This window comes from Phalacrocorax carbo, chromosome 15 (genome assembly GCF_963921805.1).
Source record: "Phalacrocorax carbo chromosome 15, bPhaCar2.1, whole genome shotgun sequence".
In the NCBI taxonomy this organism is placed as follows: Eukaryota; Metazoa; Chordata; class Aves; order Suliformes; family Phalacrocoracidae; genus Phalacrocorax; species Phalacrocorax carbo.
Window position 1 is genome coordinate 4,420,094 of NC_087527.1, and position 142,061 is coordinate 4,562,154.

Genomic DNA, 142,061 nt, shown 5'->3' on the forward strand with positions numbered 1-142,061 from the left:
AGCAGGGCTCCGGAGATGGCCGGGCTCTGGCAATGGCCGAGCTGTGCCGGCCGGGGCTCTGGTGGGGCCCCAGGGATAGCCGGGCTGTGGCAACGGCTGTGGCTCTGCGGACGGCCGGGTTCCGGCGACGGCCGGGGCTGTGCCGGCCGCCCCTGATCGCCCGGGCAGCCCTGAGGCGGTGGGCGCCGCCCGCCATGGCTTCCCCCAACCCCGGGGCGGGGCGTGGCGGGGCCGGAGAGGGCGGGAAGGGCACGCGCCCGGCCCCGCCCCTTGGGGGAGGGAGGGAGGGAGGGGAGAGGCGGTGGCGGGAGCGCGCCTGGCCCCGTCGTGCCCGCGTCCTGTGCGGCCGCCATGTTGTTGTGGCCGTGAGAGGTGGCGGAGGCAGCCCGGATCCCGGCGACCACGGCCCAGGCAGGCGGCCGCGCCCCGGGAAGGGGTGTGGGGGCTCCGCGCCATGCCCTGCCCCGCGGTAAGGAGCCGGCGGGGGGCGTAAGGGATGTCTGGCGGGGGAGACCGGTCGGCCTGCCGGGCCGGGGCCTGGAGGAGGGCGGCCGGGCTGTCAGCTGCGGGGCCGCGGCCCGGCACGCCCCCTCGGCCCGCGGGGCGAGGGGCAGCGCCGGGCACCGGCTCGCTCCGCTTCGTTTGGCCGGGGCCGCCGCGGCAGGAGGAGGAGGCGGAGGCGGTGGCAGGCTGGGGCGCTCGCCCGACTTGGCGGCTCGGGGTGGTGGCGGCCTTCCCCCGGGCGGGATGCCGTCCCGGGCGCGGAGCGTCCGCCGCGGCGCCTGGGCTGCCGGGTGGCGCGGAGGGTGGGCTCCCCGCCTGGCCGCTGCTGGTGCCCGTGGCCTGCGGGCCCGACCTGGCGCCAGCTGCCCGCCCGGCGGGGTGGCCGCCTCCCCGCTGCCCCTGCAGCCCCGCCGAGGGGTCGCCTCACGGCGTACTCGGCTTCTCCTCCTGCTCCGGCCGCGGTTCCAGTCGCGTTCAGCTGTCCTTGTGCTGGGGGCAAAACTCCCTTTCCCTTTAGAAGCGGGACTTGTTAAGGCTTTTCATATACCTAGTTTGGGGGCTTTAATTGTGCCTTTTTCCCGCGTTCCTCTTCACAGTCCTGTTCTTCTGACGGCATCTGAGCAGATGTTGCCCTTCTCTGGTGAGTAGTGCTTCGCCCCCCCCAACATTGAGTTTAAGTTCTTGCATTGCAGTTGTCCCCTCTTCTGTTTGTTCTTTTAGGGAATGATGTTTAATCAACAGATGAGACCTCGGGTTCCTTTGCATCTCATTGTACAGGAAACTGATTTCTTTCCTTTTCACACACACTTCCCTCACAGCGGGGAAGGAAGGAAGGTTGGGTATGAGCTTGTAACTCTTGCAGACTTGAAGTCTGACAGGTGCTCTTCTCCTGTCTGCTTCACCTGCTTGTTTTCTTGTGTGATGAGCCCATGTAACCATGTGCTATAGGGCTCTCTTTCAGAAGAGAAGAGCTTGTCTAGTGAATCATGTCAGGTAGTGCTGAGCGTAGTGGTACAGCTTGGCTTTATGGTGAATACAAAGGCATATTTAAATGGCTAGGTGAGCCTGTTGGGAAGGGATGGGAGTGTGGCTGACGGAACTATGGCATGTTTCTTGTAGTACCTGTCGTGGCCTAAGCTTTAGATAAAGAGCTGAGGTGCTTGTCATCTGTTATTAAGGCATATATTGTAGTATTTGAAAACTAACTTTTTTTGGTGGAGGTGAAGGAGTTTTTACGAAGGAGTTCTTGTAGGTGACTTGAGGGAAGGAGGCTGACATCTGATATCTGCATTGCTTCAGCTGCTACTGATCACAGTGGTTTTGGAAGATAGAAAAAGTGCTTTCTTTCATAGCACAGGAAATACTATGAACTCTAAGTGTCGAAACTCCGCAGATAAGCAAAAGCGGGGCATGGGATTCTAAAATGGTTCAGTGACAAGTGTGCCTGCTTTGGAGTTTCGGGAGGCCCAAATGTGCAGAAAGAATAATGTTGAGCAGTGGGGGTTTTTTGAGTGGCTGCACTAAAAGGTGCTCTAGTCCTGCTTCAAATTATAGGAGTGATAAGTTCAGAATCAAGCTAGTTCATTTGCTGCCAGTGTTACAGGTGCCTATCTAGGGTACTGTTAATATCCATTACAATAACTGTGCTAGAAATTATTGAAATATCAATGTTAGTCTGCTTAAGGAATATGCTACGCAGCCCACAAATGATACCAAGTAGGTGGAATAGGTCAGCTTGATAAGGTCTTTTTTGTTTGTTTGTTTGGTTTTTTTTTTTGTTTGGTTTTTTTTGTGAAAATGGCCATCCACCACTGGAGGAGGTGGAAACAGAGCATGCCCAAGCTTCTGAAGACAGAGGATGCAATATTTTATCTCAGATCTCATTCCACCTACATGCAACCCAGGAGAGAAGTATATTGTCAGCCTTTCGAGAGTAGGAGGAATGTGGCTATGCCGTGCTTTGCTGGCAATTAACCCATAAAAAAGGAGTAACTTAAGGAGAAGGATATTGTTAGGCTGCTGGATTAACAGGGAGAAGCCTGACAAATCTGCTGTAGCAAGGAGGAAGGAATTGTCTCCATAGAGTGAGCTGGAGGAGCTGGGTTAGCATCCAGCACAAAGTTTGAGATCTTTTCACCTGCAGAGGTCAAAGGGATATGGTGGCCGTTCCTGCTCTGGTAGCTTCCTACTGGCATGTGTAACTGGATATAACGAGATAGTGCTCTTCTTGATATTGTCAGTGTCTTCCAGAGCGTGTGACTCCCAATAGTGCATTAGTCTCATCAGCTATTGTAAACCAGAATGAAAAGTCCAGAAGATACTTAAGTATGCACTTGTTTCGTGGTTGCTTTCATTGGCTGAATCAAACGAATAGAAGTTATGTTTCTTACAAAATAAGCTTCTGAGTACTACATTGTCTAAGCCATAATGTGCAACTGTTCTGCATTTGTTTCTAGCTTGAGTAGCTGGTGGTGTAAAGATCTGCTTCATAGGTCCCATATGGGTTTTAACTCTCTGAGAAACGAACATCATGATTTTTAATTTCACCCCTCTTCTAGATATTGGTGTCATAACTTCCCAGTGCTGTCAGGAAGACTTCAGGAACATGCCTAGTGCTAAGTTCATGCTGTAATTCTTGTGGATTAACTGGATCATTAAAATATAACTATATTTTTGTGGAGCTTCAGAGTTTTAGGGTGATGAAGTGGCTTGCATGAAGAACCTAAAAGTGAAGTTAGTGCTAATTCAGGAATTAAAAATACTGGCTTTTTACTGACGCTTACTATGCCCAGTGAAGAGCTGGAGACCAACTCCCAATGCATTACAACTTTTACCTTGTATGCTTTAATCCTGAATGGTGCAGGATTGCTCTATCCAGGCTGGTGTATCGACTTGCACCCATGTCAGCTTCTTGCGTCTGCTGCTTGTGGGATGGGCGAAGGTCGCAAACTACAGCAGTGTTTGGTGTCAACTGCCCTCATTTGGAATGTACTTGGTAATAGAAAGAGCCAAGACTTTGTCCCCTTGCTTTGAGGTGAACAGAAGGACTGACAGAATGTGCTCAATATCACAGAAATCTAATCGTAAGCTAGAGCATGAGTAGCCCAGACCTGTTCTTCCCCTCACCTGTTTGATAGTTTCTGGTAGTGGTGTAAAGGAGGTGAATGCTGGCTGGCTGTAGTGACTCTTGGAGGTAATGTTTTATCCCACAAGGAAAGCCTCAAGTCAGTCTTTGCTGATCAGAACTAGAGGGAGGAGCAGCCTGTAGTAGCAGGGAAGAACTGTGGCATTGTTTTGTTGAAACCAGTGGTATCTCTCACCTTTAGTCTGCTAGGAAGTGTCTGGATTGTGTTGCTGTATGAGGTAAAGGTGGTCTGCTCACCTTCAGTAAGTAGCAATATGCACATAGAAATGTGTTGGAACTGCAGCTCCACGCCATGCCAAGTGAACTAGGGAAGAAGAGCAGAGCAGAAGGCTTTCCAGAAAGTTAATTGAAATCGATAAGCTATTTCTGGAGTCACTGATGTCTATCAAAAAGTACTGTTTTTAAAGGCTTAACTTAAAATACAGTTGCTGATACCTAGACTTGGTTCATCTCCTGAAACAGCTCTGACTGAAAATCTAAAGTTTAGAAAGCAGCAGTTGATTTGATGTGTGAATGTAACTGAAAGTTATGATGCTATCTGGAAGGATGCTCTGTAGGTCTTACTGGGGGGCAGCCGAATACTTCTGAGGCATTGTCCTTCCCCGTGGGTGTTAATGCTGAAAATAGTTGCAACAGAGGAAGCTTAGTATGATGCAGCTTTTCTGAAGTTTGCGTGTGTATGTATATACGCATGAGTGAAGCAACTAATGACATGTAATACCTATGATGTAGCTGATGGAACCTTTCTAAACTCTGATAGGAAGAAAAAAACCAAAACCTTGAACACAACTGCCGAAATAGGTGGTTCTTGCCCTTCCTTGGGAGAGTTGGATTTCAGAAGACTTGAAGCTGGATGGCCTTTTAAGTGATACTGCAACTAAGCTCGTATGAGCTGCTGTATTGAAGTATTACCACTTCTGGAAAAGTTAATACTTTGAACAAGATTCTAGTGGAACTTAATTTTAGAGAAATAAGTCTGTTACTTTTCCTCTTGACCAGGAACGAAGTGAAAAGCTGTAAAGCAGCACTGGGGAGATGGCTCGGGGGCAGGCTGTTGTGCTAGCTACTAGTCATGCCAGCAATGGAATGATAGCTTAAATAGTGTCCTCGTATCATATGTTGCTAGATCTTAAATGGTGTTAAAACCCTTTTTTAGATAAATGGAATGAAAAATATTGACTTGCAAATACTTTAAAGTATGCCTTTGCAGCTCAGTGTTAGTTGAAAGTGGACAGAACATGAAAGAAACAAACCCTTCGAGAAAGCACAGCAAGTTGTCTTTTGCCTTGCTCAGCACATCTCGCTGTCATTTTCAGTGTTCGTTTTGATGGACTGATTAACTACTGTGAAAATGAAGTTGGCCATGCTGTTACGGCTTCCATTGGAGATGGTGATCTAGCTGATGCTTTTGCTGACTTTTGTGGCATCAGTTCTTCATTGAATTATTCTCCAGTGTACAAATAGCATGGTGGTGGTCAACTTCAGGATTTTCAGCTATTATGTATCTTGTGAAGCATTAGAACTAGTACTAGCTGTGAAGCCTGAGCTTAGCATGGAACATTATCTTGTCACCTATGGAATTAGGTTGAAGCTAGAATGAAATCAGAAACTTGGTGTTAGTCCGTGGGTCCTCAGGAAGAGCTGGGTGCTGGGAAGGACAGTCAGAACAGATCACCACCCTGCCTGGGGTGTGCCCTTTATAGTAAGGGCTGTAACAGGGAACATTCAAATGTTTGAACTTCTAAGACTGGAAGGCAAGGCAGGCTGCTGTGGGCCTCTGAACTTCCAGAACATGGCCTAGAAAGCAGCGAATCTCTGTTTAGAAAAGACTGTTCTGGTAATTGAACTTTGACATTTTTTAACTCTGTCTTCTTCCTTCCTGTTGAGTATATTGATCTCAGGCTGTATGTTCTGTGCTCCCCTCCACTTGATTTCAGTCCAATTGCTCCTGCATTTTCTGCAGAGTGATAGTTTCTGTAGGGTTCTTCCTGGTCTTCTCCCAAGAGTCTCCTCTAGGTTGGTGGCTGGTGTGTCCTTCTGGGGAGAGTCAAGCCTCCAGTGTGAGGGGAACTAGAAAGCTCTTCTGCTTCATGGGCAAGCACATGAATGATCAAGCTCTGTTATAGTACTGTCTGTTTTTTAATCTTCTGGCAGAGTTTTAAAATAAGAAGCTGTGACTGCATTTTAACTTGGTTACAGAAAGAATCAATTTAAATGTGCTTTTCTGCCTGCTGTCCTGGAGAAGGCTTGGGCTGATGAGCATGCCTCTTGGGTCCTGAAAGGGAGAAACAGGGTTTCAGACCTTGGTTTCTTGAGCTGGGGTGGTTCTGCAAACACAGTGAGTTTACTACTCACTGCTGAATGTACTCAGGGAGCGCTGGATATCTTGACCTGGGTTTTTTGTATTGGTTTAATTTCAGAACGAGAATTATTCTTTAGTGGTGCTATCTCTTAACAGATGTGCAGGATCTACCCTCTCACGTCCTCCTTTGTTTGGCCCTTACTGGGAAAAAGAATTGGAAAATACTTTTTGCTTTAATTTTAGCTTCCTACTTTTCAAGGAAACAGCATTGTCAAAGTAACTTATTACCTGTATGTGCTTCTCTCATGCTGTGAGTACAGTACGCCCATGGGTAAGGTTTCTACTAAACACTCTCTTGTTTGTGGTCTTTCTTACCCTATTTTAAGAGCATGGAAAAGTTTTCATTAGGGAAAATGAGTGAAAAGCTATGCATCATGCTTTAACTGAGACTCCTGAAAACAAAATAGCTTGAAATAGAGATCTCTGGCTACAGTGCCTGTCTGTTTGATGAGGTCTCTTGTGCACCTGAGTCTAACAATATCTTTAAGTATTTTTGATTGTTTGGTATTCTACAAGGTTTAGTTCCTAGAATATATAGTCAGTATGGGGGAAGTAATGCAATTCAAGTTGAATTTGTGGAGGAAGACTGCTGCATTGCCGTAATTAAGTCTTTGTAGTTTTTCATTCTAATACCAGAGATTTACACTACGCACAGGTATAGACATTATTTATAGAAACACTGTTAGAACAGTTTTGTGTTGCCCTTTTGTGGGCCTCATTTGCTTCTCCAGCTTTGGGACTAGAAACCAAGGCTATAATCAAAGCATTAATTCTGTAGTGTTACCTGAAAGGGCAGAGCTTCAGGAAGAAACAAAAATAGCTTCTCTTTTTCTTTGCCTTTAAAAGAAGGTTTTGGCTCCTGTATCAACTAGGAAAAGGAAGGCTCTTGACAGAATGAGACTGTTTTCGCTGGTGTTGCTTTCTCTTGGTTGCCTTTCTGACTACCCTTGGAGAGATGAGTGAATGCAGGGCTTGCCCACAGGGCACGTTGTGTTTGCTGTCTCCCCAGCTTGACCCTGGGAGGGTGATGTCGATCACAAGCCTTCCAAGTCCTGTGGGTATGACTCCTCAGTTACTCTGTGGTTTGACTGTTCTGTGCAAGTAGGATTCTTTTTTTTTTTTTGGGGGGTGGTGTTTCTGTACAGCTGGTGGCTGGACTTTGGAAAATAGATGGAAAATTGGAGCTTTCCTCAAGTCTTTCTGTCAGGTAGAGCTTAGCACCTCATAGGTTAAGGGTAGACTACTAGAATTTTGATTTCACTTATTTAGTTGCTAGAAATTGTAGTTGAAAGCATTGAAGAGATGAGTGAAACTGAGGGGTGAATTAAAGAAATAGTAACAAAAAACGTGAGCACCCAGAGAGATTGCCAACAACTTATTTGCATCTTCTGTGACACTGGAACTGCTTATGACTGTGGAGTTTTAATACCTTTAACATCTTACAGTAGATCTTGTATGGGTAAGGTAACTTTCAGTACTTGAAGTGAAGCCTCAATTTTGTTGTACAGAAGATGGTAGAATGATCCAGTCTGCTCGTTGATCTAGTATTAAGCTCTGCCATATCACTCTTACACTACCACTACATGCTTTCAAAATGAGTTTAAGTCCTAAGCTGCTCATGAAAGTGATTACAGCTAGGTTTGGAGTTTGTGGAAGGCGTTCCCCTGGAATCTCCTATGTGGTAGTTAGAAGGGGACCTGCCACCTGACTCCCCTTGTTTTCTCTGCAAGTAGATCAGGAGAGGGAGTAAGCTAGTTGCTGTGGTTGTCCGATTTCATCTCTCGTAGCCGTAATTGACCTAAATGTGTACCCGTGGAAGCTTTACTTACTGCAATGCTTTTTGTAAGCCTGTAATTGCTATCATTGAAACTTAACCCTGAGATAAAATGAGATGCTGTAAAGTTCTGCTGTTTGTAATTATACTGTTTGTTGCATCCTTGATAGGGTGTTTGCTTTGAGACCTTTTCAGACCTAGTTTTGGATTTGCTGCAGCTGAGAATCACCCTCAGTTTTGCGTACCTCTAGCCTTCAGTGTCTTCTCTAACTTTCCAAACTACTGTTATCAAAGCTGACTTTTACTGTTCTGTGGGTTTGCTGTAAGTTCAGGCTTTTTAAAATACTTGTCTGTCTCCTGAGAAAGAAGAGATGATCCAAAATGAGAAGCTATGAGAAGAAAGCTCACCTGCCATATTGCAGAGCAACTTTGCTTTAAAAGTAATATGAGGACATTGCTCTATCCATTCTGCAGTCAAGAAAGCTTACTATGGTCTGACTAGAGTAGAAACACCTTTTCTAAGTATTGTGAGCTGGTAGCTTTGCTTTTATTGTTCTATCTGAGTTTTCCATATTTCCTTTTTTCACTTCTGAGAACAAATATGTTAGTGTAATGTAGGCATTGTTGAACTTTTGATCCAAGAAACCTGACTAAAATGTCTAAGCAGATTGCATTTCTAGGTTATTTTGATTACTTTCCTTTAATAAATGGAAGCTGAAAACAAGTGAAGTGTACTTAATGTAAACTTGCAGGTTTATTGCATCTGCCTGCAGACCTTTTACTTCTTTCCGTCTAAGCATTGTGCATGTTTTCTTAAGAGTGGGTAAGCTTTTCATCAAATGAATGACTAATCCTTATCAAACAAGTGCTCATCTTTACAATTAAACATTCCTGTTCTTTAATTGTATGCTGATTGGTGGACATACTAGTCGTGAGTCATGAGTACATTTGAGAATTCAGATTCTTAATTTCCTCTCACTGCTGGTAGCAGGAATTTGCTGTGAACAGGGCATTATATTCTGGTTGGATACCCATTATAATTAAATTATCATCTTTGTCTATGTTCAGTGAACCTTTCTTTGAGTAACTTCCAAAAGAATGCACCTTTTTGCACTTTGGGAAAATCCAAACTCTCTGAGGAAGAAGGAGGAAGATGGAGCAAGGTAAATACTTTGAGGTCTGCTAGGCTTTCCTTCTAGATTTGGCTAATGTATTATGGTCAAGGCATAGTTGTTTTCTAATGCGGAATACAATAGCTTGCTTGTTTTCTTTTACTTTGGACTGGAATCTCGTAATCCCTTCAGACTCAAGCATGAGTATCACATGATTTGGAGGTGTTTGGTTAGTGTACTTCATTGCTGCAGAGCATCCCTGTACATAACAGATGAGTAAATTGGGACTGCAGAAGGAAGCCACATGGAAGCTTTCAGTTTTGGAGGTCCATGTCTAAGCATTTAATATTTTGTTGCTGGGTCATGTTCTGGCAAAACCAAGGGGAAGCATTTGGTCGCTTAGACTTCTAAGGAAGGAGATTGGATTTCTGCTCTAAAACTGCTAGTTCATGATGAAGAGGACTACCGCTTCAATATACCGATAGCATACCTATATGTTCAGTATACCTACAAATGCTCAAACCATGTATTAGGGTATTTGTATGGAAACTTCCGTGCAGGAAAACTGTGGTGGTACAGCTAATCATAGGTCCTTGTTTCAGAATCTGTGACCATAGGGGATATCAGTGGATATATAGCTGTGTGCATAATACTCATAAATCCTTGTTAAAGAATAATAACTATTCATTAACAGATCATTTCAGAAAATAGTAATGTCTTGTATAGCTGCATAGTGGTACCAACATGCCTGGTGACTGCCAGGTTGCTTTTCCCCGTGCAGTTCTGCAGGCTTTAGTAGCTGGAACCAAAATGCCTTGCACATGTTGAACTGGAATTTTAGCTTTTAAATGGCAACATGAATGCTGATACTTGATGAGAGTGACAGCTAAACACTGAACAAGTGAGAGGACTATGATTCTATGACTAGACAAGATGAGTATGTTGTTGGGGTTTTCTAAAATAGAATGGGGTTCCCTAAAATGCTGAAATATGGTAATGAACTAGGATGGTAATTTAGACGATGCTGGTCTTGACTCTTGGTGCTGCTTTTGCGGAATTTGGTATGTTAAGCACGAGACCACTGTTGCTTTGCTTAGAGTAGCTTCAGTAACCGATTCTACCAGCAGCCGAAGCCTGCTCCTTCCCAAGCTGTTTCACTTGCATCAAAATAAATGCAAAAAATAATTAGGGAGCTCTAGTCCTGGTGGCTCTATACTTAGCTCATTACTCCAGGCAAATTATCTTTCGCTTCTCAAGTGTTGACTGGTAGGCTGGTTTAAGAGCTGTCTAGCTTTCAATTGCTAGGTCACTCTTAACTCCTCTGCAATATTTTTATCACATAGGCACTTCTTCCCATGAACTCTTGGAAGGCTGGCGATAACCTAACAGTGGAAGGGTCTAAGGATGGGAATTCTTTAGTAATTCACTGAGAGTAAAAAAACCAATACCGAACCTGCTGTTGTAATCAACTTGGAGTAGGAAGCAATTCTGAAACCTGTTTGATATGATGCTTACCTGCAGAGGGTGGTTGGGTTCATTACTGTCACTGCCCTGGCTGATGCCTGAACTGGGTGGGTACGGTGTTCATGAGGAGGAATCAGCCTGGGGAGCTGTGGTCGAAGGATGAAAGGATTTTGCTTGATTTGACAAGTGTAAGATTGGTGTAAGAAGGACCATAAGAGCTATTTCTTGTTTTCATTTTTTAATACAGGTTCTTTTTTAATAAGCTGTTTGTATAAGGTACAAGTTTAGGTGCTCCCATCCTTTGAGGGTCACACCCAGGGAGCAGTCCTATTAATTTTAATAGTGCTATTGCATCATTCCTTTGACCGCCATGTTCTTATTCAGCACCAAGGTATGAAGACTTTTCCTCTTGCATAAGACAATTTGTTCTGGTTGGGGAGGAAACAGTTTTGGCAGCTCACTAAAGAGTAAGTTGTGTGCTGCTGTGCCCTGTAGCTTATTTTTCTAAATGTTACTATTTCAAGTTATTGTCCAGCTTTCTAAACTGTCGTAGCAGTATGGGCAGCTGTCTGAGACTAGACCACTACTCACACAGAGGTAGTGATTATCTGGCCAGCCCTTGCTGAGTGCAGTTCCTTTGCTTCTAGCATACTTCTTACTCCTAGACCTGAATTGTTTGGCATTCACATTAGAGGTAGGGCTAAGCCTCATGTGCTTGAACATGTTTCAAGGGCCCCAAAATTGCAATATGACTTAATCTAACACTTCCCCTTTCAGTTTTTAAGTATTTATAACAACTGTTATTGGTTTTTCTGTTTCCTCCAACAAAATTCAGCTTTAGCCTCATCATAACACTTGCTACCATGTGTCAATCCTATCAGACCAAGCAATGTACTGGTTAAGAAATAATTTTTCTGAAAATACACTGCAGATACCCAGTAACATTTATTATTGAGCTAAACTGACTACGCTTACCAAAGGTAAGGAGTGCTAAGTTAAAACATGCCGTGTCAAAAGAAGTTGATCTTAAGTGACTTGTATCATGAAAAGGGGAAGAAGGGGTTTAAGTTTTTTGTGCAAGAATTACTGTATTGGAAGTAAGCAGGTAGGCTGGGGAGAATCTAGTTAAGCTTATAGTTAAAGAAAGGCCTAATGCCAAAAAATCCCTCCAAAAACTTACGTGTTTAAACTCCACAGTTTTTGAACTGACTCTTGCCAAGACAATTAAAGAATTCCTAGAGCTAGTTTGAGTTTTCAGACTGGGTTTGGAGTGTGGTAGCTGCTTCTGCAGGTGCAGAGAATACTCAAGTCTGTTCAGGTAGGTTGGTGAGTCTGGGTGGTTTTATTGCTGGATTTTTAGGAGCCTGAAGATGTTGAAGCACATTCATAGTGCAGTTGTAGAGGTAGCCAGCTGGGGTTTTTTTTACTGCTTGTAAAAGGTCAGCTTTTGAACTCTCATGAATTAATGAACAGTAAACATCAAACTGGTGGTGTAGCACCTGTTTGGTAGAAGTTCAAGCTTCCCGTTTGACTCTGGAAAACTTAGGAGGAAGAGTAGGGTCCCCATGTGGGATTGGTGTTCTTAAGATCTGCTTAACTGGTTGTAGCTAACTAAAATGCAAAAGGTGAAGGAATACCCTACGGCCAGTTCGGAGAAGGCTTGTTCAGCTGAATGAAGATCAGTAGTGGTAAAACAACTTGGTGCATCCATCATGTTTGCAGAAGAAAAAAAAAACAAGTTTCAATAGCAATTAGTCAGGTTTTGCCATTGTATTCTCCCCTGGGTGACTTTATGCTAAATATTGTTGAAAGACTTGACTTAGCAGAGTTTGTACATGTTGGAACAAATATGATGGCTTGAAACTTGTCTAAAGAATCTGCTGCTTATTAGCTGACTTCTGAAGAGCTGCTTTACCTGTAACCACTCAAAAATCATGCTGATGACTTGGTTACTTTTTTTTTAATGAAACTTTAACCAGAACTCATAGTTTAAACAAGATACTGATAACGTATGCATATAAGAACATGGAAGAGAAAGTTGTGAATCTTCCTGCAAAGCTGGGAATTCATAGATGGTGCTGTGTGAGTGACAGCTCAGCCTCTACATGGAATTTGGAGCATATTTGCCATGTTATAAAAATCTTGTTGCCTGGTGCTGATCTGTTCCTCCAACATAGAGCTTTTTGTAACCTTTAACCTCTGTGAGTATAGAATAGGAATTTATCCTGTTAAAACCTGCATTTGTTGAAGGAGCTAGCTCCTACTTACTCACCTATGTCCTACATCTCTAGATCTCAGTTATTTAAATACCAAGGTGTGTGTCACTCTAAACTTACTGGGTAGGTAGGTTTTTTCTTTTAGAGAAAGAAGTAAATGACCTGTAGCAGACAGACAGCTGTGCCTATCTTCTTACACCTTTTTCCTTCTTTGGTTTTATTTACGTACAGTGTTGTACTTCTAAGTTAGGTTTTAGAAGTTGGTCTGCTGGTGAGTTTTTGCCTGTGAAATACTGGAGATCTGTCCAAATACTGCTGAGATGAAGAGTGTCTAACTTCAGCTTTATCTTGGCAGTGATGTATTTTACATCTGATGTCAATTTTACAGGCTTCCTTTTTGGGGAGGAATGGGTGAATACTATAACATACTGGGTATATGGAATATCTTAAAAATGAAGTGCTTGATGATGAAGTAGGTTGAATGGAGAAGCCTGAAGGCTTCAATTCAGAAGTAAGGAATAAGTCTTCTAATTTGTCCAGTTAGGTTTGCCCTTCTTTCAGGCCTCACTGAATTTTCAAATGGAGGAGTAGCAGATTTTTTTTTGTGTAAAACCATAGGCTCGAATTATATCCTCTCAGTATTTTGAGGTAGCTTGGCGTAAAGTTTTCACAGATACATTGCTGATACTGAGCTGGTGGGATGGGAGTTATGTTCATAACTCAAATGTGGTTCTTCCTCTTCCTTCCAGTATTTTGACTCATCATCAAAAGCGACACAGCCTTCCTTGCAGCAGATTTGAGGTAGAAATCTGCAACTTAACCTTTGTTTCAGTGTTGCTTCAGTCTGTTGCATCTTCTGAGTTTAACTTGCAGTCTTAGTGCCATGTTCAGCATGACTAGACCGATGGACTCTGAAGAGGGATTTTCTAATACACTGCTTCTAGACCAAGAGTGCCGCAAGTGAAGCATTTAACCAGTGCTTCTGCAGTGCTTATCTTGCTTCCCTAGGTAAAACGGCCCCTGCCTTAAAGTTAAGTTGCTGGCTTACGACAGCCTTCAGCAGGTAGAGTGCTGCTAGGGTGCTGTAGTCTAGGCTAGGTGCAGAGTAATAGGGCTGCTTTGCGGATCATGCGACTGGAGCTAAGAATACTGGCTGCCTCATGGCACAGGGCTAACTGGTACAGGAAGGTCTAAATGCTGAAAGGGTAGCAATGACTACAGATTTCAAATTAAACCTCAAAAATACAGAATAGTTTCAGGAGTTGCATCTTGGTCAAACTGAATTTGTCACCTGCAGAACATGCAGCTCTCCTAGGGTTTGCCTCTACTGCTCTCTGGCACGGGGCTGTGTACCTGTGGCGCTGCTTGAGTTGTACTCGAGATTTATGCAGGAAGTGGAAGCAGATGCATTCCTTTTTCTTAGAACTATTTTATTAATTGTTAACTGAAACAGTTGAATTGCTGTTTTGTTTAGTATTTGTGGTAAGATTTGATATGCTACTTGATAAATGCTCATGTGTTTTCCACAGATAAAATGTGCGTAGTCATGGGTTATGGAGTACTGCATTATTGGATTTGTGGATGTTAAGATGGCTGTGTATTTAATTCCGTGGTGAAAACTAGTGCCCTGAAACTTCATACTGGAAAGTTATTCAGTAACTCTGCTTTTGTCACTGAGCTGCAAAAAAGAATGCTGGTGAACTTAGCAAGGTTAAATGAAAAATGTACAAACCACAAAAGTCTCTATTTCGGGGCCTGTTCCTGGAGGCAATAAATAAAGCCTTCATTGGTAACTGTGCTCAAGCAAATATTCCTCCTGGCTCTAAGACGACTAAAAATTTTGCTATTCGTGTTAAGACCTATACAGTTAGGACTTCTAGCTCTTACTTCTGAGGCTTTATTTTATCTTGACTGTAAGCAAAATGATTACCTGTCAGCTTACTGTAATGCTGAAGAGGCATGATTTGCTTCAAACTTCTTAGAAGGAAAATAGAACATACGCATTGCTGTGCTTGCTCTGGTGTAAGTTACGTGAGTATTGGCAGATCTTTTCTGTGAGATCATGTATCAGTCTGCAAGGCAGAAGCTAGTCTGCTAGCACATTTAATCTATTTTTGATTTGTCAAGATCTCAAAGGTAGAAACAAAAAGTACTTTGTCCTAGCTAGTCTCATGAAGACTGACACTTGAATAGCTCTTTCTAGTTGTCTATTTGCTTATTTTTGTAACATGCTGTTATTGCTGAGTGGAGCTCATTGTTTCGCAGAAGCCACTTCTACTAAGTTCAAAGGCTTTCATCTATAGGCTGAACATCTCATACTAGCAATTTCACATGAGGTACTTGTTTGAACATTTCCAAGTTCAACCTCATCCAGATAAGTCAGTGAAACTTCTCTGGCAACAGGTAGCCCTTCTGTAAAATGAGGCTGTGCCAGGGCTGACTCTTACTGCTGCCTTCCACCAGATCCTTGATGTTGTACCTCCTTTCCCTCAGTTGGATGGGAGGAGTGTGACTGAACGTGCTTTCTGACGGGTACAGAAGAAGCTCTAGAGAACCAGTATCTCTGGGGTTTTGGTGGGCTCTCCAGAGAATAATTTCTGCTTATTTATGCTTTATTGCTGAGAGAATCAGTCTGACAGAATATCCTGGAAATATTGCATCCATGTCCTAGTTCTTTTTTTAGATATTTTAAGTCTGTCTTCATTGCTAATCCCAAGTGTCTAGATAGAGTAGAAAGTCTGAGTCTTCACCTTGCTGTGTATTTCTCATGTGGCCATTTTCTGAAAGTCTAATCATCAGGGCTTTAAATTTGTCATGCATATTAGAGCTGTGTGGGAATTTACTGACACTTGCAGGTGATCATGAAGTATTCAGTTTATCTTTAGTTGAGCTTGGTTTCCTACTGCTTATTTCATGGTTTTCAGGTTTCTGTTGGCATTTACCTTCGTTAAGCAATAATTAACTCAAAGCATTGAACTGATTGAGTTATCATATTGGGAGAACGAACCAATAACTATAATGCAATAAGTGTTATTGCAACTTCCTGGTCATGAAAATTCCATTACTGGAATACTTGATTTAGTTTTTAAGCTTTGGAAAGTGGTGGCGATAGAACAACTTCATAACTGATTCTCACTTTGGCAGCTACTTAATGCTAGCAAAAAGCTTGTGGTGTGTAGGAAGAATTGTAGTGGCTTTGCAGCTATTTTTTATGTTAATATAGGAAATGTCTTGTGAGCTGCTTGTTCTTTCCATTTGAACAGCAAAGAATGTGGTGTGCGCGTATGTTTTTTAATTACTGATGCTTCCACAGAGAGTCTGGATGACATTGTTTACTTCCTTGTAGTGATTCTGTCCAGATGTATTTAAGCTGGAAACTGCAGAGTTAAGGACACTTGGATATTGCTGTCCTGTCCTCTCACCAAACCACACAGTTGAATCAAGCATGTGTCTGTCTCCTGAAGTGGGTGTCCAAAAATCAGTAAGAACTGTGCAATAAAGTGACAGAATGTGGGCCTTTTCAAAAAGAGACAAGGTCAGACACAGTCTGGCTTTAGATGAGAAGAATCATACTGAAGGGTAGGTTTTTTTACAGCTGCTGTGGACATGGTGCTAACGATGCTTCCAGTAAAGGTTGATCTCCTCTGGCTGCAGGCAGCTTAGCCAGTTTTCTTGGCATGAAATCTTGGTTAACTAGCACTGCCATAGAAATAGTATGGGTACAGCCTGTTAAGGCCCCACTGAAAAGCTCTGAAGAACTTGTGTCTTGTGCAAGGACAGCTTTGACTCTGTGGGGAATGTAAGCCCTTGATTAAACTTAAAGCAGTATCACTGTACAAGTCAGAATTGTTAAAGCTTCCAGCCTCACAAGTGAGGGCACCAGTTCTATCCCATTACCCTCTTCAGTTGCATACCATCTCAAAAACTTCTTACCTTGCTCTATTACTGTCCTTACCCTTAGGCAGTGATTTCCAGTGCTGCAGGCTGAGGCCTTGCTGCTCTGCTGACAGGTGAGTGGGCACTAACTGCTGGGGAAGCACCTCAGACATCGTGCTGGGCAGTAAGTGCCTGTGTGGAGATGACGACTCAAGGGCTTAGGCAGTGCCTGTGCACAAATGCTCTTCACATGCAGGGGGATGCTGTTCACTGGCAGAGCTGTGTGGTGATGCTGTTCCACACCAGTTCAGAAGCTTCTAGTATAATAGAAACTTGCCCCAGAGCCAACTTTTGATAGTGTATCCTACTGAATTTTCTATCAGTTTTACGGAATCTGCCATGGGATTAGTATTGGATCTTAAATACTTGTACCCAGAGCAATTATTGAAGAATAGGGTAAATGCTTATAGAACAATAGTGGGTTTAGAGTCCAGGATACCTTAATGGCATTATGGAAGCTACCTATCATATTAACAGACCCATTCCAAATATACTTCAGTGTTGCATTCTTGACAGAGTAATTGTGATGCCAGGACTTGAAGATGAACACATCTTACATGTGTGCACTCAAGCGAGAATGTCAAACAGCATGTGCTAGGCTTGGAGATAGTGTTTCTTTCAGTATGATTTGGAATGTGGTACAATTATCCTTCGCTTTTGAAGCGTTATGCAAACTCAGCAATGCGTGGCTCTTCAGAAGTGACTACAAACTGCAGGTTGTGGGAAAACCTGACTCTTTCAAAAGAGAATGTGTCTCAGTTTCTGCAGTCCATGCAGAGAAAACTGCTTGCAAAGCTTGCGCCAGGCCCTTTTCATTGGGTATGACATGTCAGGAAGATGGACTTCTCATGCGGACAGAAAAACAGAACCATCTTCTAGCTTTAGTCTCCCAGACTTTCTGGTTTTTCCTCTCACTTAGGTTTTCCGCAGCTTGCTTGTGTACTAGTTCGTTCATCATTGGTCAAGTTGTTAGAGGGGAATACCTGGTAAGTAATACTTACAAGTGTCTGTAATGGGTTGGTATGAACTATTGAAATGTCTGCTGCTTTCTGTCTCTGAGCTTGCTCTTGGCTGCTTAATTTAAAGAAAATATAGGGGTGTTCTGGACAGGAAGGAACAAGAGTCACACTGTCTGAAGGGCACTGCCTAGCACAGCTGTCCTGATAGGAATGAGGGTGGACTTCCATGGTTATAGAATCAATAAAGTATCATCCCTCTAAATATGGTCTTAAACTGCCTGGTTTCCTTGGCAGACCTAGACATTCTTTTAAACATACAAACTCTTCAGGCAGTCTAAAGCTGTGGTTTTTATTGCAGGCAAATGTCTTGGTGACCTGAAGGAGGACTTTAGTAGGCTGAGGAAGTCTTTCTTGCAGTTGTCCTCCTTGCTGCCCATACTAGCAAGAGATGGGTGTGTTTTTCACAGACGGGTGAATGTCTACTTGGAGTCATAAGGCATCAGGTTCTATAGTGAAAAGCATTAGTTTAACTAAAAGTGGAAGTGAGGTAGCCTTGAGGGCCAGAAGCTGGGATTGCCCATGACTGGTGAAGGATCTATACCTTGCTTCAGATGTCCCTTTAAGTGTCTTGGGTTTCTGATGGTGTCCAAGAGGCAGGTTGACTTGGGTATTGCCAGTGACAGGTGGTAACTTGGAGTGGGACTAAGACTCTGTAAAGGCAGAGGTAAAGCAAGAGGAAAATGTGAAGAGCTGACATGCTATTACTGCATTGATTTCCATACGTATACAAGGCCTATATATTAAATGTATGCTGCTAAAAACCTCCCCCTCCTGTCCATCCTCCCTTTGGTGGAGGTAAAATGACAGGCTTCAGTTCCTCACTCTTGCTGCTTTAATTCTTCCCAAGGCTGCTGTCAGAGCTTTGCTTCACCCTCTGGCAGCCTTGCTTGAGCTGCCAGCGCAGTCTGCGGGCCTTTCACTGTGAACACCACTGGTGTAGCAGTTGATTGAGCAGTGGAAACCTGCGTAAGTATCACTGGCCGGTTCTCAAGTCTGACATCATATCCAAGAATTAGATGGCTCTCTTCCACCATGGGGATAATGATATAATTCCTACTGTGTTATTCATTAACTCGCATTTCATTCAGTGGCTCCTAAGAGGATAACGACTATGTTAGAGGTGAACTTGCATAAGACTTCTGACATCCTTTTGATAAGATAAGAGTTAAAGCTATGTCAGACAAAGTTTAAGCACAGCAGTGATGCCTCACTGAGGCAGGTGGCATGTGGTGCATTATATGTACTGCCCTTAAAACTGATTTAATGCCTTTTCTTTAATGGTTTAAAGAAAAGAGCCAGCTTCTAAAGTTGTTGGAGAAAGATCTAGTGCCCAAAGCCAGATGAAGGTCTTCCTTCATGTGGAGACTGCGTTTGCCTGATTGCATGGCTGTATAGAAAGGTGGTGTTCAGCCCAGCACTGCAGTGCTTCAGGGCAGGTGTGGCAGCCCAACAAGTGAGGTGGGGGACCTGCCACAATGAAAGCACATGGAGGGAAAAGCATTTTGGTGAAGGACAGCTGCTCCTGATTTGTATAAAAATTTTGGTACAAGAGGCTGTTGAACCTTGTTGGGTTTCTAGTTTTAGCATTAAAGTAGCTTGAGCACTTGTAGAATTGGAATATCCCTTACATGTTAGTGTCGTGTGCTCTTCCCTCTCACGTACGTGCTTTTGTAAGGTTAAACTGCTATATGCTCCTCTGCAAGAGAACTTCAAAGGGGAAAAGGATTACCTAATTTGCTAAGCGATTTTTGCTAACATTATGTTCAAATAATAAAAGTGGACAACTCTACCGCTAGCTTTAGGGCTGACTGTTTTAAAGGAGGCTATGGGAATTAGGTATATGGACTCATTTTGGCTCTGCTGCGAGTCCTTGACGACCTGGGTTTCCTGATAAATATGACTGTGGCTGTTGATCAAGCTACCATACCAAATGTCAGTACTCTTCTATTCTGAGGGCTTGCTGGGCATTCATCTCCCTCCAGAAGAGGTTTATCTGTGCTGTGCAATTGAGCCAATAAACTAATATAATCAGATTAAGCTTTCTGTGGGAGGAATGGTGGTTAGATATTCCAATGCCTAATGCACTGTCTGATAACTTTTGCCTGTTGCTGTGAGTGCAGTGACATCAGTAGTTCATCCCCACAGGTAATAACAGATCATTTTAAGGAGGGGCTGTAGTAGCCTTGGACATCTGAAGAAATCCAGAACTTCCAGGTGGCCCAATAAGATCTTAAATTACCTGATATTTGGAGAACCACTGGGTGAGGAAATAGTGACTTTATCTGGGAAGAAGGTGTTGTAGGTGGTGGTCTGGTGACTCAGGTGGCTGCCATCCTGGAGAACGAGATATGTCACTGCCCGGTTGTGGTGCTGCCTGGCAAGTTACTGGAAGCTTTTACAAGTGTGCATAGTTATGGTTTTGGTGTTACATACACAACTCCAGGTGGGAGTGCTCATGTCTGCAGCTCAGACCCCCAGCTAGTGGAGTTGTATTGCCCAAATACAGAGCAGAGTGCTATAAAAATTGGGAGTATTTGAAGAACTAGACTTTAGATATCTGTTCTGGGTACCAAAACTAGAAGATCCTTCTGATGCCTTGAACTCTTCCTATACTTAGTTTTTCAGTCTTTTAAAAGAATACATTACTACCGCTTAACTGTGTGGAACAGTGAAAACTGTGGTAAACGCTGTGGATTTTTAGGAGAAGAGGTGCTATAAAATGAGCAGTGTAGAAAAGGTGGACTTGTAGTCAGTGTAGAGTTCTGAATCAAGGTTTAATAAAAATGAATATAATGAAGAGTTCTGGATTCAGGGAGTACTGTCCACCTAGTTCACTGAGTGAGGATGGGCATTTATGGGAAGGAAAGAATGGAGAAGGGAATTAGGGATCATGCATATTCCAACAGAAGCTGAACTAAAGCTTCACAAGTGATCATAGTGCCTACATTTCCTAATGTGTAATTGTTCACTCCATGCTTTTTGTATATAGACACTTTAAGATGCAATTACAGATTGATTTCCACAGCATGCATGAGTAGTGACAATATCTACTGTCATTAATACATGGGTTTCAGGCTGTCAGCTTTGCTTCCTGTGTTTACTTTATTGTGCGACTGCCTGTAACAACCGTAACTTCTAGTCCAAAAATCCATCACCAAAGCATGCCTGCCCCGTCGAGGATCTCTTCCCTTACAGCAGCTTTTATGCACCAGTGCTCTGACTTCTTGAATTATTGCATGTAAAGTAGTAAAATACCAAAACAGGCTGTGTTTCTTACCTGTTCTTGGAAGGTCTGTTTTTCGCCACCCACAGTAATGGTAACTGTGAAAAAGAACATCTTCAGTTTATGTCAAGCTTTAAGTTGTTCAGATGGAGAATACAGAAGTTCGGCTGTAGGTGGTACTTCATGGATTTCACTGGTTATTCTGGAAGCCTCTACTGTTGGGGAAGACTTTGAAAACAGTTCTGTCAGCTGGACCTGAAACTGATGCAGAGTTATATATTTCCAAGCTAATGACACAGATGTGGTCCTTGTAAATGTACATACCTTGGATCCTTGTACTTGGTTGACAGATTAATTTAAGCTTGCCAAGTAAGCTTTCCTACATAAAGATGTAATCTCATCCAGGAAAGGCGTTTGGCCAGTGTTTGGCATTTGAATCTAGAGGGACAGAACTGTATGCAAGCTCTTTCAGAAATACAAGGTCTGAATACTGAGGTTGTTCCTACAGCAAGCTGTTATTTACCTGAATTGCAAATGCTTTTTAACCTCAGCTCTGAGCATTTGCTTCTAGATTTGTCTTCACGTGTAGATGCGTTACAGCAACTGCATACCCTCTTGAAATAAAGGCTTACAATGGAAGTTGACTTAAGTATTCTGAACATCTTATCCTTGTTTTCCCTGTTTTTGTTCAGTGCAAAGGCTTTATTTGCCTCAGAGTATTTTTCTGAACTTAGTTTAAGATTTCAACCTTAGTTTTGGAACAGGTTGTCTAGAAAGAATATGCTTGGAGCTATTCAAACCTTGGCTGGACAAGTTTGAGCAACTTGATCTAAGCGGATCTAAGTCACATAGGGGCTTGGATGGACTGATGTTCAGTTGTCCCATTCATCCCAAATTCTGAATATTTTTTTTGCATGTGTATCTATCCTGGTTCTTTATACTTTCCTGTTTAGACTTAAAGGGGCAGAAGTAACTTCTTTGTAATTGGATATTGAATCTTGTTCCTGTGGCTGTTCACAATACAGGAATCTCTGGAGTTGAATTGGAGTTCCTTCCAGAAGGGACTGCAAAGTTTGGTGGTCCTGGGCCTGATGGCAAGCTTTACTGCAGGCAGCTTGTATTTTTATAGTTATGGGAAGGAAAGAAATTCCTGCCCTTTTTAGTTTGAACTTTGACCAAGGTTGACATCTCATAAGATCTTTAAGGAGATCCTTGAGTACCTGAGGAAATGGCGTTTCTCAGTATTGTGTTCATACGTCGTCAGCAGCTTCATCCTGCTTATGCATCATGAAACAAGATGATGTCAGTTGAGGTCAGGGGGTTTTGCCATTTAATTTCATCATGAGTAAAGCTGTAAATTAGGACCCAAAACTCAACTACTAAACCTCTTATTGCTCCTTTTTTATGTTGTACCTACTTTTTTTTGCCAAAACTTTCCTGATTTACTTTTTGTATCTAAGCAAATGCAGCCTGGGTATTGTACCCTGATGGGTTTGAGAGAGACATCTGAGTTCATGTTCAGTAAATACAGACTTGCTTTTGCTACTAAGTCAGTTAATAGAGGGTACTTCAAATTGAAGGGTAGAGAATAAAAATAGACTAATTGATCTTACTTATTTTTTACTGTGAAATGCCACTTCTGTGCATTTAATTGAAGCTTGACGGCTGCAAGTCACAGGTAAGAATTAGTGTTACAAATGCGTAACTTGCACTATTTTCATATCTTTAAGCAAGCTCATGGCCCAGTATGTACATGTTCTTGCATGTCTTTATAAAATAAACTCGAAGGGGACATGCTAAATTTACTGAAAGGATGGTTGTAAATCTTTTTCATATTTCTTTAAAGGAAGGTTAAGTCTTGCTGGCTGATAAAAATTCAAATGCAAAACAAAAAGTGGATAACTGAAGTTTCTTGCATACTGATGTACATCTTTTTTAAAATGTGGGATTAAACTATATTGCATATGAAAATTACCTTATCTGGTGCATCAATAGAAGAATAAGCTGTTGAACTGCACTCACTTCTACAATTCTGGTGGGGAGCTGTGGGTGCGTTGTGTTTCGGTAAATTGCTGAAGAGCCCAAACTTCTTGTTTATTTAAATTAATGTTTTATCTCTTTTCTAGTAAAGACCTGGCTGTAATTAAATTAGGTTTGTTTTGAGTCACACAGGGAAAGAGTGAATGTTCGCTAAAGGATAAAACACTTAAATGACTTCACACCTCTTAGTTCTTTGTACTATTAGTGTTTTTCCTCTCAGGGTTTGCTATATCAACCAATGTGAAGGAACTTCTCTAGGAAAACAAGTGAGAGAGGGTTTAAGTCAGGGTTTGCCTGACGGGAATGAATCCACACTAAACCAGATGGTTCTGGATAGTCCCATTAGAGTTCACCAGGACGTAAGGGTCTGAATATACAGGTGAGTGCATTCCTACCACAATTCAACACTAGAAACAAAGGTTGCTGTAGGTCAGTGCTTCTAGTGTTGAATTGTTGCAGGAGTGCATTTGCCTGTACGTGCAGACGCTTGTTACAGTCTTGCATTATTAATTTGTCATGCTTTTGTTTAAAGGGCATTTAGTATAAAATGTTACTGGAGTAACACCTCTTTTTGGTAAGTACTAATCAACTATACAGAACTTGGTGTGGGTTGATCTAAGTGAGCAGGTAGGAAATCCAGACTTAAATCTTCATGTTCCCTAGGGAAACTCATTCTGTTTGGTTGATCTAGGCATTGAAACAGTGATTTCAAAGGGATATAGTTACCATATAGGATTGATTCCTTTTTCCAAATAAGGCAAATTTCTGCTGGTACCTTCCTAAGGAATCTTGAACACTTAGGTCAATGGATTTTTAACTATTGAACTAAATATAGGAGTGGGAAGGGGAGAGACTGTGGCTAGTAAATATTAACTGGGGATATTTCAAACCTTATTTCACTAGCAGAGTTGCAATCTATTGCAGAACTTAATTTTAATTCTAACTGAAGCTCTGTGTTGATATACATATGTGCTTTGAAAACAACCACAAAACCTTCTTTGGTGCCTCTCAGAAATGCCTTAATATGTTTAACTTTGGCTTCATGCTGTTTTAGATCTTTTAAAATAAGCATGTACTTTTAATCCAACTAAATCCTTTCCTGGTGCTGAATGTCTGTGCAACTTTGGTGTAAATTGACAGGCTCGTGGACTTCCAGCATTATGGATGTTGTTATAGATTTGTTATACAAATAGAGAAAAGATTTGAAGGAGTTGTCATGACAGACCCCATCCTCCTTTGCTAGTCTGTAAGCAGGACTTTAGAAATTGTAATTGTTCTTGCCTTTGACATGTTCAAGATTTAAACAAGGTGGTTCCAGAGTATACTGTAGTGGTTTAGTAGCTGGAAGGCTACTGGATGTGAAAATAAATAAGCTTTAAAACATTTACATAATAAAGCCACTGGCTCTAACACACCACTGTTGTGCCTTTAGAGGAATCAATTTTGCAGTTTGACAAAATTACTTAGTCTATTTGAAGACCTCTGTAGTTAATACTAGATACTCACAATGTATGTCATTGATCTTCAAAACTAGTTACCAAAATTGAAACATATTAAGACTAGGTTCAGATTTCTTCAGGCGATCTTAAGAGATGCAAGGCTACTTATTGTGCCTCATGGTGCCCCTGTCAAAGGACGTGTACAGATGCTGTTGAGAGCCCCATCAAATACCGGGGATCTAAAGTCTTGGCTATTCAGAGCTCCTCACATAGTTCGATATGCACGTGGCTCAGTGTTCTTTTCCTACATGTTTGTGGGACCCTTTTTAAGGCTATCTTTCTTTGCTTGCCTTTTATTTTGGTTGTGGAGTCCCATCTCCAGGTCTTACTTAAGTGCAGCTTGCAAATGGAAAGTAGCATTTTGCCAGGTATTTTTCTGCTTCTGAAAGTAACTGACTTTCCATGAATGGAAAAAAGATGGGAATATACAAGTCAATATTTGGAAGATACTGAAGAGATTTAACTGTAGGAGAAAAGGTATTTGCTCTTCTGCTTTTTCTCCTAGTTTTAGTGAATTGAATCAGCTGACCAAAGAAAGGACATCAAGTAGCAGGTTTCTGGAGGCAGCATGCTGGTTGATTTAGCACACTGTTTGTCCCTTGTGATCTAAATGTGGGAAGCCTCCTTAACTGGGGAAGGTATCTGAGTTCTGGGTACATCTTAACACATGTAGGGAGCCAAAGCACTTTACTGCTGTGCCTAGTGGAAAGGTGATGCTAGGGTGAGTCTTCTCTCCTGCTGTAGAAAACTTGCCCGGTTACAGGGCATACTATTGAAAGTTTGGAGGAATTGAAGGTGGAAACAGATTAATGTGATGACCTGTTTTGTTCTAGTCTGCTCAGATGTAAGGAAGGCAGCAACCTATTCTGCTAAATCACGTGTCTGGCTTTAAACTGGAAGTTGCTGCCTCAGTAGGAGCTGGCATAAAATTCCTTATGCTCACTTAAGCTGCTAGCATTTCCTTACCCAGCTCTTGCTGGTCTCCTTATCACGCGCAAGCAGACATGGTTTTTTCTTCATTATTTTGACTACCGTATTTACATGTATTAAGTGGCTGGTTGAATAGTGAGTTCTGTTGATACCGTGGCAGTCTTGTGGATCATGCCCAAACAAGTAGTTGGACTGCTGTCTGGAAAACAGCTGTTTATGATCCTAGAAAAACTAGCCTAATTCTTTATGAACTCTTGAAATGTGAAATTTAGGTGGCCAGTTCATAGAAAGGGGCCTCTTGAGACTAAATAAAGCTAGCTGTCTACCTGGGTCAGCTCTTTGAATATGATTAATCAGTTCAGTTGTGTTATCAGGATTGTTTTGCATGTACCAATAAAGAAATACTTGACCTCAGTGCTTCTCTCGTATTGAATTAAGTTACTGGTTTATACTGTAAGTAAACAGTAGCTACTAAGGCTGTGATCAAATGTACTTATCCCCTGCCATGGTTGGTTGGAAGAGATGAGCTCTTCATCCCTGAGTTCACGGATGCTGGCCCCAATATCTTTTCTGTGTGTTATACCCAGGGACAACTTCAGTTCCTGTTGGTACAGGATACAGTTGTATGCTTAATAGCTCTAATGCAGATCGGGGCTTTTTGAGGGTAATTGCTATTTGAACTGTAAACTCTGCCATTTAAACTTGGTCTACTTAATGCTTTGAGAAGTAAATATGTAAGTAGTTTGAGATGAGCAAGCTAATTGACTAGTTCTGTAAAGGAAATGTCACTTCTGCAGGTGCTGAAGCGATTCTTAAGCAACCTTAAATTCTGTGAAAACTAAATGTTGTGCAGTTGCTTTCAGGCTTTTCTTTTTATCAGCGTCTGGTCTGGAAACACTCATATACAGCCTTGAGGAGTAGTGGTGCTATAACCTGACTTCTTCGTGGATTAGTTTTGTCTTACATCTAGGAATTATGTCACAAGGGGTCTGAAACGTCAGAGTTGGTGTAAGATAAGGAAGGGAGAGCATTTTGTTGGGGGGAGTGTGGGAGCAGTACCTTTTCTGATGGCTCACCATGTTTGAGGGAATGTGAATGTAGTCTATTTTAAAAGTAAAACCACTTTAAGTGTCACATTAAAAAAAGGAATTTTTGGAGTATGCCACAATTTTACCAAGTGCTAGAGTTAGGCCATTTGAAATGACTAACTTTGACAGTTGTATACGGTAGTCCTGTGTGAGTCACTGAACACTGAGCCCCTCAGGTGCCTTCTAGTCCTAGGCAGAGACAGTCAAGGTGTATATGCATCTTACCCAAAGGGCCTCCTTGACAGAACAGGTTTTTTCAATGCAACTTAAGAACTAGTCCAGTTAGAAGTTGTCTTATGACAAAAGCACTGAGTGGTATTTTGTTAAAGAGGTTTTAAAAGCTTTGTGCCAGACAAAGTATGGTAACAATAATGAGGTCAATTTACACACTTAGGAGCTAATAGCTGTAACTGTGTGTAAGTTGTCCTAAAGCAATTCAATGGGGGAAAAAATCTCATGGGATTGTCATCTGAAACTCCAGAGGAGTCTTAAAATCAAATTTGCTTCTTGGCTCCTCCTATTTTCAAAACTTTCTTTTTTAATTACTTGTAGATCTCTCTAGTGTTGCATTGATGATCAATGAACTATATGTATGGAACCTGTTTTATGGGTATTGCGTAGTGCTGCTCTCCTAGGACAGCAGCTGCCTCTGTTCCAGTGCTCTTCCAGTTAAGAGTGGACTCAGTTAAAGGAAAATGTTACTGGAGGAGGGAAGGGGGCTGAACAGGAGTTTTGGGAGGATGAGTAAAACTGTTGAGACTTTGATTAACACCTCTTGTCCCTATTTGTTTATTACTTTTCTTCTAGGAAGGAAGAAATAAGTGAGGGAGTGCTGACTCACGGCAGATGGGCTGTGAGGACCTTAGTGGAAAGACGGGAAGTATGTGAGGCAAAGTATTCCCTTCCTACTTAGCTCTGTCATTTCAAATGGAAACTTCTGCTGCCTGGTCTCAGTCTTGCTCACTTGCTTTTTCTGTCTCATAACATCAGTCTAATATTGCCCTACCTTTCATGGCTTTTTGGTTACCTTTTGATGTAATTTTCCCTCCCCAACACACTTGCTCACCTTTCTCGCTTAGAACCTCCACAGATCTACTCAGCTCCCACCAGACTGGGCCCTGGTCAGCATTCTGTGTCCTCTCAGCTTTCAGATATGACTTCTAGATTCAGGTCCTTGCAGATCTCTCCACAGTTCAGACCGATCTGTGTAGCTCGTTGGTCCTTCTTGGTAGGTGTTACTTGTCTGTCATGCACATAAAATGGAGGAATACAGAGTAATTGAAGTAAAAGGACAATGATAGAATGGGTTATTAGTTTGAACTTTAAACTTCCAGTGGTTCATCAGAATTTCTCTGATGGGTAAATTGTATCCTGGCTTATGTATGAATAATTGCAGTGTTTTGATCTCAGGGTTTTATCCAAATTGAAAAGGAATTCAAAGAAAAGACCTGAAATCTTATAAGAAAAAGTATAATTTTCTTCAGATTTTTGGTTTTAAGCTCTCTGCAGTGTTTTGGCCAGGGTGGTTTTTAGATCAGTGAAGGAGAATATAATACATAATCTTTTATTTAGAAACACTCTTTCCTAAAAAAAAAAAACCCCTCTTATTTATTGGAATAATTAGTACTCTAATCCCTCCTAAAGTTCCAATTATTTTTATTCTTTACATCAGTTAAGGAGAAATGGACCTTACCTAATGTAAGATCAAATTTCTCTTTACTACCATTAGCTATTAAATATCTGCAGCCTCAGCAGTGCTTTTCCTGCCCTTCCTACCACATTCTTCCATCATTTCAGTCTTTGCTTGCTGTTCAAGATGGTTTTCATTTTAACTTTAAACAGTTGACTCTGCATTTAATTTTTGAAGAGTATAAGGGTTCTTTTTTAACTAGTATGCAAAGATAATCAGCTAAATCAAACTGCTTTAAAAACAGATTGACGCCTGTTCTGAGTGGGAAGATGAAGGAAGCTAATATGCCTACCTATGAAGGGTTGTGCAGGAAACTAAATTACTTACCATTAATGTATGAGTAAGTGCAGTGACAGATGTTGACAAAACTTTGATGCTTTGGACTAATAATTGCTTTTAATCTTCACTCACAGAAGTATAAGTAGAATGGAACATGGAATAAGACAGTTTAAAAATGCTCTTACGTAGGACACTTTCCATATGTGTTAAAGGGTCAGACAGACATCTGGTACAGCAGCTGATCTCCGCTTATTCTATCGTGTGTCTGAGCATCTATGTCTGTGCTTCATATTCAACTGCTCTCCAAGCTGGAAATTATGTAACTTAATTTGGGGCAGTGTACGATAGAGGAGATGCTGCATGGCAGTATAAACAAGAAAATACCTCCTTGAATATCAACATTCCTTCTTCTCTGTGTACGTGTTTTAAAACTCTCTATAAACTTATAACCTTGCACGGTCTGGCCTCAGGAGCAGCTGTATGCAGGGTAGCAGTCCCACTGCTTGCATCCCAGCTGTGGTTTTTAGCTCAGCCCCAAGCTAACCACATCATCCCAAGCAGTAGGTAGCTGATAGTAGTACTTTGTTCCTATTCCTTAGCCCACTAAGAATAAGGTTAAAATAGTTTTAGGGGAAAGCAAGCTAAAATCCCCCAGGAAGGACATAAAGAGCACAAGAGAAATCTATAGCCAATATGCGAGCTAAAGCTGAGCAGAAAGAGGCCAGACTAAGAAGTGACGAAATGGTAAGTGTGTGATAACGTGGTGCAAGAGGAGGTTCGGTCACTTCAGTGTTGGGTTATATGGGAGCAGTAATATTGCGAAGTTAGAAATGTAAACAGAAATAGGGAACTTCTAATCAGAAGCTGCACTTGTGTAATACTGAGATTGTGACATGGTGTGGCATAACCAATGCAAAAATGCCGTATTTCAGCAAAGGGAGGAAAAAAAAATACACCTTCAAAATAGTCAGTTACCAGAAGAAGGTTTGGTTTGGTTTTCCTTGTCTGTCTGTTTATAAGGATAGTTTTGTCTGTGGCTAGAGAAAACTTGGATTTGTTTTTTTCCAAAGCCGCTATTCTCTTGTGTTATTTCACTTTATGCTTATCAAAGCATACCTCTTCAGTTCTTGCTAGATACAGCCTTTCAGCTAAGAAACTGATGTGAGAACTTTCCAGTCTTCTGATTAAACAAATGTGTTTATTCCAACTTCTGAAGAGAGTTTTTCCTAACTAGTTGCCAATGTTTTATTTAAATAAATGTCAAGAAAAACCTTGTCACAGGCTCATGGTACAATCTGGGTTGGAGGTTGCGTAGTCCAATACCCTACTCAGAGTAGGGCCAACTTTGATGTTGGATCAGGTTGCTCAAGGGCTGGTCGGTTTTGGAATATTTCCAGAGATGGAGGTTCTACAACTTAGAAACCTGTTGCAGTGCTCAGCCATTACTCTACATTTCCCCCTACAAGTACATTATTACTTGGGTTTCACAGTTACAGTATGATTGATATACATTCCACTATGCTACTTCTCCATAGCATCTTCCAAGAAAAAAACAGTGGAGACAAGGTCTGTGTGCTATTTAAAGTGTTCCCCTAATGCCTGAGTTCCCAAAATAGTCAACAGAGAAGGAGCCTAAGAAGGTGGTTCAAAGCAAAAGCTTAGTTTAAGTGTTCTTGTTCGCATTACCTTAAGTACTGGAGCCCTGTGACAGAATGAATTCTTACATGTTTAAAACTGTGTGATGTTAACATGTCCTTCCACACCTGTGCTTAAAAAAAAAAAAATCCAAACCAGGTATGAGAATGTGAGGGCGCTAAGCCCATTCCTGTACTAGACACGTTTGACTTTGTAGGATTTACTGAAATGGTCCTGTTCCCCTTTCCATCTTCTGCCCTCTGCTCTCCTAATGGTGCTGAAGCGGTTCTTTGTGGCTCAAACAGAAGAGCTAATGCAAAGGAAATGGTGGGAGCGTGTGGGGGGAGGCTGCGTCACCCTCCTTGGGGGCAGCAAACTTTGACGTGCTTAGCTGTATTAATTAAAAAGTTAGGCGCTAGTACTTGGGATTGCACCTTAAGTAATTAGTGTTTTTGAGGTGGTAGTAGAATTCATAGCAATGTTTCTTCTTACAGTCAGCTTTTTTTTTATTTTGGCACAAGTTGTTGACTTAGGAAGTGATAACATTTGAGGTGCTTATCTGCGACTAGCAGCCTTGGAAGAGGAATGCTGATGAGCGTGTCGTGAAGTGTTTTCTGAATACTGGCAGGAATAAAGAGGAATTATTAACGTTTATATTGGAACATTTTTCTCCTGTTTTTAAACTTCTCTACAAAACTCTTGAGATTCAGTGGCTTCTTCCAAACCTCATTAAATTCAATAAAAAGCTTGTTGGAGATTTTGTGAAGGTTTTTTCTTGAGGCTAAACCACACAAAGTAAGTCTACCTCCTGCTACCTTAAATATGTATTTTGCCCTTTTAAAAGCAGAGACACAGACGTGGCCAGAAAACTCTCTGAAGAGTCATTCTAGGGTTGCGTACTCTGCCTTCATAGCCTTTTTTTGTTTAGTGAGCTTGCGAAGTATTCCTGTCAAAGGTGACTTTGTACAACCAAGCAGCTCTAAAGTTGAACTTGTTGCGTGATCAAGCTGGTACCTCAAAGAGAGGTATGTGTCGTATTTATCAACCCATACAGCTATTTGCATTGGCATTTGGCCTCTTGGTGAAGAGATGAGAGACGTTTTAAAATTTTAAAAAAAGTTGATCTCTGTTGCAGGTAACCAAATGTCGTGTTCAGAAACTATTTTATAAAATTGTAATTCATGATTAGCAGTGGTTTTTAACAACCGGGGCCATTCATATAGGGTGTTTGCTGTTAAAGCAGAGCATCCTCCCATCACAGTTTTTTTAAAGAATAGCTGAATATAGAGAGGCATGAGATTCCCCTGAAGTGTGTCCACTCTGTGAAAAGTTAGGATTTCTTTTGCTAGATGTGCCTAAGGCTGTACTACTTAAAATATCTCTTTAGGACTGATGAAGTAGAAAATTATATATCCTTTTTTGTGTGTGCTGAAAGTATTTTTTATTTTTTCCTGTTACAAGCCATAACCTAAAGGACATAATAAACGCAAAATAAAGACCTTTTTTATAATGGGTCAGAACGTGAAAATTGCCACTAGTTGTGGCACATCAGAGCACAAGCAAACTATTTCTAGCAGCAGGACTGTATGTTCCTATAAGTTAAACTTTGCAGGCACATACACAGGCAGTACACTAATGGGGTAGTTTCCAAGTTACAGTGAAGAGCAAATCCTCTGGTACACTGGACACAAGGGAGGGTATTCCACCAGTTTGGCTGCTGGCATGCTGTAGGAATGGTTGGTTTTAGCCTGGAACTTTAATTTTAGGTTTTAGGTATTTTAGTATAGAACTTGGTCTCTCATGTGACTCAAGCTGTTGGAGCAGTTGTGCTGTAGGAGCTGGCTGTGAATATCTGCTGAAGTCACTGCCTGAGAATGAGGCAAATCAGATCTTTTATCCATGTAATTTATTTTTGACAAATATATATTTGTGACAAAATACTTGATTTTTTTTAAGGAAATAATTGTACAGCACTTAGTCAAAAAGATAGGCCTTGGGAGGAATGTTATATCAGGACTGTTCACCTTGGCTGTTTTGCAGCTTTGCCCAAAAGTATTTAGGCAATAACCAGTATTTAGGTGTGTTCATCTGTTTTATGGGGGGTAAAGTGATTTTTAGCATAAAATTAAAACAGGCTTTTGAAGATCAGTACAAAACCAGTTGGATATTCTGTGAAAGAGCTCTGGTAGCTTGTATTGCTAAGTAATATTTTTTCACTTCTGTGTACCAAGGAAGCTTTAAACATTTTTTTAATTGCTTTGTGGCCACGATTTCTGAGCTATTCCTTACCAGAAAAGAGGCCTTAACTAGTGGACGTGTACCTGTCAGAAGCCAATCGTCAAATTCTATCTTTGGACATATTAAGATCTCAGTAGTTACAACTTACATAGTACTCTTTCCTTTCCCTCTTTAATTAAGACAAACTAACATAGCAGTTGAGTTTCTTGAACAAGTTGCTAGCTATTTAAGAATCGGGTTTTTTCAATTGAATCAAAGTGTAGGTTTTTTTTTAATTGAAGGTTCATGTTTTAAAGTACTGTCTCTTTATTTGCAGTTGCCGATGTGAAGTATCGGAAGAGTATTATTCGAAACTTTCTGGGGCAAAGAGAACTGTTTTATTATCTCTCATTCTTTGGTAAGCTAATTGTATTATTTTGGTAAGAGTAGCCACCTGTTGAAGGTGGATTCTATGGTTATCATTGATTACTCTGTTAAAGATGTTAGACAAAATTAATATTTTACTGAGTTGGAATTTGCAACCTTTAATTATGAAAAAAAAAACACCAAAAACCTTCTGATTCTTAGTTGTATGCAGTCTTCAAACATGATTCTTTGTCTGTCCTGCTCCTATTCCTAAGTGATGTGTAAATGTCTGTATTAGTGACTTCCCCAGTAAACACCTGTGAAAGCTATTCAGTTACTTCTCCAGGTAGTGCCACGAAAGGGGAAACCTTGCTGTCAAGGGATGGAAATGTGGGAAATGAAGTGTTTATCCTATCTCAGGATAATTTCCTTCCACCTGTGAAAGGCGGAAGTAGTGTTTTTTCACTTTGTAAGAGAAGTGTCATCTGCTAAAGCCAGATCATTCTCGAATATTTCATGCTCAAATTTTCCAGTGCTTCATTGTCAAAACCTTTGGTTTCCCATCTGAAACTTCTACAGGGCAACTGTGACACAGAATGTAAATAGCTATGGTTTGAGACTGAGGGTCCACTCCGTTTATTTTAGTATCAAAATCAAATGGAATTTAGGATCTGGACAGGGAAGGCAGGGGAAGAAAGTGAAACACTTAGTACTTCCTTCTTCCTTTTTTCCCCTTTAGTTTTTCTTTTTCCTTGCTGTAAGTCCAACTACATTTAAATATATGTGAATTTAAATGATCCTCTATATAATCTTTTTTGTTTAGAATCACTGGAAAACAGATGGTTATTGCTAGTCTTAATTATGTACATAATTTAGACCAGAAGGCACATCTGAAACAAAAGGTAATTAAGATGTTCCCGTAGTGGCTGAACAGAGCCTGAGGTTACAACCTTTACTAATCATTTATCCTTTCATGCAGAACATAAGGATGGAGAATAAACAAGACTAACCTCTTTTTAGTGTAATTTAATATATGTGAAACTACAGTTGAAAGGGGGCAGTATGGTAAACTGATAACCCTTTTTTTTTGTCAGGACTGTGGCCAGAAAAAGTTATTTTTAACAATAAAACAAAGTTTTACTACACTATTTATAAGCTATCTCTATTCATTACACTATTTATATGTGATCCTATTTGTAAGTGGGAGCCTGAATTTGAGGGTGCTGTTTATGAAGGTGTTTTCTTGGTGAGTTATTATCTAAGCTGTATTTGAACATCTCCATTTCATTTCTGGGAAATGGTTTTCACTGTCATGGAAGAGCTGTTTATTTGCCAGCTGCAGTTAAATACAACGAGAATTCTTATTCCATTCTACTGGTAGTCAAAGGTGATGGTATAGGTCAACTTGAGAACAGATTTATTCAGCCAGTCTCACTTTATGTCAAGATGTCCTTCCAAGTGGCACAGCGTGTTAATGACCATGGGTAGAATTCCATGCAGTGGTTCCTTGGGGTTCCCAATATGAAGAACGTCCTCAGTCACCCCGCTAAGGCAGGGCTCGTAAAGTGAGGGTCACAAATCCCTGTGCTGGGCGTCACACAGGCACTGTGATCCTTTTTCTATTCACATGACTAACCTGGGAGGGTTTGCTAAATGGATGGATGGAAATGAATTAGAAAGTTTTGGTACAGAAAGAAACTGAGATTGAAAGTGTGGTTTCAGCAGCAGCCCGTGCTGAGAATGAGTGAATTAACTCTGAGAAGAGCGTGTGGTCCCCAGCCCTCATCCCAGGGGTGTATTTCCTTCCCCTTGTGCTTGATCCAGTGACTGTGAGATGATAAAGGGAATGGGATCAGCTTGTTGACCTGATGGGAAATGAATTATTTCTTTTGGTATATTCACTGTCCATCAGGTCAGTGAACTTCATTCTAACAATTCAATGTTTCTTCCTGCTTTTGCCAGCAATCTTTAGAAGTACTTTTGTGTTGTGGCAATTAAGTTGATGGCGTGTTGCACTGATACCTGGAAGCAGTGTGAGTGTGCAAACTGTTTTAGAATGAGTCTCATATGTTCTTTTACCATTTAACTTGGCAACATCACCGTTTATATCTGATAATCCTGATTAAAACTGAAAACGCCATATTTTTTTTCACACAGCTTTTCCAAAATTCACCTTAAAAAGGAGGATTCCCACATTCATGTAAAAATCCACGGTATTATAACAGAAGCTGTTTTGCAGCTGAACGCAGCAGTTAAAATAAACTTGTTCTGCAGTAATTTGGATAGTCTCTGATGGTTTATGCTGGGTTTTAGGAGTACAGCTGTAAGAATTTTACAAGACCTAATTTTTTGAGATAATACTGCTTTTATTAATATGTAGATGCTTATATAGTAAATTTTTAAATAAATATATCTAATAGATCTGAAGTATAAAAGAACAATTTTGTTACGGCACAGTGCCTAATATAGTAAAACTTTTTGTCAGTGGTACTAAGCATGTTTTAGATTTGTAGTAAGGTTCATCTTTTTTATTAGGTCGGTGTTTCTTTGGTAGTTGTACCTGAAGTTGAAAGAATTTTCTGAAATAGCAAGGTATTTTACCATTAATGTTTAAAGCTTTGTTCCAGTTGTACGTAAACTGTCCAGATAAATCAATCTGGAAATCTTTGGTCTTAATGACTTTAACAGGGGTTGCTATTCTGGAAGAGCAGAATTGGTGCTTGGTTGCAGAGGGCAGTTGTGCGAACAGCCTGCCTCCAGCAGCCTGCAGAAACGCTAACTGAGGTGTCCTCCTTGGAAGCATTCACGCAGATCTGCCCTAACTCCTCATCGCTCTTCTGGCTGGACGTAGACCTGATAGCTGAATGCGTAAACTTATTGTTTCAAGGATGGAGAAGGAGATTTGTGTAAACCTTAGAGTTTTTAAACCCATCTTCTCTTGAATCATTAGTCTTCATTATATGAGGATATACCGCAAAGTTAATTCAGTCTGTGCTTTTCTTGACAGATGAGCTGTAAGATAGAGGTTGACTAGACAAATAAGCCTGTTGCTTAGTCAGCCATCTTTTAAATTTGATTGAGTAGGAGGCTCATTTTTTTAAATCTCATAGATCAAGGAGAATGGTGCATCACATTCTGAAAAACGTACTGTGAGCACCAAAGGTTAGAACCTGAAACCAGATGTGTTTGAGAGAACTGCTGAACCCCTCCTTTCTTGGTATCTTCAAGTCAAGAGTAGACATGGTTTTGGAAGATAAGATAACCACAACATACATAAAATACCAAGTCATGCTGGAATCAAGCAGAAGCTCTTGTTTTGAATACAGAGGCTGGAATTTTATGGCCTCTGATATATTAAAAATCAGACCTGATGAATTTATGGCCTTTTTAGCTTTAATCACTGTGATTCTTTGAATATATTCAGTTACAGCATGGGTTATATATGAACCATCTTTCCTCTGCTGCTTCTTTTGGAAAAAAAAATTAAATAATGCTGCCTTTTTAAAACCAATATTAACAATAATATTATCTTCATCTTGGTGTTTTGGTAGATAGCATTTCTAGATTTCCTTTGTTTCTGATAACTTAAAAGAATGTTCCTACTCTCCATTGTTCTTGCAGGTGTGAAAATTTCTGTGCTTTTTTTTATTTTTCCTTATCAGTTTCCGTAGTTGATAGTCAGACTTCTGTCAAGTCTTCTAGCTCATGATTTTCTTGTTTGTTTAAACCTGGAATTTTATATCTTTTTGCCTTAATTTTTGGTAGATCGGTGGCAGTTCCAGCTTGATTCTGCTCATAATTTCTTCCTTTATATATGTGTGTGTATATATATTATATACAGACGCACACACATATATGTCCTTCTGCAAGCTGTGCAATTTTGAACCAACTTGCAAGCTTTTATATGCTGTTTCTCTCCTACTCAGGGGACATAAAGGCATTTTGTTTATCGTGATGTTCCTATTTAACAGAGGTTTTGGGAACAGTGTAATGCTTTATTCTCATTAATAATTTTTAGAAAGCTGTTTTAGTTTCAGACTATGTGCATCTGCTGCTGCTTTTCCCTTTGTAAATATCCTGTACAATATACAGGATGTAGTTAGTGCTTCCTGCAGTGGCAGTGTGCACGTGAGCGGATGGATATGAACTCATTTACTCTATCAACGACAGCACTGATAATTTGAAATACATTTATAAGTAAGGTGACATATGAACTGAGAACTGACTGAACTTGACTAATATATCTTTGTATCTTTTATGTGCTGGAGATTGCAAATCCTGTAAAATACATGAATTTTTTTTAAGAGAAGAACCTACCTGAATTTTAAAAATTTAATATAAGATAAATCTCAAAATGAAATTGTAACTCCTGTATTCACATCAATCATGAAGTTCCCAATAGGATCAATTGCATAAACTTCAAGACTCTACGCTCTTTAATATTTCCAGAAAATTTGCCGATGATGAAAGTTCAGGGGATTGTTAAATAGTGGAGAGAGCAAGTCACTAGTGTGTAGTGATGTGGAGCTCTTGGAAAGGTCGGTGCAAGAAAATTGATATTTTGATTCATCCGTGGATGTAGAAAATGAGTAATAACTACAAAATGAGGAACTTTATCCATATAGGAATTAGCATTCATATGCCATAGTAGAAACAAGATTACCTCCAGAGGATCTGACAACCTGTGTTACATAACAGATCAGGCTAAATGATCACAACGACCCCTTTGGTTTTATAACCTCTATATTTGTGAATCACCATGTGCAAATGGCTTGGGAGAAAATTCAGGATGATCAAGAAAGATGAACGTGTTTTAATTTAAATTATCTAAACAGTGGTCTAATTGCTGCATTCACACAGGCGCTTTCCCAGAAGTACGTTAAAAGATGATTTTTCAGAATGAACAGAAGGACCCAGACACACTTTGAAACAATTTTGTCTCACAGGAGAGTTAGTTTATACGGGTTTCATCTTCTCATAATTACTGTTTGCTTGCAGTTTTCTAACAGCTGAATTTTCAGTCTTTAAAGTTAATTTGTATTTATTTGCCAAAAGAAAATTGATCTAACTTCTTCATTATACTTTTCTGCTTTTCTAGATTTTAATAGTAAGTGAAGAAGAGCCTCAAAGTATTGTGAGTAAAGGCGAGGATTTCTCCTCTTATCCAGGGCCTGTCATGGTAAGCAAAAGGGGTTTGTAGGGTCTGTTACAGAGCAGAATAGGCTAAAATCTGAAAACTGTTAGAGAATTAATGTTTACACATGGGGTGGTTGAACTTTAAGTATAGTGCTAGACTCGGCTAGGCTAATGCTTTTTCCTAATACTATTACAAGTCTTTTTTTTTTGTCTTTAATAATCAGGCAGCAGGAAGGAAACCTGTTTCTAGTATCATATTTAGTTGTTTGCGTGCTTGTCTTTCAAAGTTTAAGTTACTGATACCCAAATTCCCTAAATGCTTCATCCTGTTTGAGCTTTTTGCTGGTCATTGATAGCTTGCGATGTGGTGAAGAAGGCAGCAAGTGACAGTGCTGAAGTAAACTGTAACGCTTTGTTTCTCAGGATGAAGAGACTCAGCACAGCCTTGAATGCATCCAGGCTAATCAGATTTTTCCCAGGAAGCAGCTGATCCGAGAGGATGAGAACCTTCAGGTAATCACCACACTGCTCCTTGCCAGTTAAGATCACAGTATCCGTGGTTGACTTTTGTACACTCTAGTCTCTCTCACAGAATTTTCATTTGCAGTTGAGCACTGTAATAGGAGAAATAAACTTTCTTTTTAAATACTCGTGCCCTGTTGGTAGGACAGAGAACTTGTGTATTATATTGCAAGAGATTCCTTAGAGCGTCTGAAAAATACAGCCATTGCTTCTGTAGTAATTGCAGGAGCTAGGTTATATTCCAGAGTTTAGAGCTCTGTTTTTTAAAGAAATAACAGTAAGCTAGTTAAATGCTGCCATTGCTTATTGATACTGAGAAGTCAAAAGTCTTATGTTACATAAAACGGGTATTTTTTTAGTTTCTTCATTTTCCAAAGTACTTTTGAAATCAGTTTAGTTCAAATGATTCGTCCATGCAGATGCTCTTATATCAACTGAAGTAGTTTGTTTCATTTTAATAGAAAATATTTTTAATTGATTTCAGCTATGTTGGTGTAAACTCCGCTTATTTTCAAGTTGAGCATTTACACTTTTCACCCAGCTCAGATAAATTGCCTTAAGTTACGTTTTTAATTAAACAGTTGCAGTTTATGTGCAATGTAGTAAGACTGCAGGTTCTCTTAACTTCATAAAGCAGCAGCGTGTAGTGCATTTTCGTATTTGGCTTCATATTTCTCACTGCAAAAGTATGATTTGTCAACGGACTGCAGCTGTGTGGCGTTTAGGTACCCAGTCTAAGCTGGTTACCTGAGCTTGCTTAGTGGATGGTGGGGACCATAGAAGAGCATAGAAGATTATTCATCTTATATGTTTTGCCTGCTTTTGGATGAATTTAATGACACTATGGAAATGCCACTCTCCATTAAGTAAGGAGCGAGAGCATAAATCAAGGGGTTGCTCAGACTGCTTGCCAAAACCTGAGGATATCTTACTCAGATTTTTCATAAAAATTAATTATTTTCCCTGACCAAGCACTTACTACTCAGGAAAATGAAGAGAAAATGAGGAATCGTTTTAAAAAAAGGCTACAATTAACCTCTGAACCAACCTTACCCAACACTTTCCTTAGCAGTAATAGCTAGGCTGAATTCTGAGCAGTGTTTCATTTTGATTTTTACGATGTTGTGTGCTTGTGTGTATGCTTACAGGAGGTACATATTTTTGGTAAAAGGTTTCTGAAAGGTTTTTCTTACCATTCTGAAGGTCCCGTTCATTGAACTTCACGGTGAGAGTACGGAGTATGTAGGACGAGCAGAGGATGCCATCATTGCACTTTCTAATTACAGGCTTCACATCAAATTCAAGGAGTCTGTTGTGAATGTAAGTGTTACTCATGCTACTATGGTAATACAGGTTTCCTGAACTCAATCCAGGTCGGAGAATTTAGGATAAAAGTACAGTAATCCTGCCTTTTAAGTTTAGTGGTAATGAAAAATCTCTTTACTATGTTCAAATCACATTTTTCGGGAAGAACAGATACGTATTTAGGCATCAAAAGATAACTTGGCACCTTTGAAAATCAGGCTTTGTAAAGAAACTTCACATCACTCAACTTTACAGCTTGCTGTGTCAGCCATTTGTTCTCCCTAAGCTCTGTGTATACTCAGTAGAGAGATGAAGGGTCTTCCAAAGGGCTGTTTGGAGCACCTAAGCTAGATTCATGCCTTCCTTGGGACTTCCGAAGGTGGAAGTAGGTCCAGCTACTGAAGTTACATGTCTGAAGTTGAAGAGTACAAGTACAGGCATTGACGTAAGAGGTCTACCAGTTGGACCTCATCTTCAGATGCCTGCGTGTTTCTTTAAAGAGCCTTAAGTATCCATTCTTAAAAATTGTTACATATCCAGCTACTCATGATCATAGATATAAATTAAAGGGGCATCGTATAGTCCTTTGCAGCAGTAGAATGCTGACATACACTAGTCTTACTAGTTGTAATACAATTTGTGAACGATACAGAATTTGATAGGATGTTATACATGGCACAGAAGTATTTTTGTGGATAATTGTAATCAAACCAGTAAAATAAAATCCAAAGAATCAAAGCATTTTTTTTCCTCCTGATGATGGGTGTTTTCCCAATCTCTGTATTTCAAGACAAGTCCTGACCCTGGCTAGCTGTTCACAATTGCCACGTGTCAGTCACAGATCCTGAACTATGCAGTAAAACACTAAGACTGCATGTTATTCCAAAGTCGAGAGAAGCAAGGGAAATAAGACTTGACAAGCGTCCAGCACGAACATGACTGAGACACATGTGACACAGTGGTCTGCAACAGCAGCGAGTTCTTCTGCACACCTAACCCATTCAATTTTTGGTGGCATGTCAATCTTAAATTATTTTTTGTTGTTTTGTGCCAGACTGAATTATTAATGCTCTAAAAATGTTGTTTACTAACTGCAATTCAATCTTTACTGGTTTTTGTCATCTCTAATTATATAACTATGTTATCTAGAGTCTTTGAAATGTGCCTCTGTCATAGTCACCAATAATTGCTTTAAGTGCTATTTTAGTTCCTGAATTGTCAATGTAATAGGCTGAACAGGCATGTCTGCTAGGCTGGTCAACATCTGTGTACAGCATTAAAGTGCTAAAATTCATGATGATATGGGGTTTTTCAGCAAATAAATGCATTATTTCTAAATATGGCAGTTGCTCAAAAGGGTGGCAAAAAAAATTATGATGGCAAAAATTTAATTGGAAATTTGAGGGCTATTGTCTTCCACTGCTGACCATGCAAAGGAGATGATACAAGGGTGTGCATATGCAAAGGTGGCATAACTTTGCTTTTCACTTCTTTTATTCTGTAGTCAATCCTGAATTATAACTTGAGACTTGAAAATTAAGTTATATGTGCCCCCATGCATCGGAATGGTAGCCAGGGGTCAGCTAGGTGCTGGGCTGCCTCGAGTGCCGTAACCAGCCAGATCCATCTCTACGTGCTGCTGGCAAGAGCTGTTACGAGGCATGTGTTTTATAGGATTCCTTTGCTGCTTTGTGGTGCAAACATGAACTCTAGGGCTGAATTCTGCCAAGGGGCCTGCTACAATAAACCTGTGTTGTATTACTTACTGTTAGATTATTTTTTTTTTAAATTCAGAGTCTGAACATTATATGAAGTTGCCAACCAGAACTGAGAAAGCAAAGGGCTGAATATTTAAAAACAGGGAGCTGAGACATGAGAAACAACAGTAGCCCTAGAAATCAAGAGTTTGTCCTGAGGAATGCCAGGAAATGATAGAGTTACTTTATTAGAGAAGCCACTAATGCATGTACTGCGCTTGCTGTCTGTCCTTGGGATAATTGGGGGAATTAATTTTTAAGAATTTTCAATTTAATATTTTTGAGCCATAACAAGAATTGATATTTTCTTAAATAATATTGTTTGTGTTCAGAAAAAAAGTCCATAAAAGTTTGTCAATATTACCATGTTAATTTTGTTTCCCTGACTTTCATATCCAGTATTCTGCCCTCTCACTCTCTCTGTCTCCAAGGTCATTAGTCCTGCTTCATATGTCATCATTAGCCAGAAAGATTCAGTTAGTTTATGAGGTACAGCAGAATACAGATTATTCTTCTGTAACCATATGTGATCACCACTAATATAGTATGAACTCTACTGGAATCCAAGGCAGACAAGATTTGGGATATCTTTAAGGATAAAACATACTTGCAATAATTAGGAACCATATTTAAATTGTTAAATTTCAGAGTAATAATCACTTTGGTTATTGCTGATCAAGACTGATCAGATGGTGATTTTCTAAATCGAATCTTCACTGAGTAATTTTTGATTGGGTTCATCTTGATTCTTTTCTACTGTTTTTATATTGTTAGAGCTCTTCAGAAAACACCTGTAAGGCGACCTTTTGAAAAATTTATAGAAGCTTACTAATGTTGGGGTTTTTAAATTATTTTGAATTATTTTCAGAAGAATCACTATCCTGGCTAACTAAGTCCAGCCACACTAATGACCTTGTTACCTCAGCAAAGTACTTCTGTGTAAGAAAGAGGGTTCTTAGCAAATATCTGTATTATAGTACTTGTAAAACCAAGTGGTTCCCTGTGTCTGAGTGTGCAGCTGTCCTGTGCAGGCATCTCTTCCTGAAGTAGGTGCGATATTCTTACTGTGGAAATGGTCCTCCAGAGGAAGCTGTATGCATGGCAGCTACTTGCCCCATAGTAAAGGCAACTGCATGAAGGAACCCAGCTAAAAATGGATTCCTGGTGTTTGGTTTTTTTTATCTCACTGTTCTCTCTTTGTTTACAATTCAATAGACTGGCTGTCAAAGTGATGCTTGTGAAACCTCAGTAAGTAGCACAATGCTGCTAGATCACTTGCCACACCTGTGCTTGGAAATAAATACATTTAAAAGCTGAAAATGCTCACATTGCAACACTGCAGAAAACGGCTGCATGCGTAAATCTCTTCCACGGATACCTTCCTACATCACAGTAGTAGTAGGAATGTGGAGTTTTAAATGCAAAAACAAAAAACCCAGTAGACCGTGCTTAAGTTGGAGGGATTATGACATTCAAAAGTGGTGAATTGCATTTATCCATGGGATAAAAAAGCAGACTCAACAGCGATCTCTCAGTGCACATGGGCAGTTTGGTTCCCAGGCCAATTTGTATTGACTGGCTTTCATTAAGAAAATTTCAAACTTTGCAGCTGGTGAGTGTTTCTGTCTAATAATTTTTCTCCCTGTAAGATAATTGCAATTATGGGAGAATTAAAATTTTAGTGTGGATTACGAAACTGTGGACTTGTATGTAAGCCTCTTTCCAATAGTAGATTTTTGGACACAGTTAAAAAGTCATGCTGGGAGGGAGACGCTCATTCTTGGTGATTGAGTTGTAGTGTGAGCTTTCTCTTGCTTGGCCTTTAATGGAAAAATGGTTGGTTTGGTATCTGCCTTACATATGTAGCACAGTTGTGACTCACCTGTGCTGAACAGTAGCTTAGTCCTAGTTTTGTCCTCTGGTCCTGATGCCCAAATTGTTTGCATTGCAAGCATGTTAATTGTGAAAGCAGAGGGGGGACTAAATGATTGCCTTCAAGACAAAACCTAAGTGTAATTACTTGTAATTAAAAGCAAAATTTGCTTCAGGTGCTCCTTGTAGGTTATATGAACAAGATTGCCCCTGAGGGGGATTTGACTCCCGCCACCCAGGAGAAGTCCTTGAAGACCTTCTGAACTGACCCTGCATCCTCAGTTCCTCCATATGTTGTATTATACTGTGCTTCAGGACATAGAGCACGTAGCCTTGGCCTCGTGCTGTTTAGAGTAACCAATCTGTCACATAACCCTGACATTATTTCAGGCTCTGAACTGGGAAAACAAGAAGAAAGTACTAATTACAGCTCATGGCCCCTGGGTGCCACATGGTATCCTGGAGGGACTCGGGCCAAATGGCGTGTACAGGGTAGAGCATATAGCCTAGTCGCTCGTGAAGGGGCTGCCGTTTGGCAGCCTGGCGGTGGTCCACTGCGTACCGCTTGGTTTTGTGGTCAGGGGTTGAGCTGTGGGGTGGGTTGTTCCAGCAGTGTAAACATTACTTGTGCTTTTCCTAACCACAGAGGTGTATCTCTCTAAATATATCTTGTACTGCTTTTAGATAAGGCAGTTCCAGTAATTAAAATATTTTTTAAAAACATTTTTTCAAAACGGAAAATTTTGAGTTGTAGAATGTTGCTGTTGTTTATAATGAGATAATTTTAAAGAAGGCACAGTCAAGAGATACTACAAGAGTGCGATGCTCTAGTACTCTCTATAATGCAGTATGATTGGCCTTGGATAACAGTGCATGTTTATTCTGAGAAAAGCAAAAAATGATTGCTTCTCCACTGCTTTATTTCGATAGCCATTATTATATGGTGAAGTACCTGCAAATAGAATTGATAGCTCTTTCAAGAGCAAGCTAACTGCATTGGGTGTCGGACTTGCTGCATGCATCAGCCCAAAAAACCTAACAATGAAAATGGAAGGTTATTGGTGGGAAAGAACGGGGAGTGAAGGCAGATAATTTTAGAGTTTTACTGGGAGAAGAATAATGGACAGGAAGGAGATTGAAAATGCAGGAGGATCAGAGGACAGATTTTGATGACCGGAAAAGAAAATTTAAAAGATTGATATGAAGGTTGCCCTGAAAAAAAACGGCAGATTCTGAGGAAATAGATGGTGAGCTGCACGTAGACTGTCAAGAGAAAAAAGAATGACTATTGAGCAGAGGGCAAATTGAAAGGGCATAGAACAAAGAGTGACTTTGAAAGAGGGGAATTAAAAACAATGCAGGAGTAGAAGAACACATAGTATGTCATTAGAGTGCAGACAGTAGGAAGAGGAGCCAGAACCAGACTGTTAGGAGGAGGGAGCAAGGTGAAGAACTGCTTAAATGAAGGTGAACATGAGAAAAATGCAATAAAAGAGGGCTTGGGGAAAAAAAAATTAACAGACATAGCAGCATTTGACTAAAAAACCCTAGTCTTCTAGAGTCTTAACTCATCTAGCTGGGGAAAGGTACCTTACTTTCCATGTTGGTGCCATGTAAGTCAGTGGTAGATTTAAATCATTTATTGGGTGTATGTGAGGCTGTCGAGTCAGGAAGAATGGAAGATTCACCAGTCTGAGGTCCATTCCAGTCCCTTGATTTATTAGACAAAACTATCACAACAATTTATCTACCTTGCGGACTATAATCAATTAGGAGAAGGTATGGAAGAAATTAGCAGTTAAAAAGATTAACTACAGCAATGGTACAGCTGACCTTGTCTGTAATGCATGTACTCTGTTACACTGGTATCTGCCAGCATCTTCATGGAACTTATTCTTGGCAGGTGACTGCAGTCAGTTTGAGCTCAAGGGTGGCAAATAAAGAGGGGGGCTTATCTCCCAGGAGGGAGTCGTCATTTCATGTGCCCCTTCATGTTGCTAGTTCCATAATTTATATTAGACTATCACAGATTGTGAAACAGTAATAATGCTGAAAACATGGACTAAAATTCAAGCTCCAGCTTTATTTGAGTACCCAAACTACGGGGCTGTCGAGTCAGACACCATCTTGCCTAGTCTCCTTGTGCGTGGATTTTCTGTTCTTTAATGGCCCAGTTACAACAAAAGGAACAAAGAATAACTTAACCCATACCAGCTTCGCTGGTCATGGGAGGTGAGCGTCAGTACTTTCTCCAGTGAAGGAGAGTCCAGCAGTGCTTCTTCGCTGTGGTTTGACAAGGGCAAGTCTAAAGGCTGAGTATTAAGAAAATACCTTCCTGCCCTTCAGGGATTTTGTGCTCTGGGGCTTTATTTGAGCTTTTGCATTCAGAAGAGGACTCTGGACTCTGATTTTTGAGTTGGCGGGGAAACCTCAGGTGCAGCTGTGTAGCTGTGTGCCCGCCTTCCCAAGAGGCAGGAGAGTTTTCATCACTCCTGGGCACAGCATTTATCATTAGCTCTCTCTAGGCATCTTCATGCTCAGAGTAAGTTTTCTTTGTGGTTTGTGTTTCTGAGACATCTCTCTCCCTTGCCTACTGTTTTTTAGCTCCATTTCCTTTTCTCCTTCCACTGATATCAGGTACTTTTTTAGGCTTTGTGGTGCCTGAGTAGAAGCTGTTGTGATTCTTCACCCCAGGTCCTTGATAGGAGGTCACCTCCAAGGACTTGCCCAGAGACATATGCAAAGGAACTGGCAGAGCAGGGTCTTACAGCTGCAACTTGTAAGCCCCAAGCCAGAACTTAAGCTGCTGGTTCATACTCCTCTGATGGGAAAGATGATAACAGAGTATTTGAATGTTTCTCTGATAGTCTTTGTATTGAAGGATCTCGATGGCAGAGATTTTGTTGCCTTGTGTAATGTTCAATATAATCTAATAAACAATTAAACCAATTTTATACTTCATGTTTGTGATAGGTTTTAGCTAAATTGTCTGTGTTTGGAATTTAGACAGTATTCCACTATCTCATATGTAACTCACTTTTATTCATTTAAGACAATAATGTACATTTGCCTGTCTCAGATAAAGGTCCAAAAATATTAAAAAACCCTAACATTTTCATCTTGTGGTTACTTCTTATCTTTAAAGGTACTCGCTGCATGTGCTTACGTATTTTGCCCAATCCAGCTTCTGCTAGTTACATGTGCGATAAAACATAAGTGCATATAATTACACCTTTAAAAATGAATGATTCAGCATTATTACTCTAAATATGTCTGCTTTGAGTGTTGATCTAGACAGGCCAAATGGTTTTTTTTCCTGTAGAGGAAATACAGGTATTTCCATACAACAAGCATCTAGACTGCAGCCGTCTGTGAAGGGGGATCTTGCTTAGCAGTTTGGTTTTCACACCAATAGCTAAAATTATATTCCTAAGATCCCCAAATTTGGACCTAAAAGAGAGAAGCTTGTAGGTTTCTGCTGCTTTTCCCCCCTTCACGTTTGTCACCAGTGCTGTAGTCTTCTCAGCTGTCTTCTTGTGATCCCTTGCGGTTTTTGGACTATACAGCAATGAGGTTGAAATTACTGATGTATGGTACCATACTTCAGAGGGGCTGAGTACTTATACTTAGCTTCCTTGGCTTTTTTTTCTCTCTCTTTTCAGATTCCACACAGTCCTATAATAAATCCTCATGAGATATGCAAAGAAATTACAGTGTTGGTGCTGTCTGAAATAAAATAATATAATCTTTTTAATTGCAGGTTCCATTGCAGCTTATAGAAAGTGTTGAGTGCCGTGATATATTTCAACTTCATTTGACTTGCAAAGACTGCAAGGTTATAAGGTATGAATAGGCTGAATATTGAATGGGGGGTGACTGCTTTCCATATGCTGTGGACAGCTGTGGTGTTTTAAGGGGATGGTTTTTCTTACATAGTGGACTTGCTTTCCCTCAAAAGACTTTCTTTTTGTCTGATTTTATGGTAGCAGGGCATTTTTGTAAAGAGGATGAGAGTAAGATGGTCTGCATTTTTGCTTGCTATGATACAGTATGGCAGCAAATCTTGCTCTGAGCCTGTGTGGCTGAACTTGATTTTATTCTGAAATCAGTTTTAGTCTAACTGTGTTTTCCCTGCCTTGCAGTCAGTTATAATGTATTGCTTCACCTAGTTATAAGATACAGAACTAGATAAAACCGCTGAAAGACACACTTCTTGGAAAAGTGTTCAGTGAAGATTTGGGTTTGGGAGGGTTAAGGTGTGGGCTTGTGCAGTTCTACCTGACACCTTCAGTCTGGAGAGCATCAGCCACCCTGCATTTTGAACATCTCTGAGGGTCCAGTTGCTATCCTTAAGACATAGTAGCCTATTGGAAACAAAAGGGAGGGAATAAGGTACAGCCAGGTCTGCCACCCACTCTGTAACCCAGTGAAGTAGGCAGCATCATGTAGGAGGGAGTATTTGTCTGTCCTTCAGCAGACTTCAGAGTCTGCACCAGGAGTCTGAGCTACTGAGCCTGAGCTACAGCTATTTCCTACTTTTCTGCTGCAGAAATTAATTTTGATCTACAAACTTTAATTAACAAGAAACGAACATTTCTTTTTGATTAAATGTTTGCTGGCAGTACCTTTTTGTATAATGACATGAGCCACAGTCATATCTGAGCACTCAGAATGTTTAACAGGCCAGCTGCTTCCTGAAATGCTGTATTTTGATGAGGGCTGATTTTACTTTAGAAGTAATATTTAGTTTAATTTGAATTAAATATTTAACTTCCTCTTAACTTGTAGCTCTTGACATTTAAAAAAGTCACCCTTCCCCTCTACATTAATTTGTTATTTCTCGTTGATTGTAGGATGAATACAAATGATTTGTATTTATGCCCTTCCTTATGAATTTCCCTTTAAAATTGCATCTCTGAGAATCAGTACTTGGTGACACTGGCCATTGGAAGATCATGAAGTAGGGGGCTGAGATACCAAGTGTAGGACACGTTCATGTTCGTTTTTGTGAACAAAGTAGTTTGTTTGGAATAATAGGGCTCAAGTGAAGGTAGTACCTGTTACTTGTTACTTGCAACGTAAACTTTTAAAAGGAATGTAGAAAGAAGATGAGGTCTTTAGGGTGAGATGTATCTTGTCTGACTCTGGATATTTAATAGAGAATTATCCAGCCTAAGCTAGTGGTCTGAGCTTGCTTTATAATCAGTGATAGGAAATAAACACCCCCAGGCTGCAGTTTCTCGCAGCTATTTAGACACATTTCATGAGTTGGACATGCCTTTTTCCTTCCACTGACTGACTTTTAGATATTTGCAGGTAGGGGTAATAAATCCTGCCCTTAGAGAATACAGATACTATCATGACCCATGAATGCGGTAGAGCACAGACTGAGCTGAATGTAAATACTTGGTGAATATTTTATAGTGATAAAATCTTGAGATAAAATCTGTGAGAGCAAAATAAATCACTGATCTTATTTCCACTCCTTTAGTCTAAAGGGTCCAGGAATCTTCTTTGAAAAGACAAGCTAATGTAATTTTAATACACCGCTTTGAAGATTAGTTTCTCCTGTGCAGGGAATATTCTTTCTAGTTGTTGCAATACTGAGCAAAGCTCAGTTTCAAAAACACTGTTTGTGCTCCCCACCAAGGCCAGAAAGAGAATCTTAGCATATGAGACAGGGGAATAATATAAGATTTTAGATACTGGTATCTGTCCTTGTTATTCTCAAATTAAGTATATTAATGAAATGGATATTCCTCCTATGTCTGATGAAAAATGTGTTCTTGTTTATGGGAACATGATGCACGGATTGTAACGTATGTGATGGTTTTGTTTTCCTCTGAGACAGCCAGTCAGCAAGTCGCTGTAACGCATTCCTGAAAGTTGCAGGCTGAACTCAGTGATGATGTCCTTGGTTTCATAGTAAACGTATGCATACACATCTCCCTCATTCATGACTAGTAGGGCTTACCACTTGTTTATTCTCAATCACAGAACATTCCTTTCCTGCTTACAGTTTATTTTGACTTCCCCAGTGAGTAGTTCTTTGCTAATATCCAAAGGTTTCATTTCTATGTACATTAGAATGTACGTAGAAGCAGAACTAAGTTATCAAGATGATCTCCGTTTTTGCTTTCACATAGCCTGTCAGATCTTCTAGTCTGGCACTTTTTACTGAAAATTAATAGATAAATGTTTGTGTCTGCGACAGGTGTCAGTTTTCTACTTTTGAGCAGTGTCAAGATTGGCTTAAGCGACTGAACAATGCCATCCGCCCTCCTTCGAAGATAGAAGACCTTTTCTCATTTGCCTATCATGCCTGGTGTATGGAGGTATATGCTAGTGAAAAGGAACAGCATGGGGATTTGTGTCGGCCAGGTATGTGGAAACACTTTGGGGATCATCACAAATGCATTGACTAGTAACTGCCTGTTTGCTGAAATCCAGACCTTTCAACAAATTTACAAACAAATTCAATCTGTGCTGTTGTAAACTGAACCTGGAAAATTCCAGTATGGAATTATTTTGTGTTAAGTTCTTGCACTTCTTCACCAGCTGGTGAATATACTGTATGTGGTAAGTACATAGGTATAGCATACCTTCACTTACAGCGAGGTGTCCCTTAATGTCTCGCATGTCTGCTGCACAGTCGCAGCTTTGTTCTGTCTGAGCAAAGGCGAGATTAGCTCCCACCCTATCCCTACTTTGGGATTGATGTGCAAAGCAGTACCTGAGTATCCTGAGGAGATCGTTGCAGTGGAGTTGATTTAGTCAGTCATGTATAATACTATCAACATTTTGTTCACTATGGTGGCAACTTTCAATTTAAAACATTTTGTATTGATTGTGCCCACATTTTTTGTAATTGCCTAGAACGGTGGTCTCCAACGTGGATGTTGAGGAGAAAGAGGTCAAGGAGAAGGAAATCCCTGAGCTGCTCCTGAGGTTCATTCACAGTTGCAAGACAGCAACCTACTTTAGTGAAATATCAACCTTGCAGGAAAGTTTTAGAAGCCCACAAGTAAATAAAAGCTAAAAACTGGGATGCTGGTGTTTGTAGCGCTTGTTTGAATATAAGGAAATATGAGTTCCAGGCTCTCTTCGCTCACAGTTCACATATCTGAGAAAAGTATTCCAGTTATCAGGTAGAGACGCGTTAGTGTGATTCTGTCCTTATTACCGAAGCTGGTCTGGGGCTGAGCAAAGACTAAACCTCTTTGGTGCCTGAGGAAGAGCAGTCAACAGGTAGCACACAAGTGGGAGGAGGTGCTCCTTGGTTCTGGTTCCTGTTCCTGCACTTTACACACTTTGTTAGCAGTTACTGAAAGATGGCAAAAAAAAGTCCTCAGAGCAGAATTTTAAGCTCAGGTCTCTTCCCTCCTAACTAAATTCAGGAACTGGAAGATAGCAGACATATAGATGGCTTGCTAAATCTCCTTGTAGTCCTTCTCTCTTCCTCACTGAATCAGACAGGCTTCAACCTAGCACTAGGTTAGGCTAAGAAGCAGCATTTACCTCCTTACTAACCTTTAGCTATCAAATAATTTTCTTTAATGTAGTAACTTTTTCTTCCCTGTAGCTTGCTTATTTCTGGTGGTAGATATTCTCCTTATAGTTGAAATAAATCTGTAATTTATTTCTTTGCAACTAAGGAGCCCAGTATTTGGTAGATATGGACAAAAATACTAAACTGCTTCCAAGTCTATCCAAGTATTAACTTCTGTGGGAAAAAAATGTAAGTTGTTACCAATGTATGTAATGGGAGATATGAACTGTGGCTCACAAGATCAGCTTTTGTAGTCAGAAGGCAGAAGTCCACAAAATGTATAGCTTGCTTTTTCTCTGATTTTAAGAATTGATGGGGATGCTTCAAAAACATTACCCGTGTTGGCTCAAAATGCCTCTTAAAATACCAGCATTTCCAGAGGAATGGACAAAATGTTAAGGCCAGGCTTTCATTTCTCAGAGGAAAATCGATGATTTCATGACATGCACAGTAGCTGAAAAATTAAGAGGGAGAAATAAAACAGAACATTACATTTTCATTTAGGTTTGTGTTTATCTTAAAACCCACCAGCGGTATGCAGCATTGATGACTGGGGACATTTCCAGTATTCTCATTTGCTATCCAGAAAAATCCTTAAGGATGTAACACAAGTTTTAATGACCATTCCTCAAAGCAGCTGATAACGAGCCCATCTTCAGTGCTGCAAGAGCATGCTGCTGTTTCAGCAAAAGGGTTGGGTTTCTGGTTTTGTGGGGGTTTCTTGGTTTGGTGCGGGTGGTTTTGGGTTGGGGGGGGGATGGGGTGTGGGTTTTTTGTTTGTTTTGTATTTGGGGGTTTTTATTTTGTGGTTTGGTGGTTTTTGTGTTTTTTTTTTTTTTTTTTCCCCAAGTCAATGCTAAGGGAAGAACATGACAGAGGTGTTTGTTCGGCTGGAATGTATTATCCCAGTTTCACCTCTGCACTTGACAAAGGATCAAAGGGCTCCTCACAGAGCTGCCATATCTATGGAGCCATCCAGCTTTTGTAAAACAGGGACACAAGCAGGCGATCTGTTTGAGTAGGTGGCTAGAAAATAATAAATTCAAGCTCATGCAGAGTTCATGTGAGAAGTGGGAGATTGTGGGCAAGCTCCAGTCTAACTGATCTGGCGATCAGGAAGGTAGAGCAGAACTACAGCGCCTGTGTGATACTGAGACCAGCCTTCTGCCTCCTGCGTCACGGATTTTCTGCAGAATTATTTATTTCTTTATGGAGCTGGTGTACCAGTGACATGCTGTAAAGGCAATAAGTGATGAAGGCCAGTCAGGTCCATAAATTTTACCATGATGTGCCTTAAAGAGTGAATATTCTCCCTTTGCATAGTGTCATTCTCACATTTTACCTTTCAAAAAGCGTTAGAAAAATAATCTCACTATGCAGATCTCTTGCACGTTGTCCATATTGTAAAGCATGTCTAGATTTGCAAAGTGCCATTTTTGGTGTATGATCTGGGATCTAGGAATGAATAATGCTATAGCTTTTCTTTACAGTTAACTAAGTCCTATAGTTAGCCTGCTATCTTCATTCTTAATTTACCTATTTCTCTATATCTTTAATTGTTATGTAACATCACATAAAAACTTGATTCAGACATGTACATTTACATCTTTAAGATGAATATGTATCTACATAGATCTTGGGTATTGAAAGACTTTTTCTGAAATATATGATGGAAAGATGTAATACTTAAAGCATTAGTTTTTCGACAGATTCCACACACCCCCTTTGGGTGATGCGCTGCCTCATGATTTAATGATACAGTAACTTAGAGACATACAATGGACAGATGTACAGAATCATTTTAGCTGGTGTCGCTCACATGCTGATTAGATTCATCCCGTTTCTTAGCTCTGTGAACCTGGAAATTTTGTACGTTATTCTCTTCTACGTATTGATAGAGTACCTTCTAATTCTCTAGATTTTGTCTGTCAGAATAATTATTCTTTATTGCCATTGTATATTTTTCAATTGCATTTTGATACTTTTAAAAAAGCATCTAGGAATCAAATGGAGCTCATTCCAATTCCTTTAATATATTAATCCAGGAATTTGTGAGGATCTTGTGACCGATATTTGTGTCAAACAACCATTTATGCGTTTTATCTTCATATCTCCGCATGACTCATGGAGAAATAATGTCCAGTTCACAGGAGGAAAACTGAGACGCAGGTTAAATTGCAGGGCTTTCCTACAGTCATACAGGAAACCTGTGGCTGAAATTGCGTTCTAAATGCAGATTGCCCAAGTTCTGGACCACATTCCATATATTGCCCTTCACGTATCAGTCAGACCAGAGCTTTGTGTTCTTGCTGGTACCAGGTTCTTCTGAACTTCAGCGTTTCCCTGCTAAGACTCCTGATGGATCTAAATTGGTTTTGCCAATGTGCTTGGTTCCAGTTTGCGACTTATTGTTTCTTACATGAATTTACAGGCGCTGGTCACTTCGGCGAAAAAGTCCTTAATGGACTTTGACGCTTCTGGAGAGTTGGCCAGGGAGAGCTGTCAGTACAGCTGTGGTTCTCCTGGTATGGATTTTCAAACTAGGCTTGTGAAATGTAGGTGGTGGTTTGGGACTGTTCCTTTCTCTTTTCAGTGTTTAGTAAGTATGACTGCAGTGGTGTTTTGCTCTGTATTGAAAGATAGGATTCTCACTTCTTATTTTGCATTTATTTTCTCTCTCTGCTTTTGATACCCAGGAGAACATGTAACTTCAAGGTTTAAAAATGAAGTGGAACGAATGGGTTTTGATATGAACAATGCCTGGAGGATTTCCAACATCAATGAGAAGTATAAGTAAGTTATGTGGGCTGCTGATTCCCAGCCAAATGGCATCTCAAAACACCAATTTTGTTATAGCATATTACTAGAACTTTTCCCAAGTTCTACAGTTCTTAATAAGGGACACTTAGAATTCTGATTTTTGGTTTTTTAGAAAAAAATATGCTTTTGAAGTATTATTTAATATCTTACTAGCTGTTACAATAGGCTTAGAAACACAAGATTTTTATGTGCTTGCTGGAGGACTTGTTAGAGAACAAGCATTCTAATGGAAGAAAGGGAAGCCTTAAGTGAGCAAAGATTGGAGTTTGAACTTCTACAAAAGATTTTTTTTATTGTGTCTTATTCTCAAACTTATGACAAAGACTTGTATGGAAAAAAAAAAAAGTTGGTTTGAAGAGGTAAGCTTGTAGACCCTGAAAATAAGAGAAAACACTTTCTGTGGTGCTGAAAGCATAGACCAATGTCCTCTTCTCTAGTTGCTGGAGCAGAGAAAGGTGTTCCTCCAGTGACAGTGGGTAGGACAGAGTGTGCCGGCTGATCCCCAATCCAATTCACAGCAAAAGCAGCAGTAACACTCTGATGAAATGTGTTTCATTGCTCTGCCTTTGCAGGATAATGACTTGCAGCTGCTAGTTGCTGTCACTGCAAGAATATCTGTCTTGGTCTCTGCAAATCTAGGGAATTAAAGATAGCTATCACTTACATGCTTAATACTAAAGAAAAAAGGGAAAAAACTTTGTATGTCACGTGGAAGCAGAATGACACGAACTACTCCTTTCCTTCCTGTGGCCAGCACTTGAGAAAAGAGCATTTTTCAGGATGATTGCTATGTTTTTCTGAATAGAACTGAGACACATGTTCATGTCTTTCCTTCTTGTGCAGTAAAGGCATCTCTTCAAGGGGATGGACTGGGGTGAACCAGTTTATGATTCAGCGCTATATACGGTCACTTCTGGCTGCTTGCACTGCTCTTATTGGCAATCATGGCTTTGTTAGTTAAATTCTGGAGTAGAAGGTGCATCTAGCAGAAGAAAATTCCAGTTAGCCAAACATAAGCCAGTGCACTCAGATTCCTGCCTTCAGCGAGGATTGATTAGCCAGTGTACTTTTTCCACACTTACACAATTTCTCTGTCTTGAATCCAGTAGCCCAGGGTGACACTGCTTCTGTGTTTTGTGACCCAGGAATTGAGTGGCTAATGCTTTAGCACAAAGAGATGTGGAATTCCTTTTCTGTAGTCCAGTTTATTTCAGCAGCTGGAGTTAAAAATTGCCTACATGTGAATTTCCTGAGAAATCCAGCTCGAATGTTCCAATTCTGAAATGCGTTTGTGCACCTCAATGTTCAGTGCTTTTTGTATGTGCGAAGGAGGAGTTTCTTAACATACAGTGAAACAGGAATTAACAGAATGGCGGTTTGCTGAGATGAACAGCTGTCCAGTTCCGTATACTGCTTATTTGTGTGTGCTGTCTGGGAAGCGGGTAACCTCTCTGTATTGCTTATGTCCAACCCTTTGCACCACTTCTCTCACAGGCTCTGTGGTAGTTACCCCCAGGAAATCATAGTTCCCGCCTGGATCACGGATAAAGAGCTAGAGAGTGTGGCAAGCTTTCGGTCCTGGAAGCGTATCCCTGCTGTCGTGTACAGGTGAGGCTCTTGCAGGTAGTACAGCTTTCACCAGGCTGTAAATGGGGTGTTGTAGCATATGAAAGCTGAACTAACTGGGAATCTTGGTTTGTAATGAAAGGTGTTCAGACTCTTCTGAGCCCCAGATGTCCCCTCACTGGGCCTGACAGACTTTATTTTAAAATACTGTTAGCACTTTTGCTAATATTTTTATATTTTACTCAATGTAGAGAGAGGTCTGGCTTTCATCTTGCTGTATTTTTGCACGTATAACATATGGAGGGATGCTGCATGAAGGCCCAGGGTTCTGCTGGGGAGAGTTGGAGTACTGGACTGGGAAGAAGCAACAAAACCTGGCAAGGTCCCCTCCATGCTGCCTGGTGGAGTGGTACCCAAGCTCATCCACCTGGGACTCTGGGGTGAGGTCCTGCTGTTCCACCCCAGAAGGATCCCAGAAGTGGTATAGAGAAGACGACCTTGGAACAAAATGCAGACCACCCTAAGGGTTTAGATACCAAACAGGGATGACAGGGGACCCCTCGCATGAGAAAACATTGACCTGTATTTAACTGACAGCAAAGTATGACCTGTTAGACCTGATAGCTTGGGGTCTTCGCCCTTATATTTGCTACCTATACATGTATTGTTTTATACCTATTCAAAACTCCACGAATGTGTGAGACAGCAGCAGGTATTGGCCCTTGTCAAGCCATAAACTAGGTAAGGCAGACGTACTATACGTTCACTCTGAGTGGGAGTAATGGTTTCTGGTTTTTAATTCCAAACACATTGTAGGAGCACTCAGCATTTGCATCTCCTGCAAGTCATTCCTAGGGCAGTCACCTCAGTTAAGATTGATTTTATTTTTTTTAATATGAAAATGAAAAAATGTAAGATGAAGATATCAGCACAGCTGAAGGAATGTTAAATGGCATCTCTGGTTAGGTACTGCTTTGGCTTTTCTCTAATTCTTGTCTGGCTAATGCTCAGACTGCAGTATAACTAAGGATAGATACCAAAATTAAGGGAAATATAAAACTCAAATTACAAAAGAATGTATGTATTAGCTCTGTCTACATATTTTAGATAGTTTTAATCTCTCCAGTCCAGCAATTCTTCATAACATGCTTTTCTGAGATACTGGGTTTCTGGCAGCTTCTTTAGTAAGAAATATATTTCAGCATCTGGGTGGTTTTGGCTGGCTGGTTTTCTTTTGTTTGGTTCCCCCCCTCCCCCCACCCCCCCCCAAGATGTTCTGGAACCTGTCTTTAACACCTTGGCCACTTCCCTGGTGTAGTTATCCTCCCATAAACGTTTAAAATCTCTTTAATCCCTTTGTCACCTGATTTTTTTAAAAAGATAATTAGTAGCAATAATTCCATTAAATCTGCCTAGCCACCCATTCCCTCTAAAGAGAGAGAAAGGAAAAGCCGTTCTGAGTGGCAGCCACATTTAGAGCGCAGTAACGTTGACAAATTCATAGCGCCTCGGTGGGAGGAGCAAGTGTACAAGAGTTGAGTGGGCCACAAAACATTATTTACCCCGCTCAAGAGTTCTTGTTCTATGGAAGGAGAACAAATTAGCTGGTGGCAGCAGACCATTGTCTTTAAATCCTCCTATCTTTTCTCATTTTTCTTGGAAATAATAAAGGGGTTAGCATAGTCCATTCGTGAATGTTAAGGAATTGCTCCATCCTCTGTTTTCAGCTCCGAGGGGGAAAAAACACTTTCCAGCATATGCTAATTTTTTAAGACTTAAGGTATTTTATTATTATGGTACTATGTATGTCTATTATATGTACACATATAAAAGAATAGCGTGATTTATATATGGTTTTGTGTTCAACTTTGAATACTGCATTTCAGGCCGCTTTGTGCCTTTTATGCAGTTGTCGTACAACGGGGGAACACCTCACCTGCAAGCACACCTAACGCGGGGAAGCACCCCTCCTTCTTTCATCGCTCTACAGGAGAAGGAAATGACTGTCTTTCCATTCTTGGGTACAGCTTGCATTTTGAGGGATTTATGGGAGAGTGATTTAAATGTTTAAAAGACCTCATAGACTAAAATTGTTTAATTCCTGGCATTCGGTTTTCTGCAGTTCTGATGAGACTATGTATGTTAAATTACCGCATAGTTTTTAATTTGTAATCTTAAAATCAGTGGGAGAAAAGTTTTTATCTTTTTTGATTTCTCTTTTTCCTTATCTTGATGTTTAGTAATAGATTTTTTCAAGACATCCAGTTCATCATTCTGTGCTCTAATAGAACTCACGTCAGCTAGTGGTTGATGATCCGTATGATTGGAAATGCATGTATAGTTTTCCCTCTATGTATGTGTTGCCCTAAAAGTAGCTTTTTTCTTACTTTTGGAGGAGTAAAGAACAAAAGCTCATTCAGCGTTTTTATCTGTCAGAGATGATTTGGGGAATATTAGTTTCAGTACTGATGACATTTTAAAAATCTGCTCCTTTTGTTTTACCTCAGGGGGAAAAAAGTAATGAACATTTTTTTAAAAATTCATCCAATAACTTTCTCAGATACTGAAGACGGGGACAGAGGAAGACCAGAGACACGTACGCTTGGCCACAAAAACCTCATTGTCCGTTCTTGTAACGCATTCAAGAGCTCTGACAGTGTGCACAGCCCTGGAGAGCTGAGTGGCCTGAATTCAGAGGCCAGCTTCAAAAATACTCAGTTGAGACTGGCCTGTCAGGAGCATTGCTTCTATTTTATGATCAAGATTTCTAGAAAAATCTCACACCCGGCTTCTGAAGTTTTTCTGTGTTTTCAATTTTTTAAAAATCTAGGCACATATTTACGTAGGTAAACCTGGCCTGTAACATGGTTTTTGTAGCTTACAAGCTTGGTCCCAGAAGACCGATGTTTGGGAGAAGCCTTTAGGGATTTTGTGGAAAGATGGTAGAGAGGACTTCATGCATGATACAAGCAGTGCCCTGAACTCAAGAGAACCTACTTGGAAATCAGCTGTGTTGAAGGTGTCTCTTTGTCTCGCCCACTGCTGAAGGTGATTAACCATGCAGGCAGTGTTTCTGCCGGCACGGGAGGCCAAGGTAAACAGAAAACTGCCATGTAGCATACTTGCTGAATTATATTCGTGAATTGCAGCAATGATATTTCTCAGTTGCAAGTACTATAGCTAAGTAATGCTATGGAGGGAGCTGTTCAAACCTTCATTAGTCCTCCCCGTCTTTGTAGTTACAGGGACTTGGTGGATTTATTGTTGTACTCAAAAGGTTGCTTGAACATGAGGAAGATTAAGTGTGTGCAGAGGTGTACTGTTCATCGTGCAGTTATACAGTGCTTTACAGAGGGCTTCGTAGTTATCTAATGGTGATTTACTATTTAGGTGCTGTGAGGCTGCATGTTGCTTTGTCTCTGGAGGGTTAGGAGATTTGCAGTGGAGGGTTTGCTTTAATTTCTTTTTTCTTAAATCTTTTTTTGGTTACAGAGATCTGAGTGACACCATCTTATCCCCAGCTCTCTCTCTAGGGACCTCAGAATCACACTTAAACTATTTGCTATTTTTTTGTTCATGTGGCCGGTGCGGTTGGAATGAGTGCGATTCCTCAGACTTCCAACATTACCGTAAATAGAATTGTTTGCTGATTTCTGCTGGTACATCTGAACGTTGCACATTTGTGCAAGCTTTGGAGAGTTAGAGCTTCACAGCTATCAATGAACTCAACTTTTGGCCTAATGATTCTTTATTATTTATGGTATAAATGAGAGGCAAGAACGTGGAGATTAAAATAAAACTGTTACGAACCTATGAACCTATGAAAATGATTCTGCAGACAGGTGGTAATGAAATCTGGGAGAACGTATGGGAAAATAAATGAGCTTATCTGAGTGCTCAGAGCAGTTTTCTTACATGTATAATGATGATTTATTTTCTTTTGTTATTTGTGCAAGCGTGGTGCGGAACTAGGTGGCCTTTCAGTGATTGGCATGTATTTTTTTTCTGAACTGATTTGATACCAATAGAGCTGTTTCTGGAAGGCTGTTCATTTCAGCAGAAATACATTTTCCTTTGCGTGCAGTCGGCTGGCACCTGCCATAAGTGCCGTGGCATTCAGACTGCTTTTTGGTTCAGTTAACACAGTGTGTCAGTTGCTTCCTCTCAGTGAAGGAGTTTTATATGAAACAATTCCAAGAGAGTTTTGAAAAATACTTAAAATACCATGTCACAATGTCACAACTTATTTTATAATTTTATGTTTTTGCAACAAGGAGCCTTAACCCAATGTAAGTGTTGCTTTGGAATGAGTAGCACAAGGCAGTCGCTGCTGGTGGCTGCTGTGCCCCGCAGGAGCGCTGCAGAAGTGGTGCTGCTCAGCACCTGAAGGGGGGCTTGGCAGCTCTGACAAGTTATAAACCAGCCTGTCACACCTCCATAAACATTTATTAGAGTGGTGAGAGGGAAAAAATTAAGATTTATAGGTTTGGTTGGGCTTTCTTTCTGTTCAGGGCTGTCCAAGTTGACTGTTTAAATTTGCTTAACCCTTAATTTGCTAACCCTCACCATTCTGTGCAGTTGCCTTATTAGAGGGAATTAAACAACTCTTGGTTGACCTGAAGCTGAGATGGCCAGTTTGTTTGCAGGAAGACTCTAAAATCCTTTGCTGCATCGTAACATACAGAACTATAATTGGCATGTGCATACTTCATAAATACAGGGTTCTGGTGGGACTCCTGAGCAAGAACAGCATTGCCTAGGGACACCTTTGCTTAAAGGGATGTATATCTGCAGGCCATTTAAATGGAGAACAGCAGCATATGGATAAGTGGTGGGATATTTCAGATGGGACGTGAGGCAGGGAGTAAACGTTTCTAGGTGTCCTGTTCCTTGCTGGATGGCCTGAGAGAAGTTGTGTCTCTTCTCTGCTTCGGCTGCTCCACCTGCAGCTCTTCATACCGAGAGCTGGCTTCCTTTCCTGCCGTGGCTGAGGTCCTCGGAATTCAGGGGGCTGCTAGTGAAGGTCAGGAAGAACGTTGTTAATGCCAGATGTAAACACTTCAGTGAATGGGGAATTACATTCTGTTGGCAGCAGTGGGATGTGCCAGCACGGAGGCAGCAAGTGAAATTACAGTGGTAATATGTTCCAGTACCCTTTTTTATAATGGATTATAGGGGAGAGTTTTTAAATCTGTTTCAGAGTATGTTTGCAATGGCTGGGTAAGTTCTAATTATTTCAAATCATTCTTTTGGTCTAGTACAAGAAGCCAGGTCAAATTTAAGAAAATAACTGTAACTCTATAGACATTTTTTTAAAAAAAATCTCATTTGTTTTAATGTCACTCCCCAGAAGAAGATGGCTACGTTCAAGTTAGGCCATTCTTCAGTTATCTCCCTGATATATATTTTTTTTTATTGATAGACTCATCTCTCTACTCCATTTGCCAGTCCACTGAAGTTCTATCAGTATATAGAGTGCTTGAAATTTATATCACATTTTAGAAGAAAAATATTCTGCTAATAAACCGTATCTCCTTTTTCAGTGCTACTTAGGTGCCTGTAGCAAAATTTACTTGCTTGTGCACTTTGTTGTTTATCACCCGGCACCACACTGGTGCTTACCTGTAAGAGATACTGTTCCTCTTCGTCAGCTGCTTGTTGCTTTTCTGCTAGAGATGATTGGTGTTGGAGGGGCGGCAGATGAAATGCCACCCAAATAGTGTCAGGAAGAGGGATGGAGAAGACCCACATGTAGAGGAGAAGCAGCTGAAAAGGGCATGGCAGAGCCACTCCTTTCCAAGAGACGCTAATACCAGACTTCAGGAGGCGTACAGCTGCGGATGTGCAGCGTCCTGAGATGTGAACGGCTCTTTCCCTTTCAGCTAGTGATACTATACCTAAAATGCACGGGCTTCTAGATGGGGTTCTGCAGTGCTCAAGGACTACCTCCTGTGATTCATGGGTGATGCCTAGAAATGGATAGCATCAATGTACAAGAGTAAGGTTTTAGGTTACTATTAGACCTCATCATACAGAAGGCATGCCAAATTCTGCCAGTATTTCCTGCCACAATTGTAATGTTCTTCAGATTTAATAGTGATATGTTTTGATTTTAAAAAATCTCATCAAAAATCTCATCAAAAAGTGAACCTGTGGTTTTACTCCTGTCTCAGAGCTTTAAAATTAGCATGAGTTCAATTGAACTTTCCTGTTTAGTCTGGTATTACAGCAGTAGACCTGACTACCCAGCAGGTGTTGAATACCTCTTTAATGCCTCATATACTGTTCTAAAATGTTCCCCAGCTTTCACTGGCCAACAGACAACAATATTAGGCAAGAAGATGCTTTGTTTTCTCTTACTGACCTTGGCTTTGACTTTTAACCTTTCAGTGACTGTGGTCACAGTCTGTGTTTTGAAGGGAGGCGCGTGGAATACATTGCCACTGAATCAGAGGCTGATGATAAGTGCTGAATGATAGAGAGATCCCCAACAGGAATGAAACTATGGGAGTGCACCACCTAATTTTTCATGCCTTCTGTGTTTTGCACCACTGTTCTTTTTTTCTTTATCAGGCACCAGAGTAATGGGGCAGTTATCTCCCGCTGTGGACAGCCTGAGGTCAGTTGGTGGGGCTGGAGGAACGCAGATGATGAACACCTTGTCCAGTCTGTAGCCAAAGCCTGTGCCTCAGATTCGAGATCCAACAGTAACAAATTAATGAATGGAAATTGTTCCAGAGATTTCCCCAATGGAGGGGACCTCTCTGATGTGGAATTTGGTAAGTTTATCACTGTTTCCTTTCTGTAAAGGGTAAAGCTTTATATAAAAGCTTAATCTCTTATATGTACTGTAGCAGATTCAATCCTTTGTATTTAATCAGGTGTTCTCCAGTTTCTGTATGTGCAATGCGGATGCATTGTGGGACTTGAGTGAATCATTGTTGTACACAATGTGAGAAGTATCCCATCAGTTATTCATCAGCTGCATATCCTCTTCCCCAGATTCCTCAATCTCTAATGCTTCAGGAGCAGAGAGTTTGGCAATACAGCCTCAGAAGCTTTTGATCTTAGATGCACGATCTTACGCAGCAGCTGTGGCGAACCGAGCCAAAGGTGGAGGCTGTGAGTGCCCAGGTAAGCGGTGGTTCTTCTCAGTTTTTGTCAAGTTAATCAAAAGGATTTGCTCAAATATAATTACACTGATACATTTCAGTACTGCATATTTAACAGACTGCGTGGATGTGCTATTCATCTATATGAACGTTCTGGATTGTTGCAGCTATTGCACAGCCCTTCAAAAGGACAGGTTTAGCTGTTAAAATTAAGTCTGTTTCTTAGAGCAGAAAACCAGCTGGTAACAGTGTTCAGCAAATGCTGAACTGTGTGGAATATGCTGATTAGCCTTCCCCTGCTGAGTCATATATATAAACCAGAGCGAGACAAAGGTGTCCAGTGTGCTAATGTCTCAAAAAAAACCTGAACAAACTTGTAAAAATCCACTAACTGCAGAGGATAATATTCTAGAATGGTTGTGCAGAAGACAACTTTTCAGCAGTTTCTCTGCAGCTGAAACCTTTTTTAGCATTTATATAATAACCCAAAGCAGCTGAAGTCCTGATTCATCTTGCATTGGTAATACATTTGCAATTATCGCTTTCTGTGTTCTTTGCCACTTGTAAATTGTTGGTATTATAAACAAGATATTATTTTGTGGTTGCTGTTGGATACCAATGCAGCCTGTTAAAATTCCATGGGTGGAGACTCTGGAACAAAATACCAGACCAAAAAGCTATAGATGAGATAACAAAAGCTCTTTTGACCATATGTTCTTGTTTTGGTCTTCGCTGCAATTGCTGTACTTCGATATGTAGCCACCAGTAAGAAAAGATGAATTTTCCATTTAACACCTCAAAACTACTAAATAACTTGTCATCGGAGAGTAAAATTTCACAATAGAAAAGCAGAGTATACAAGAAGCTTAATTTTCTTCCTGTATGTTGGTTCTTGAATTCTTTGTAGGAAATTTCCAAACAGCTTGTCACCTTCAATAAATCTGACCTGCATTAAGTGCTTCCTTTTGCTGCTAAGTTTTCTCCAGGTATTGCCAGGCTTCCTTTATGCTCTCTATAAAATATTCAGTTATGTTACACTTTATTTATAACATAATTCAGTAAAAAGACAAAAACCACTTAAATTGTCTGATACTGCCAGTCACTTCTGACTGGAGTTCCGCAGTCCATCACTAACAGGATGCTCTGGTTGGGCGAGAGTTTGTTGCGCTGTTAACAGTTAAAAAGTCAAATGACATAAAACATGCTCTTTTAAGAGACTGCTGCATTTCCCTGTGCAAGCACTCAATATCCAGTATTCTGAATCCTGATTAATTTTTTTCTGTTGTAGAAAAGGTCATTTTAGCTATCCATGTCATCATTTTTGGGCAGATGGAAGCATCAGGACAGGAAATCTAAATCCAGGAAAGGCTATCGAAATAGTATTTTTCTACACCTTCTTAGGTGCTCCCTCTGGCTGGCAGACCCTGTCTGTACAGATACTGCCTCCCCGATAGAGTAGCGTTGCATGAGCAAATCCCATAGCAGCCTCTGAAGGCAGGCTCAGTAATTCCACCTATCTTCTGTTTTCCCGAGCTTTGAGTATTTCTCATGGGTGTGATATTTGTGCTTCATAATAGGAAACCTCAGAATAAAGCAGTGAATGAAGTAACCTTTCTGCTTTTTCGAGTGGTCAGGAAAGGAATCTGTAACCTGTGTAAAAATATACATTAGTTTACCAAATGAAAGAACATCCGTAAATCATCAGTTAAATATCGTTTATGCTTTGCAGTAGCTTAGGATGTTTCTCTGTCTTTTTAAAAACATTCTATAACCCCGAGCACAGCAATATCACTCGTCCCATAGGTTTGTACTCTGCTTTTTGTAATGTCAAGTGAAACATTGAAAATAAATACACAAACACTTTGCTAACTCTCTCCTGTTTTGCTGTGCTGTAATGTCTGGGTTACCTACTGAACTCCAAGTACTGGTTTCTCCTTACAGAATATTCGTAAACAGATTATTTCATCTGCCTGCAGTGACAGCAGTTTGGTTTTATGAAACAGCTTCTTTTGGAAATTAAACTTACTGTAGGTTTTAGTTTCTTCCCACTTTCTTGCTGTTTCCCTACAGAATATTATCCAAACTGTGAAGTAGTGTTCATGGGGATGGCAAACATTCATTCTATCCGGAAGAGCTTTCAGTCGCTGCGTTTGCTGTGCACACAGATGCCAGACCCAGGAAAGTGAGTGGACATTTGGGTTTTTTGCCTTTACTTACATGTTTCTGCAACTGCATTCTCTTGCTGCTGATCAGTAAACTGAAATTCAGTGGTTTTTCCCTCAGTGACTTTTCTGTGTAATAATGCTAAGCTATATTTTTTAATTTCCACAGAATTTGAGCTAAATTCAGTCATCGGTTTATTATCATTGAAGTGAACATAGAAAATGAGATCTGGGATTATATAATGTAGCCTTGAGTATTGATACTAGAATGTTGTTACTTGCAGGCAGGCTTATAAGTGCTAGCACTTAGGTTTACCTGCTATTCCGTGTTCTTGAATCTTCACAGCTTGGCTCTCCTTCAGAAAATCCTAGTGGTGGTCCATGTACTTCACCCACTTAGAGTGTTGTTTCAGGAGACCTATTTCATAGCCCTCCGATGCTGGGGGATAACTAGCCTCTAACAGCCCTTCATCTCAGGAGGTTCTGAGGTTGAGTCTTCACTAGGACACTGTAGTTGCACCAGTCCTGTTTTCCGACCACTTCCCTGTTTTGAATTTGCTGCGAAGAGTCTCCCGTGCTTTCAGAGTAGATTCAGAATGGCCACCCTTACTAAATTGGGTATGTAGATCTTCACAGGGCAGAGATTCTTAAGGTATGTACAGCACATCTTGTAAAGCCTGGGAATAGTTGAGATGTAGGTTTCAAGGGCACCTCAGGTTCCATCCTTTCACTGAAGCACAGAGTTGTCAGGGGTGTATGGCAGAGTCCCAAGATGTGCCAGTGGTACTGGGGCTGCTGGTAACACGAATCCTCGGCTCAGAGGAAGGGAAATGGCAGAGGCTGCTGAAAGTAATGATTACCCAGTAGCGCTTACGTTGTCCGTTGCTCGTGCCGTGCTATGTTTTTGTCTGGAAAATGCTATTTAAGCTTCTTGCAAGTCATATGCAGCAAAACACATGCCAGAGACTGGCTGTTCCTCAGGTCGACTGCATGGCTTTGTTTCTCACAAATCTGGGAGAGTGTTAATGAGATGTCATTCTTGAATATTTTTCACTTACATTCACAGCTTATTAAAATAGGAGCTTTGACTTGATAAATTCAAAGATCCAAACCTGAAAGCACATTCAGAGAGCAAAAGCTGTCTTCCCTTGTTTTCCTCTAGTTGGTTATCAGCTCTGGAAAGTACCAAATGGCTGCAGCACTTGTCCGTGCTTCTGAAATCTGCGCTACTCGTAGTTCATGCCGTGGACAGAGACCAGCGACCAGTCTTGGTGCACTGCTCAGACGGCTGGGACCGAACCCCCCAGATAGTGGCGCTGGCCAAACTGCTGCTCGATCCGTATTACAGGACCACAGAGGTTTGTAATCCATGCGTTAGTGCCTGAGGTGGTTACCAAGTTTGGGCCCTTTTCTGAGGAAGTCTGTCTATAAATTATTTCAGGGTTTTTTTTCTAGAAAACGCACTAAAGCTAGCAGGAGTTTACGAACTGTAGTCTGCAGATACAGTTGTGTATAGGTGTAAATATAGTCTGTAATTCAAGAGCAGATTATATTTTTCCCCTTTGCCATAACTTGCCCGGTCATGGTCTATGCTTCCCTGTATTTAGCTCAGGAATATGTAGTACCAAGTGCTACCTACTGCAGTTTCCATTACGCCGTTGCAGTTTCTCAGCCAACTCTTGATACAAAGGCTTTCTCTTTTCTACATTTCCCAACTGCATGTTTTTGCAGTTCCACATTTTCATTGTCCTCTGTTACGTAGTTATGTTTCTCTTGGTTTTTTTAGCCTGAATTTTTTTCTCCATCACTTTTCAGTGTTGTGTGATATGTGATGGCTGGATTCCATCTACCAGCCCACACGCAAGATGCCTTTGTTGTCTAAAGCAGAAGCATATGTCTGAGTACTGTGCTATAAACTGCTGCTTAAAGCCTCGGACACATGAGGACCAGCAGCAATGCCTTTTGGATGAAACTGTGGAAACTTCAGATCCTTTTTCACTTGGGTTCTAGAAGTCACCATCCATTGGGTCAAAAGATACTGCTCTATTCTTGGCAAAGAACCTCCTCCTGGTCCCTCCTAAGAGTGCCGCCATTGCTCTTTAAAGTGCAGAGTTCTTCTGTACGCACCCTTTGCCTGCCTTCTTGTCACCACTGCATCAGAGAAAAGCATAAACTGTAGCTGTCTGTACAAGGATCAGAAATGTTAAGGAAAATGAATCTTCAGCATTGCCATATTTCAGGCTTTTCAGCTATTATTTTTCTTCTAATTACAACCATTGACTAAATAAGCATGCTCTATAGTTTTTCTTTCCACTGAAAATCAAAACCTTCCTAACGTGTGACAGGTTTTGGGTCCTGTAAGATGAAGTGTCGCGTTCAGGTGCTTGGCTAGGCACTGTTTTGAAATGTTCTTTGCCCTTTTCACGTGCATAAGAAACAATGCGACTTAGCTTTTAATCCACCTCATGACTGTGCTGCATTTGGTGTACACACAAGCAAGTGCTCTCTCGGAGCATGGATGTCCTTTCATGGATGAATTGTTTCCTTTTATGACAGACAGATTTGCCCATCATTTCCAAGGGAGAGCTTTAAAGTTTCCTCTCCTGTCCAAGTGTTGGTTACATGATCCAGAGGGTTTTGATGAAGGCGAATTTCCTGCTCACCCTTGCCTGGCCAAGAGAGGTCTGGTATCAGGATCTTTTGTGCCAGTCACGGAGGACTTATTCCCTTTCCAGTTCATGTAGGCTTGGGAATTAATATCTGTCCTAATTTCATTGTGCAGTATTTCAGAACACAGAGGCATTCGGTAAAGCAGTCAAGATAAGTAATGAGGCCAGGGCTGAAGGGAAATGGGAGTGAGTGAGAGCACAGTAATAGAGTGAGTCCCATGAGTTGCAGACTGTCTTAGAAAATTGAACCAAAGCAAAATAGGAACTTCTCATCCCTACTTTCATTTCTGCAGGGTTTCCAGGTGCTAGTGGAGACGGAGTGGCTGGATTTTGGCCACAAGTTTGCAGATCGCTGTGGCCATGGTGAGAATTCGGATGACCTAAATGAGCGCTGCCCAGTGTTTTTACAGTGGCTGGACTGCGTCCATCAGCTCCAGAGGCAGTTCCCTTGCTCTTTCGAGTTTAACGAAGCATTCCTTGTGAGTTGTGGCTTGAGAGATTGCTGTTTTATAGACTGCTTCTAAACCACTACCCAGTACTAACATACTGTAGAGCCCGGAGGGGTTTCTGATTTTCCCATTTGTCTGATACGCTGCAGCCTGATAAAGGAGACGGGACAACTGCCCAGATACAGCAGACAAAAGTACTTGCATGCTTCATGGGACCTGAGGTCTGTTCACTCTTAAAACTGTAGCAGGACCCTTGAGGGCTTCTTCTGAACTTTAAAGAAAAAAATAAAAGTTACGAATTTAATAGTCTTGCCTAAGAGGTGCTGAAATGATTCTGGTATAATACATCCAAACAGCATGAAAAAGTTGTAGTTACTGGCAGTAAAACTTCCCTCTACCTTGATTTTGTTTTGAGTTGAAGGCTCCTCCTCTAAAAAAAAAAACAACTTCCCCTTACATTTCCGTTCAGTTTTTCTGCTGAAAATGTGTAGGATATACAAGTTGTGTTTATCTTCTTTTGACGTGGACAGCTCTCCTGATAGCAGTTTGCCTAGGATGGTCAAAATCAGTTCTCCAGGCCAGAAAGCAGGTCTCTGGGTAGGTGGCAGTCACTGACTGCAGGACTAGTAATCTGAAGAATAAAAGTTTTTCTGAGGTGTCTGACCCCTTAAGAGACTTAAAGCACATTCCTGTGATTGTGGCTGACTTGAGTTATCACTTGCCAGCTTGGCTGTGTAACCCAGTACATATACAGCCCTAGCTTAGCTCAGGTGGGAAATGAGATACGTACGGTTGTATCTGGCTTCACAGCACACTGCGAATCTACAGGAGCTGTATGTGAACATACCCGTAGTAGTCTGGACTTTTCAGAGTAAACCCCTTAATTTATTAGAGTATTGAGGCACTTGTCATCATTTAAATGTCAAAATAATCCCATGGAAGTCATTGATATGCTTAAAGTTAAGGTCACATTAAGCTGTTTTATCAGACTGGGACCACAGTGTAGAGTGAATCAGGATGTGTGTGTTGTGTGCATTTATACCAATGTACAGTAACTAACACTTTTCCCCACCATTCTTTGCCTTTCTGTTCTGCGTTAGTGTTTTGTAACAGGTATCACGTTTCTCCTCATTGCCTGTCCTCCAGGGCTCTGAGTTAGAATTAGCAAGACTTTTATACTTAATTATGAACAAATATTTTGTCTTTTATTTCATTTTTTTCCTGATTTTTTTTAAGTAATGGTTTTAAAAGATTCTGCTATGCTTGAGTTCTTTTGCAGTTAGTTTATAAGGAGGTATGCAAAAATGCTGGGCATATTTGCATATCAGTATTTAGGAAGGGAGTGTATTGCCTGTGAAGGAAAGATTTGTTGCTTCTTAAGCCTGAATGTTGATTCTCGCATTAAGCCGATATCTTCTGCCATGTGACAATATTTGTGTTGGTCTTGCAGGTCAAATTGGTGCAGCACACCTACTCTTGCCTCTTTGGTACATTCCTGTGCAACAATGCAAAAGAGAGAGGAGAAAAACACACTCAGGAACGGACCTGTTCTGTCTGGTCTTTGCTGCGGGCAGCAAACAAAGCCTTCAGAAACCTGCTCTACTCCTCCCAGTCGGAATCTGTAGGTATCCTTCATTCCCCACCATGCGGGGAGCGTCCCTGTAGGGGCTCCCAGGTGCAATGTTCTCAAAAGTGCGTACCCAAAGAAAATACCCAAGCTTGTAGCCGTGGGACATAGTAATGGCTTAACTGTCATCACGACTACAGTGTGGAGAGAGGCATTTCCTGAAAAGGGTTCTCAGCTCTCCTCATCAGTGTTTACCTTTCAACACTGTTCGGCCTGACATTTCCAGTCATGCATGAAGTTTGCTGGTATTTGAGGAATGTCAAATGCAACCTCAGAAATTTCTCTATGCTGGAAATGTGTTTTCTGGAAGTGAATATTTTGCCTTATTTTATTGCAACAGAAAAGATTTCAGTTCCTGCTCAGCAGCAGGGAAACCTGACTGTTTCTCTGCCATTGCCTGCTTTTCCACAAGGAAGTTGCCTGGGAAAAGAGTGGAATTGATAGAGTGACCCAAAGTGTTTTTAAACTGAAACAGAAAGCATATTCCACAGTCAAGAGATCCCTTTTAAGAGCAAGCTGCTGCTTCAGCAAAGTATTTCTGCATGTACTTAATTTTTAACATATGAGTGCTTCCATGAAAGGCAGGGTTAGCTTTGATTGATTGGAGCCTGTAGAAGGAGGTTATTAGTTCAGCTCTTGTATGGCATGGTATAATACAAAGCACAAGGACATCTCAGTGCTAACAATGGGCCACTGAATTTTTCAGCAGTTGTTTAAACTGCTCAGAAGCATTATTAAGGTGTAGATTCACACAGAGCACATTGGAGTAATTCATTCACGAGAAGCTGAAAGCTGGCATTGTTATGCCTCAGCCTCTGTCTCTGAAAGAAAAGATAATTCTATATCCAAGTGTAGCTGATTAAAAATGCCATAGCTGCTCACTGGCTTTCTGAGTTATCTAGAGATCTAGCAAAGCCTCCCAGCTGCAGACCTGAATAGTAAATTACCATGATCAGATCTGAACACTTCTCCGCATTCTGGGAGCGAGCAGTTTACTATTTCCTGAACATTGTGTGTTCTCCCCTCTCAGGTGCTGTATCCAGTGTGCCACGTGCGTAATTTAATGCTCTGGAGTGCTGTTTACCTGCCATGCTCTTCCCCCTCTACACCCACTGATGACACCTGTGCCCCATACCCTGTTCCAGGCTCTAGCCCTGACGATCAGCCTCTGGGCAGGTGAGCCTAGAGCCCAGAAATCCCATCCTGTAAAGTAAGATCAACAGAGAATATTGTGGGCTATAAAGAGGAGAATGCTTGTGGTGGGAGGGAAGTATTTTTCACAGGCTTATTTGTGGGTCTGTTGGACTGACCTGCCCAAAAGCAGTGTGTCATTGTTTCAGTTTTGAAAGCTGTTAAGTTTCAGAGGTGATAGCATAAGAGAGAAGATTAGCAAATGGAGTTAAGCTCTGGGTATTGCGTTGCCTTGTAGAATTCCTTATATCCTTGTGGGATATAAGCTTTCATTTGGTTATCTTGAATTTGAGTTCTTTTTCTGTGTTACATAACTCTTTCTTTGCTTTTTTTTGTACAATCATTCTAAGCCCATGTTAATTAGGAGGTGCGACCGGACTGTAAGCATTTGTGCTTTGCGGTAAAGGGATTATTCTGGGAATGTTTGAAGTCTGATTGAACATATTTTCCTGATGGCAAACAAAGAAAGTACTGAAGCAGCTCTGTGCTACAGATGGTCAAAATGTGCTCCTAGATAATACTTCACAGAAGTCAGTTAGTGGATGGTTACTGTCCTAATTGTGGGGGGAGTTATTGAAGCATATAGTAGCTAAGCATTTAAAAAACAAACAAAAAAATCCCAGCTTTGGATTCTGAGTATTTGTACCTTTATAGGTTACCAAAGACGAGATCATTTGACAATCTGACGACAGCCTGTGATAGCAGCGTGCCTACAACCAATCGACGTAGTAGCGACCCCAGCCTCAATGAAAAGTGGCAAGAGCACCGCCGGTCTCTGGAGCTGAGCAGCCTTGGTAACCCTGGGGATGATCTGTTCGATGGAGATAGCCTGAGTAAACAAGGCAGGGCTCCAGTTGGAGCAGAACTCTCTGTTGCAGCTGGTGTGGCAGAGGGACAGATGGAGAACATTTTACAAGAGGCCACTAAAGAGGATGTTGGTCTGGAGGAGCATGTAAGGGGTAGCCTAGAGACAGTAGGTAAAGGGAATGAGGTTGCCCTGGACAAGAAGAGAACTGAAAATCTACCTGGGAATGTCAGTGACCTCTGTGAAAAGGCTGAGGTGGATAAAGCTATTGTGATGAACAATCCAGCGTCCAATCCACATCCAGTTTCACAAGGTGCTTCTGCGCTTAAAGGACAACAGGATGAGCATACCGATCTCATTAACACTATCCAGAAGTTACCTCAGGTGAAAGGACTACAGACTGTTCCTTTGGAGGGCTTTGTAAATAGAGACACTCAAAAGAACGCAGAGGAGGAAGGTGTTAGCAAACTTGAAGGAGAAGCAGAAAGCCTGTACAATACAGTGCAGGCCAGCCTTCCGTTACCTCTTACAATCCCGCATGAGGCCAGAACATCCAACATTGAAAGTTCTACGGAAACCCTAACAGAGAATGAAACAAAGCAAGAGCTTGTTCCTAGGGGTCCTTGCCATAGACCTCACACAATCGCCAACAGTGCTGACGAACTTTCTCGAACTATTGAAAATAGGCCAGAGGGGGAGAGCATGCTAGAACTTCAAAAACTGGGAACAAAAGTATATAGGACTTCTGGCAGCAGCAACACACACATCCCGATGCCTTCCCCTTGTGCCTTGCCTTTAGCTGAATGTAAAGATGAGATTGTGTGTAACGGAGAGCTGGAGCCTGAGAACAAGATGACAGAGAAGCCTGTGGGGTTTAGTATCACCCAGAAATACCACGCAACAAACGGACACTGTGTGAATGGAGAGGACGGTCGGATCAAAGCCTCCCTGAGTCGGCAGGTCTCCACAGCTAGCTGTAGTTCTGCACAGTTTCACTTGAGGAATTTGCACCAAAAGTGGATGTTTAGTCATCTTGGTAAGCAGCAGGCAGCCAGCAGCCCAGACCAACCTGCCAGAAGTCACCTGGACGACGATGGGATGCCTGTCTACACCGATGTTATCCAGCAACGCCTGCGCCAGATAGAAACTGGCCATCAGCAAGAAGTGGAGACCCTGAAGAAGCAAGTGCAAGAGTTGAAGAGCCGGTTGGAGAGCCAGTTTCTGAATAGCTCCTTACGTCTCAATGGTGATTATGGCGATGAAGTGGTAAGTGAAATGGCAATGGAGCCACTGCTGGAAACAGCGGGCTGACTAGTCCCGTTCTGGATCTCTGGCCATATTGCCAGCTCTCGGTTCGTTGCTCAGGTGGTGATTTTTTTGGCCATATAGACTTCTGTAAAACTCTCAAGGTGTTTCTGATGAGGGCAGACAACTGACTGAGTACACAGCAAATGGCAATTAATGATGACTAATATTTTCACTGTATTTCAGTTTGACCATAAACGCAGCAAAAGTTTATTTCAAGATGGGTGTTTCACAGTGTACTCGCACATACCTGGACATACTTAAACACCTTCATTGGCCTTATCAAAAAACAAACAAACAAACAAAACACCCCACATATATTTTACAGTTGTTTTCATCTACAGACAAGATATTTTTCTATGGATATGAATGTGTCATTTATTGGGAGAGGAACGTAGGGCTGATCTCTTAGTGCTTTTCATGCTTGGGGTAAGAAAGATGCAGCAGTGGCCTCTCTGTTACCTCAAAACCATAATCTTCAAGGCATCCCCTTTTCAGAAGGCTGTCCTGCTCAAGGCTTAATAAGCCTTGAGTAAACAAGCTGGAGTAAATTAAAAGCTTTTGTGACAGCTAAATTAAGAATTAAGGGGGGCTCTTAAACTGTCTTTACTTCTACTTGGAAGTGTTTAAAATCATAAAAGTAAAGACTTAAGTTTGAGGTGTGATTCAAATACGGTACGCTAATTTCTGTAGCGATTAACTGATCTATGTAGTGTGGTTGCAAACGAAATTTTAAGATCAGAAATGAAATCAGTGTAATTCCAAGTTCAAGATCTCAATAGCTAGCAAGTTTTCTGTATGTCTTGGGTGGGCTTTTAAGATTCTTCTCCCCTATGTAATTTACCTAATTTCTTCTCCTCTTTTGACTAATAATAATAAAAAGTCAAAAGAAATAGTCACTGGCCTCACGCTGTTGCTGGAAGGTAGCAGTGATTCAGAGAACAGGTAGTAGAGGCCTTGCAGCACAGAGCAGTTCTGCAGGTTGTTGCAAAACTCGGTTTTTCAAAGGCGTAGTGTATTAGTTCAATAAAAGAAACAAAGAGGGGGGAGCTACTTGAGGAAGCAGGTGGGCATGGATGGAGGAAAAGGGCACAGAGGGGAAGGTGAGGAGATGCAGAATCCCTGAAACAGAGTTTGTATCTTCCTGTGGGTTTGACCACTGGGCAGAGCGCTGGCCTGCAGGTTGACATGGCACCCATCAAAAATTTCCTTTTCCTACGCGCACATTGTAATGTGTTTTATATGCTTGCAAAATTAGGGGAAAAAAACATTTACGAGAGGTTTCCAACTTTTGTTTAATTTAATATTGTGTAGAAGTGGCAGAGGTGCTGGATAGTCCCAGGTACACTTGTTGTGAAAATTACTTAGAGCCTTCTTGGCTCTTCACGCTGGAGATAGCAGCATGAAGTGCTCCTTTTGGGCATCTGTTTCAGCTCAGTGCCATTTCAGTTGGGTGTGGCTTCTGCCACTGGCAAAAGTTTGGATTCCTTGGCGAAAGTTGGTGCTTTGGCTTAATTTATTATACTCCCGTTTTCTGAGGGCCTTCACAAACTGCAGTGTAAGGCTGGATGTGAAAGCGCAATGTCGTCTAGAAAATTCACCATGTTTAAGAATCTGATCTCTACCTTCTATTTTGCCTCAGCTTGGGAGTAACAGATTTTCTTCTGGAGCTCCAGAGGTGCCCATTCCTGAGGCACAGAAAGACATTAAGTTGAGATTTTTTGCAATTTTTGATGTATTTTAAGGGCTAGCTGAGTTTTAAGTCAGTTAAAATACAACTCTACCTGGCTAGGCTATATTAAGGAAGCATTATTCCCCAAAAAACTATATATAAAATATATATAGTTCAAATTCTGAGTTTCCCATGTGTGATTTGGCTTATTTTCTAGAATTTTTGCCAACAAAAGCATGTATATGTTACTAGTATTAGCTTTGAAAGCGAGACAGCTTTGGAAGGGAAGTACGGCCATGAAATTGGAGCCACAGATAGCAGCTTTTTTGGTTAGTCACCCAAAGTGTTGCCAGAACTTTTGTGCTAACACCGCACAAAACAGACTTTTTTTGGCCATTCTGCCTGACATCGTCCTGTCATCAGAGGGTCAAAACCTGACCTGGTGGGGTTTTTTCGCTTGGTGGGGTTTGGTTGGGGTGTTCTTGGTTTTTTTTTTTCCCACAACTCACTGCACAAACTGCTTCAACATGTGGCGTTTATAGTCCCATTCAAAAAGGTGCTCTTGCCTTTGCTGCCACGCGTGCACTGTAGGTAGGTGTCTGGTTCTGACATTTGCCCTTCCAGTGCAGACACAGCCTGCTCGCTCTTGGCAGGAGGTGCCCTTTTCGCTCCTCCCCACAACTGCCAGGTTTTTATTTGTATGGAGGTAGGAATATGGGAAGGCTCTGTTCAGCTGTGTTTGTTTGCCAACAGACTTCTATACCCGACTCGGAAAGCAATCTGGATCAGAACTGCTTGTCTCGCTGCAGCACAGAGATTTTCTCTGAAGCCAGCTGGGAACAGGTGGATAAACAGGACACAGAGGTACAGACTAAATCCCTGTAAATCATTCTTCTGGTAGGATGGGATATTCATAATTCCAGTTATCCTACAGCCCTTGGTCACGTGCCACTTCTTGAGAACTATCTTCCCTGCATTTTGCTTGTCTCTCATACTTTAAATACCAGTACCTGTGCCTATGAGCCCTCTGCTGTCTGCATTTGAATTCTCTGAGAAGCTGTGGAAGGGATGGTTAGCTAAAGGAGCCTTAGGCGGACACAAGCTCAGTGAATATTCTTGGCCTGGATACTTCTAAAGCACAGAAGAAAACCCCAGGGAATTGGACTTCATGACTTAATTTCTGTTTGTCTGAGGGGAATTTAGTGTATCTGTTCTCAAGGGGAAGGTTTCTGTCATCTGTCTTCAGTTGTTGCAAACTGAATTTGTGCTCTTAAAGTAGAACAAGCACTTTCCTCATGGTGCTTTGCTTTGAATTTGTGAGCTCAAATAAGATGGGTTTGTTTCTAATTAATTGTTCTCTCCTTGACAAACTTGTCTTTTCTTTCTCCCAGGTGACACGATGGCTTCCAGACCACCTCGCTGCACACTGCTACGGCTGTGACAGTACGTTCTGGCTTGCCAGTAGGAAGCACCACTGCAGGTAAGCTGTGCATCAACAGAGGGCGGGAGCGAGGGAGATGTGGACATGGCTCAGATTGTCCCCTCTCCTGTTAAACCAGGAAAGGGTTTTCTTTTGACACATAGTTCCTTTCTCAAGGGTGGATGTCAGACTAAGAGTTTTGAGTCAGACTGTGCATGCTCCTGAAGGAACAGGGAGCTTTGGAAGAACAGGAGAGTCTTTCCAGTTCCCATTCCATTGGTATCTGCTCCACCCCAGCCTAAACAGATCCCTCCTTTTTCCCCCAAACTGGATTTGGAGTCAGCTGGCCGCTTAGCTTTTTAAGAGGGTACAGGTAATGAAAAGTACTGGTTTGTCGTCTTAGCATTCAGTAATTCAATACAGCAAATATATGAATAGCATCTTCTTCCCATTACGGTTGTAAACCTGCTCCTTTCCTTCTCTAACTATTTTTCCCTTTTCATTAAATAGCTCTTGTAAGAGAATCTGAAAAGGACACCTATGTGAAATAAAGGTTTTCTGGATTATTCTTTGCCAAACGTATTGCCAGCAGAGGCTACAACAGATAATGCAGGCAGCAGGAGTTTAATGAAGAACAGGTGGCAGAGGCCTTTTGATTAGATCATACTCTAGTTAAAGACAGAGAATCTCAGATTTCTAAGTTCTATTTCAAATAAATTCCTATTCCTGATTTCTGGACACGAGAAAACTATTACAAGAACTGCCATTTAAATAAATGGCAGTTATCACATTTTGATGCTTCATTGCTTTTTGAAGTGTAGAAAATTCTAAGCATCTATCTTGGTTTGTGTCCATTTTATATTTTGCTCCATTTAGTCATCTTGTAGATAAACAATCCCAGGGAAGAATGAATAGAAGTTGAGCAGCTTTGACTTTTTTTCATGTCCACTGCGTTTTTGCAAATTTATGTGTCTGAAGGCTTCAGATGAAAAACAGAATTACGAAGCATATGGTTGTACACATCTGAAGGGTTCTACAGGAGTTAAAATGTTGTCTTCCTTTGCCCTTCTCCTAGTGTGGTATCTGTTGTGAAGCATCCCCGTTCAGCAGTGCCTCCCCAGGCTGGCTGACATTTGGCATCTGTCGGTTCCCTAGGTCTGGGCTCTGGAGAACTCCTAGCACATGGATACATGCAGGACACCCCCAACACCATGAGGAGTTAAAATTGAGTCAGGGTTTCAAGCTTGGTTGCTAATTTCCCTTTAGTGTCTCTGTTTGTTCAGCTTCCAAATGGCTCACCTGGGTTGACCAGGCTGTCCACGTAAGCTCTGGTTGTTGACGGTAAAGACCCACAAGGAATGGCAACCAACAAGAAAACCAAGTCTTTCCATGGCATACGTTTCCAAAAAACTCAGTGATCCATAGCAGTCTGCTTAGCATCTTACCTGGGCATGAAAATGAGTTGAAACTCCGACGCTGTAAGGCCTTGAGCAAGATAAAAATACCCAGCTTCCTTCATTGCCACTATTTGCTGCTTTTGCTAGTTCCCCTCTGAGCTCTTTCTCCCCTCCTTTCAGGGACGTTGAACGTGTTGATCAAATCTGGTGAGCATTTACAACAGCCTCTGTCTGTGTTTTCTTGGTAACTTCTCCAAACTAACTTGGTCTTTTCCCCCTCTTTGTTTTCCACTTGCCTAGAAATCACTAGAGATGAGTTATGAGTGGCTAGCACAAGCTGTTGGGTGTTTAGAGCCATATAAACAGGCCTCTCTCTTCACAGAAAGGCATCTAGGACTTGGCTTTTGGTAGCTTAAACTGGGATGTGGATCACACTAACACTCACCATCAGTTAAGTCTTGTGTTTGAGTAACAGAGAATGCTTCACTTCTAATAGAGAAGAGACTGTCCTTCAAGTTGAGCCATAGCTTTTTTTTTATTTTCCCTTTTTGTCTTATTTTTGGGAGAGGTCCATGTTATCAAACAATTCTAGTATCACTATGCAGTGTGTTGGCAAAAGAAGCCACTTATTTTAAGAGGACTGAAAATACCATGGCAATAACAAGTAATGCAAAGCTGATGGAGGGTTCGTATCACCAAAAAAAATGGATAAACATCTGTGATTTAGTAAGAAGAGGGGGTGTCGGTAGCAGGATTTTAAGTCCCCATTCCTCAAAGGAGTGAGGTCGCTTTTCCAGTGTGTTTTTTAACGCCTCTCTTTAATCTCCCAAGCAAAGAGGAGGACTGCCAGGATAGAAAGAATGGGTTGTTCAGAGCTTTCCACAGCTCAGGGGAGAACAGTTGCAGAACGCTATTATCTATCACAGAAGGATAAAACAACACAAAACCCCAAGCATATGTTAGGAAGCTGGCGAGCTAAAACAAACAAATACTTGTTTTAATGCCTCTGGTTCTTTTTTTACCTCATCTGTCAACAGCGAGCTTCTGCTGGATAATCGTTCTTTGAGCAGCAGAGATGTGGGTTGTCAGAACTGCTTTTCTGCAGGGTGTTTCTATGTTAACACCTCACGGGACTGGTTTTACTGCTGCTGGTTTTTCTGATAGTAATTTCTAAGAGGCTCCTTAAGAAGACTTCAAAGCCACTGCAGAAAGGCTAGACATTGTGAGCCTCCTAGTGCTGGGGTTACAGCTTTGAGACTAGGACCTGCTGCGCAGAGCCGAGAAAATTAGCCCGCTGAAGTGCGAAATGGGATTTCTCTGCCGACTCTTTCCCCATCAGCAACCAGCATCTGGAAATCTTGTCTCTTGGCAAGGAAGGATTAATCAAAGCTGCTGGGTGTAGGCAGAATTCTCTGTCAGTCTCTTGGCAGCAGCAAATCTTTTCTAGCACAAAACAATAACTCTTTTGCATCACGATTTTGTGCCATTAATGGAAAGGGCATCAGGTGTGGAGGTAAACTTGCAAAATTCAGGTCCCTGGAGGGCTGCTCTGAACTCCTCGTAGGAAGTGATGAGTTTGGAGGCTGGGGCACTGCAGTGCTCACCAGGCCAGCTTGAGCAGCAGCAGGTTTTCAGGGGGGCTGTGAGGAGAGAAGGTAATTATTTTCAAGATTTACATTTTATCCCTGCCTCCTGTGAGGTGCATGCACCAGTGTGCTTCCACCAGCTGACATCTGACAGGAATGCGTCTGAGACTGCTCACCCTGCCGCAGCCTTGCTGTCGTTCCTGAGCATGTAATACCTGGCTGCCGTCTTGTGGCTTTGCATGATCCTTGTTGACTCAGTTCACTTTGTGCCGAAGTGTGGGACCAGTGGGGACGCCGCAAAAGGGACTGCGCTACTGGGGCAATGGGAGGGAGGACTGCATCTCCCGAAACTGGCTTTCATTTTTGTTCATCTCTCCAATGCGTAAACTTTCCAGCAGTGCACTTGGAAGGAACAGAAGAAAATGTCTCGGTGCTGGTGCTTATTAGCACACACTCTTAGAAGAGTTAAGGAGCAGAGACTCCTCCTTCCTGCCAGGACCGCAGCATCCAATCTGTCCCTAACACAGAGCTGGATCAGTGATATGAGCAGGGGCCAGAACTCCACGTTCCCCCCGTGGCTGTGGAGGAAGGCCCCTTGTTCGCTCTCCCCCGCTTAGCCGTGTGCCCCCGAGGTAGCAGTGACAGGGAGGAGTAGCACCATGCGTGAGCTCCTCTGTAGGACATGAGAGAGCGCTTACCCCTGCGTCACGGAGGTGGAGGTTCCTTCCAGCTTGACATGAGTGTGTTGTACAGAAGAGCCATCACTGTTGAGGTGTGTAATGAGCTGGAATTCTGTATTGTAGTTTGCTTTGTGCTCTTTTCTGGTGTCCGGTCCCTAAAGCTCTGCTTCAGCTTTAGCAGTGAGTAGTGCAGGGCGCAGATGTTGGATGGTGTCTCTGCACGCATCCTGGTGCTTAGGGAGGAGCAGCTGCCGTCTCCAGGGCTGACCTCATCACAGTCCTGTGAATAGTATAATTTTAGAACTTGGGTAACGTTATCAAACTGCTTCTAATCTTTTTGTTTCCATTTCTCCTCTCTTCCTGACGCAAGGAACTGCGGAAATGTGTTCTGCTCCAGTTGCTGTAACCAGAAGGTGCCCGTTCCCAGTCAGCAGCTCTTTGAACCCAGCAGAGTCTGCAAATCATGCTACAGCAGCTTGCACCCCAGCAGTTCCAGCCTTGATCTCGAACTGGATAAATCCATCACTGCTACGTCAAATTAAAGTCCCGGCCTTGAAGCTGCGGGGGAGCAGCCGTGCCGACTCTTCCCCAACAGACACGCGGATTCTCAACGGGCTGAGGCTGGGAGGACGCGGGAGCCGTGCGCTTTGGAGGTTGGGGTGTGGAACACTGCTCAGTGGGATAGACCTCGAGGATGTGCCGCTGAATTGTGGGATTCTCCTCTCCCAGCGATTCCCCCTTTCCTTTCTGTCCTGTCTGTGTGTATGTGTCTATGCGTGTGCGTGTGTGTGTGTATATATATATATAATAATATATATGTTTGTTTGCTGGAAGATTGGAAGTGGGAAGGGAGCTTGCGCCAGAACCAGATTTCCCCTCTGCATTTAACTGTCCTGCTGCTGAACTGTGTTGCAGACAGACAAATCTGTAGAGGAAAGGAGAAGAGGGGAATCAGTCCAGCCAGTGTGCAAAGCGTGAATACCTGTAGCGTCAGTGCTAGTGCTTTCAATCACTCCCATTACTTCCAAACAAGAAACTGCTGTTTGGGAACCTGTTGCTGCTAGAAGAAATGGGAATCTCTTTCCCAAGAGAGCACTCTCCCTCTCTGTTCTTAGAGCGGGCTTAGTTACCCTCGCTGCGTGAAGGGGGAATCAATCACGGATTTCCATGCTCGACGGCTCTGTACTCGCACACCCAATCACTGTGTTTTGTTGCCATCAGCCCTGCAGCTGGGGGTTGCAGTGGAAACACCTGGACAGCGCTGGCTAAGGAAAGCGCGTTCTTGTCTGCGAGAGGCGAGGAGGGGATGGAACAGGCTGCCGAGCTGAGACGGGTTTTACACTGGCGCCTCTCAAGTTCTGTAAATGCAATTCGTCATTTAAAACCAAGTGGGAAAGTAGACGACCTCTGACTTCTGTCCTTGCCCCATCTGTAAGATGGTTTACTTGATGCGAAGCTACCTTTGGAGCAGAGCACTTGGCACGGCTCCTACAAACTGGCCGTCGTGCTGTTGTTCAGAGTCACGCTTTAATGAGACTATCCAAAACAACGAAAGAGCGACTGTGATACGCTGGTGTGTTCGCTGGGCTTGGTCTGTGAGGCATGTGCTGGCGCTCATAACACTCCTGGGATGCCTCCTCCTTTGTCAGTCTGTGTTCAGTATACTCCAGATAGGAAACGCCTGCCTGAGGATTGTGTAAAGACCTGAAATACATCATGGATTCCCCTTCTTCCTGCTGTCCCAATCTGAGTTGCTTTCAAAGTCACCTCATTAAAGTATGAATCTCTCAAATATGTGTTTTCAAATAAGTGTAGGTACTTGTCCCCTTTTCCTTTTGAATAGAGCCTACTTGGTGCAGTTTGGCAAGGAAGAAATGTGGATCCTCCTTCACAATGCATTGCCTAGACAGAGTTACAACTTCTGTGATATTCAAAACAAGAACAAAAAATCCTGCTGGAGTATTTGAAAGTTTCAGATCCAAAAAGCTCAAAATCTAAGCGACCTTGGAAAAGGAGCGCTTCCCTTCCCTGGAATGTCTGAATCACGTAATCCAAAGCAAGTATCGCACAGAGAAAACCATCTCCGAGTATTTGGTAGGTCTGATGGGGAAAAGGAATGTCGAGGTATTTTATTTTTCACTTTGAACTTCGCACACCCTTTGCAAGGATTGTTACACTGCTGCAGCCTAAGCTGAAGATTTGCAAGACAAAAGTGAATGTCCGGGAGGCTGGTTTAGCACAGCAGCAGCCCATCTCCTTACGGGAAGGGGGTCTGGTCACGAAGCATCCTGGGATCTCCCCTGGTAAGGGTTTTGAAACCTTTTTCAAACCATCAGGAGGGAAGAGTGAAGAAAAGGATGGGTTCTCCGGTCAAGCTGTCTCTAGAAGTATTTGTTCCTAAACCAGTGCAGCGAATATCTGGAATAGAACTGTGTAGGCATTGCTGTTCCATGTAAAGCAGAGATGGCTGGAGCAGGGAAAGGATAATACGCGGCTCCTGTCTCTGTCTCTTCCACGGAGAGGGCGATTAGAGGTTTGACATTAGGGGACGTGGTGTAGTTCTGCACACTAACATTGTGTGGGTTTGTGGTGCAAGTAGACAGTCAAAAATAAGTCTAAGATTCTGCAGTTCCTAATGACAGGTGCCAAGAGGTTATGATACGGGTTTCTGGGGTCTGTGATGTACAGTGTGAATAAATGCTTGCAGCTCTTAGTCTTTTTTTGATCAATGAAGCACTTTTTTTATTAATATTATTTTTCTTTGTATGTAAAGGAGGAACCAGTATCTCTCCATAGCTGTATATATAACCCTTCTCTCCTAAAGAGAGTAAAGTGCTCCTCTATTTTTCATTTTTGTCAAAGCGAGAAGTAAATACTTTAGAATTGTTAAATATATAAATAAAAGTGAATAAAGTTTAGACTTTTGCATGGGAGCATTTGCTAACACACTTTCTAATTTTTTATTTTTCTTTCCTGCCCGTTGGAGGGGATACATTTGAGGTTCAGCAGAAACACCAAGGCCTTTGAACACGGAGGCTGCAGCAGGCCTCCTCTTGCTTTCTTTTCCACTGCGTGTCTTTGCAAGGAACAACAAACTGTTCCTCCTGAATGTAGAAGAAAAAAATGTTAAGCTTGGTTTTCATGGTGCGAGAGTCCCAGGGAGGGGGAAAAGACACAAACCGGGAGCGGCACGAGGCGCTGTCAGTACAATCAGCATGTGTCTCTGAGGCCGGAGAGCTCTGTCAGAGCCTCTTCCTCAGTGCCGTGTTTTCCTTTTTCCCCTTAGCCGACCATCATATTTCAAAGCGTTGATCGATGATGTTAGCCCCGATGTAGGAGTGCCCCGGGCCGCCAGGGCATTCACCCTGCTTCCAGTGATGCTGGGAAAGGGAAGCTCGGCGTCCCCCTTCCCCTGCAGCGCGCCAGCGCCGGCCCTCGCGGCAGTGGCAGCGCAGTGGGGAGCTGGGTTCTCACTTGCACACTTTCTGCCTTATTTCAATGCTGGATGGTGGAGCTGTGGCTCTTTGGGAACAAACCAAACTCACTCAGGTTTAGTATCTTTTAATCTTTTCCCAGAAGGTGGAAAACTCACCTGCTCTTTGTCCTATGACACTCCTGCACCAAGGTCCGACTATTCTCACGTTCTGAGGACTGCCTCCTCGTTCCAGCCGCGCGGCTCCATGCACTCCCCTCACATAAGCTCCTGCTCCATCAGTTATTTCTTTCCTTACCTACTTGAAGGCAAGAGAGAGGATTTGCCCTGAATTCTCAGGGAGACTGAGGAGCTCCTTGAGCAACTGCGAGTTATTTTGGGACAGGCCAGTTCTAATCACAAGACGTTGTGCACAATTGCTTTATAATCTCACAGTATTTATTTAATCAAATAAACCTGCAGATTCTGGACAGAGCTGTAAGCACAGCTGGTGGTAGTATTTACAGCTTCAAGAATAAAAAAGAAGCAAATATAATGTTTTGCACTATTAAGAACATGCAAAGGAACAGCAGGTTTTCAATTATACACCAGAATTTGATTTTATATAGCTTCTTTCATATTTGAGTTACTTCCAAGTGCTTTTTTCAGTAACTGCGTTGTAGCATGGCGCAGCTGCAGACGTTACGTGCACACCGGTGCTCCCGGCCCTGGCCCCTGCGCTGCTCGGGCGTTCTCTGCTTCGGGAATGCTGAGCAAAACCCCGCGCGTCTCTCCTGCCACTGGTGGAGGGAGTTGGAGAACTTTTTAACTTCCATGTAGTGTGGAGCCATTATTGTGCAGAAGGGCTTCGTGGCAGGGACGTCAGCGGACTGGCAGCGCTGCTGGAGGAGCACGTGTTCTGTAGAAGCTCATTTCCCAGTGATCAATTCTTCCTAATGAACGTCCTGTCCTCTTTTGTTACAGCTCTCAAACAGCACGAGAGCATGGAAGGAGAGCAGAGCTGCTATCGCAAGATGCAGCTTTAGTACCGTCTTACACGCTGTAAAACAATCTGCTTATGCAAAGGCGATTTGTACGGCTTATCGGGAGTCTAGCAAAGAGTATTAGTGGCTGAGGAGCAAGACAATCTCTGAGAACTGAAGGCCCCCCTTGTCCCCAGGTAGGACGGCGGCAAGGCCAGCCTCTCCTTGCCGGTGGAGGTGGCACAAGTCCTGGCGCGTGGTGGCACAGAAGTTGCTCAGCGGCAGCGATCTTACGGGCTGGGCAGCGCTTAGTTGATCGCAGCTTAATTGTAGGGGTGAGGGATGGTGGTGGCAGCACCTGGGATGGAAAACCAAAGGCTCTTCGGTGGTGGAGGGGAAGAGGGTGTTAGGAGCCATGCTGCTACCCAGGAAGGGCCGTCGGTGTGGGACTGAGCCTGTGCTGGGAGAGGTTTTGAGCTGCTGGGAGGCTGCAATGGGCAAGAGCCAGCTGCAGGAAAGCTGAACAGGTCAGAGCTCGTTTACAGAGGGGCGTGTGCAGATACTCTGTGGTTAGTCTGTAATTGTCCCGGCCATAGATCCTGTACTACTCAGCGGGAGGTTTTGAGAAAACCATGTCCAGAGTCAGTTAGCGGACAGCGTTTTACTGGGCTGTGCTGGAAGGGGACGCTCAGGCAGCGCTCAGTGAAGGCGCACTCTGACATAGGATCCGAGTCAGGTTTTGCACAGTCCTTAGAGGCGCCCGCAGCGAGGTTCCATCGCTGGCATCGCTTGGAACTGGCTCCCGAGGTCCATGGAATGACCCTTCTTGGTTAAAAAGCAAAAAGCAGCAATTTAGGCTCTTTTTATGAGTGCTGAGGAAGGTGAGCGATGCAGCGTCTGCTCGCTCAGCGGTGCAGGCGGCGCTGCCAGGCTCTGTGCTTGCCCTTGGGGCTTTTCTCGCTGAAGCGGTGCTCCGGGGGCGGTTCAGCGCCGCGCAGGCAGACGTGCTGCCGGCAGAGCAGCGCGGCACCAAGGGGGCAGCCCGGGCCAAGGCCAGGCAGTGTGGAAGTTCCTTTTTTCATATTTAGCTGTTTTTGGTTAAAGAAGGCATCCACCAGCACTAGAGCAAGGATGCGGAAAGAGAAACGTAACCTTTTAATACAGCCCTGTCTGTACAGGTGTTGGTCCGTCTTGCCGTCCCTCTGCCAAGTAGACGTGCCATTTCTGGGCAGAGGAGTAGCAAATTCCCATTCCTTCATTTTACACACGTAATACAGGTGTCGGAGCTCGGATTGTTGCATTTTGGGATTTAAGATTACCATATTCTTCAGACTTTCAAATTTTTTAAATGCTGCTAAAGTTTTATCTTACTATTTAACAAATATGTTTTTTAAACTGATTTCCCATGGTTATGTTATTAAACGATTTTTACCTTGCAGTGGCAACAGGTGATGCATTTGATTGTACTTTTTTTTTTTTTGGTGGAATTTGTATTAAAATGACATCTGAAGTCTTGATTAATTACTTCAAGAACATTAAATGTTTTAAAACATGCAAACCTATGAGAGCAGAGAGCTGTTTAGCAGCAGTATAAAGCGTTAGACCCTAGTGCTTCTTTGTTTGTAACAGCATTTATTCTGCTGTAGCCTCGGAGTGAATATTTAGATCTTAATAAATTTGTCATTTTCCTACACCGTGACAACTTTACAGTCCCTTGTGTTTTCTGTATGGGTGCATATGCAGGGCTCCCTGTTTGGGGGGCTCATTTTTAGGCAAATTGTAGCTCGTATATTAGGAAGAAGTAAACGTAGTGTTCAGAAAAAAACATGTAAAATGCATGGGAAGAGGCGATGTGAAATCCCGGGTGGGATTCCACAGAGGATCCGGTGGTTTGCCAGCAGCTCTGCACGCAGTCCTAGCGCCTTCGCTCTGTGTTGCATTCACCGTGGGCCACCCCCCCCCCACCCTTCCCGCGGGCTGATCTGGTGACAGACTTTGCCACCGTCATGGTTCAGGTTAGAGCCACGTCTTGCCCGTTCTCCTGCTCTTGGCCCAGCATGACAGCTTTCTGTGCTCTGACCCCTGTCAGACCTTTGCCACTAAACAACTACTTGGGCCTCCTGGAGCTGCGGGCTTTGGCCTTGTGAGATGTCAGGCAACTTTGTGCTCAGCAAACAGCTCCTTTCCTCGCCTCCCGGTCAGTAGCCCAGCTGCTGTAGCACTTTGCCGCCATCTATCCCAACTCTCTTTGTTCTGTTAGTGCTTTTCTTCTGTTATTATGATTTTTTTTAATTAAAAACTTCTAGTCATCAGGGAAATACCAAGCAGGCAGACCGGCAGGCTGAGGGGGAGGAGAAGCACGCGGTCGGTATTTCGGTATAGGGAAGATTACTGGATTTAAATCTAAGGTCAGAGTTTATGTCAGTATGAATTGCAGCATCATTAGGACACATGTGTAGGGAATGAGTAAGCTTTCTGCAGGGCACAGAGAATAAAAAAAAAAAGCTTTCATAATAAAAATTAAGAAAATTCTTTTTTTCTTTAGTTTTGGTGCCAGCTTGTACAATTTTGATGTAACTGAAATGACCTCCTCCCCGCAGCTGTTAGAGAAGAGCTTTGCGGAGCAGCGTTCGTGCTGACACTGACCATTTATGGGGCCGCAAAGAGCCATCTGCTGTATCCCCTGATGGAAATGCAGTAGGTTGAGAACATTTTTCTTGCCCATCTCGGCTGTGCAGCTGCGCGAGCAGCTTTAGCAGGGACAAGGTGCCCAACAATATGCGGGAAGGTAAAGCCTCGACTCCAGGTTAATTGAAAGGAAAAGCAAAGCTCGTGTGAGACAAGGTAGAATGTAAAAGGAAAAACAAAAGCATGAGCGAGGCTAGGCAGTGCCCCGCGACTACCCTGGAAAGTTTGGGTTACAAAGCCTTTGTTTTACCCAGCGAGTTGCCAGGAGCAGCTGCTGAGCTGGGGGCTCCTGAGCCCAGCACAGGAGCTCCCGTGGAGGGCGCTTGTTCGAAGGGACGGACCCTCCTCACAGCCACGGTGGGCGTAAGAGCCTGCCCTGGGAAAAAAAACCATCCCTGGCAGGTGCCAGAGTGGGAGACCGTGTGTAGCATTGGAAAGCAAGAAGGCAAACGGGAAAATGGTGGTTTTCTGTATTTAATCAGCTTCAAATCATTTTCAGTTCGATTTTGGTTGCCTTTCTTTCAAAAGAACAGCAGTTGGCAATCGAAGAGCCACTGCTTCAAGTCATTATCTGGATTTGATCACTCTGTCTTTGCCTAAAACACGGTGAGAACATTCAGCATCTCAGACTGAATCTGAGAGGCTGCGCCTGCGTCAGCAAATACCTCAGCGCCGAGGTGGCGGATTCCAGACAGGGGCAGGTGGTGCAGCTGGGGGTTCCTACGCATGATTTGCTCTCGCCCCTGGTGGAATGTCCCCACTGTGCCTGTAATTCACCGCTGTGTGAGGATTTTTTTTTTTTTTTTAATTGCAATTTGGATATTTTTTGGAACCCACCTTCTGTTTCCCCCAGGGGTTGGACTTCCCAGTTGCCTCTGGTGGGTCACAGCCTGCTGCTGGAGGCAGGGCTGCCCTCGTACACCAGCGCGCTGTCCAGGAGTGCTTCCTCAGCCTCGTAGCTGCTGTTCTCCAGCTCCGCGGCCACAGGGCACAGCTCCTGGTTGCACCACCTGAACACAGAACGCAGCCAGTTTGCCCGAGCCCCGTCACGCAGCAAGTGCTGGTTTCAACTTGAGGATTGCCCGGTTCGGATCCCTCTTGTCACTGCGAGGGCGGAGATGCCCGTGGCAGGGAAAAGCCATGGTGCCGGCAGCAGCCAGCCTCCATCCGTGGTGATAGGAAGTTTGGGTGTCGCCGTGGCAGGAGGTCCGATCGCTTGGAGAGGCAGAGCAAAGCCTCCTGCATTGCACAAGGAATCACCTGAACTGGTTAGGGCTAGAGGAGGTTTTGCTCACCTGCGAGCAGCGGCGATGTCTGTGGAGGAAGCATCAGGCCGAGCCGCATGTTCGACTAAAAGAGCTCCTGTGGAAGAGTAGGAGACGTCAGTATTCCCAGGCTGCAGCCAGACCAGCGAGGGCTCGCGAGAAGCGGGTGGTGACTACTTCCCCACCTCGCTTGTCAGGCTGAGCTGCGTCAGTTTGAAAGATGGCAGGGACTGAGCTTTCTTTAGAACTCCACCCTTTACCCAGGAGGTGTGAAATCAGTCCGTTCTAGGACTGATTCCTTGCCCTTTCCTGGTTTGAAATCCATCGCTTCTGTCTTTCTCACTACCTGCATAGATCCTTGCTAGGGCATAGGAGAAGTCTCTTGCTGCTAGCTCCACGGTCACTGCCCCCTTTGAACCAGCTGCTTGCATGAACTGCACCAGGCTGCTGATGGCGTCCCGCGTTTGCTTCACGGCACGTTCCAGTTTTGCAGTGCTCGAAGCCAGCTCCAGTTTTTTCTGCAAAGAAAACAATCACAGGAAAAATCCCAGCATACTTACCTTCTGCAAGGAAACAGGGCTGCTGAAACCCTGAGCACACCCAGCAGCCACTAACAAAAAGCTTCAATCAAGGTGGCTGTAACTCGCAGCGCCCTAGGCCAGAGCACCGTGCAGCAGCAGGAAAGGGGACGTTGCCAAAAGGAAAGTCACAGCCTTGCCTCGAGGACGGAGGATTGCAGTGAGCCAGACCCAGTGTGTTGCCGTGTGATGGCTTTCCAGCTGCATGTGGGAACCAGATCACGTCCCCGATTCTCTCTAGTTGCATACCTGTATCAGGTTCTAATTCTCCTGGTTTTATATTTTACTGCCACGAGGATGCTAGTGCTGTGTCCAGGCAGGAAAATTCAGATTTAAAGGAGCTTTTCTCTGCAAGTCGTGTCGGCAAGGCGCCAGGACCAGAGCGGCTCTCTTTCAGTGGTCATCAGGCATTTAACTCTGCCTAAAAGCAGCACCTAAAAGCTCCCCCCTGGTTGAGCTAAGCTGCTGTTTCTCCAGTGTCCCAAGTATCTTGTGAAAGCACAAGCCGTAGGCTGCTGAGTCTAAAACGGTTGCTCTCTGATACAGCATGCCCATGGCTGCCGGGACGCAAGCGGCAGAGGCCGGCCGCTAATCTGTGCTTCCCGTGTTACTCCCCCTCCCGAGGGACGGAACGGGAATAGCCTGCCTTCTGCGTGGAGCTGCCGGGCCCGGGTGCCAGCTCTTGCCCACGCAGCCGTCGCCGACCTGCAGAGCCCGCACCCCGTGCGCAGCGCTCGCGGCCGGGCTCTGCTGCAGCCAAGCTGGCCTCGACTGCCCAGCTGCCCTGGGCACCTGCCCGCGCTGCCTGCGCCGTCGGCGGGCCCAGCCCAGGAGCCTCTGTGCTGCCACAACATCCTTACAACATTCAAACCTGTGTCTCTGCAGTAGAACTAAAGGATTACCTTGGACAGAACCGCAGAAAGGAACCGTGACGTATTTAAGTAGCATAGCAGGTGGTAGGAGGTGCTTTTTGTTAATTAAATTCGTTTGCAGGTTATTTATGAAGCCGAAGCCTGTAAGTATCTGCTGCGCGCAGAACTAATTTTTTATGGTTTTGAGGCTTTCGGTGCCTAAGTGATCACACAGCTCCTCTTGCTAGTATGTGAAAATACGGCTTATTTGCACAGCAGGACTCCGGACTCCACAAGCTGAACCCGGGTTTGTTTCCTGCAGTATGTCTGTGCGCGACACCTCCTGCCTAACCATTGCCCGGTATTTTCTGACTATTAATACAAGAAAAATACAATCCTCAGTGGACGCCATTCTGTGCTGTAGGTGAATATTCACAGCGTATGTTGTCAAATACAAAACCATCATCATTACAGCGGTTAGGTCTGGTGCCAAGACAAAGTCGAAAGAACCCTCCAAGCCCACACAATGCTAATAATATGTTTTAAAAGTAGCTCGGAGCTTGTTGCTAACAAGGATCAAAGATCCCAAAGACACAAACGTATTCCCAGCAGCTTGGGTGGAAGCCAGCATCACACAGGCCAAGCGCAGAGCCGACATACGCGCTTCTGTCAGTGCCTCGTGCTAACGGCCGGGGCGCGAACAGCTACGGCCTACGCTGCCTCGCTTTTTAAGGTTTAAAGACCTGGGCGGTATGGACCAGGGATGTAAGACATCATTTTAACCCAAAAGGGAGAAGCAGACGTTGCTTTCTCTTTGCTCTCCAACAACTCACGCTGTTTTTTTCCAGGTTACACTCATTCTTTTCCTAACCAAAAGCACTGAATCTTCTCAAAGATCAAGGTGGGGTTTTCCACATCCTCCGCTGCATTTGAGAGCAGAGGCTGGAGAGCAGCTTCAGGGACGATGCTCGAGGCAGAGGCAGCTCCCGTTTTCTCTCTTGCATGTTGATCTGCTCCAGCTCCTGCAGGGGGTAACTGCAGGGCGGCACACACGCACGGCATTGCTGCGCCGGGTGTACGCGTCTTCTCTGACCGAAATCATCAGAGAGCAAAAGAATATTAGAGCTCCAATATTTCTGATTCGGTTGGGTTGTACTGAGGAATTTGTGGGTGCCACTCATTTGTTTGCTCTCACTAGCTCCCAAGCAAGATTGTCAGAATGGTTTTTACTGAGAAGATTAATCACAAGTATTTAAAAATACAGCAACAGGAAAAACATCCAAAACTGGGTAGAAGCACAAGTCTCATATTAACGCTTCAAGCAAATAAGCAGTCTCAGTTGAATAACCTAGATTTGTTTCCTGCTATGTTAAAATTGTGGTTATGGTCTGAAAAGGACCTGAAAACACTATCGTAGGTCTTAGATTGTATGTCAGATTTACAGCTAGAGTTTCAGCCCTACGCAGTCAGTCTGGATGCATGAGAGAGTTGATTCTGAGCTCTGCAAGAGGATTGCAGGACTGGCGTTCAGAAGCACAACTGTACCGTGATGTGACCCAACCTAACCTAAAGTGACCAAAATGCAATCATCAAATAATTGCCGGTGCTATTTTAGGGTCACTTTTCGGATTGTAATTGAATTGTAAAGTACACCCAATGCTCTGCCTCCAAATTCCAGCTCATAAATTTTTAGGGTAACAGGCAATGACTGTCCCCATGCAGTATCCGCCCGCAACTCCCACCACGGCTCAGCTGGAATCCAGGACTGTCTCTCGCACTTGCTGTTCTCGCCACAAGTTCTCCTGAGACCTTGCAGACTTACTACCGTGCCAGACAGGGCAGTTCGTAACAAACTTGCCTGTGTATCCAGAACCCTAAAAACTCCGCTCCTCATGATCACATTGTGCCAGGAGGAGGAAGTTCTCTGTATTTCCCTTTTCCTGAGGGTAATTATGCAACTGGGTTCCTGCCCTAGATCGCACCACCATCAGCGTTAGGTATCCCACTGTCAGCAGAGGCAACGGATGCGGCGTAGAAGCAAAAATAAGCGGCAGTGGGGTCGGGGTGGGGAGTTATCCTGAGACACGACCTTCAGAGAACAAAGCGCTGTGCTGTACTAACAAAGTGCTAATGCTGCTTTCTCCAAAGCAGCCTGTCACTGGGCACAGATCCTGCAGACTGAGAACTTTGATGGATAAATATAAAATCAATTGTACTAGTTCTGTGTGCATCAATAAAAAGAAAATGGATTGGAGCTTTAAAAATCCCTTTACAAAGGGCTAAATGATTTCCTCACTAGCCAGGAATGGGAAGGATGTTTCAAAATGAGCCAGACTCCCAGTAACCAAAAGAATTTGGACACCTGGAGCTCAAAAAGAGGTTGTTTATCACTCGTGAGTGAAACCCTGATGCTGGTGTAGAAACTCGGCGTGTTCCTGCCCAATGCTGCAGAGCAGCTCTGCAGAAATACCTCCCAGTCTGCCTTTCCAGTGCCTGGCTGCCGAAGGCAAAAGCTTTCTGATGCGTCCAGGTTAAATTTGCCAAGTAATATCTGTAACATCCCGAATCAGTGCACCACCACTGCTCTGCCAGCTCAGCCCGTTCCAGCCCCTCCAGTGCCACGTTCCACGAACACGGAGGCAGCCTCACTGTGACACAAACAGCAAATGCAACAGCACGTACCAGAATGTGGAGACCTTTAAAGTCAGTGCTCGCCTGTTCACCCTCCAATCTCATACACAGCATGATTTGGGGGGATGCAAGAACAATGACGAGCTTGTTAATTAAAAGTCTCGGTACTTGGTGTTACTGCTGTGCAGGTACCTGCTCTGAATCACGTTGCTGTGCTCTTCAACGCTTCTCTGATTGCCGAGCTGTTAAGAAGCTGGCGGGACCCTCTCAGCTACACCAGCGAGGTGCTCCAAGGACTGCAGAACGGCACCTTTGCGGGGTACGCATTTAAATTAGCCTCAGTGTAAGCCTGTGGTGGTCGGCTTCTTCACAAGTTATTTTTAGAGCCTACTACCGCTCCTTTCCTTCTCCACTCCATTACCTTCAGTGACAGACTAAGCTGCTTTTTATGAACAGCTGGACCCATCAGCTTTCTAATTAGCAGGTGTGCTCTGTCCTGCTTGTGAGCTGATATGGGTGGCCTGTTGGGTAGTCAAATTGTTTGATGTATTTTTCCTGTATCAAAAGTTGGCTGAGAGGCTGGCAAGGAGACACTCATCTCTGGAGGTCGGCGAGGTGCTCTGTACAGAATACTGCTGAGTTGGGGGTTTGAAATGTAACAGAAGTTGCCAACCGCAGCCACCGGTGAGGAGTCAGGCTCTTGTTCGTGTGTTTTTGAAAGACCTATCGGGTTGCCAGTGCTGCAGGGAGTGCAGTAGCCCTGGCCCAGGCCTTCCCTTCTCAGGGGGTCTGGGTGAGACAGCAAAGGCTATGGATAGTCAGATCCAGTGCTCCAGACGCCCAGGGTTGTCTCACTGGATCTGGGGTAGTGTAATCTGCATTGTTCTATCTGGATGAATAATCTAATCTCTCAGAGAATACCCTCTGATACGCTGATCGCGCCTTTCCGGCTGGCTCGTCTCCCTTTACAGGACACATCAAGCCAGCCGATGCTCATTTACCTTCATGAAATTCTGAGCTGCCTTGAACTCTCCATGACTGCCTGTCATCTGAGCACCTTTACAAGAGCAGCCTGCAGGTAAAGCCAGAGAATGGCAAATCTAAAGAGGCAGCGACGGAATTCCTTTGGCTTTTTCCATCTTTTCAGTGAGAATAAAAATAGAAAGTCATAATGCAGTTGGTAACCTTAGTGAAGGTTTAATATTCAGCAGCCTTGTGGTGTTTTTCCAGTTAAGAAACAAACGCACAAAATCATTTTGGATTCAGGAAGGTGACTCTCTCACATTAAAAATAGACTTATATTGGTCCCCGTCATGAGGAATTCTGACAATGCAAAACTCTTCACTGCTGAGATGAAAAGAGTGTCTGCATTTTTTTGCAGCACACAAAACGAGCACTGCCTGCGTTCTGCTTTTGTAAGTGCTATTTAGAGCAGAATGGTAAGACACTTTCTGAATACTTGTCTGAAGCTTTCAGTTTGGTCATATTCCCTACCAGCCTCAGCTAGGAGCGCAACCGCCAAAAAAGACTGCCAAGGTGGGCGGCTCAGGCTGGCTGGTGCTTTTGACGTGGGCTCACCTGCACTGTGGAGAAGAACACAGCCATCACCTGTCCCTGACTCTTGGTGAGGGATCGCAGGACATCAAGTGACAGGATATTTGTTGTTCCCTCCCATATGGACAGCACCTAGGGGGCAGAAGAGACTGTGGAAGAGCATGAAGGAGCCTTCTGGAATGACTGCAATAAAGAAAGGGGAACGTGAGAAAACATGGACATGGGGAGAGCTAAGGGATATCAGGGCAATCTCCACAGATGTCTTGCCTCACCACAAGTGGAAAGGAGCAGCGGTGATGAGAGCTGGGAGCCCAGCTCCGTTACGGAGCTAGGGAACAACCCCAGCACCAGAACAAATCACGTCCCCTCCCTGGTGATGACAGGGCTCAGCGGGAAGGCAACGAGGAAAGAGCTGCTGTGCCTGGAATGAGGCTGGGGAGGAGGGCTGTGCTTTCCCTTGAGTGTGCCTTTAGCAGGCAACCACGGAGTACTGTTCAGGGGACTAGGTGACACACAGGAGCTTCTCCTGCTTCTCCTGCTTCTCCTGCTGCTTTCTTACCAGAGTATCGCGGACTATGACCGGCAAACCTGTATCCTCCATGTAACCTTGTCCTCCAAAACTCTCCATTGCCTCAACAACAACAGCAGAAGCCTGCAAAATGCAGAGAGCTGACGTGATCCACACTGCACAAGGGGAAAGAGCGGCCAGAAACCTCTACCATCATGCAGTGGTTCTTGCTGGGATGGGACTGACTGAATCCCACTGATTTGCTGAAGGCAGGTTGCTCATTATACGCAGGACGAGCAGCCGGGGGAGTGAAGACTGAGTAACACTGAGAGAGGACCTGCAGGAGCAGTTAGACCTTGGGAGAAGATCCAGGGAGAGCCTGTCTCAATACAGTCCTCTCTAGGTAAGGATAAGCCTGTGGTTTTCTTGGTACATGGGAGTACATGTCTGTAGTCCAGGAGGGTCTTTACCTTCTGCTTGCCTGTGGTGTGTAAGCTTGTATTTAGCTTCTACTTGCCCGTGGTGTGTAAGGTGTATATGAGCTGAGGGCAATTAGAAGAGGGACAGATGCCTGAAGCTTAGGCTAATGCTAGGACCTTCTCATCTATTTTTTCATAACTAGGGGACAGATACTCCCCACGGCTTAGTGCCCCACCTTGGTCTCGGGGCAGCCTCAGCAGCATTCCTCTGTGGCACATGGAGTAAGTACTTCACAGGCAGTGCTGGCTCTACCTGTTCTGATCGGACGCTGATCTGAGGCCTTGAGAGAAAAGGGACAAGTCCTCTACCCACGAAGTCCAGCCTCCGTGCACAGCAATAATTGCTGCAGGCCCTGCAGCTAGAGGTCACTGCTGTTATCCCCTGCTATTGCTGCCCTTCATGTTGGCTGTGTTAATCACTCCTCTTTCCAGCTCTGTGCCACTCAGCCCCACTCCAGGCTGGTCAAACTGGTTGTCCCATACCTGCTTCCCAGTGTACAGTTTGGCGACTGGTACCAGCAGTCTCAAGAGAAGCTGGTCTTGCTCACTCGCCATGTTGGTTTCTACAAGTCCAAGCAGACGAACGATTTCCATAAGCAGAAGAAACGCCCCTCGGGTCTGCACCTGCAAGCAGAAAAGCGGGGAGCTTCACTGGCAAGAACCTTTGACTCAGCCTGATTCCAGCCTGGTCTGCTGAGGTGCCGTGAGACCATCTCGAAGGGACGCGCAATACTCAGGCCTGGGCAAAATGCCACTCCTGCCTGTACAGGCCCACAGCTTCAAAGCCCACTGACCAGCCAAGGCACAAGGCATGAAATATTAAACATAATCTGGAGCTGCTGCTCCTGGACGCTACAATCTAGTATGAGCAAAGGGCCAATGCCATTTCGTCAGGCCTACTTGGGGGCTTAACAAAGCTCCTATCAGGCATCCAGGTCATAAATCCACAGCCTTTCCAAGGGTAAGGGTCATGAGGCCGCACACCTGATGGTCAGCATCTGAGCACCAGGGTCTGCAAGGTCTTTGACAGATTTCTTGCTGAGCAACGTACTTCCCTGGCAAGTGTGATTTGGGAAGTGTCAGGATATGGTGCTGTGTAGCCCCTGTGCACAATGATGTGCTGTGGGACTACATAGGATCTGGCCTTTCTCTCAGAGGTGGACTTCTGGCCACAGGCTAAGAGATGCTGGAGCTTTAAGTTAGGTTTCACAGATTTTGACCACTTTCCCTCTCCCCCGTCTTGCAAGAGGATCTTTAAATACTGTTTTTAAAAATTGCATGAACCTAGGGCAGCCCAAGGGCAGGCACTGGTGTTAAAACCACTTAGGAAAAGAAGTAGTGCCTGGATGGGTGAGAGGGGGAACACTGTGTGCCTTCTTTTTGAAGTTGTAATAGGGCTGGGAAGCCACCTGTGACCTGTGGATTTAGTGGGCTCAGCATTGTGGCAAAGCTGTGAGACATTCTGCAGTGAGCAAAGGCCCACACGTGAAATTCCTCCCAAAGCCCAGAGGCAGAGTGCCAGTTCATGCTGCTCTCTCTCCCATTGTCTGTTATTGCCTTAGATGACATTCACATCTAGAGGCTGTGCTCGAGCTCAGCATCTTCTGCTGACAAGCACTGTGCAGGTACCCAGTGAAGACACACTTGTCTCGGAAGCTAAAGTGCATGGTGACCCCTCAGGAATTCTTCAGGCCTGCCGGGAACAGTGGGAACAGCCTACCTCCTGGTGCATGAGCTACCAGGGAAGTTGGATGAGTCTGTATCAGTCTAGGACAAGAGCCTGTTAACTGCAGTTCAGGAGGCTGTGGTGTCATGCTTGGACTCTGATGCCAACGACCAGCTTCAGAGGTCGTGGCATATCATAGTAGGTGCATGTGTGGACTTTAGCACTCCTCTCTGAGTTTTGTACTCCCAGGTAATTGTTGTTTAGGATAACCTGAAGTCCAGCAGAGAAACTAGGTCTATCATCAGATCAAATCCCACTAGAACATGGCAATTCCCCGGCTGCGTGCATCTCACTGTAGCAGGAACAGCCTTCTACATCTGACTGTTGCACACAGAGGCAGGCTGGCTGTGCTCCTCAGCAGCTGAGGCTCTCTGCCCTCTTTCCTCGCCAACAAGTTCAGGTCAGCTCCCAAAAGCCTTACCTCCATCCGGGCTATCGTCTGCATGTGTAGGGGATGGTCCTTGAGAAGCTTCCCAAAGGCAACCCGCCTACGGGCGTACTCCCTGCTCAGACTGATCATCCTAGAGAGAATACAGCCAGGGAAAGCAGTTAGACTAGCAACCTTCCACTTCTGAGCTCTCCCTTCCAGCCACCCCCACTGGAAGAACCCTGCTCAGCTGTAGCACCCCAGCCCAGGTCACCCACCCACTGGTCAACCTTCTCCAGCACTGCTGGCTTCCAGACCTGTGCCTGCAAAGGCATTAGGTGTCAATCAGCTGCAACACTGAGCATTGCAAAGTCCCCTTGTCCTGATAAGCTGCTCCTTCAGCTCTGGGGGGATCCATGCTGCCTTCACCTTCTCATGGAGGCTACAGCGCCAATGACATTGTGGATCCGGGTTATGTTCAGCATGTTGGAGATGGAGGCCACTCCACGACCCTCTGCAGAGATCTGAAAGCATCAAAGAACAAAGGCTGATGGAAGCCTTCCGCACAGCCCTGGAAGCTGACCCATATCTAAGTGAAAGTTGTGTCAACAGGCAGATGGATATAGGCTGTCCACTCCGACTCTCTCTGTCCCCAGGCACCACAAAGTCTGCTTGCTTTAAAATACGGCTGTCTCATTTTAGCCAGGTCTGTGGCATGAGCAGAGAGGTGGCTTTGGAGACCACATCAGCACGATCAGTGCTGGTCCCTGCCACATGGAATTGTCCCTCAGCTGGGCCAGTGCAACTGGATTGGGGAAATGACCAGCCTAAAATGACTTTTTTTTTTTCCTTCTCTCACATCTTTTTTCTGAGCTCTTCTCAGCTCTGTCCCACACACAGCCATGTTGGTGAAGGTTCTGTGGAGCGAACAGCCAGCCACAGAGGTGGAAGAGAAGAACTTTTTTAGTTGGTATCGCTGGCAAAACCCCCATAAGTGCTCTGCTGTGCCCAGCCAGCCCAGTCCCAAGAGGAAGGTGAAACCTTACGTACCAGCTCTGCTTTAGCTCCGTTTAGCCATAGCTCTGCTGTTGCCATCTGCCGCGTGCCCAGCTTGTCCTTCAGCCTTTGCACTTGGATGCTGTTCAGCTTCCCCTCCTCATCTCGAACCTTCAGGAAGAACAGGGACAGGCCGCTGGAACCCTGGGGCCATGAAAAGCATGCGAAGAGGATTTCATTACAATTAAAAAAGGAAGAAAAAGAATGCCACTGTTCCTTCACCCATTCCACCATCAAACAGACCTGTTTTACTTGTCCTTCAGCATCCGCCACCCTGGCCAGGGTTAATGTCACATCAGAATCAGCAGCCGATGTAAACCATTTAAAACCATAGAGGCGATATGTGCCATCTGGCTGCTTTCTGGCCACTGTCTCGGTGCCGTTAGCTGCAAGAAAGGAGATCATCTTGGCTTTATGGGAACTTCTGTGTCAATCAATGCTGATTTTCGGTTTAAGCAGCAGCTCTTTTAAGTCACCTCTTGCTATCAAGATGGAGTATGGATTAGCTGCTACTCTCTTTCATTGAACCTGGATAAGACATGCAGCCAGAGCTAAGTACTAGAAAGAAAATATGCTCTGTTTAACTGCGAGCCTTCCCAGCAATTGCTCCAGGCTGGTAATGGCAGTGCTTTGTAAGCAGAACACACCATGGTGTATAATCCGATAGTCTAGTGCCTCCATCTCTGTAGGAGCTACCACGGCCAAGAGCAACAAAGGGTGCCACGGAATCGGGAGTCCTGCAGTGATGCCCATCTTCCACTCCACAGCTGACCCTTTCACTTCTTCCACCAGGGAACCAACTGCAGATGCAGGTGCCTCCTCTTCCACATTTCTGCCTCCACAGCAGAGTTCTGAGGTTTCCTGGCCCATCATGCTATTACTAACATTAGCCAAGCAATAAAAGGTGAAGGTCAAGAATGCTTTCTCAGCCCCAGCTGGGATGGGTCTGACTGTGTTGCTCAAGGTTTAGATTATAGAGCTAGACATCAGTGTGTGATCTGTACCTGTGTGTGCGTAGTGCATGCATCAGCGGACAGAAGCTGGGCCTTTGTTGGGTAAAATGCAGAGTTATGCAGAGGATTTGGATGACTTCTGCTGAAGTTTCCTAAACCAGCTACCTGGCTTTGGAAGCAACCCACACCCTTCGTTTTCTCAGTTCTCGCTAACATCTCTAGCTGCTGCTGCAGCTGCTTCCCACCTCAGAGCACGTACCAACATCAGAGCCTCCCCTGCGCTCGGTCATCCACTGGCCAGAGGTCCAGAACTTTTTGGGGTCACGAGATGTCAGATGGTCAAAAGCATTTTTCAGAGATCCAGGAATACCTAGTGACTGTTTTGGGGGAAGGAAAAGCAACTAAGAAGATCATAGCACAGCAGATGAAATTAGACAGTTGCCTTAACTAACAGTGGTGTGTCCTAGGCTCTGAACGGACGGTCCACAAGCAGGCAAGCACAGCACCGGGCGTCCTGTGCTGCAGGGCATCTGCAGGTACTGCTGAGAGGCTGCAACACCGTCCGGCTCCTGCACGGCTGCTGGAACACCGTGCAGACGGAAGGTGCAGGCCTGTGTTGCAAAGGAGAGCACTGAGTGTCCCTACCCCACTCAGATTTCTGCACCGCCAGACATCTGGACAGAGAGCTTTCAAAACAGCATGTGTCAGGGTATCAGCAGAATGTCACCAGCGACCAGAGAGCTGCAGGAAAGAGGTAACTGCCTTATGGCTTTTTTTCTTTTTATCGAATTAAAATGCCCAGGACTAGCTACTTAAGGGCGAGCTTTTCTCTGCATCCTAAGTAGCCACTGACATAGTGCGAGGGGTGTCGCTAAGATGCAGGATGGAGGGCCAGATCTTCAGATTGGGGGAGCCTTGCTAACTTGGTTAATTTACATGAGGTATGGATCTGGCCCAATACACTTAACTGCCACTCCACACAAGGAGCAGGAAAACTATCTCATGGTAAAAACATATGGGACACCTTTCCAACTACCTGCAGTGCCCCAGGTTTCATGTGCGGTAAAGGCCTTATTGTACACAGTGTTGTAAGTAAGCAAAAAAGGTAGCCTGGGCACAAAGGCATTGTAACTAAACAGTGGGAGACGGAGCTGAGTCACAGAGCAAGGACCGGCCGTGCCCAGAGCCAGATGGCAGATCAGCTCTCCTCCGTCCTCAGCCAGGGCTCCAGTCTCTAACCAGTGCTGCCAGGATGTGGGCTGTGCCCTCAGAGACCAGCTGAGCTCATACCTCAATGACTTTGGCTGCCCCATCAGTCATGGCCAGCGGACAGTTGAAACCTCCAGAGGAGCTTGAAAATAAGTACAGTTTGACAGCCTGATGCAGACGGCTAGCAGAGAAAGAGAGTGAAAACAGACAGGTTATGCAGCAGTTCAACAGCAGGAAGATAAAACATCTTGACTAGGAAGAGACACAATACAGCCAGAACAGGTGAGAATCAGACTGCTCATTTCTGAGAGGGTAAAAACTGTTTCAGCGAGGAAGAGAGAAAAGGAGCAGCAGAGTTTCTCAGTCCCAGAGGGACTGCCAGTGCCAGGCTGGGTGGAAGGCGTTGCTTACCAGCTGCTGCACATTAAGTGCAGTTTTTAAAAATCAGAAATGTGGGTCTATCTCCAGAGGCTGGAATACAATGAAACTGCAAGTAAAATCCCAGACCTTTGGCAGTGTTACAACTAATGCATGTAAAGCTGGAGCAGTGCAGGGAACTGCCAGGCCCCAGAATCAGGATGGTGTCATCAAGGAATATTATGATCAACTGTAGGCCATTAGTTACGGCTTATCATTGTCGATGTGGAAAATTACAGCGGACAGGCACCGCTGTTCAGTACAGCGGTGGGTGTGCTTCTGTCCATGCATCATCTGTTACCCATTATACAACAAGAAGTTCAGTCCTACAGGATGCTCAATACACACTGCTAAGAATAACTAGTAAGGCACCACGTCACTCCCATTCTCCCCCAGTTACCTCCAGCTGGAGTATTTCCTCTCATAGGCCTCAGCAATCAGCCCCTCTTCTGCTGCTATCTCTTTCATCCTCCTCCAGGCCGAGCAGGTGACGATGTGATCCACCCGCTGCCCCCAGGCGTCGTATTGCCGAAACACAGGGGGGTTCAACTCACATTCCCATCCTAGAGGTTTGATCTTGGTTAGCAGAAGGTTTCCAAATCTCTCCAGGTCCTGATTCACCTCCTCCAGTACCTGTGGAGCAACAAGAAGAGCTCTTCAGCATACCCCAGCAGGGGAAGGAGCCTTGGCAGGGACTGACCATACTGTCCTGCGGTGCTAGCGGTCTCTTGCCACTTGGCCCTTCCATGCATTCTGTAATGCAGGACAGCTTGTCTCTTGGCCTCTGCTGTCACAGCTGTGCTCAGCTGTCACTTTTATATTCCCCAAAAATGATTTTTTGAAGTTACTTTTGGCAGCATCTCTGGATTTTACAAAAGACAGAAGAGCTTTTGCATTGGGGCAGAGAATGACACAGGTGCACACGAGCTGGGGGGTTGGATGAGATGATCTCCAGAGGTCCTTCCAACCTCAGCCACTCAGTGATTCACTGCCTGGAGAAGAATGCCAGGGGAAGAGCTGCTAAAACCAGAAAGCCTTCATCTGTATAGGAGATCTTCCACTGGGCTCAGAAGTTACCTGCCTATCAGATTAGAAAAGGAGAGATGGAGCAATAATTTGAGCTCTAGCCTGGCACCCAGGGTGCCGAGATTCAAATTTCCACCCCGCATCCAGCTTCCCGAGTGGCCCTGGATAAGGATTCATGTGCCCTCGTTCCAGCCAGGCTTGGCTGACTTGGGCGGAATCTGTCCATAGTTAACGGGAGGGAAACCAGCACCTGCAGAGGAGTGATTTTTTCCAACCCTTTTAGATACCTATTTTAAGGTGACAGGAATTGCCTTCTGGAAGCGCTTTTCACTGTCTGTGGCCGAAGCCTAGTGAAGTTACCTAGACTTCAATAGCCTGACTTATAGATGATTAAAATTAGGCCAGGTGGACCTAGAAGCACCTGATCTTTAATCAGAGGAATATTTTTTGCTGTTCTCTACCCTCTCAAAAGATGCTTATTTCCTCCTCAGTGTAACAATTGGGAGATGAATGCTGTAGTTGCCGTACACAAAATGGTGCAATTATAAAACACATTAATTTGTGTTGATGAAATACAAACACTGCTTCTTCCGTTCCCTGCTTCCCCCTGTATTGACTTTTCGTTAAACTACGTCCCGTATGATTGATTCTTCCATCACTCTGCTGTTCAGCATATGTAATGAGGATCCAACACACACTGTCCAGTTACTATTCTGGAAGCCTCCATCCTCACACCAGCTAGTTTTCCTTCAGGTGAATGGTGAAATACTTGGCGTTAAAAATCATAAAACAAGCCAAAACCACATGATAGCCTCGTCAACTGGTACAGCTCACGCTGCACTCTTGTTTGCGCTTAGTGGAGTTCAGTTGGGATGTGTCTATGCCTCCAACACGTATCATATCTTGACAACAATTTGAAGGTTGTTTTAGACGCATAACCTGAGAATCCAAGTTTCAAGGACTTTGCTGATCCCTGAAGCACAAGAACCTTTGAACTGTTTACCTGGTAGTTTTTGTGGGCAGAAGAATATGAGTCTTGGTCAGCACGCTACAGTGAACTCAAACTACAACAGTCGCTTCACCCCATCCACCTTTTCTAAAAATACCCCGACTGCCCAGCTGCGAGCTCATGGCCTGACCACACTCAGCCCTACAAACCACCATGTTACCCGAGTGAATGTGTTTATTTCCAAGGTAAAAGAACAAAATCAGAGCTCCTACGTTTGTGCCTGCTGAATGTGACACAGCAGCCTGGGCGCTCCAAAAAATGTACACCAGGATATGGAGGGGGCATCTGTAAACCATCAGGGTCGGGGCTGACACTGCTACCTAGCAGCGTCTGCTGGGTGGTCTCATTCACCCTAATCTGTCCTTTGATGTCCCCGGGATCAGTATGTCAGAAGTGTGCAAATAACGGCACATTAAGAGTGCAGATGATGCTTTATATTAAAGGGTGTATTTTCAGGGAGAGCGAAGAACAACAGACACCTCTCCCCGGTGGTTCCCAGAAAAAGCAGATGCTTTCTTCTGCGTTCTCCAGAAATCAGCTTCAGACAAAGAAAGAGATCTGTTGCTCCATTCTAGGAAAATGTCTGTGTTGACCACTGAACACAGGCGAATAGTGCAACAGGAATCAGCCTCCAGTGTGGTGTCTGCTTCAGTGGGACAGACAAAGTGTATCTGTCGCTGCTCTCCTGGGGAGGAAGGTAGGTGTTCAGAGAGAGAGCCAGCTCTCAGGCTGCAGAGCAGCGGGTGCTGCATGAAGCAGTCAGCAGGGACTGGGCTCTCCCTCTCAGCAGTGAGGCAACACTGCCCCGCTGGGACCAAGCGCAGAAACGTAACAGAGATACTGCTGATTCTCTGGTAGATTTTGCAGCTGCTTTTGTCTCTTTGGGGCAGAAGTGAAGAGCAGTTCTCAGCCTTGGTGAAAGACAGCACCGATCCTCTGATTCTTTGGGAGAGCTGAATCGTGCTTCTTCCAAAGATGCAGATTAGGAGCAAGATCTTCATGGCTAGTTAAAGGCAACTTCCTCTCCCCTGTCTTCTCTTCTGGCAAGAAGGCCACAGTGGCGCTTAGGGACGCCTCATTCCTGTCTTTCGGGATGGCTGTGACAAAAGCAAGCTACCAGCGCTGCCACCACACTCTTAGTACCCCATGTCTGCAAGGACTCACAGACCTGGACAGAAAGCAGCGGTAGGAGGACCATCTCTGAAAGCCAGGTTCCGCCCCTCTACTCACCCAGTCACTTTACCGGTCATTGTATTGCTTCTGCTGGAATAAATCACAGAGAGAGGTCACACTCTGCTCCAGGAGACCTGATCCTTGGAAAGCGGGAAGCAGCTGTGGTCCTTGGGGTGACAACAGAGGACAGACGGGGAGATGAACCGTCTCCTCGGCTGTTCCTGTAGAACTGGACCTTACAGAACAGAGACCTGCAGCTCAGGGTCTTAACCCACGTCTCTGTACCTCTGCAATCTGCACAGAGCCCTCCCTCTGAAGGGAGGTTGAAAATCAACCCAGGAAAGCCAGTAACCTGTGCTGAGAACAAGCAAACCCCAACAGGCCTTTGCATCTTCTGAGAACAGCACTGTTCGTTCGGAAAGGAATTTCCTTAAAAGCCTCCCTTCCCCAGCGGGAGAGAAGTGGGCTTGCACTTGCAGTTTGGAAGCACCTTCGTTTTTCCCCTTTCTCTGAAATTTCTTTCTCTGGATGACCAGACCAAAAACGCCCACACTGACAATCCCAAAACAACAACACTCCTGTTGCAACATCCAGACCAGTCACCAGAGTCCACTAAGCCACTTTCTGTCTATGTATTGAGACACGTGTGGCAATATTTTTCACCCCTGCACTGATTCAAAGAAAGCAAGTTTTAAAGAACACTGATAAATCCGCCCCCCCCGCCCAGTTAAACACTTGAAGGCACAGAAGAGCTCAAGGAAATGTTCAATTCACAGTCTTAAACAGTGACCGAGCCAGAACTGTAGTGTGTGCACACAGAAACACAAACATGCATGCCAGACCTTGGGAGGAAGGTGCGTTTTCAAGTAACTCCGAAGCAAAGCATCTTCCAAATACTGGTTCCCAGTTTGGGGCTGCTCTTGGAAAAGGGTCTCGGCTCCTCTCCTTGCAAGGGGCATTTCCAAATCTTCTAACACTTGTTTCTCCTGCATGCCAACCTGTTGCCCCTGCCCCGCAGTCATGTGGATTCCTTTACGACTCGGTGGTTGGCATGTCTCCCAGAGGCAAGGCAGAACGTGACCCGACTGCCACGGCTTGCAGGTAGCGCTGGATCTCCACCAAGGCAGGCGACAGGTAAACATGATCCTGCAAAGCCCTTAGTGTGTCACACCAAAGCCTCTCACCTCCAGACCCTTCCTCAGCTGACAGCAACACCAATCCTGTTTTGTTTTAATGTTGTGAAGTTTTCTTGAAAGATCCACCCTCGGGGAGGAGCTTTCCAGCAGCTGTTGTCAACTGAACTAGGGAAAAGGTCTTTGGAAAGAGATCAGGAAACAGCCTGGAAAAACACAAATGCTCAGAAAAGCCTGTGTCCTCCCCTACCAACTGGGCAAATCATCATAACCAGCCAGAGTGGTGTTTATGGAGCTGGGGGAGCCGGGGCAGGGGAGGGGGGCGGTGGTGGTGGTGCCACCTGCACTCTACTGAATTGCCTGGCATGGTAATGGGGTAGAGATGGGAGGGAAAAAATACATTTCTTCATCCAAAGAATGACAAAATGCCTGGAAATGGGAAGAAATGGTTTAGGCAAGTTATTCTGTAACTAACGTACTGGTGAAATAGGGAGTTCATCCTCCTCGCATGGTTTGGGTCGCTAGCTCCAAAGTAGTCTGCTTCTTATGAAGTCCCCGAAGCCTTTAATTTGAGTTGGGGTATTAAGTCTCCCTTCCCCTAGGGAAATACCAGAATATTCTAAGAGCATGTCTTCTGGCTTTCAGTAGTTTAAAACCTGTACGTAATTTGGGGTGATATGCCGCTAATACAAGCAGCGTTTTACTCTGAAGCTGTTTCAAGCAGTCAGGACGTGACCCACCGCCACGGCCCTGCTCTGCTTCTCCTCCGGGGTCCCCCCCGTTCTGCCCGCACCCCTCTGGCAGGGCACTAAACTGCTCGGCAGGGCTGGGGGGGGACACAGGGAGGCCCCCAAGGCTGGGCACGGCTGCCTCACACCAGCCGAGAGGGAGAGGGAGAGGAGGGAGAGGAGGGAGAGGAGGGAGAGGAGGGAGAGGAGGGAGAGGAGGGAGAGGAGGGAGAGGGAGAGGAGGGAGAGGAGGGAGAGGAGGGAGAGGGAGAGGAGGGAGAGGGAGAGGAGGGAGAGGGGAGAGGAGGGAGAGGAGGGAGAGGGAGAGGAGGGAGAGGGAGAGGAGGGAGAGGAGGAGGAGAGGGAGAGGAGGGAGAGGGAGAGGAGGGAGAGGGAGAGGAGGGAGAGGGAGAGGAGGGAGAGGGAGAGGAGGGAGAGGAGGGAGAGGGAGAGGAGGGAGAGGAGAGAGGAGGGGAGAGGAGGGAGAGGGAGAGGAGGGAGAGGGAGAGGGAGAGGAGGGAGAGGGAGAGGAGGGAGAGGAGGGAGAGGGAGAGGGGAGGAGGAGAGGGAGAGGAGGGAGAGGAGGGAGAGGAGGGAGAGGGAGAGGGGGGAGAGGGAGAGGGGAGAGGAGAGGGAGAGGGAGAGGGAGAGGGGAGAGGAGGGAGAGGAGGGAGAGGGAGAGGAGGGAGAGGGAGAGGAGGGAGAGGAGGAGAGGAGGAGGAGGGAGAGGAGGGAGAGGAGGGAGAGGGAGAGAGGGAGAGGAGGGAGAGGAGGGAGAGGGAGAGGAGGGAGAGGAGAGGAGGAGAGAGGGAGGTGAGAGGGAGAGGAGGAGGGAGAGGAGAGGAGGGAGAGGAGGGAGAGGAGGGGGAGAGGAGGGAGAGGAGGGAGAGGGGAGAGGAGGGGAGAGGGGGGAGAGGAGGGAGAGGGGGGAGAGGAGAGGAGGGGAGAGGGAGAGGGGGGAGAGGGAGAGGGAGAGGGAGAGGAGAGGGAGAGGGAGAGGGAGAGGGAGAGGGAGAGGGAGAGGGAGAGGGAGAGAGGGAGAGGGAGAGGAGGGGAGAGGGAGGGCGGCGGTTCCGGCTCCCGCCCCAGGTATTTAAGCGGTCTTTAAGCCCCTCGGCCGGGCCCGCCATAGCGGAGGCCTTGGCGGGGGCACCAGGGCCAGAGGCAGGGGGGAGGGTCAGGACGGTGTCTCATACCGCCGCCGCGTCGGGCCGCCCCCGCCCTCCGCCCGCCCCCAGCGCCGCGCCCCGCCCGAGGGGGCCCGCGGCACCGTACGGCGCCGCCCGGCGGCCGGGCCGGCCGGGGGAGCCCGCGGGGCCGGGGCTGGGCGGCGCAGGTATCTGGCCCGGGCGGAGGCCGCGCCTCAGGGACCGGTCCCACGCCTCCCGTCCCTCCCGTCCCGCAGGGACCCCCTCCGTACCTCGCGGGACACCTCCCCGCGGCTCATGGGGACCCCCCTCCCCGCGTCTCAGGGGGTCCCGCCTCGGGGACCCCCCCCTCAGCCTTAGGGGAACCGCCCTCAGCCTTAGGGGACTCTCCACGTCTCGGGGGAACCCCCCAGGGGGCCCCGCAAGGCCTCGGGGGGACCCCCCCCTCAGGGACCCCCAGCACCTCAGCGGGGTGGCGGTGGGTGCGGGCGGCTGAGGGGCAGGACGCGGCCCCGGGTGGAGCCCGGCCTGGCCCGGCCCAGCCTGAGCTTCAACCCAACAGAAGTAAAAAAAAAAAAAGAAAAAACCCGAAAGAGTTTAAAGGCTTTTACAGGCGGGTGCGGGGCTGGGGCTGCTCCGGCAGGGCATGCGGGGGCCGGCATGGCTCGGGCTGGGGCGTGAGGGGGCAGCCGGGGTGCGGGCTGAGGGGACCAGGCCCTGGGGGTCCCCGGGCCTGTGAGAGCTTCGGCTTCGACCAGTTAATGCTGATCTCCTGGTACTCGGTGATACAGTGGCTTGAGAGTGGCAGGGCTGCAGAGAGCCAGGGCACTGCCTTTCCGCTCTTACGCAGTCCCAGAGCAAGCGCGGGTTTGGCCACGGTGAGGCGGAGATGCTGAGGCTTGGAGCATGCTTGGATCCTTGGATCCATGGATGCTTGGGTCCGTGCCTTTTAAACTGAAGGAGGGTAGATGTAGACTGGATTTAAGGAAGATGCCCCATCTCTGGAAACATTCAAGGTCAGATCGGACAGGGCTCAGCAACCTGATCTAGCTGAAGATGTCCCTGCTCACTGCGGGGTTGGACTAGATGAGCTCTAAAGGTCCCTTCCAACCCAAACCATTCCATGATTCTATGATTATATACCCTGTACTGGGACAACCGGTAGATAAGCTCAGTCTAAGTGATGTTTCATTTGCACCATAAATCAATTATATCTGTAGCATGTTATAGAAAACATGTTTTCTTATATCTCGAGGTAGCTTAAATCAGCTGCATTTAGCTAATAACCTCACGTTGGAACAATGCCTTTGTCTGCTCTAATTGCATTCCAGTCCTGTTCACAGTGCTTTGCCAATCATGAGTAAAAAAAAATATTTAACATAGAAAAATTTTGCAGGTGTATATTTGTTTAAATATACGTTTATAGCCCTAGTCTGTCCTCATTACTAAATGAAGTGCTAAATTTAGCATAAAAGCTGTCAACATGTTCCAATCAACATGTCTTAATGACTGCCAGCTAATGGAAATGAGGCTTTCATGGAAAAAAGATGAAAAGGTACAAATGCAGAACAAGATGAGATCAACTGTTTTGATAAAAGTCAAGCTGGTCACTGCATTACATCACGATTTCAATCAACCCACGGTGTTTATGTTATTATTTTAATTGTTAATAGAAATATTGACTAGCTGCGGACAAGGCACTGCTCCTCTGGGGCCCTGTTTGTGGCATTTCCTTTCATTAACGTCTCCCTGTTAGCAACTACATGTTGAGATCTCCCAGGGAGCCATTTTTCAAACCAGTTAACGTGTGCCTTCTTAATTCCATCTAATGGAAGTTTTTAATCAAGCTGTCAGATGGTGCTAAATCAAGCGCCTCACCAAAGTGTGAAAAGTCCACATTAATGCCTTTATCAATCAGCTTTCCATTCTTGTAAAAAGATTTTCCTCTTTAACCAGGGTTTGTCTAACAAGGCTTACTTTCATGGAAGCAATGTGGATTTCTCTTCCCCCCCCCCCCCCTTTTTTTTTTTTAATTTCAAGGTGTCTCAGAAGAATTATTCCCTTATTCTGGCCAAGATTGATGTTAGTGCGTTTCCTGCTTACCCTTGCTAAAATATTGGCTACTGTTGGCAGACTTCCAGTTCTTTCACATTCCCCCTTCACAGTTTTTAATGGTTGTAGGAATTAACATTTGTGGTTTGGAATATGAGAAATACATTTTGAAGTGGCACCAGCTGACACCAGGTAGAGTTGTGGCCCTGAATTTCAAACACTATTGACCAGTGAATAAGGAGTTTTTCTCACTCTGCAGACTCTCAGACAGTGCCATAGAGTATCCTTGGTTTGCTTTAGCTGTCCCGACTGGCAATTAGCTTTTAGACCTGAATAAGGCTGAAGAACCTCATTCTTAGTTTAAGGAAGATAAGAAATAGCAATGACTCTGTATTTTTCAGGCGTCTCATGTCTTTTTTTGTTTTTTCCAGGTTTTAATTACAAGTGGAAGGCAGGTCTTTGAAGTGCAGCATGGCTACCCACCAGCTTTTACAGACTAGGCAAAAGAAGAAGTCCTCTAAGGTAAAAACCTTGAAATGTGATGGTACTGGCAATCTTAGCTCTTAGTTTTGAATCTGGCACACCTGTGCCTGGTGAGGTGGGAACACTTTCTGGTGTCTTCACTGTTCTTGGTTGGATTGTTTCCAATTTGGTGAGTCCAGGAAGGTACAGCACGGGGCTTTGGCTTGTATTTGACTAAACAAATGTAGGCTCATTAGGTGTGCACAGAGCTTTATTAGGAAGAAAAGCAACGAACTAATAGAGGAACTGAACCTAGTATACTTTCCGCTGAGATCGTTCATGTCAAAATCACACAGTGTTTAGTATTTACGTGAGCTCCAGTCATAGGCATGTACTGTTTACAGCTCTGTGCTAAAATCACTCTAAAGACTAGCTCTGTGTACAGTGCTGGCCTGTTTGGTCTGCTGCCAAATCTCAAAAAAAGCTATGGCAGGCAGTGAACTTTGGTACTGTGGTAAATGCCACCCCAGCACTGGCACTTGTTTGACTCCAGAATTAACTCTGTAGAGCTAAGGTAGCAGAAAACTATAAGCTTTTTTTAATTTTAGGGGTGGTTGTCTGTTAAGTGCCATCATTGGTGCAGTGGAGGGGGTGGGAACATTCAGCTGTGATAAAAGGGGAGGGAATGACCAGTGCAGTCTGCTGCTGAGTAAATCAGGCCAGATTTACCAATAACGATACTTAAAACATTTAATCCCACCCATGTTAGATATTAGTCTTCTCTGTGTAATATGAAGATGAGAGAAATGTTAAAATTATGTTTCTAAGTTACCTTCTTTTTCCACTTGCTGAGAGTTGTTTCTAAATGTAATCCCCGTGTTACACCAAAATGGTGCTATTTTTGGCTTTGCCCTTCTTTTTCAGGAGTCGGTGTTGTTCCCCAACAAAATTGTTACTGAGCAGCAGTCTGTGGTGCTGGTGAAAAGACTTTTGGCCATCTCTGTATCCTGTATAACATACATGAGAGGGCTCTTCCCAGAGAGCTCTTACGGAACGCGCTATTTAGATGGTAACACTTTCAGTTTGTGCTGAATTCTTATTTCTATTTGCTGTATTTTACCTATAATCTGCTTTATATGTTAGCTTCCAGCTGCTCATACACATATGAGTTCAGTTCATTAGGAAGTTAGCTGACAGGCCTTCTCAAGTCAGTGCAGACAGTGGTCCTGCATCAGATAGACAGAGAGCACAGAAGACAATGTGGAGCTGTTGGCTTTTCTCTTAGGGTTTCTTCTGGATTATAATAATTCCTCGGTATTGCCAGCCTGTGAATCAGGTCTCAGAGTCAGGAGATTGACTTAAAAGTCACTAAGTTTTAAAAAATTATCTCTGATTGGTATGTTTTATTTTCCTTTGGATTTTTGAGCTCTTGAGCTTCACATTTTCAGCTTTCCTTGCGAGACTGAAGGTAGATTTGTTTGTTTTGTTTGAGGCTTTTTTCTCTCTGAAAACTATCTCCCCTAAGGCCATGCACTTGGGAATGAGAATTTTAAGGAAAAAAAGGACTTTAAGGACCAAAGTCCTATCTTAAGACCACAAGAATTAGTGATGCTCTGATTCATCAACATCTTTATGTTCATTCGAGATGTGGTAGTAGGGTGTGAAATGTCTCTGTGCATTCCCATCTGTTTCCATGTTTTTACTTATGCAATTAGTTATCCTGACATGGGGTCACACGCACTTTGTGGACTTGGTTGAGGGCACAGGAAATCCCAGATTGGCTCTTGATCACCTAACCCTGAAAAGCCACTAGTCTTTCTAATAAAACGTCAGGTCTTTCAAGTGTCATTTTGATCTAGAATGTTAACATCTGGCCTGCTCATGCCTTTGAGGGCTCCTTGGTTTAATCCTAAAATGTTATTGATTCGCCTCTTCGTTTGCAGGATGGGTTTCCTCTGGCCATTCTGAATGCCTGAAAACAGAGGTAGAATGCACTGTTTGGAAAATTTTAACAGAAATAGTTCATTGCGAGCACAGTCATTTACCTCACGCCAGATGCTGGTGAAGTCTGAATGCAGAAGTGAAGGTGTTGTTAGGGAATGGCGGAATAGATGGGAGTGGAGAAGAGGAAGGAGGAGCGGATGGAAGCTGCTCGTGTTTCGAAATTAAGCCATAAATCTATTGCTTTTTCTGGGGGGGACCCAGAGCATCTGAGGAAAGTCTTGACATTTGAAAATGCAGCAATAAGCTTGTGTCAGCCCACCTGGGACTCAGTGGAAAACCAATGTTTCCGCTCAGAAAGGACCTCCAGATAACGCATTTTATCCAAAAAAGGGAGGGCAACTGGCTTAGTTTCAGTGTTAGCCCAACAGCTGTGATAAGGATTGTAACTGTGTGCTAAATCTGGTGTTGCAGACCTCTGTCTAAAAATTCTCCGAGAAGATAAAAGCTGTCTGGGATCACTACAGATAGTCAAGTGGTAAGTGAGTAACAGCGAAACTAAGACAAGATTGTGCTGAATAGCAAGACATCTACCCCTCACATTCTTCTTCCTGAATTTGAAAATATTGTGCCCAGTAGCGCTATCGACTGTGCCAGAGCTACTCCCACTGCTGCAGTGTGAGTGCTTGGCCCTGTGCGTAAGCAGGACAGAATTAGCTGACCAAGATCATGTGAGTTCAAGGTCTCTTGAAGTGTTGGCTGTAGTGAGGCCACGCTCAGGCCCCAGAGCACACACAGGCAGTGTAGGTACAGAGAGAGGGTAAAGAAAATAATGAGATTGATTTTGTTATTGTTTAGTCTTCCCTTGTTTCACTTTTATAGGGATTTTTTTAGCTTGGTTTTTAGTATGTACAATATTTTATCTCTCTGGATACTGTGTGTCTAAGTACCCTACACCTTTCTTTAGGATGTATTTCAGAGCTGGCATGTTCCCAACAAGCAGAGAGCCTGACTTTGATGTGCTAAGGAGATACCTAGCTGCACATGCTTTGACTTGGAGAGTAAATATCTGACCATCGCTACCTCAAATAATATTTGCTACTTTGAGAAAGTCTGTAGCTGTAAACTGTGCATCAGATGAAAACAAAAAATGTGCAAGACCAGACATGTCAGGCTGCGTTTGGATTGAAGTTTCAGCCAAGCTGTGTAGTACACTGCTGGCGGGGAAAGAGCCTCTGGAGAGCAGGCTGGGGAGCCAAAACAGAGCAGTGAGCAGAGAACCGCTCAGAGCCAGCCTCAGGCCCTGAATCTGTGTCTTTGTCAGGATGTAAGTGGGGCCCAGGCTGACAGCATAGGGCCCTAGAAGTACAAACAATGCAAAAGGCAGCAAAACGCCTTTATGATGGTTGACCTGAAAAGGACTGTACAAGCCCAAAGTGTTGCTAACTGTGTTGTCTTAAGTCCAGAAGAAAATGCACTTTAAACTGTATCTAATGTGTATGTGTTTACAGATCAGGAGGTAAATATTGCTGGTTAGTATTAACATGTTTTCCCCTGGCAGGATTCAAGGTTGTTTTGATGCTTTGGAGAGACAGTATGTAAGTTTTTTAACTTCTTTTTTTTTTTAATAGAGTTTCCTATTTCTTCATAAAGTATGGACAAAACTATCTTTCCATTCCTGCTTTGTATTATTTTAGTGATCCTGCATGCACACAACACAGGTTCACAGCTGTGGGATCGGGGGGAGACCCTGCCCGGAGTATATACATGTGAGGTTTGGGAATTTATTTCTTGAGCCCAACTATTGACCGCTGTTGCTCTCCAAACTTGCCTGTAGACGGTGTGTGAACTAATTTGCAGCCTGAAAGGGATTTCCCTTCGTTCTGTGTTCTACGTTTGCGTTCTCTAACATGTGGGTAGAGACACTGCCAGTCAGAACTTAGATCTTGATCTCCATCCCTGTTTTCCTGAGACAGGTTGTTTCGCACTTCTGCTTTTCTTCATCGCCTTTCCCCATGTCTTTTCCCTTCTTCTCAACTTCTCTAACCCTCCTACCTTTTCTCTTGCGTTCAGAATTTATTACTATTTTTGGAAAGTAGGTCATCAAGTAAGGTATGTAACTGGTTTCAGGACAAAATCAGCTGGTAAGTAATCATATTCCTTGCTGATTCTCACATGAAAACTGCTTTGCAGAGGAAAAAGCACCAGCTGTTGTTATCTCTATCAGCTCTGTTCATCAAACCAACTCTCATTCAGATCAGATGAAGCGGTGTTGGTTTCGGCGCTGATGATCAGATGGGCTCCTGTACATCAGTGCAACTGTCAGTGTGCATAAGATAATTCAGAATGTTGTGAACTCAGTTTATTGCTTGCTGACAGTTCTAGGAGGTGTTTAGTACTCTGCTATTTATGAGACGTAAATTAATTGTTACTTGACAGCGATTAAGGAGAAAATGGAGATGTTCTAGGACTGTTTTCAAAAGGAGTCCCATATACATTTTCTTGCTATAGGATAAATTAAATACCTTTGGGGAATTTCATAGCAGAGAGCAAATATTAGTCTTCAGCAGGGGTGGGTGCTCTTCTAAAAGAGTTTTAAATTGGCATAGGCTTCGGAGAAAGAGTCCCGAGAGAGAAGTCTGAGCGTGCAGTTGTTTTCTTGGGAAACTGCAAGTAAAGCCAAGCAAACTGGCCACTAGGTGTTGCTGATGCTGTGCTATGAAGAATCCGCATGAAGGTTTCTAATCCAGTTTGTCGAATGTATCTGTTCCTTCACCATGTGTAGGCAGTTGGATTTTGAGAGGTCTTTCTTTTCCTTGCCCTCTAAGGTTAGATTTTGATTTTGTGTTTTGTTTTTCTCTACTCAGTTGCACATTGCTGTCCTCACAGTAAGTAAATGAATGCAAGGCGTTTTTTCTTCCCCCACCCTGCTTGAAAGAGATATGGGGTCAAGGCTGTGTTAACACATTTGTGCCTTTTTTAAGGGGAAGTCAAATGTACATAGTTTTTAATAGACCGGTGACCTTTCTTAAATATGGTAAATATGAACTTCCTAGGCTGCGTGGGAATATTTTTCTCAGTATGTCAAAATCCTGACTGAGGCCTTACACGGATCCTTAGACTCCTAGAAGCACTTACATGTGCTTCGCGTCATTGCTTCCCTCAAACTCTTGCCTCCACCCCTGGAAACTGCTGCATCTTCTCCATTTCCCCCTGCAGAAGAGTCCTCCTTATTAATCTGATCCTGAAGAAACCACACTCTGGTGCTCTACATAGCAAGTCTTTTGCCCTGCTCCTTTGTAAAGCACCAAGAGCTGTGTTATGCATCTATTCCACACATAATCTGAGCAGTTAAATCTCAGGCATCAATAGTTGCCTGTGAGGGTTGGAATGGGAATGGGAATGAACCTCATTCCTCCCCCATTACACAGATGAGCGTGTTCTACCTGTCTTTGAAGTGGTAAGTATTGACTGCTGATAGAAGGTGGCTGTTTCTCAGCCATTCCTTTCTCTGATCCCACACTAAAGATAATACAATCTCTGCTGTAAAATGAAAATATCATTGTTAGTCACTTTTCTCTGGTTCAAGTTATCCATGGGGAGAATGCCCTCACTGTGCTTTCTTATAACAGATTTACACCAATCCCAAGGAACCGGAGGTAAGAAAGAGTCTTAATTAATCTTTGAGGCAACTGAAGGCATGGGTGAGTAGATTTGTATTCAGACTGGACTTGCAGGGGGCTTAAATTCTACCCTGACATAGCTGCTTGGTGACCCTCTTTCTCTTCTTCTGCCTTCACTCAAGAATGACAGCTCAGTGAGCTGGATTGTGATCAAACGCTCCTACCAGGCACTGGGCTTTGGGCCCATCTAGGGCCTCAGGCAGGGATGTAACAGGCAACTACTGGGCATTCTGGCAATTTTTGTTTTTCTCTCCTGAAGAGAAAAATGGGAAATTCAAAATAATTATTTTCTGAACCATCTTTTTAACAATAGTGTTGAAAGAGAGCTGGTTTTTCATGCAGAGAGGTTTAGGAGAGAAGACCTGGGATGTATATGTTAAGTAGTGCCCCTACTTATCCTTTCAGTGTTCTCTGTTGTGTTTCTATTTCGTCTGCAACTAGCCAGTGGAGGCAGACTGGGTGGCATGATATGTGAGCGAGGTTCTGCATCCATGCTGTCTTCACAGAGCTGGCACAGAGACGGCTGCACAATCTTTGCTTACCTGAGTACAGTTATGCTGTGTCACACCTCAGCATGTGGGGAGAGAGCAAGAGTTTAGTCCATACCAAGGCTGGGATTTATAAGGAAGGCTCGGAGTTAAGGGCTCAGCTGAACTCTTACTAATTGACCTCATTGCCTCTGGAAAAAGTGAATTATAGGCATGGAATTGGACTATAGTTGATCCTTTGTCTTGTGGTGAAGCAGTCTGTTCTTCCTAATTATTTTATTCTCTCAAATCATAGCGAATCCTTTCTTTTTAAGTGGAAAATCACGTAGGTTTTTTTTCATTTCCCTCGTAAAACTCTGAGACCAGTGAAATTCGGAAACTTTTGCCCATGCAGTGTTGTTTGTATATCCTAGTAGGAAGAGTCCTTCAGGCCCTTCTCTCCATACCGAACTCTGGGCCAGGCTTCCCTGTGACACTCTGTCAGCTGGGAAACCTCGCATTTTTCCTTTTAGTACAGGGGGACATAAGTACCTTGTGATGGTTGGCTGGCCCCGCTGCCTGGTTAGAGATTTAGCCTGGGGAGTCAGGCCCACAGAGGAAGTGGAAGGAGGAAGCAGGAAGTTTGTCGGTTTTTTGTGATTCTTTCAGTGCTAGGTAAGCTGTGGTTGTTAAAATTTGCCAAAGCCCGTGCAAGCTGTCGTCATGTCATTAAACTAATGCTGTGCTCTGGCATAAAGTTGTGAAAGGACACTGCTAAGTTCAGTACGTGTCTTTATGCTTGTTACTGACAGAGACCTGTTTCTTCTTTTCCTCTCTCTTGTTAAATCTCTAGACAGTGACTGAGCTGTATCAGTTCAAATTCAAGTACAAAAAGGAGGTGCCCCAGATGGACATCATCAGGTAATGGTTTGGTTTTATTTCTCAGAAGTGCACTGTGAAAACTGTGTTCTTGAAGCAATAAGAAGAAACTGCACTTTATGGTTAGAGCATGTCTGAGTTGCTAAGCAGCTGTATCATCAGAGTTGAGGACAGTTCCCCTACAGGATATGAACTGTCGAGCCGATGAGTAAAAATGTTGGTAGGTAGTACAGTGAGGCACTTAACGTGCACCAGAACCAAGTTAAGGGCCATTTATAGAAACGGTACCTAATCAGGGTAGCAATGCAGAAACTGGCACCGTTGTTGAGCTTGCTGCTGTCTCAACTAAGAATGAGTGTTCTTCCACTTCTACAAGACAGCCTTGTGCTTTCAAATGGAGCTTTTTCAGGTTTGATCCCATTCATCATGTTCCTGTACCCAGGATTTTTCTCCTTGGGCATTTGCATACGTGTATTCTGCTTGAGCAGTCTTGCATGGGTGACCTGAGAGAACTTTCACTTATGATGCCTGAGTTGATGCTGCAAAATGTTTGGCAGGAAGCAGCAGCTTTTTTGCATCTTTTTGACTCTGTCTGTCTGTTAGATATTTTAAAGCTGTGTTTAGTAAGCCATGGTCCTGTGTAGTTTAAAATATATACTACCAAAGGCTGTTGGCTGTAACCAAAGCAAAGAAAAATGATTAACCTGGTCTTAGTTTGCTTCTGCAGCTGCCATTGGTGAAAGATGGATTGCTGGGCCTTGGAACCTGCCTGTACAGCAAGAGAGAGCTCTGCTGTGTTGTACGCTCCTCAGGAAACTCCTCCACAACATGCAGGAGTGTGCCATTTGCCGCTCTTTCTCTAAACACAGCCAAGTAATTTGTAGTGTGTGGCAAAGTGATTTTCTGTTGGGAAAAGCTGAACTGTGTCTGAGCGTGGACTATACCTTGTTTCTGCATTGAAGCTGCTATCAGTTGTCCTCACTACACTGAGGGAAAGAGGAGAGCTTTGGGATCCGAAAGAAGATAGATAGCTTTTTTAATTGGCCTTACTCAGAGAGGTCATTAGTTCCTAGAAATAACAGCAGTCCCCAAATGGAACTCAGCATCCCTTGGTGTCTGTCATACTGGCCAAGAGGCTAAGTAATCTTGGTGGTGTGTTTATATCTGCTCTGTCAAAATCTCATTACTGGTCTGAGGCTTTAAAGCCTGTGGCATCAGATTCCTGGGCTCTGTTCTGTTTCCTCAGTGACTGACACTTCTATCACAGGATCATGTGTGTGCCTGCAGTCGTTAGTAAACTGATGTTCTGGCATCGATCAGACTATTGTGTCATCTTTGCTATCAGCTCCTTCAGCTGATAAAACTGCTTTTATACACCTGCAAGGTTTATTGTCATGTGCAAACTCTGAGTTAATCATTCCGTAGAGATGTTTTGTGGGTCTGCATCATTGTATCTGAGTGGTAATGGGAAACTTTCTCCTAGATAGTCTCTGCCTTATTTTAGATGGATTTTGGAGGAGTTCCTTGCCATTGATCCCAGTCCTTCAGAGAGGTTCAGTTCCTCAGCTTCTACCTTTTGACATGTTCCTGCATCAAATCCACAATGTTATTCCCATATTGAACCAGTACTTGACCTGTTCATTCCTATGGAAGTCTCATCTCTTTTTTCGCTTATACTCTTTCCCCTTACAGTCTCTATTCCGCTAATCCCAAGACTTATAAAGATGATGTGTAAGAGAAGGCCTAAGGCCTACCTTCTCTTTACTCCATCTTAGGCATTGCCAGCATTGGTCCTCTCTCCTGATGTATGTTTCTGAACACACAAGATTTAATCTAATAGCACAGTGTGCTCAGGACAGAGTTTTGCTGTTGGCAGTTTGGAGCCTACCGAACCATACCCTGTATACCCTGCAAATTCAAGCCATTCAACAGCCACTTGGTTTTCATTACGAGCCAAGAAGCTTCACCTGGAAGGGGAAAATAGTCTTAACAAAGCCATTCCTTCCAGTGATTTAGTCAGTCATATTCAGCCCTGGGATCCTCTCTGCTCTCTTGGGTTATTTACTGCTTTTGATTGTTTGATTGTGTTAGGCACCATCCCACCTGTATATAGTCATCCACCTGCCAGCTGTCTTCCAAAGGAGGAGCTGCATTTTTTTGATGACCCTTCTCATTGAAAGTTCAGGAAGTTTAGGTTCCTTAGTCACGTAGTGATTCATCTAGTCCATCTTCAGCTGTCTGATGTTAGCAGGCTGATCTGAGCTGCTCATCTCATCTACCTCTGTAGTCAAAAGAAACAAACTCCTCCAGAGGGCGATTCATCCCACTTCTGTTAGACGTTTATCTCAGTCTAGGCTGCTTGCTTAGACTAGCCAGCTGACATTTGCATGGGTGAAGGAGGTGAGAAGAATGCCCCTTAGTCACTTTTGAAAAATGGGCTTCTGAGCTAGTTTTTCTTACATGGAATTGAAGTGAGAACATGCCATTCACTTCTCTTCAAACTGCAAAATGGACTTGAAAATAGCCCCTGTGATTAATCGGCTTTATATGGGATTCTCACCTCATTCCTCTCATTCCTGAAATTGCTTAGGTGAAAGGCACTTGTTTTATGGTCCTTTGATCCAATTTAATCATGTTCAAACAAGTGAGTCATGACATTTGTATAATGGGGTCCATTGCCCCAGCTACAAAGTCCGTTCAAATGTAAATGCCATGCCTCTTAGTTTAGAGCTGTTGTTTTGCTGATGCCACCCCATCCCTGGAGTCTGTTTCACTTCCCTGTTTATCTGGAAATTACATAAAGGCATTGTAGCTTTGTTTCAGACAAGTGAGTGGGTGCACTGTATTTGTAATTAGATCGTGAATATTCATGACTGAGGAAAACAAATCTGTTATTCTTTGTAGCAACCAAATGAACTTTGTGAATGGGGTGTGCAGCGAGGACCTTAAACAGGCCAGCAGGCTCCTGATCCGTAAACTGTACCTGTTAATGCAAAACCTGGGGCCACTTCCCAACGACATTACTCTGACCATGAAACTCCTCTACTACAATGATGGTAGGTGGAGAACAGTGTGTGCTGTGGGGAGAAACTCCATTTCCATCAGTTTCTGTGCTAATCATGAGCCCCTGTAAAGTAAGTAAAGCATAGAATGGTGAAATGGTAGAAGCTGTTAACTGATAACAGTGAGAAATGGTGTAAAACATAGTAAAGCCTTCTGACACACAGGGATGGCAGATTCTTTTTAAGAAAGGGCTGAACATCTGTGTAAGAAGTACAGCCGTGCAGTGTGAAAGGGAGACATCCTCCTCCTTCACAGTTTTTGTGCTTGTTTTTTTTTTTTTTTAAGGAGCAGGCATCCTGCATTTGTCAGGTTCTGCTCCAGAAAGTTGAGCACATTAATGGTATCTTAGCATCCTAAAGTCATTATTTCTTTGAGCTCCCTGATAACATTTGATCAGCTCATTTTTTATCTTTGCATTCTCTTCCTTCTTCCTAACCACCTCCCCACCCCCTGAATATTTTTAATAGTTGATGTTGATACTTGAGGCTGGTAAACACTTGTTCTATATAAATGAGATTAAGGAGAGATGGAACTTTATTTCTCTGACATTGGTGGGTTCTTTCTCCCTGTGCAGTAACTCCCAAAGATTACCAGCCCCCAGGCTTTAAGGAAGATGGCAGCTCTGGTGACCTGTTGTTTGATGGCGATCCTGTCAACCTGAAAGTAGGGTCAGTCTCCACTGGTTTCCACCTCATGAAAGTGAGAGTGACAACTGAAAAGAAAAGAATGGGGACAGTTGAATGCAACCTGATCCAGAAGAATGGCCCTACTGAGATCTCCCATCAAGGGTTAGACTGTGATGAAGAGGAAGAAGAGGGGAGCACAAAGGTATAGAAACAGCTCTTTTCAGCTCTTGCTGGAGGAATGCAGTTTGTCTAGCAAAACTCTCCTTAAAGAACATTTCTCAGAATCCTAGTTTAAGAAGGATTTTGGCTTGTGTAGGGCATCAGCACTAGAGCAGATTGAATGCCGATGCTGGAAGTCCATGGACATAAATTGAATTTCATTCCAGCATACCCACTGACTCCCCGAGTCTCGTACATTCTCCCAGAAGAGGGCAGTGATCGTACAGAGAGACATGACACATGCGTGTGCACACACCCACCACACACGCACACTTACGCACAAACATGCACAAAATGGAGAAAATCGCATTTCCACTTGGCGTTCCTCAGGACTGAGCCATATTCCACTGTGTAGTTAGGTGGGATTCCTTCCGCTCACCTCTAGCCATATAAAAGTTGTGTGTTGTGCCTCATTTCTCTAGGCCCCCTCTGCACTTAGTGGAGGGGGAGGCCTCTTTAGCAGGTAATTCAGGTAATTTCCTTAGACACCAAGGTAGGCTGGAATGAATGGTCCTCATGTGGTACCTCTTCAAAATGACAGAAGGGGCAGCCTGGACTGGTAGCTCAGGCTTGGTGGTTTAATATTAGGTGGTCAGTGGAATAAACCCCAGCATAACTAACTCACGAAGATAGGAAGCTGTTTAGGTCGGAATTGTGTTTTTTTCTTAGAAAATTTCTCTCTCAAAAGACCTGAAGGCTTGGGAGAAGGAAGGCCTGGACACTGAGGAGCTGTGAAAATCTCATCCCTATCAGTGCTGGGTTTATGGATTTACCACCTTGGCGTATTTTTTAGGTTATGCTATTAAGACAAAGCATCATTTGCTTTACAGCATCACCCTTTCCCTGTCAGAGCAGATTCAAGTAAGTGTGGAAAGGCCAAAAGTGACACCCATCCAGGCTGGAAAACAGCAGCATCTTCTTTTTACCGTCAAGATAGAGGTAAATGCCCAGTTTCAAAACTGAAGGAGCTTGTGCTCATGACTGTATCCTAGCATAATATTTAGGCTTTCTCACTTACTGTGAAATGGGTCAAGAGTTTTGTCAGGCTGTTTGAATTTTGTGTCAGATCAGATTAAACTGTAATAGGGGGCTTTTTGAATATGCTTGCTTTGTTAACAGAAACATTTGATTTTTTATCGATATCCTTCCACCTCTTTAGCTCAGCAGGTTTTTTTCAGATATGGAGGAAATGCACAGTTCATCAATACTGAGTTACATTATCTACATTTCACCAAAGCTCCTTCCTTTAGATGTTACAGTTTAATTTTGCTAGTGACTTCCATATGTGAAAACATACATGAAAATACATGAAAAAAAGCCTTTTCTCTCACTTCAGTCAACCTATCTTCTGATATACCATGCTGGATTTGACCTTTGAGGCTCTCAGATAGCCTGTGGAACAATACCATCTAGTGACAAAATGGTAAATAGCATTCCTGAGATCCCCAAGCAGTGGAATAAAGAAGCCTGTCTGCCTATGAATTCACCTTTTCAGGTCTTTCTACTGCAGATCCTCCAATGACTAATAAGGGGTGAACTCATACTGCCACCTTTCCCACTGTGGGGATATTAACAGGATCTTCCTCCTCTAATCAAGTGCCTGTTTTCATGAAACTGAGGCGCTTTGGGACCCCCCCCCTCAAACTCTATTGAAACTGTCTAATAAGATCAATAGTCAGGGGAGAGCTCCCCTCCTTCCCTGTACACACACCCACTTGGACAGAGCACATGCAGACATAAGCTTTGTTTTCTTAGGAAACCAGGTTAAAAAGGATTTTAAGTTTCAGTGATAGGAGCTGCTGCAAGACGACATATTGCACATTCAGATGACACTTTATTCCAAAATCTGTCAGGAATAAACTGCCAGTGTTGGCAGAGCCTAAGAGCAAAAACTACACAATTTCAGATCAGGCATGGGATTTTGCTACAGCGGTTTAGTCATGCTTCTGGATATTTTACTTTTTATTTTCTTTTTTTCCCAATTAAATGTAGGGTTTTAACTTTGGAGCTAGTTTTGATTTGATGTTTGGATTGTAGGTGGAAAGAAGAAGCTGGAAACAAAGGAGACAGGTGGAATGCCTTGCTCAAGGGCATCTCAGCAGGTGAGCAAATTTTAGTGGCTCTAAGATGCATCAGGCAAGGTGGAATTCATTGCTGTGGAGCATTATGTCATCTAGGATGGCACAGGGTTCAACTAACATTAATGGATTTATTGTGCAGTATCAAAATACATAGAGGCGACAAATTATTATGGCATAGGGATATAAGCATGGACTGGAAGCATTTAGGAAGAAACTTTCCATGGTCAGCTTATTTCATACATCCAGTACAAGAATTTTGTACTCTCCTCTGGAGCTGGCAGTTGTGAATTACATGTGCAGACTAAACGGATCAGTGTCCCAGCCAGGCTGGCTTACCTGTGTGCATTTTTGGATTAAGCTTCTGAAATCACCACCCTGTTTTAGGTTTGAAAGGTGTGTTTGTCTGTTGCCTAACATGGTCTTCACTTCTCCTTTCTTGCTTCCAGTCTATCTTTACATGTGAGTCACAGGTACTTACTGGATCCTATCCCTTTTTGGCTACCTCTCTAGGACAGGAAGAATTATCCCCTGGAGGTGCTGATCTCTTTTTCAGTGGTTGTTGGGGCAACCCAAATAACTAGGGTAGACCAGACATATAACTTTAGATAAGTAAATTATGTGAAATTAATTCCATCCTGAAGGCTGCCCAGGCCAAACCCTGAGTCAGAATCAGAGCTCCAATTCATGGGCTTCTGCAGAGGCTTTTTCAGTGACTGGGCAAATCTCTGAATACCACTGGACTTGCCACTTGATCCTCCTTCCATTCAGATTAGGTGAAAATTGTGTGAGCTTGAACATTCAGAAAGTGAATCTTTACAGGATAAGTTAATGAGAGTAGGAAATTGCTACTAAAATTTTCCCCGCCTCTGTTGAAAAGAATCCCAGGGTGTCTAACCCAGACAGCAACTGGAGACTACAACTTAACATGTCATTCAAAAGGCATCTGTGAAGTATTTGCCTTGACTCTGGATCTTAGAAATGAACTTCTGTGCCTAGGCTGGTATTTTTCAAACTTTAACCACATTTTCTTTTGTGTCACATCCTCCAGTTTCCTTCTGATCATTGTTTATGCTGTCGTCTGTGTGAAAACAGGAGCCTTTTTTGTTTGTAACTCGTGGTTGTCCCACTGATTCATGCTCTGACATTCTTTCGAGTCTGTCACAATTGTAAGCAGAGCACCAGACACCTCTCTCTTGCAGCATGTGAATTTCATTAGAATACGGTAGCAATAGTGAGAGTGTCTGAAGGTGGTGGAAACAGCATTAGTTGCTGAAAAATGTAAGAGTCACTTTATCCATTGTATGTGTCCAAAGACCTGAAAAAAAAATAATCCCAAACCCTCTGCCTGGTAGATTCTGCATGGCAGAGGGATTTTTTAATGTATTGTTTGATACTATTTTTTAAACCATCGTACCTTAGAAGTTGGCTAATATTTCAGTCAGTTTAGGGAAAAACAAAGTCAAGTCACTAGTTAAAAAGTGCAGATCCTCATTGTAAAGCCAGTGCTAATAAAAATTTGACACTATTTTCCATATGAGAGGGACTTTCCCTTCTTTTCTGAGGGAAGTAGTTAAAACAAATGACCATTGTGTATTCCACTTGAATCAGGAAGCCAAACTGGTGAGTGAAGTTTGTCTTAAGAACTGAGGATAAGCTTGGGTGGATGGGAAGTGTGAGTCGGGTATTATCTAACAGGGTCAAGTATAGGTAAGATGGGTGGAAGCAGGCCTGTTGGGGTGGGAGTGGGAGCACCTTGTTGCTATCTGGACTACAGTACAGCCAAGTAATAGCATTTTCCAACTGCCAGCTGTGTTCAGAGAAGCTCTCTGCTTTAAGGAGCTATGAGGTCTTCAAAGTGACTTGTCTTTTCCTTGATTTCAGAGTTTAATCAGCTTGGTGTGTGGAGGGGCTTTGGGGAACAGCCTAGACCAGGCCATGGAGGTCTCCCTTTGTTGGGCAGACTTGTCCCCTTCCTTAGATTTGCTAGTCTAGACTAGTGCGTGACTTTAAGCGTTAGGATTCCACAAGAAGATCCCCTTGAACTAGCTCACAGAACGATCGCTGATGGAGCAGCACCACTGTAAGGGAGTGGGTAAGACTGGGCGGCAAGGAACAGGCGAAGAGGGTCTGCGGGGGAGACCTGCCCTTCTGGTGGCAGTGTTAGCTGTTCAGCTGTCCATGGACCAGTGCCTCAGGGACTCGGGTTTAAAGCACTCTCTGTACAGTTGAACATACAGGCCAAGATTTTCAGACCTGTCTAAAACAATCTGGAGTGTCCCAGAATTTGGTATTTGTACAAGGATTTGATATTCAAGTAGTGCTGAGTTCAGAAATGGTACCTGCAGTCACAAGTGGAAATGTGGCTGAGCCTATTACTTCTCTTCATCTGAAGTGAACTGCTATAATCTTTCTGGTTCCTGGGTTATCAAAAATAAAAACTGTGCTATTGGAACTGACTATTGGTCATTATCTTCCTGACCTATAGCCCTTCAGGAAAACCAGGAATGAAAGTGTTAAAGGCTTATTTTTTCTAATTGGCATGGGAGAGGCAAAGGATGCAGATCTGCCAAAAGAGAAGCAGCTATTCCTGTCCAGTAACTGGCCTTTAGTAATGTCCATGGAGAGCCTCTGACAGAGGGCTTTTCAGATTGGAGAAAAATTTTCATGTACTCAACTGGCTTGTTATCTGCAATCTCATGATTGATGATACTTAGGATCAAATGAGAGATTGCCCTTTCCCAGCAAAGCATCTCTGTACTTAATCATCCGGAGTTAGACACCAGCATGTAAATTAGCCTACCTCTGCTGACTTGAGGAGAGTTTTTCTCATTGAATCAGCCAAGGATTTGGCCCAGTGTGCTATCTTTATGTGTCTTGCTACTTTCCACTGGCATTCTAGGAGTTGTGAAAGTTGCGTAAAATAGGGAATTGCTGCCCATTGATCTAGCTTATAGAAATCTGCTGACGAGAATGGGGTCCCACAGTGAACTTAAGATGAATTCTTGAATTCTTCAGCACACTCCTTTATCCTTTTGTGAATCCTTTAATGTTCTTGTCCTGCAAATTAATTTTGCAGGATTAATTTTGTCTTCCTGTAAGCAAACATGTTGCAGTGGAATGAGTTTGGAATGAAACAGAGCTAGAGGATGAGTAAAACCTGACCATGTGGACGCCTCTGCAGGCTTTAATCTCCCATCAGGAAACTGTGGGCTGAAGTTCTGGGGTGGTCCTTAGAGCATGGTCTCACTGCACACTGAAGCAGCCATGCAGAGCCTTGAATTGCCCCTGACCGAGCCTGTGCCAGGGCTGGAAATGGTGTGGCCATATCAGCACAGCACAAGTCTGTTCTGCCTCCCAAGTTTCTGGCTTCATTAGCTAGGGCCAGAGACTGCTTATGCTGCCAGACTGGCTGTGCTTGTGCTCGTAGGCTGCTGTGGGATGTGAGGAAGTGTGATGACACTTGGCCTTGTGTAGACATAATCAGTTGGGATCAATGATAGCTCAGGAGTCTCTGCACTGCGATTCACTGCCTGCTGTAGGCATACTCCTGCCATGTGGATTAGCTCTCGTAACTGGAGATGTCTGAAAGTTAGGTGTCTAGGGAGCGATTCCTTCCTAAATGTTGTAAATCAGTGCTGGTTTAGACCTCAGAGGATAGCCTGTCTGGCCTCCAGCTGCTGCTCCCATGCAGAAGACTTGGCTACCTGGTCACGTTCTCTTTCTCCAAGGGGTTGTATCAGCGGTGGAAGTCAGTGTGAAGACAATCTTTCACGGATGACACATTGTGAGGAAGATCTGCCTTGTGTGCCAGTGATCAGTGTCCTGTTGGTGCCCAGGGCCCTGGGCACCCTGATGGAGATTTGTGTGCCTTTGCGCAGCTTCCGTGTTGTACGCGGCTTCTGTCTGAAAGTGAAGGTCAGTGCAAGTGGATCCAATTGCGGAATAACAGCTTGGAGATCAAGACCTTTGTTGTCTGATTTTTCTCAGGCAAACCACTTTTAAAATTGCCATGACAGAAAGCAGTTGAAGGGTGAAGCCTGCCATTTGCAGAGCAATAGGAAAGCATTTTTCTGTGGCAATGTCATTATCTTGAACTTTTGCAGAAAAGAAAAAAAAGAAAGGTTTATCTCTAACTGTCTATCAAGAGAGCTGTATCTGATGAGAAGTTCCCAGAACATTTTCTCCTCCAAACCAGCTGAGGCTACACAGACCCAAACAATGAAGAGAGAAAGATTCAGAGATGAGCTTGCATCTCTCCTTCCTGTGAGCTCAGGCCATTCTGGGAGGAGTGAGACAGGGAGGTCAGGAAATTCCTGGCTTCTCTCAATTCACGTCAGATCCTTAGCTGTATCGTGGGGCCGTTCATCCCTTGCATGAGTTATCCCTGTCTAGTGTGCAGGAAACAGTTTCCTAGTGACCTCTTTGCTCAGAGGTGAGGCCCGTCACCCCGCAGATCTGGGGAGGTTTAACCCTTCCGCCCTCAGTTTCCCTGACAGCTACCCCAGGGACATCCGCAAGAAGACGTGGAGCTTCCGTGCTGGCTGCCTTTTCATAACATACATGCTAGCAACCAGACCCCCTAGAGAAATCTGCATAAATTAAGGTTGGACAGATCTAATATCCCATGAGGGACTAAGCTGGGTAGCGGCCTAGTAGGCAGAAGGCGTGTCCGTTGCTTTTCGCCTCCTTGGTTACGATGCTGTAATCTTATGGGGGAAGGCTTCTGGTCTTGGGAGGCGTATTGGATTGTGATCTGGCAATCAAAATGGCCAGCACGGCAGTGTATAGTGTGATTGAGGGCCCTGAAAGAGATTTTAAGGAGAGAGATTGATACATATTTTTTCAACAGGTGTTTTTGAAGAATTTTGGTTTTTTAGACTCTGGAAAAATCTGTTCATTGGTCCTTTAGATGCTACAAAATACATGAGGTATAGAGCAGGCCTGTGGGGCTTCCAGTTCACGGAAAAAGAAATTGCGTTGAATGTCAAAAATCTTAACAGCGAGCTATGGAAAAGGAAGAGGACTAGTGGTAGTCAGTGATGTGTTGGCATGGCTTCCTGGGGACAAAAATGTGGCAAGTTTCCACAGAAGCACCACAGTGAGGGTCTTTCATTCTTCCACCTGTGTAAATTGGCTTTCAGGCTAGCCAGCATGATTCTCCTCCACTTGTACAGATTAAAATCAGGATTAATTTCACTGATGCCAGTGCAATCACTTTACTGGAAACTAATCCGAGAACTGGTGCTGAGCCCTGCATTGAGCATTTAACCACCGTGCCTTTGCAGAATCACTGAGGTCTGAAGGGACATTAGGAGACCGTCATGTCCAACCTACCTGCTCAAAGCAGGGTGAAGTGGAGCAGATTTCTCAAGACCTTGTCCAGTCAGATGTTGAATATGTCCAAGGATGAAGACTCCACAACCTCTCTGGACAGCTTGTTGCCAGTATTTGATCAACGCTCGCAGTAGAAAAAAAATTTGTCCTTATGTTAAATGGAATTTCCCATTTAACAAAATGGCCATTCACCAGGGATGCCTCAGGTTTCAGAGGATCAATTTAAAGAGTCACTGGCTTGATTTTTGAAAGTGGCAAGCATTTGCTGTGCTATTGAGTCAATGTCAGCTGCAGCTGAAATCACCGGATACATCAGGCACTGGCTCTCTCTGATTAAAGTTTCCTGATGATGATAGATGTCCCCTGACACCTGAGGATCATTTTGCCTTATTACAGCAGTTAAGTCTTGTATCTCAGTCCTTATTCTTCTGGCTCGCTTGATGGAACTGGACTTCTTTAGACATGGATGTGCTTCTGAATTTGTCAGAGTAGGTATGAGGTACCAGACGAAACGCTCCCTGACAAAGGGAACACTTCTGAGGGCATAAAATTTGCCAAGTGCCAAACCTCAGCATGGGGCAGGCCAGGGACAAAGAGGGACACAGTCGAATGCTCTTGTGCAAATTTAGCTTTTCTATGTAGGATGCCTTGGTAAGCAAAACACATGTCAGAAGAGCTGTAAATTTGCTTCGATTTATGCTGGGAATTTTTGGCCGGAATACATGGGGACACTGGGGATTGATAATTGCAGAGCACAAAACTAGGTCCTGATTTTGTCTATCTAAGAATAGCAGTGTAGCTGTGGTCTGCTCATTCTGCACCAGTCTGCCTTGGGAAAGGTTTAATCTAAGTCTAATCTATTTTTAGCCTGATATCTTCTCCAGACAATGTGCAGCTGTCCTGTTAGTTTTATGCCAGAAATTAGTAACACTTGTATGATTCACAAGTTAGCTGTATTTTTACAGAAGGGCTGTGAGGCAAAGTATTACATTTTTACATGTAGTGCAGTATTGTAGAACAGGAGATGCAAATTCACTGTGTATTCACACTTATGACCTAGACCCAGAACTACACCTTGGGCTCAGAGTCAGCAGGCCATGGGTCTGTTCCTGTCCTTGCGACTTGATCTGGACTTGTCCCACCTGTCCTGTTGTCAGTGCGGTCCCTTTGCAGGGGAAGCGTGCAAGGGCCTGGGCCTTGTCCTACGTGCTTTTATAGCACCTGGCTCATCAGTGGAGCCAAGGGCCTGGAGTGTTTGTGTAAGACAAAAAAACCCAACATTCGTATAGCACAAGCTCTCCCATCAGTTATTCTAAGTCAAGCATCCCAGTACCTGGGAAAAAATTAGAATTAATCAACTTCTGGAGGCTTTGATTGTATGTTTAGTCAATGGGAGGGATTTCCTGCTTTTCACCACACTGTTTAAGAGGTTTACTTTCTGGTTAAAGTCAAATAAACATAGGTAGGATATGTCTTAATCCCATTTAGAGCAACATTTCTGGGGAAGAAGCTTGAGTGTTTGCTTAAGGACGGGACCTGGAAGTTGGACTTGGGGTCTGTTACTGGCTCTAAGTTCCTACGTCAACTTGTGCTGGGCAGGGGCAGGACAGGACATGTTGGCTTTGGTGAAATACCTCACAGAGTTGACATCTTATTCATTCAACAGAGGAATGGTGCTTGTCTAGAGTCCTTGATGGCTTGCATAGATGTTTTTAGTCGTCTCAGGTTCCTGTTAGGTGGTTGTACTGCTTGTGGTAAAGAGGAGGACGACTGTCGGAGGGTTACAGTGGACTCTGCATGAGCAGCTGCTCGTTGTGGCTTTTTCTCCCCCCTCAAAAGTATCCTGTCCATGCAGAAAATTTCAGAGGAGGAGCAAAGGGGTAAAAACTTCACTGAGTAGTTTCCCGTGCTGCAGAACATCCATTCCTCAATAGAGGAAATGAAAGCACCGACTCCAGCTGATGCTCTCTTTATGTGGTTTAGGCTAAAACAGAAGGAGAGCTGCCTAATTCAGGTGACTGGGGGTTGGGAGACTGGAGATCATCACTTTGCTTTATTGTGTGGCCAGCAGGACAGGGTACAAACCCTGCAGCTGTGTTAGCACTGGAGAGTTTTTGGATGCAGTTTCCCCGCTCTGGGCCCTTTACTTCAAGAAAGGAAGCAGACAGGTTAAAACGATGCCAGGGAGAGGGAAGTAAATAGCTGCCTAAAATGCCAGTTTGAACAGCTGGGTATCAGGTCAGGAGCTGTAACACAGAGATCCACTCACTGCTCTTTCCTCAAGCAAATACGCCCTTGGGCAGCATTGGAAGTTTTGTGTTGTTCTGTGTGCAGGATTAAGAACCTGCCTGTCCCACTTTGGCAGATTCTTGTTTTCTCTGTTTTTGTGGAAAGGAAATTGTCCTTTCTGCATTAAGCAATATTGTGTTGCTCATAATGAAGAGGAGGAAAGAGGGGAGGAAAAACAATCTGAAACACGATAGAGAGGCGAAGTGAGGTTGTTTCAAACTATTTTGCTGTTAATCCACAATCGGAATTATTGCACACATTAGGAAGACCATCACTATGTAGAGATTACTGAAGCCTCATACCAAGGTCAGATAGAAAGAAAGCCTTGATGACGTGAGTGGGGAATTCTATAATAACCACATCTTGTAATCTGGAGACCTTGTGCTTTTCTTCATGATGCATTATGGAATAGCTCTTTTTTAACTCCTTGTGTTTATCCTGCTTCAGATAGGGGATTCCTCATGTTTTATGGTGAAACTGGAGTAAGGTACTCCTGTTTTGGAGCAGGAACTCACTTAGCACTCTTTTCCTTCTTCATTCACCTTACTTTCACCCAAATGAACTTTCTGTTGGAGGCAGAGTTGAAGCAGTGGTGTGTCCCTGCAGCTCAGTTCCAGTGAGAGCAAGAGAGGTTACTCTGCCAGACTGTGTGCTTTGTCCCTTCTGGGTGGGCAAAAACACACGTTACTCTCTGTAGCTCCAGATTATTATTGTAAAAATGCAAATATGTTCTGTGATAACGAGCGTGAGTGAGTTTGTCACTTGGCACAGCCAACGCTCCAACTGTTGGTCTGGCTGTCCATCTCTCTGTGGTCTGTCTGAATTGCCTGTACCATTGACCCATTTATATTCTAACATATATTTTTCTGTGGTTTTTAACCTTTTGGTTTGTAGGCCCCTGAATATTTTTGAGGGAGGTTTGTGTCTTTCTAGAGGGAAGTTAAGCCTTGGGAAAAAAGCTTGCTTTGCTTAGGATTTTTTTGCAGACTCACAGCTAGACTTTGAAGTCTGAGATGGATCAACTTGTGTTGAATTTCCCTGACACACAAATAGAGGTACTGTATGTCTCCTCCTGAAAGGCTGTTTCCAGTGACCACAAGTTTGACATGCGCCCCCCTTCTTTCACATACTTTTATGATTATCCGAGGTTGGTGAAAAAAGCTATGCCCTGTAAGCTATTGTATTTCTCAGAGGTCTCCTTGCTCCTCATGTTTTCTTTCAGCAGGGGGGAAATGAGTCCCACCAAAACCATTCTCTCTCCCTGAAGCCAAGCCTGTTGCTTTCACAAATCTTCCAGTCCCAGTTCCATTCAGTATTCCAATTTTGATTCCCTGCCTAATTGCTTTTCTGGAGACTAGGATCACACTGAACAAACCCAAGAGGATCCAGGAAAACTACTGTAGTTTTGGATGTTGTATTTCTTGACTCATCTAGCAGGGGCTTGTACCGTGAGAATGATCACTGTTTCTGATGGTTCTTACAGATAAACAGCCTGAACATTGCGTTTAGCCAGGAAGAGGTAATAGGACCCAAGAAGAAAAGGAAGGTCAGTGAACCAGAGAAGCTGCTTATGGAAGGCAGGAAATGAAGTTCATTCTGACACACAATGCATCTTGGAAGGTGTGAGTTTGCATTGTCTTCTGACTAGTAAAGACCTTTACTCTTTTCCAATATCTAACTCTTCCACAGACCACGTATATTTCTACACATTTATTTGTCTAGTACGAACTTGGGATTGCAAAGAGACAGCAAGCACCATAGTTGTCATGATGATGTCAACCAACAGCACTTGTTTCATGTTCTGAAGTTGATTATGATTCCATGTGAATGGTGTTTGTGTGTTTCTTTCTGTCTCTCTCCCTGACACCCCCCTCACTGGCTATATTTCCTCCTCTGCGGCTGGACTGTCCTTTGCCAGCATGCCATCAATATATAATGGCACTATTTCAAGATGAACTCTCTGAGGTATCAATGCCAGCAAGCAACAAGTCTCATGAGTTACTAGATTGTGCTTAACTTCATCCTATCTACTGTTTCCGGAGCATAGATTTTTTTTTCAAAGGGTTTTTATCTATACTGAATACAGAGATAAAGTAATCTATACACATTTTCTGCTGGTGCTGGATGGTTTTTTTTCTGACTCTGCAAGTAGTGTTGCTATGACTATATTATCAGCTTATTTCTAAAACAGCATCCCACCATGTGCCAAGGGGCTTAGACAGTTGTGCGATATAAATTGTGTCGAAATACACCACGTTTAAAACCTAACTTTTATAAAAGTACCGTGTGGTTGTAAATACAGGTAAGGAGAACAACAGCAACAAATGAAAAAGATTCTGCGTCCCTCGGAGCAAAGGTGTGGTGCTTTGTGTGGTGTAGAGTGCCTGGCCGGAACTCTGTCAAGTCTTAATGGCTGTTACTGGAGTGGGAGGAGCAAAATGGTCTCCATTGGTCTTAGACATTTTCAAAAAGATGTTCAGGGAACAGCCTTTGCATTACTTTATAGATCTCACAAAAGAGATGCTGCAGTATGAAACAGTGAAGAAGGGAATGTAGTACACTCTCTTCCCAACGTAATGTTGACCACCTGCACTGTTCCAGTCTTTTGGTGATGGGGAAATAAAAGCACTAGAGTACACAGAGTAATGTGCACCCAGTAGTGTCGCAGCATACCTGACATTTCAGATATGCAGCAAAGATATTTTGGGGCAGGACCTGAAGCAGTGGTTTTGGACATAAGGTGTTTCTTTCTTGGTGTATGTCAGTAGCAAGCTCTGTAGAAAGCAGTGGGGATCACTTGACACGTGGCTGACCCATAGTGCAGTGCCTAGGGCATCTGATTGAAGGACCTCGGCCAGCCACCGGTGCTACTGCTTGACACAGCAGGTTCCCTGTCGCCACTGGTAGGGTGAGGTCTTCTGCTGTGGCAATGCTTGAGGTTGGCTCCATACATCAGGGGCCTTCCTCACTGCTGAAACGGTGACCTTCCCTTGACTGGATAAAAGGTGGGGATTAATGCCTCTCTCTTGTGCTTTTATTCCGGCTGGCCATCTGAAAGAGTTGAAAGCCAGGCTAGAACTGCCTGACTGGGTAGAGATAATGCTGAAGCTGAGCACCCCTAGATGCTCAGTCGACCTCCTTCTCCAGGTAGCTGAGTAATGCATTGCAATCCTAATGCTAATGCCACAGCAGTCCTTACCCAGCCCAAGGCAGACAGACCACTGACTGTCCCTGAGCCTGCAGCAGTGTCGGGCAGGTTTCGTGGCTTGATGCTTATTTCACAAAGCTTGCAGAACACGAGAGTTAGCCATTTTATCCTTACTTTCAGTCCTGTGTTCTCATTTTTTGCACCTGTGGCCTAATAAGCCAGTTTGTTCACATGCCAGAGCAAACCAGAAATCTTCCTTCTACCCAGATTTTGTAATGATATTTGCTCTCACGCCTGCACATCCATGGGAGGCCTGTGTTCTTCACAGAACAGCTACAGCTCAGGACCTGCCTTGACCTGAAAGCTCTGCCCTGGCACTGCTAGCCTGTGTGGCTTCCATATTCCTTCGGCCCACTGACTCCTGCCTGTACCCAGAGCCTTGTCATGTGGTTGTGTTGTGCGTGTGGGGAGAAAATCAAACGTGCCTGTGATTATGGCTACTCAAGTTAGTCTTGCTCCTATACGCATGATACCGCAAGGCTTAGGGGCATGCCAGCTTGCTTGGTGCGTGCTGGAAGCTGCAAAGTGTCTTGTCCCACAATGAAAGTGAAGTAAGCTATCTTGTGTTACCACATAGTAAGAGTGTGCACACAGACACCGCGAAGTAAATCCACAGCTTAGTTGGCTGCATGATGTCTTGGTCTTGTAGCCATGGCCAGAGACTCACTGTCTCAGTTCACATTGCCTTCTAATCAGCTATTTTACGGTAATGACTTTTAGTCATTTTCATTTCAGGCTCAGTTAGAAATAAAGTAACTTGTGATGAACTGCCACAGTAAGCGTCTGATTTTTCTTTCCCACAAACTTGTGGTTACCATCAGATTCTAAGAAAAGTCTTTCCACTGCAGATTGGAATCATATAAGCCACTTACACATATCCTTTTATTTATTAGCGATTCTGCTTGGCTAGCAAAAGGTAAAAAACCTTTTTCTTGTGTTTCAGTCGCATTTCTAGTTAATACTCATTAACTGACTTAATGTATGTTACACATCATCAACCTGATTCACTACTGACATAAAACAGAAGCAATTCGTTAGTAACGGTCCCTTGCCAATTAGTGAACTAAATTACGTTTGAACAATTTTCTTCAAAGATTCTCCTCCTCCCCCATGCATCATTTGGCAAGTCCCCTGAATGCTTACAGTAATTATGTGCGTGCAGTGAAAGGAGACTGTTACTTCTTAAACCAAAATAAATGAATATGTGATCTTTGTGCTAATGCAACAGTGAGTAATACAAAGAATCACAGACATCCTCCCTTTGATCTCCCAAAGATACGAACAACAATTAAGATTACAAGCCGCTTTAAAAAAACCAGAATATTGGGAACATTCCGTAAGGGGAAAGTGAATGCTTCACAGGGTTTTTCAGAAAATCAGTGAAGAAGGGGAACCCTTTCTCATTTATCGTGACCACAGGCTTTTTAATAGATGTAATGTGGATATCCTTAACCTGCCGAGCCAAAACCAGGTTGGCGGTGCTTCTAAAAATCGTTCCTTGTTTCTGGGATAGTCTTTAACAAGAAGAGTAGTATCTCTGTTTCAAACTGAAAGTCAAACTGAAGTCAAACGGAAAATGCATTGTCTCAACCACATCCTTAAATACACTGTCCTCAACAAGAAAATAACCCCAGCCCCTGGTACTGCACAGTAATCTTATGGACAGGTGTCAACATACGTTTTTCACCTGAAAACTGAGGATTCTTTCGGGATTTCCACGGCCGTCTGCGATCTAGGAAATCATCTGATCTGACTGCTGCTGCTTTCAGTTTTGGGAGGAGAGCAGAGAGAAGAAATGAAACATGACATGGGAGTAGGAGAAATGAAGATTCTTTCACACTTAAAACAGGAGGGTTAAGAGTTTTGCTATTGATTTCATTGGCACGTGGAGGGACCGCTACCCATGGTGGTAATACAAAAATCATACTGTAACACTATCCAAAATGAGCTAAGCGGTCATTTTTTTCCTCCAGTAGGTTTCTGAAGTGATACCAGTGAAATAGCTTGGATATACCTTGCTATAAATGTGATTAGAAATCAGCTAGTATTTTCATGAGTATAATTCTAATCATAAATCTTTACCTGAAGAATCTACGAGATTACCATCTCAGGATTTTGGCTGGAACTTTAATTTCTGTAGGTTCTGCATTCTTCCTCTTGAGTCAGCAGGTAAAGTATGTGGTTGTGGCCTGCCCTAGTGGAGTGCCTGCATTTGTCATGCCACAGCATTGCCGTGCTGGGGGGCCAAGATCGTCGTGCCAAAAGCATAATGTCACCCTCCTGGAATCCCACCCACATGTGTCGCTGGACAGTCTTTTTTGTTAATGGGTGAGTAAAATTTCATCAGGCTTTTGTTGTCATCAGCAGGTAAGTAAGAGGGATTCGCGTCTGAGCTGGCACATTTTTCATAAGCAGTTTCCAAGGCTAATTTAAGTCAGGTTGGCACATATATCTTTCCTTTAAGCAGAGGCTGAAATTCCAAAGCCTCACAGGAGTTTTCCATAGGAAACACCGCCCTGGGTATCTGTGTGCCAGACATGCCTGTATGGCATTTCCTGGAGCGTCAATGGCCTACTGTTCTAATGCAGAATCGATCAGCCACCTTGTGACATCTTCTAAATACCTTGCTGTGGAGTTTGTCGTTTATATGCTAGAGAAGTAGGGATTAAGATGCTCTAGCTGTAAAATACCCGTGGATTCGACACAGTGGTCCTATGGTCTGGTTGTAACACAAATCATACAGCTGTCCCTGTTTACTTTGCCTGGTTTGTTTTGGAAGGGCTAAAGATTGCTGGTGCAAGCGTCTTGTTTTCTTGTCTGAGTAGATAATGGATTTAGCTCTGCATTTAACACCTTTTGAAGGAGGGCATCTTTGTTATGGAGAAGACGTACCCTTAAGCATAGTTCAGGAAGGTTCAAGGCCTGTTGCTGCTATTTACAAGAAAGCACCCAAGACCTGCCTGGAGGACTTTGAGAAAGCACTTACTGGTGGGAGAAGGGGGATGTGGTAGGCAAATACAAGGTACTGGTTTCTTTTACAAGCATGTCATGATATATTCTGTTCATATTACTTGTATTTCTTTACAGGACGTGCAGTGAGGGGATGTTTATTCTGATGAAAGTCTAGGCTTGATAACAGGAAACCAAGTCCTTTGTGCAGTAAATTGACCTTGAATCACAGACCTTTTTTTCAGTAACAGAGGGTAAGGCTGTCTAAAACACAGGAAAATGGTGTCTCTAGAAAACAAAGTGGCATTTTGAGTTGGCTAGAATCTACCCAAGCCTTTGCCAGCCTCAGAAATGTGAATGTCAACCCAAGCAGGTGGTAGAGATTCAGCCGCGGGTCAGGAGAGCCTGGGGGACAGTTGCTTTTTTGTCCCTGAATACTTTTTCTTAAAAGTTCAGCCTAACCAGCAAATTGAAACTGCATATCCCCATGGGTAACGCACAGCACTGGGACGCGGGAGACCTCTCCATGTGCCCCAGCAGGGGCATGCAGTGGTTTGCTGAAGGACTCCCTCCCTTCCACTGTTTGCGTCCCTCTTAGAGGTTGCTGGCCTTCGCAGGCAGGAGCCACATCTCACCAGCCCTTGCAGGAGATGCCATTACAGGGCTTTGATCTTGTCAGATGTTTCTAGATGCTTCCACAGTATTAATAAAACAGCATAATGGGATGCAGTTCATTAATGACCAGTATTTCCAGAGTGAATGAACTCCGCTTATATGTAAAAAAAAGGTTATTTTTGTTCTCTTTGTAGTTCTACCCTGGCCTCTGAGACCTTTGCTGAGCTCTGCTCACACATCTACAGCTGTCCTCTGCTACAGCTCTCCAGTCCCAGCATCTTTCCCCCCGCATTTATTCAAGACTGGATCTTGTCCATTGGAGGCAATTACCTGCCATTGATCATCCCTACTAGGCCATAAGATCAGGCATCAGCAGGGCTTGGGTGATTCCTAGCTGTGTCCCCTAAGGAGGGAGCTGGGAAGGGAGAGCACAGGTAGCCTACAACTGCTGCGTTCCCTGCCTGTTCCCCTGAAAACTTAGGTCAACAACTTGTTTGTGGGGTTACTTTTCAGGCAGAATCTTTGCCTGACCGGGCTCACCCTGTGGCCAACGGGATAGCGATGGTGCAAGGGGAATGGCGAAAACAAGCTCAGGGGCTGTGGGGCAGGAGCCAGGACCTCTGGCCTTGGCACTGACCTCCATGTAGACCAACTTCAAGAGGAGCAGGAGGCTGTAGCACAGCACAAGGCAAAACTCCCCCGAAAAAATCTTGGTGTTATTCCATGGTAAAGAGGTTCTGAATCAGTGCAGACTTCAGACGCATGGAAGGTATTGGTAAGCGTGACATCTAGACAAGGTGTAGCTGCCTGTACACAACCAAATATTTCCTTTGGCTTGTGGTTGGTTGGCTTTTACCTGGTTTCCCTGCTGATGCAGTGGAATTACACTGAAATAACAAAAGAATTGGGCCAGTCACCTGGCAGCCTTTACTTTCTATTTTCAAAGTACTGCAAAGAGAGCTTAACCTGAGGCTTTAGGGCAAGAATATTAAAAAAAAACCCCAAACACTCTTAGCATCTCTCTATGTTTTGGATAGGCCAGATGGGCGCATCCAAAGATGCTTGCTCCTTGCGTAAAGTTTTGGGAAGCTTTGTGTGCTTAAAAGCTTCGGGTGACTTGGAAATCAGACCCACAGTCAACCCACGATGCTTCTGTGAAGGAGGTCCAAGTGCGAGCAAGGCTTTGACAGGGATGTGTAATTTTTCTGCTTAGAAGAGTCGTCAGTTTGCGAGTGAATTTGCCATGTCGGTGGTGTTTCGGAGGGCCGTTACCTATTTATTTTCAGAAATTATTTAGCCAATTGGCTGGCCGGGTTTCCTTTTCCCAGGCTGTTTGAGAGCATGTAAGAGCTGAGCTACTTGGCTACAAGAGATTTTCTTCTCTGAAATTGGCAGCTGCTCATTCCGGAAGAGAATCAGCATATTTGGCCACTGATTGCAAAGGAAAAGGGAAAACCATTATTTTTCCATTTCACTTATTTAACTATCCAGTGGGAGACATTGACTGTATTTGGGTGACCCTCATTACTAAGGCATTGCTAAGGCTTCCCTCCTCTGCCCTCCTCTTAAAAGTAGAAAATAAAAATATTCAGTTCTCAAAAATGCATATATTCTCCTTGGCTGGGTTAGGAGTTAGCCAGTGCCAAGTATCTAATTGTGTCAGGCCTTACACAGCAGTATATTCAACGTCACGGCTTCATGAGTCAGGATATTCTGTCTGAAAAGGATAACGTCAAGAAGCCCGGGACAAAAATTCCCTATAGCCCAGCAACAGAGCTTGCTGTGTAAGAAGCTCTGTTAGGAAAGAGAGTTAGATGTGAAAGTCAGATATTTCTGCCTGGGCATCCTTCCACTTTGGACAAAGGAAGTACTCAGCACCGGTCAATGAGGCTTCTCATGACTCAAGTGCTTTGATAATTGCTCCTGGAGCAGAGTGTGTGAAACTCCGCAAACCTGCAACGTGAGGGCCTGTGCTGGTGGAGGCGCGAAGGGTGGGTTTGCTGATGTCAGGATGCCTTTGAAGTCACTCCACGAGGGCCTTGCCGCTTGGATTTCCCGAGCTGAGGAAACTTGTGTTGGACTGAAGCGTTGTGGCTGTTGTTCAGGCTTGCTGTGATCTTACGGTGACATGCCGAGGGCTCCTTGTTACGTCATGAGGGTTTTGCTTGTGTCGTAGTCAGCCCGTGTGCATCACCGTGGCAGGAGATGCTGCCCGTGGGCAGACTTGGATTTTTCAGCGTCTTGCAATTGGTATTTCCTCTGCTTTTTGACAGTAATTCCATTAATCCATCAGTACTTATTTCATCTGCAGATCACAGGGTTCTTTGCAAAGGAGGTTGAAAATCTTTATTCCTGCTGTAAAGAGGGAGAAGCTTGAATTTAAACTGGGAGTGACTGTCCTGAGGTCACACAGCTCTGCCAGGATCTCTGTGGCAGAGATCTCAAGTTCTTCAAGGTGCTGTTATCAGATGCTTCTCTGGGTTTCTGGTGTTGCTGATATTTCTGACTTCTGTTAAGAATTTCCTTTGTTAATCTGGAATGTTACTAGAAAGCCTTGTGAAGCAGGGCTTTAGGAAATGAAGTTTTTCTGAATTCAGCATTTTGCTGGATGCTATCTCTCTTTCGCCTGTGATCTGAACCTTAGTTGTGTGTTCTGGTGACATTTTATATTTGAGGGAGGCATCTAAGAGAGGTCCCTATAGAGGGACGTTTCACTGAAGCCAAAACCCTTTTTGATGGTGTGTTCGCCCTAATTTGAGGTGTCTGAGGGGTCTAGCTGGAGGCCAACAGCCCTAATCTCCGTATTTGGTCAATGAAGAGTTCAACTATTCCCCAGGATGATTCAGAGCAGAGATGGACTCTTCTTCTGAATCACCCCAAAGGAAGTCTTTCATCTCTTTTTGTCTGTTATCTGTAGAGGGACGTTTCCCCCCATATCCTGGTCTTTGAATGAGCTGGTGTGAATATCCATCCACGTCATGCTGGCCTTTTGGACTAGCAAAACCTGTGGGCTTGCTCCTCTGCCCTTGTATGGGATGATGAGAAGTCGAATATGGGCAGATTATTTTGCGTCTCTGCACCGAGGAGGCTTTGCACCTTCCTCTGGAGCATCTGGTGTGAGTTACTGCCAGAGGCAGAAGACTGGCTGGATGGGCTTTAGGTCTGATCTGGCCATTCCTGTCTTCCTTTGATCTAAAATAAGGTTTAGCCATCACTTACTGGTGCAGCAAGGACGAGAATTTTGCTGACTTCAGTATTTCTGCAGCCTTTGAGAAACAGAGTCAGTTTCTTTGGGTTTGGTGATCCCAGAGATAGGAGCTGATCCCCATAAATCCTGTAGTGTACACAGCATTCCAGGAGGTGTGTATGGGCCACCCTGTGCCTGCCCGGCCCCGTGCGAGCACAGCCTGCCTTGGGCAGGCTCATCGGGGTGGATGCGAGGCTGGGGAGAGGTGGGCAAGAAGATGGTTTGGCATATGACAGCAGAGCAAAGATGGAGTGAAAACGTACGGGAGTCGTTTGGGGGTCTGAGCTCTCGGTCTTCTTCAGGTGTTTTTGGTGATTATTTCCCATTCCTCAGAAACTTGGTTTTCTGCTGACAAAAACTGTCTCCTGGAGAATTAGTGGAAGGACGCTCCCATGAGGTGCTTCGGGAGCCACACTGCACTTGGGGGAAACAGAATTTTGTGCCTTATCTACCTGCGTTTTCTGAAGCAGACAGGCAAAGGAGGGTGATAAAGTTCCCCCAGGTCCAGCCTTCTGCTTCCAGGACGCAGCGAGGGCTGTGCTGACCTACTTGAGCCGAGAAAGGAGGGAAAAACGTTCTTCATTCTTGGGGGCCCACCTGCTCTTTTGCTGCTGTTCCCACAGCCAAGGAACATACCTTTGCTAAGGAAACACATGAACAGGCAGCTCTTTGCAAGGAACTAACCCATCTGCGTGGGCCGGGAGGAAGAGGGAGGCCAGCCACAACAGCTGCCCCTCTGGAGGTTACAAAGAAGCCTTGATGCCTTCTGAGTAAGAGCAAATTCTTAAGCAAAGCGAGGGTGCAGATTCCCCTTTGCTGGGAGCAAGGCAAGTCTGTTCTTGGTGGTAAGTTCCTTCTCAGAGACTCACCTGGGGAAGAAGAAGGGGAATATGGAAATCCCTGGGTTGCGTGGGACCACGGGGCTGCAGTCTGCTCCATTGGTGGGGCAGAACAGGTCCAGCCCTGCGGCAGGCAGCGGTAGAGTGGCTTCCCTGGTATGTCAGGAGCGAGGTGGCTCTGCGCCTTGGGCTTTCGGGCCAGACGCTTTACCCAGGGACATAAATGAACAAAGAGCTTTGCAAAGAGGGAAGAGGATCTTGGATTTCCCCTCACCCAAGCTGCTCTGCTTCCTAGTGCTCTCCCGTCTAGAGTCAAAGAGGAGAAGCTGCCTTCCTCTTATCCTCCTCCCAGTGCGGCGTGTCGTCCTCGGGGACCCGGACGCTCAGCTCTCCCTGTCTCGAGGGTGGGCAGCACCAAACCACCTCTTCCACTCTTCCCCCAAAGCAACTGCAGTTCAGGGCTGAGATGCTCCGAGGAATGGTAGGGTTTCACACAGGGCCTCCCTCCAGCCCTGCTCCTCAGGGTTGCCACTGGCTTGACATTGATGCGCTTCATGCTTAGATCAAAATCCTGGGCTCTAGACTGGGCTCAGGGCCTAGAAGTTAACTGTGCCAGCACCAGCTCGTGAGCAGGTCTGGATGTCTCCCAGCACATTGCAGTGAGGGCTGCGGGCTGGCCCCGCGGGGCTTTGCTTGCATCTGGCATCCACGTGTCCCAGTGTGCGCCGGGGCTCTGGTGGGCCATCACCGGCTGGCGTTTTGGGCTGGGACGGAGCATCTGCTGCCTGCGCGCACGTGGTGACCCATCCCTCCCCGCCAGCTGCCCGCGGTGCCCCAAGGAAGCGCCTTCGCAATTCCGAGCAGCGGAAGTGGCTGCCGGCATGTCGAACCACTCCTGGCAGCGGTGTGAGCCACGGCCAGCACTTCCTTCCCCTCTGGCTCCCGGGAAGGGAAGCTGCAGCGCCTTTGCCCTCCAACGCTGCCCCAGCAATGCGCCCATCAGCAAAAAAAGGCTTTGGGTGCTGCAGGGGCACCCTGGCTGCCTCGCTGCCTTTTGGACCAGCTCCAAAGGAACTTGGCAGAAATTGCCCACAAAGGGGTGAACAGCAGGGTCAGGAGAGCAAGGGGATTTTGGAGACAAAAATGGGATGAATCTGGCGAGCTGGCCAGGTGCGTGTGGGGCCTGGGGAGGGCCGGGTAGGAAGAGCTATTACCTCAGGTTATTTTTTGGAGGAATTTGGATATTTCTAGGGAACTACCCTGCCTGTATTTTCTGCCCAGCTGGCTCCCTCCTCCTCTGGTGTTATGAAAAGATGTTTTTCAGCCAAAAATGACTTGGTTCCCCAGCCCCTCTCTGCGAGCCTTGTGACAGTGCCTTCAGCGGAGGCAAAGTGATGACTGGCGCTCAGTGCTTTCCCACAATAGGCTGGACACTGCTGTAAAGATGCCAAAAAATCCTTCCGGCTCCAGAAGGGATTTAGACCAGCAAGCCCATTCTGCTGCCTGAATTCAACCCCTCACCCTGGCCGTCTCCAAGCGGCTCTCACCTCTGCCCACTCTCAACCAAACCAGCTGCACATCCTGGCCAGGAGGGTGAGGTTGGGAGAAAGTCTGTGGAATTGGGGACCAATGCTTGGAGCTGCTGTGGCGAGTGACTCCTCCGCAGGAGTGAGCTGCCTGCTCTGCATCCCCATCCTGCCTCTTTCTGGGGCTCTTCACCAGGCAGCAAACCCAGCACATCCCCAGCCTGGCTGTAGGAAAAACTCCCCATAATGTCTCATGCTGTGGTCGAAGCCCATGGTCTCCTGACCCACCCTCCATAGAGAGAGAACAGATTGCTCTGCCCTGCTCTACTGCAGCCCCTGCAACTCCCACCCCACCTTTTCCAGGCTAAGTGAGCACTGGGCTTTTCCATCCTTTCTGGCAGCTGGTTCCTGTGCCGGCTGGGTCAGGGCTTTCTTGAAGCATTCAAGTCATCCCGCAAGCTGGGGGAAGAGGGGTTCCCATGTCCTGCCGGCTGCTGCTGCGGTCGCTGCCAGATCACACTCATCCCTGCTTTGAAACCTACCTGCACCAGCCCTGCTTCACACCACTCTCCCATCCTCCAGCACC

The 142,061-nt window shown here is 44.0% G+C and overlaps 3 protein-coding genes across 11 annotated transcripts; 2 read left to right on the forward strand and 1 right to left on the reverse strand.

Moving 5' to 3' along the window:
- The first annotated feature begins 308 nt into the window (after nt 1–308).
- On the forward strand, nt 309–82,034 carry MTMR3 (myotubularin related protein 3). Of its 6 annotated transcripts, XM_064466220.1 has the most exons (22): nt 309–469; nt 1,101–1,144; nt 27,120–27,192; nt 32,471–32,551; nt 37,598–37,678; nt 38,059–38,148; nt 39,361–39,477; nt 46,852–46,934; nt 49,306–49,472; nt 53,337–53,433; nt 54,955–55,068; nt 61,600–61,805; nt 62,029–62,160; nt 64,209–64,320; nt 65,463–65,658; nt 67,263–67,448; nt 68,869–69,039; nt 70,076–70,221; nt 70,891–72,307; nt 74,772–74,882; nt 75,410–75,498; nt 79,472–82,034. In XM_064466220.1, exons 5-22 carry the CDS (start codon nt 37,676–37,678, stop codon nt 79,641–79,643), a joined length of 3,609 nt encoding a protein of 1,202 aa, XP_064322290.1. In that variant the 5' UTR covers nt 309–469; nt 1,101–1,144; nt 27,120–27,192; nt 32,471–32,551; nt 37,598–37,675; the 3' UTR covers nt 79,644–82,034. The 6 variants fall into 6 exon arrangements, with proteins under 6 accessions (XP_064322290.1, XP_064322289.1, XP_064322294.1 ...); XM_064466219.1 differs by lacking the exon at nt 27,120–27,192; XM_064466221.1 differs by lacking the exons at nt 309–469; nt 1,101–1,144; nt 27,120–27,192 and adding exons at nt 30,491–30,711; nt 30,845–30,941.
- A 916-nt stretch (nt 82,035–82,950) lies between these two features.
- LOC104048117 (acyl-CoA dehydrogenase family member 11) lies at nt 82,951–104,245 on the reverse strand. 4 transcript variants are annotated; one of them, XM_064466228.1, is made up of 15 exons: nt 103,829–104,245; nt 100,179–100,411; nt 99,443–99,542; nt 98,412–98,529; nt 97,443–97,585; nt 97,194–97,343; nt 96,573–96,667; nt 96,198–96,297; nt 94,534–94,674; nt 93,623–93,715; nt 93,088–93,195; nt 87,796–87,967; nt 87,480–87,546; nt 87,022–87,194; nt 82,951–84,321 (listed from the first exon to the last, which is right to left on the reverse strand). In XM_064466228.1, the coding sequence occupies exons 1-14, from the start codon at nt 104,126–104,128 to the stop codon at nt 87,068–87,070; spliced, it is 1,947 nt and encodes a 648-aa protein (XP_064322298.1). In that variant the 5' UTR covers nt 104,129–104,245; the 3' UTR covers nt 82,951–84,321; nt 87,022–87,067. The 4 variants fall into 4 exon arrangements, with proteins under 4 accessions (XP_064322298.1, XP_064322297.1, XP_064322296.1 ...); XM_064466227.1 differs by lacking the exon at nt 82,951–84,321 and adding an exon at nt 84,343–84,616; XM_064466226.1 differs by lacking the exon at nt 82,951–84,321 and adding an exon at nt 86,641–86,950.
- A 4,230-nt stretch (nt 104,246–108,475) lies between these two features.
- HORMAD2 (HORMA domain containing 2) lies at nt 108,476–131,201 on the forward strand. Its single transcript, XM_009510303.2, has 12 exons — nt 108,476–108,569; nt 109,434–109,578; nt 110,925–110,988; nt 112,012–112,048; nt 113,318–113,338; nt 114,083–114,109; nt 115,454–115,521; nt 118,384–118,535; nt 119,117–119,370; nt 120,218–120,326; nt 121,425–121,489; nt 130,575–131,201. Exons 1-12 carry the CDS (start codon nt 108,519–108,521, stop codon nt 130,677–130,679), a joined length of 1,098 nt encoding a protein of 365 aa, XP_009508598.1. The 5' UTR covers nt 108,476–108,518; the 3' UTR covers nt 130,680–131,201.
- Nucleotides 131,202–142,061: the final 10,860 nt, after the last annotated feature.

Bases quoted from the DNA above. Each gene is read 5' to 3' on its own strand.
- MTMR3 (XM_064466220.1), top strand. The intron at 69,040-70,075 runs GTAGGTATCCTT...CTCCCCTCTCAG, and splicing joins ACTCCTCCCAGTCGGAATCT to GTGCTGTATCCAGTGTGCCA. The intron at 75,499-79,471 runs GTAAGCTGTGCA...TCCTGACGCAAG, and splicing joins AGTAGGAAGCACCACTGCAG to GAACTGCGGAAATGTGTTCT.
- LOC104048117 (XM_064466228.1), bottom strand. From the start codon at position 104,128: ATGTTTACCTGTCGCCTGCCTTGGTGGAGATCCAGCGCTACCTGCAAG. The intron at 96,298-96,572 runs GTGAAGGCAGCA...TATTCTCTCTAG, and splicing joins GCTGTAGCCTCCATGAGAAG to GATGATCAGTCTGAGCAGGG. The intron at 93,196-93,622 runs GTAAGAAAGCAG...TCTGCCCCCTAG, and splicing joins TCATAGTCCGCGATACTCTG to GTGCTGTCCATATGGGAGGG.
- HORMAD2 (XM_009510303.2), top strand. From the start codon at position 108,519: ATGGCTACCCACCAGCTTTTACAGACTAGGCAAAAGAAGAAGTCCTCT. The intron at 112,049-113,317 runs GTAAGTTTTTTA...TTCTCTACTCAG, and splicing joins ATGCTTTGGAGAGACAGTAT to TTGCACATTGCTGTCCTCAC. The intron at 115,522-118,383 runs GTAATGGTTTGG...TATTCTTTGTAG, and splicing joins CCCCAGATGGACATCATCAG to CAACCAAATGAACTTTGTGA.